The 111222-nt window shown below is 37.8% G+C and overlaps 2 protein-coding genes across 5 annotated transcripts; both read left to right on the top strand.

The window, feature by feature from the left end:
- Positions 1–5946: 5946 nt before the first annotated feature.
- lipf (lipase, gastric) lies at positions 5947–52958 on the top strand. 3 transcript variants are annotated; one of them, XM_028795433.2, is made up of 10 exons: positions 5947–5971; positions 14402–14522; positions 34743–34860; positions 38794–38992; positions 39347–39456; positions 41944–42080; positions 43134–43280; positions 47669–47740; positions 49923–49991; positions 50388–52958. In XM_028795433.2, the coding sequence occupies exons 2-10, from the start codon at positions 14409–14411 to the stop codon at positions 50619–50621; spliced, it is 1200 nt and encodes a 399-aa protein (XP_028651266.1). In that variant the 5' UTR covers positions 5947–5971; positions 14402–14408; the 3' UTR covers positions 50622–52958. The 3 variants fall into 3 exon arrangements, with proteins under 3 accessions (XP_028651266.1, XP_028651265.1, XP_028651264.1); XM_028795432.2 differs by lacking the exon at positions 5947–5971 and adding an exon at positions 6129–6343; XM_028795431.1 differs by lacking the exon at positions 5947–5971 and adding an exon at positions 6475–6558.
- Positions 52959–72788: 19830 nt separating this feature from the next.
- On the top strand, positions 72789–104720 carry LOC114646987 (lysosomal acid lipase/cholesteryl ester hydrolase-like). 2 transcript variants are annotated; one of them, XM_051923145.1, is made up of 10 exons: positions 72789–73015; positions 77230–77346; positions 85638–85764; positions 89879–90077; positions 94593–94702; positions 96469–96605; positions 96824–96970; positions 100057–100128; positions 103192–103260; positions 103719–104720. In XM_051923145.1, exons 2-10 carry the CDS (start codon positions 77233–77235, stop codon positions 103950–103952), a joined length of 1209 nt encoding a protein of 402 aa, XP_051779105.1. In that variant the 5' UTR covers positions 72789–73015; positions 77230–77232; the 3' UTR covers positions 103953–104720. The 2 variants fall into 2 exon arrangements, with proteins under 2 accessions (XP_051779105.1, XP_028651268.2); XM_028795435.2 differs by lacking the exon at positions 72789–73015 and adding an exon at positions 76144–76613.
- Positions 104721–111222: the final 6502 nt, after the last annotated feature.

A 111222-nucleotide genomic window follows, 5' to 3' on the forward strand; every position in this document is an offset into this window, starting at 1 on the left:
AGACATCAAGTGTTTATGATAAGATTATCAAAAATGGCTTATTCTCTTGTGAAATCAAAATATAAAGTAATAGATTGGGCTCACATTGGCGTAAATGGTTACAAAACAGGATGTCATCTCTATACCGGTTAATATTACTCAAAAAATGCTTTTGTAACCATCTGTAACAAGTCACTGATTTTTTTACTGGAAGACAACTAGTGAAGTGGATTGTTTACAAAAAAAGTCACAAGCTCATGATTTTCCAGACTAACACCAGTACAAAATGGTATGTTTCATTCATTCAATAGTTAATTCAAACCACATTTGAGGTTGTAGAGCCCTGAACAGAGTGCCAGTATTGTATGATATTTTCTAAATAAGCATATGGTCTATACAGAACTGGCTGATAGCTTGTGCAATACTATATGCTTTTGCACTTTTTCAATGAATTGCATTATTATTGTGTCAGGTACACGTTGGACTTCATGTATTTTATGTGGGATGTTGGGTGTAAACACTGAATTAGGAAACACTTCCAGTCAATATCTATCAAACATAACACCCTTCTGACAACAATTCAGAAATCAAATCAAACAATTAATGGCACACTGGTACTGCTTGCCATGGTGTACATTATGGGAGGTCTTCTTAGAAGTGTCACACCTAAGCAAATGAAGCCAGAAAGATTTAAATATTTGTTTCAGACCTTGCACTTTGTGCATACAGTATATGAATATATGGGGTGCGGTGCATTAAGAATAAAGAGATCAGATCCTCCTAAGCAGCAGGATTCATTTCTAGCTGTTATAGTGAGTAGTCCAGTATCCCTCTAAAATTGACAAAAAAAACACCTTCTTACCATCCAAACATCAATTCAATTTAGGGGGTGTGGAAAGCTAACAAACATGGATGGCAACTCCTTCAGCTGGTACGTAGGAACTCACCTCTGTGGATGCTCTTTCTCTGGAGGATAACCCAAGAGATACAGTTTGTAGTTTATCTTAGACCTTCTGAAACTGCTGTGCAGTTGCTCCATCTTGGCAGCTCCAATCATAACGCCAGCCTTTATTCAATTGCTGTCTTTGAAATGGCAGCCAGGCTTTAGACTAATATTAAAGAACTGGGGTGGTCCAACCTTAGATTATACAGATCTGTAATTGACTGCTAGTCATTCCTCACTTTTAATATAAAATAATATATATAATATGGTGAGTATTCTGTACCTGACACCAGGAGTCTCTAACAATCATTGTGAACACCCCTGTATGTTTTCCATTTCTTGTTTGTTTTCAATAATAATAATAAAAATAATGATAAATTACATATATATAGCTTGTGGACATACAGGTAGGTGTAATTATTGGGGTACCAAAGTGGCCACAGCCCATTAAATGACAGATCCTGCTAGATAAAATACCCAAAACGATGGAACAAAAGCTTTTTCAGTACCTCTCACATACACATCTTTGCTTCAGTGCAGGGCACAATGGGCACTGGGCATGGACCCCAGAATCACAGGGGCCCATGATGTTTCTGATGCCTACATATGTTTCTGTTTTGCTGTCATTACTTTGCCCGAGGCCCTATGATGCTGATAAGATGGTGCTGAGAGCTCCGTCTCTTCCTCTATTCCGGATCAAAAGATGCCTTCCTACTTTCAGCCCCCTATTAACATCAGCCCAGGCCTTGGCGTGTGTGGTTTAGATCACATGGTGGGGGTGGGATTAGGCATCTTTTCCTGGCAATGGTTCAGTACTGTGGAAGGAACATCAAAGTCAAAGTGAACTTTATTGTCATCTCAGCCATATACAAGTATACAGATAGACTAAATTGCGAAGTTCAGGGTCCACAGTGTAACAACATGACGTGCAAATAATAAATTAAAAATAGAATTAAAATTTAAATTTAAAATTAAAACACAAACAAGACAATACATTGTGCAATGACAAGACAAAGAAGTAGCAGCAATATTGATGTGTAAGATATGTAATATAATAAATAAATAATAAATAATAGATATAGATAATACAGAAATTATCAGCGTATGCTAATAGTTGTTTAAGACGTTGTAAAAGGCGCTATATAGCGCCCGACCCGGCACAGACTCAGGCAGAGGCACGTACTTAAATAAAACACACTTTATTATTTCTTCAGCCGTGGGGCACGTCTTCCCCGTGTCCCACAGGCCCAACACAGTCCCAAATACACTCACAATTACTCTCTCTCTCTCTCTATCCACCTCACCACCACCACCACTCCTCCTCCTCCTCCGGCTCCGGCTCCGGCTCAGGCTCAGTAGTCGTCGTCGTCGTCGTCGTCGTCGTCGTCGTCGTCGTCGTCGTCGTCGTCGTCGTCGTCGTCGTCGTCGTCGTCGTCGTCGTCGTCGTCCTCCCGACTCTGGCTCTCTCAAGTGGTGGTGGCTGGCCTTTTTTATACCCCACCCGGAAGCGTTCCAGGTGCTTGATTACCTGGTCCCAATTGACCTTCTGGGTGGGGCTGACGAGTCGACCAGCTGGGCTGGAAAGTCCATGCAGCTCCCCCTGGCGGCCATCCAAGCCCCCAACCAGGCTGTAGAGGACTCCATCTCCCATGGAGCCTTGCGCCAGGCTGGGGAATCATCATCCACCAGGGAGGCTGCCACCAAGCGTCCCGGGGGAGGTATTGAGCTGCCCATGGTGGCTCCCCCGGAACAGATGCAGCAGGGGCGTCCCTGCCAGGCATGGGACCCGGCTGTCCTTCACAACGTGTAAACAATGACAGGTCAGAATGTTTCATAGCAGAAGGATATCAAGAGTGTCAAAATACTTAAAGGTCAGTATGAGATTTTCAGTTCTTTTCTACCTGCACACTCGTCTTTGAAGGACAGTGTACATGTACATGTATAAAAGTTCTGTTTTTAGAGGTGGTTGAGGCCGTGTGGAAGGTCCCAGGGGGCAGCCTGGTGTAAGGAGTCTAACAGCTTGGGAGTAAAAACTCTCCTGCAGCCTGGCAGATCTGGCTTTGATGCTGCAGTATCTTCTCTTGGATGGCAGAAGTGTGAAAAGTCCATGTGAGGGGTGTAAGGGGTCCTGAACAATGCTGCAGGCCTTGCGGACACTGCGTTTGTAAAATACGTCCTGTAGTGAAATGAGAGGCACCCCGATAATGTTCTCTGCTGTCTTCACTATCCTTTGCAGGCGCTTGCGGTCGGATATGTTGCAGTTGCCATACCAGACAGTGATGCAGCTGGTCAGAACACTCTCAATGGTGCCTCTGTAGAACATGGTGAGGATGGAAGGGGGAAGACTTGCTTGCTTCAGTCGCCTCAGGAAGTGCAGTCTCTGCTGGGCTTTCTTGATTAGTGATGAGGTGTTATGTGTCCATGTAAGTTCCTCAGTTATGTGCACACCGAGGAACTTGGTACTCCTAAGAGTCTCCACACCTAAACCATTGATGCTGAGTGGGATGTGGGCAGGACGTGATTTTCTGAAGTCCACAATTATCTCTTTTGTCTTGTTGACATTGAGAGATAGATTGTTGTCTTCACACCATGCAGACAGCCGTTCCACCTCATCTCTGTATGCTGTTTCATCATCCCTGCTTATCAGTCCCAGCACCATCGTATCATCCGCAAACTTGATGATGTGGTTGGTGTTGTGAATGGCTGTGCAGTCGTTAGTCAGCAGGGTGAACAGCAGTGGACTAAGCACACAGCCCTGCAGTACTCCAGTGCTCAGTATGATGATTCTGGAAGTGTTGCAGCCCATCTGAACTGACTGGGGCCTCTCTGTCAAGAAGTCCAGGATCCAATTGCAGAAGGTGGTGTTCACGCCCAACCTGCTCAGTTTTACAACCAGCTTTGGAGGGATGATTGTGTTGAAGGCAGAGCTAGAGTCTATGAATAGCATCCTGACATATGTGTTTTTTTATCCAGATATGTCAGGGAGAGGTAAAGGGCAGAGCATATGGCATCCTCAGTTGACCTGTTTGAGTGGTATGCAAACTGAAGATGGTCAAGGGAGGCAGGGAGATTAGTCTTTATGCGTGACATGACCAACCTTTCGAAGCACTTCATTATGATTGGCATGAGTGCAACTGGTCGGTAGTCATTTAGGCATGTCACTGATGACTTCTTTGGCACTGGTATAATGGTGGTCGACTTGAAGCATGCTGGGACTGACGACTGGCTCAGAGATGTGTTGAAGATGTCTGTGAGGACACCAGCCAGTTGATCGGCACATTCTTTGAGCACACAACCAGGTATGTTGTCAGGTCCTGCAGCCTTGCGTGGATTGACTCTGGATAGAGTCCTCTTTACGTCAGTTATGGAGAGACAGAGTACCTGGTCAATGGAGGGAGGTGTTGCTTTTCTCGCAAGCTCTTTGTTCTGCGCCTCAAACCGTGCAAAGAAGTTGTTCAGCTCATCCAGAAGGGAGGCATCACCATCTCTGCTGTGTGGGTTGGGCTTGTAGTTTGTAATTGTCTGAACACCCTGCCACATACAGACAAAGAACATGAGACTATGTTAGCGACAACGCCCTTTCTTGCCTGCTGGGGGTGGAACTAGTCAGCTTACCTGTGCTTTCCAGATGGTCCCCAAACTTTGATATGTTTCTAGCTACTCAAAGTGCTTTATATAGGCAATGGGGAGCCACTTCAACCACCACCAATTTGCAGCATCCACTTGGATGACGCAATGGCAGCCATTCTTGTGCCTGTATGCTCACTAAACATTAACTATTAGGTGGTGAAGTACAGGGAAAGAGATAGTTAGCCAGTTAGAGACAGGGGATGATTAGGGGGCCAGAAATGACAAAGCAGTAATGAACAATTTAGCCAGGGCATCGGGAGCACACCCTTCTCCTTTTTAAAGACACCTGGGGATCTTTTTTGATCATGGAAGGTCAGAACCTTGGTTTTATGTCTCATCTGAAGGTCAGTGCCAATTGTTACAGCACAGTGTTCCCATCACTGCACATGGGCATTTGGAAACACACCCAGACCACCAGGTAAGCACCCCCTGCTGGCCTCACAAACACCTTTTCCAACAACAACCTAAGCTTTTCCAAGATGGTCTCCCATCCAAGTACTAGCAGGCCAAAACATGCTTAGCTTCAGGTGGATGACCTGTTCTGAATTGCAGCCACCATACCTTAGTAACCCTTGAAGAGCTTTTTCTTCTTTACTCTTGGGGTTATCCATGACAACTAAGGAACCAAATACTGCAAGTAAAAAAAGTACAATTTGGACATAACATTTCTCAAGTCGGCCAGTAAATTCCTTAAGGATGACAGGGAGAGTTTTGCTGAGGAATGGGGAAGTCTGATGTACTTTGCTCAGCCTCTTATTACAGCAATACGCAACAGGAGGACACCATATATGGGTTAAAGATGACAACAAATTCTGAATTATCCACAACATTCAACTATGAAACTCCTTTTGACTGAAACTGTAAAAGGAGCAGCCATGTGATTTAGATCATGAGACTTTATTTTGAAACATTAGTTTTTTTTTGTTTTTTTTTAATAACCCGATTTTTCTGTTCCATGATCTTGGACAGTTGGAGCGCATCCTATCAGCAAAAGGCATAAGGCAGGAACCAGGCTTAGACAGGACACCAAGCACACACAGCCACTAGCAGCTAGAAACCTGGACTATAATTTGATCTCTGGTTTTAAACTAACCTGTTAACGCTGACATTTAATCAAATACTGTATCTCATTTAATTTTTATACATAGCGATGGCCTGAAATTGAAGTTAGGGGTAAATGGATGGGGGAATACAAATATTTTTTTTCATTTATTAATAATTAATATTTGCATGGCGAAACAGACAGTGTAACACGGTGGCATGTCCAAAGATTTGAGTTAAGTTTTTGTTTGCTAAAGTGGGCGTGATAAGATAACTGGAGGCTGGATCCTGAAGGAGGTGATCAGCCCGTGATAAATACCTGGCTTCGTTTTTCGAGACCTACATAACAGCACCGGCCGCATCGGTCCAAGGATAAAGGTAGAGTATATGCTGCACAGATTTCTACTCTTGGGCAGATCGATAAAACGAGTGGCGGGACGAGCAACCGTGGCTGTTGTTCAAAATCCTTTCTAATTGGACGTTAATAACTTGCGTTAGTATAAGCGTGATGGGTATAATTTTATTTAGATTATGAAGTTGTCTTACGTTAGTATACTATTTGCTCCTTCTCTTGAAGTATTGCACTTCGGATACTGGAGAGAAGGGCTGCCGGCTGTTACGTCACTGTCACCCGCACCGGCTGATCACACGCGCGCGACTCTGGCTACTGTCACTTCCAAGGCTGCGTCCAAATTCAGACGGTCATCCCACCACAGCAGAATCAGCGTCCGTGTCGCAAGCAGCTCAAAGGTACCGCCGATCGTGTCTAGTGCAGCGGGGCGTGTGTGGACCTCGGGAGGTATACGATATATCGTCTGATACGTTTAATCGTTTTCTACTGTATCTTTGTTTTCAGTGCTGTGTCTTGTTTTCCGCGGGGCGGGCCTGTGGTTTACATCACCTTTTTAGTACTTCTACGTCAGTCGCCTGATGGGGAGACAGCGTCTCATTATTTTCAGTTTGGAGTGAGTGTGCTCGTTTCGATTATGTTTTTAATTATAACAGATCAGTTTAGTTATTTGCTTTCATCACGTAATGATCTTCATCGGTCCGACAACGTGTCGCATTTTGTCACTTTCTCAAATCTGAACTTCGCACGGAAAGTTGGACTTGAAATCGTCACGCTGTATTTCATAGAGCAGCTGCTATTCGTTTATAGCACCTAACGAACAATTAAAATAACCTTATAGAACCCTTAAGAACAACTGTTTGAAAGTCGAGGTTGGCAGTCATCTGTGAGGGGCTCTCTACACCAAAATAAAGCTGTCAGTTCTCGGCGAACTGCGTGCTCACGACCTGAAGGAACTGAAGGGCGACACTTCTCTTCCGCATGGGCTGATCGGCTTCAAATCCCGCCGGGTTCTATTTAGAAATGTTTTTTAATTTTTAAAGAGTATTCAGTACTTATTATAACGTAGGTATTTAATAGCAGAAATGTTGTCGGAATCTATTAATCTACGGGTGTTAGTCCGCGTCGTATTAGTTCGTCCATGTTTGAGGGGGGTGGGAGTTGTTGCCCACCAGGGCATTCGTATTAATTTTGCATGATTTATGGGAAATTTGAACTGCCTGAAACATAAACCCTAAGAGTTCTTGGAATAGATCCACAGAGGAACAAAAGACAATGAGAGTGAAAGTTAATTTTAGTTTCATAAATTGTTAAGAACGTTTCTAGGTTAAAAAGGAGTGGAATGGCAGTGAAACCGTTGTATTCGTAAGTAATATCTCTGAAAGAGCTTTTACCAAGTGATCTGTTTTCAGGGAGCCATTATTCTTTGAGCTGTAGGTACGAGACAGAAAACAACCCTGGATAGTATTTCAGAACACTGCAGAGTACGCTGAAGTACAGACTCAACAATTTACAGGTACACTCACCAGTCAATCCAACAGTAAATATCTGGACTGCAGGAGGAAACCAAACAACCAACAATAAATACAGAAAACATAAAAGCAGGAATCAAACTGAGGGCAAAACCTGGGAGGAGGCATGCAAGTCTGCAGTGCCACCATTCTGCTTAATTATTCATCCTTCTATTAATTTCCAGACACAACTCATTCCCTCCCAGCACAAGGAACCATCCCTCAAGGTTTTGTCATCCATCAGAGAGCACATTTACTTCCAGACCTACACTCAATTCCAGTCAGGCTAATTTGGAGTCACTATTCGAAATAACATGTCTTTGGGATGTGGCTGGAAAACCAAAGTCCTCCAGGAAAACCCACACAGACACAGGGAAAACCTGAAAACACCACACAGACAGAGGCAGCAGGCCTAATAACCAGTGTGCCAGCTTGTTTCTCTGCTCTGTTATAGACATACTAAATATTAGTTTTTGCTCATTGTTTGATTATAGTATGTACATTGTCTAACAAGTTTTTGTTAAGTTTGTTTGTTCTGACTGTGATGCGTTTTACTGTACAGCAATCTAGTTTTCTGCTTGTTTAATCCAGTCTTATTCAGGAAGCCAGTGCTACTTATTGCTCATAGTTGTGAAGCCAGTAGTTAAAACTGTGAAAGGTGCTACACCAAAAAACGACGAATCATTGAAAATGTTATAGTAAACGAATAAAGAAAATATTTATCTTTTATCCACAAGTAAAAGATTAGGGAAAATAACTTTCCGGAGTACTGGTTGATAGAAGATGTTAATTTGGCCAATTATGTGTGAGTGCAAACCGTGAAGGACTAGAGTCCAATCGAGGGATGGTCCCTGCCTTGCTCCTATTTCTCCTCTGACAGGATCTTCATTCGCAATCCTGATTTGTGTGTGAAAATGAAGGAGTCATTTTAATACGGGAAGAAAAAAGTTAACTGTGAGAAAACCCACTGTTTGTAATACACACCGGAAAATAGTTTCTCAATCCTAAATTTGGCTTTTCATAACCTGAGTTCAGTACTGTTCTAGGGTTTGTAAAAAATACAGTGATGTTTAAAGTATTTGTTAATATTTTTGTTTCCATTTAGATGTACACATTTCTAGGTGCAAGTGACAAATTGGAACATGAAAACATATTTGTCCCTGTTCTGCTTACATTGGAATTCCTTATCAGTAAACAAAGTAGTTGAGAAGAGTGATGAAAAAGTCTGAGAATGCGATGGTGCGGAGAGTGAGTAGGCAGAAATTAGCTGCCATATGGATTTGTTGGCCTTTGGCCCCATACTAGCAAAAGGACTTTTGGGAAGTAAGAAGTGAATTTGTTATTTGTGCTTGCACAACAGGCAAGACAACATTTTATAGAGAGCCTACAATGATGCTATAATTATGGAAGGAGATATATGTTTATGCTGGCTGTAACATTCACTTCTAATTTGGGGAGGGTGCGGGATTTGCATTAAAATGATAGTTCAGATGACCAAGGTTGGTATGTACACTCCCTTGCTGTGAGCACCAGTGTGACTTTACACTAATAGTTATTGGCTATGTCATTATTCTTGTGATTTCCTCCTCCCACGAAAACTATTCATTTCCAAGCATATGTATTCCTGCTCAGGGTTATAAAGTAAAAAAAAATAACAAGAAGAAGTAGCAGGGATAAGGTCTACTCTATTGTGGATAGGTGTGATTTTATGTCAGTAGTCATTGGCTGCCTGTGGTATCCTCCTCCCACTATATCCATCCATTTTTAAACAGATGTATTCCTACTCAGGATTGTTGGTGAAAAAAAATAGAAAACTCCAGTTTTTGAGGAAATGATGAGTGCATCTTTAATGGGTAGGTGTGCTCTTTTGAGATGTTGAAAAGCAAATTGGCATGTCCTTAATCTAATGTCCTGTGTCCATATTAGGATTAAAAAATGATTGGACAAAAAACCGGAGGATCCTTGTTTCTAACGTTCAGTATGTCAATGCATTACAAATGTCAAAGCTGAGAATTTCACTTGGACGGTGCCTCTCACAGTTGCATGTTCTCACTCAGAGGTGTAGGACATGAACTTGGGCTGCTGGATTCAGACTGCTGAGTATGGCCATCTTAGCCAGGTGAACTAAAGCAGAACGTTCTTCTCTCTGGTGACCACTCAGGCTTCTGACTATGAGGATGTCTTCTTTTTGCAGTGGGCTCCCTCCATTCTATTTTAGCCTCGCTATGACTAGCACCATACTCGTTCTCACACTAGCCAGTTATTGACAAAAGTAGGTTTTTATATATATTCTTTATTTATTTCCAAAAGGTAATTATATCAAATGAATAGTAATTTTATCAAAAAATCTAAACTGTTTAAATAGTTTTATGGCAGAAAACACTTTTTAAAAATATATAGTAGTCGGTAACATATCATTAACTAAGATTTCAAAGACACTTGCATCAACATGCAGCAATGAGGTCAGCCAGTCTCTGGCATGCTGGTTGGTGAATGTAGAAGTAAACTGACAGCGGGGCAACATTATTACTCTAAAGACGTTTATTGTTATCATTCAGAGGATGTTTTTTGGTGTTTATTTCTGAATTATTCAGAATGTATTACAACTCCTTTTGTGCATACCTTTATGGAAACACTTTTTGTGCTTCTCTACTAAAGAGCAAAAAACCCCAAAAAACTTGAAATTTGTTTTTAATTTGGATCTTCCTTACTGTATGGACAAAAAATCTTCACCAATACACTGTAAAAAATGGCTATTAATTTTACAGTGTAAAACTGTTAAAAATAGTGAAGGTAAACTGTAAAATGGTAATCACAGTTTCAGTAACACTGAAATGAAACGTACAGACCAATATCATATTTTTTACATTGTTAACACATAAAAGATATATTCTTTTCCTGTTAAAATATGATAATATTTGCACCAAAGAACGAGATAATGCCTTCAGAAAGGACATCATATTATATACCTTCCATTTTACTGCATTGGGCTATTTAAAGAAAAGTTGCTGTTCGTTGTTTTGTGTGTGGTTTGCACTAATACACCGTCACATGGTTACCAAGAATATTTATTCTTTAATTTTAAACAGCTACCTTCCATTAATTTAACTCAGAATGATCATAAGTATTTGCTTTATGTAGCCGTTTCTTCAGTATTACTTTTAATTAATGTGCACTAGAGGCAAAATAAGTTTGTGTGGTTGCCATATAGAGTATGATGCAGTTTTTCAGAACTTAAACATTTTCTGCATTTTTTTCTTGGCACACATTTCCAAATTTGCATTACAGTTTGCATAAGAAATCACCCCCTTTACCATATTGTTCCTGGTGAACTGCATACCTTTGTACACTGGCGAAAAAAACTTAAACAGTTAGTGGATTTATTTTTTCCCAAGTACTGAAAGTTTTCTGAGGTTATTGAAGCCGATTTATGGTGGGTGGCTTTCAATAAACTGGCAAACTTGTATGACATCATATACCGCAAAAGCAATCTTCACTTTTCCGCCAGACAATGCACCATAATATCATTAAACATTGAATTGTTTTCAATGTATAAAATTAAATGGCATAACATGTTTGCTATTGAGTGTTGTTATTTTACTAATGCAAACTATATGCTGGTCTGTGTTTCTGACAGCATCTTTTAACAGTTTAATGATTAGTGTATATATTGTAGTGCATGGATTTCAGGTTATGGTTTTGCTTCTATTGTAATGTAAACAAAAACCAGTTGTTTATATAAAGTTGTTAACTGTACACCTAAAATATTGTCACCTTATTTTTTACATTAAAATTCTGGCAAACCACAGTTTCTGCCAGTTTTTTTTACAATAAATGTAACATTTTTTTATAGTGTAAGACACACAGAAGATAGATAGATAGATAGATAGATAGATAGATAGATAGATAGATAGATAGATAGATAGATAGATAGATAGATAGATAGATAGATAGATAGATAGATAGATAGATAGATAGAAGTACCACACCAGTGGTTTTTAAAGACCATTAGCAAATTTACTTGCTATGCAAAAGCAAAGTCAACTTAGTCCAAATTACTGTTACACCAGGTCTGTATTATTTAGAAGTCAGGCTTTTCGTATTATTTAACACAGGGAGTAGGATTATAACTTTATAATAAAATGTATGGTTTACTGGGCAAGTCATTCTTTTAATGGGTCCACGTTTTGTCTGGAGGATGATGTCACCATGTGAATTATCGCATGTTCAGTGACACAGTCCAAAGGGTGAGGTATGATAGAGTCCCAGCTAATGTTTAGCCTCATGTAGGAACAAGGCTTTCAAATGGGAACTACAAAACAACCAATATTGGCTCCATTTTTGTTTATTATATGGGAACATTTTATCTCTCTGTATTCTCAAATCTTCCTAATTCAGTTCAGGGCAGATGGACCAGCACCTACCATATTAGCTTTGGGTGTAAAGCAGGAACCAGCCCCCTGGGTGGTATGACAGTCTAGGTTCATGGCACACTCACTCACACGCCCACAGCAGGCCAGTTCAGTGCCACCCATTAATGTAACGCATATGTATTTTGGGATGTGCAATGAGAACAGCAGGATCTGGAGAAGCACCCATATAGACACAGGTTGGATATGCCAACTGCACATAGCGACTGGAACATAAACTGAATGGAGGATTCTGGTACTGGGAGGCAGCTGTGCTAACCAATATACCATCTTAAATGCAACATAGTTAATTAGAAAAAATGTAAAATGAGTAATGTGACTGTCATTATTAAGATAGCAAAGAAAGAACAGAAAAGCTGACAAAATGTGCAACATATTTAATGTTGTATATAAAATGAGTTTGTCTTAAAATATCAGAAGTATTCTGCTTAGATGACCAAATAGACACTATTAATTAATCAAGATAAAATACACTTACTTTTTTCTTTTGGTTTTTAGATTCTTTGTGAAAGTTATACTTTCCAGTCTTCTGTTTTCACCCAGTTAAATCCAGGAATATGTCTTCAGTTTTGGCAATATGAGTAAATGGTGATACTATATTTTCTCAGTCTGGCCATTTTTGAACTCACTTATCCAGTTCAAGGTTACAAGGATCTGATTAGTGTTCCAGTATCATTGGGTTTAAAATGGGAGCCAACCCTGGTCATGGTGACAGTCCATCAGAGGGCACACTCACACACTTGCTCACAAGGGCCAATATAACATCGCCAACTGAGTTTACAAATGAACAGAGTTTGTTGTAGAAACACACTTTCTTGTGCCATGTTTGAAAATAAAATGATAACAGAGAAAGGGCCGTAAATGTTAAAAGTTGTAAAGAGTATACACAATGTTACTGAGTCAGGGACAATTTATTTGCCATTGGGCAAAACGTAAAGATTAAGCTTTAAGCTAAAATGTGTCATTATTTGTTGGCACTTTGCACGTGAAGGTGGTGCATCAAATTATGACCTCTTCCAATCTACGTCATCTTTTATGTATTGTTGAACCCCAAAGATAGGGGGTGACATCATCAGACATTACCTGGTGGTTTTTTCTTACAGACTGCAAGGTGTTCGAAGTTGAGATTACTTACTAGGAAGTTTTCCTCCCCTGGTCCTCTGTGTCCCCATAGTGACCCCCATCAAAGCACTTACTAATCCTACGTGCATGACAAAGTATTATTTAGAATGTAAAATGTACTTCAGGTTTACATTCACATTTCATCATTAGTACAGTGCAAGAGAACATTGTCAATGTTTACTGAGGCTTTTCTGTGCTTGACTGTGTGTTCGTTAATTTCCTTCCAAATATTATCTGTTAAACTGCTGCAAGATAACAACATGATTAACTGACCCACCTAGTATCAATATTTGTTATTTTTATTAATAAAAGTGTGAGATTTTAAAACCAAACAGGATTGAGCTGTGCCTTAATATTTACATAAGGTTTGGATTTCACACGTTCAGTTTTAGTCATCTTGCCGTATATGTGCAATTTTGACAGATACATTTCAGATATTCTGCAATTATTGGAGATGGCTCATTCAAGTAGGTAAAAAAATGAACAGTACTCTGAATTCAAAATGTTGACTGTACAGAACACATGCATAGTTAGTACATCTCAGTGATGGTCCTGGAGGGTCTGCAGGCCACAGGATTTAATTGTTGTTCAGAACAGGGTTTCTGTTATTTTTCATCAGCCCAGTTCTTTAACTGAAGGGTGTTTAATTTCCCAAAAGTGACTAAAACAATGGACTTTCCCTTCTAGGGATGGTTTTTGCCTTGTGTCTGACACAGAAAGGATGGAACTGAAGGGGTAAAAGTGGATTACCAAAATATATATACGTGGTCTCTTTTTGTGACCTCCACATCTAACTAGTTCTTTAAGCAATATAAAGTGTTTTTCATTTTATTATAAAGCTCAGAATGTTCAGGAGACCAGTAAATACTACACGTATTTTGAAGTAAGACAACACACTTTTTTCAGTTTAACACTTTATATAGTAAAATTCCTTTGTAGAAAATCCAAGAGAGCTATTGGTTAATCAGTTTGGCCCATTGGTAAAGTGGTTTGCAATGTCAGCACAGGCATCCAGGCTCTATGGTTCACATGTCATCCTGATCACTGTCTGTATGGATTTTGCTTGCTCTACTCAGATCCTTGTGGGCTTTCTTGGGCCACTCTAATTTTCTCCCAAAGATGCAAAAGTACAAGCCAGAATAATTGCTGACTCTAAATTACCCTACAGTTGGCTTGAAATGTGGAAAATAAGAGTATAGCGTGTAATGTATGAAGTACACTATGTTCTGTGATGGAGTGGCAACAGTGTATTAAAAAAAAATGTACTCAGAAAATGTTGGCCGTTTGACCAGCAAAACCTCAATGCAAAACTTTCTACTGCTCCTTTTTCTTACAATAAAAACGAGAAAGTAGATTCCGATCTGTGCTTACAAAGTTTTTTTTTTCATTTTCCTAGACCAAAGATGAAGTCACTGTGTCTTTTCACCATTGTGCTGATAATTTTGGAAGTTGTTCTGGGAGATGCATCCTTAAACCGGCAAAAAAGACAACTGGATCCTGAAGTGAACATGAACATCGTAAGTAAAAGCACTCATTTTCACTCTTAGTTGCTTAACTCTGACAGCTCAAAGCTCGGTGCAGTTATACCAGAGATAATGGATTGCAGGCCATTTCTTACTTTAGTTCTGTGCTGTTAGAGATGGAATAAAATAAAGTGCTGGATATCAGCCAGTGTGACATAGTGAATAGAGAATTGGACATCAACACATAAGGATGCCTGTTCAGCTCTTTTTGTGTGACCCTGAACAAGACATGTAATCTGCCTGTATTTCATATGTTACCTGGCCGGGGCTCTCTTGCTGTGGAAGGAAAGGGGAGACAGCTTGGACAGTGCATTATCTCCTCTGGACTGCTAGATGGGAGCCCCCCTGGGTTGTGGCAGTGCCACAAATTCCAACAGGGAATCATGGGAATTCTTTGGCTCAGTCCATTTGGGTTCTGTGCGTGCCACCAAGGGTGCGGCGGAGACTGGTAAGACCTACTTTGTTGGGCTCCAGCCTAACCTGAAAGTGCTCCCGGGTTTTATATAAAAGAAGCTGCCTGCCTCATCTCAGGGAGCCAGAAATGGGAGGAAGGAGATGAAACTTGGTGGAAGGAGGCAGAGAGAGAGAGAGGAAGAAGAAGACAAAGTTTTGCTGTGTGCAGTTTATTGTATTTGTGGTTATGGCGTGGGAAACGCTTGGAAAGGAAGGGTTTCCCACAATAAAAACCTATTGCGTATTGAAACTTATGTCCAGGCCTGTTTGTGTCAGGTGTTTGAGGAGCTGGCACACCCCCTGGTGGCCACAGCATGCACACTACTAGTCAAAAGTTTTAGAACACCTCAATTTTTTCAGTCTTTATGGAAATGCATGCAGTTTAATGTTTTAATTTTTCATGAATTCAAGGCATAGAAAAGATAAAGAATAAGTCAAGAAATCACTTAGTGTACAAAATTTTATTCAGATTTTTGGTTTATCAAATTAGCCACCTTTTGCAGACCTAAGAGCCAAACTGTGGTAACCCTTTTGATTCAGAATGGCAGTTACTCTGTGCAACTCTGCCTCCAGCAAAAGAACCCCAGACAACCACACTTCCTCCTCCATTTTTGACAGTTGGTGTCACACACTGAAAAACCATCCTTTAACCAACTCGATGACGTATAAACATCCTGCATGATGAACCGAAGATTTCAAATTTTGATTCATCGGTCCATAAGACATTCAGCTGGTATTTCAAGGCCCAATTTTGTCCTTTAAGGAATGGCTTTCTTACTGCCACTCACCCTGTCAAACCTGCAGCACAAATATCTCCTCTTTACCGTAGAAACTGAGACTAGATTTTTTCAACCACTGTTAAACTTTGCTTGAAGCTGTTCTGCTGTGAGGTGCCTATCATACAAGCTGCAGACAATCAGAAATTTGTTTTCTGATTGGGTTGTGACTTTGGGTCTGCCAGACCACTTCCTATCAGAGCTTCTTCCACTTTAATTGCTTTTGGATTGGGTAGGACACTGTACTCACTGATACTTTTTATTTATTTATTTATTTATTTGCAATTTCAGCAAGTGGAAGGCCTATACTTCTAATGGGAATAATGTCCTGTCTCATTTCATTTGTTAATTATGGGAATAATGTCCTGTCTCATTTCATTTGTTAATTGCCCTTTCCTTGCCATTTTCATTGGAATATTGTCCAAGTAGTACCTCAGAGGATGTAGTAACACTGTCTGTGCCAACTCTGATTTAACACAGGCAGATTCAACTTGCAAAGCTTAATTTACTTTGATTGCTGCACAACAACTGTAGCTTGTAACCTATTAATTGTTCCCTGGAAAAAGCTTATTTGTAATATTCTGAAATTCCCTTTTTTCAGTTTTTGCTAACTTTTAAACTTTAAATTTAAACCTCTGGCAGTTTACTGCTTAGCTGTTCACTGTTTTAGTTCATTCATTCCATTTCCACTGATTCAAATGGATAAACTTTTGACGTTCTAAAACTTTTGAACCGGTAGTGTACATTTAAGAAAACAGTTATAATATGTCAAAATCCTTGGATAAATGTTTCCTCTGAATAAATCTATTATGTACTAAATTGGAAGAAGAATGTGATAACTTGATACTTTTTTGTGTACATTTACCAGTAGAAGTTGCATATACTTTATCTGCAGCCAAGTCTTCAAGGTGTTTTGTCCATTGTTAAAGTCGATGCAGTGTAAATGCCTATTGTTTTCCTTGACACACTGGATCATGAATAATACAATTTAATATGTAGTTTTACTTATCACCCTTAGTAAGCAGGCATCTGTGAAAAGAAAAAATAGATGAAGGTTAAAAGAAGATTAGACACATACTATTTGGCTGTTTAGTCTCCATCTGGTGTGTCATTATTTAATGTGTGCTTTGTTTTATAATTATTGATAATAAGTTTAAATAAAGCCATTAAGTAAAAAGGCAACACATGTGAGGCAGCCAAAAAAAGAGCTAGAATATGCTTTTTGTTTAATGCTGAACATTTGTAACAAGTACTGTACTGGAATGACATTGTGCTCATAAAATGCCAACCACCAAATATTGTTATCATGTCTGTCTGTCTGAATAAAACAACTCGTCTCTACCATTAGATTGATTTTGTTCAAATTCAGTACACTTAATAGTTCAAGAACATTTGTCAGGTAAAAATTCAGTTTTCATTTTTTCAATAGAGCACTTATTTCAACAGCATTGGAGAATTTTTTAAATTGTCTTTCTTAAAACATTCTGTGCAATCTCAGTCTATCTATATCTATATACGTATATAAAATGCTTCTTTCTTTTAAACATCCAGTCTAAATTCACCCTTTAAAGACATTATACAGACAATTATCACTTTCCCACTCTTTGCCACTTTGGATGCACTTCTTCCTAGCCATCTAAGCCTTTGCCCCAGCTCACCTCTTGACTCCAAACTCAGTGGGCCACTGTCAGCGTACTCCCATTAAACCCTACCCAAGGAATACTTCCAAGATATTTCCACCCTCATCAATTCAGTTAGTTTATAAGAATAGTACTTTGGTTTTGTTTGTTTTGTTTTTTTTTTCATTTTTACAGTTACAGTATTTTGATAATGTAATTTTATTACCATTTTGTGTACTTCTTTTTGAGGACGCCTTGTGTTTCTGGAGTTTATAGTTCATAGGTTTGTACAGGTAGATTTGCCATGATAAATAGGAGGTGTTTATGACAGGCAGATCATGTATATACCACATGATCCATGACACCATGGGGGTCATGTTATATGAGATGGCCACTTGCATGAAGATACATACAAACTTTGTTGTAAAATAAGGGAACAATTTAGTAAGAAAATGCTGTAGTTCTATTGGTTATGTCTTTGGTGTTGTTAGCAACTTTGTATTCAGCGATCTTTCTTAAAACCTGATTAACAAGTTATTTGTCTATACTGTTTCAGCTTCACCTAATTCTGTGTACCTTTTTTTAAACACCTGTTTTATGTGGTAGTCCCCGGTATTTCTGTCTTCTTGTGCTCCTGCTTGTACTTTAAGGTGAAGCACCATCTTTAAGCTCTAGATAGCCTGTACTTCAATACAGAAAGCAGTGTCCCATATGTGTAACCTTTTATAGCCATTTATTATGCAGTTCTGGCCTTGTGCTATTGTCCACGACCCTATACTCAGCAGTGCTACCAGAATAATTACTTCTTAAAAAAACACTCAATTGTTTAAACAAATTCAACATACTATGTGGCTGCGATTTAGAGGGGCTGTGCCACTTCTGTGCCTCTGGCAGCCTGTTAAATATTACATGGATGTAAATGTGTTCCTATGAAGTATAATTCTCTTTTACAACTCCAGAGCACTGTTCAAGTTTATAAATATTAATATTGTTTAAAAAACAGAAAAATTACAGTCAATAAAACAAAATATAGTACACATTGTATTCTTTCAACTTTACATATAACTGTAAGCATTATTTTAACTCAACTAAATTCAGAGCAATGTATAAGCTTATATATAATAAAATAATTAAACATAAGTTAACAGTCAGCAAAACAAAAAATACAATACAGTATCAGTATGTTCTTACATATTTGCATAAATCTTTAGGCATTATTATGTCCTTCTTGGGTTCTTAAAGCTCCTAATAATTTATGGTAATGTGAAATACATTCAGCCAAAGCCATCTAAATGACCTGCAAATGTGTAGATACAAGAAGATGTGTAGATTTATATATCAGTCTCAACACATGAAAAAAGGTTTGGGGCAGCCACCCGTATATTGTCCCTGGCTGCATTTGGGTAATAGAAAGATAAGCAGTGTTGCTTGGTTGAGTTCCCAGATTGAACTGTCTGGATAGTGAAATGATGGCAGCTTTAAAAGCCAGAACCAGAAGTGACGTCATCTGTGACGGGAACTGGAAGTGACATTGTTCATGGCGCCGGAACCGAAAGTGAAGTCGTTTGTGCCGCTGGAACCGGGAGTGATGTCGATGATGGTGCGTCTGGTAGGTTTCCCCGTATCTGGCATGCAGAGATAACAGAAGTAGGATTAGTGCACCCTGCCACCCCCTGGCCACTTGCTCCACTCAGTTTCCTCCTCCTTGCACATGTGTGAAAATATATATTTTTACAGTTCAGTATACTGAGAAAGTGAGCGCACCTGCCTGGTCTCTGTTCACATATCTAATGCTGCGTGTCAAGGGAGATGCATGTTTATTTTATGTTAAAACATTTTGGGATGTGTTGCATGTTGATTGGACATGCAAGTAAGAATTTCACTGCACCCTGTATACATGACAATGCCTTCATTACTACTGCAAAAGTTACTACTTAAACTACCAGAACAACAAGAACTCCAACTACTGCAGGTCGACCATCACTAATATGGTATCACTGAGGCCTGGGGGGTACCAGATTTTTAAGTTTGCCGGATCACTGGTGGTTATATTCACACATATGAGTGGTGACCCAAATATTCCCGGGATGGGTCAGTAGCACATGCTTTGGGTTTAGTTATCAACTGTGCCATTAAGTATTGCTTGCCTATAGTCCTGTTATTCAGTCTACCAACTGGCTTTATGCTGAGATGATTGAGATGCACAGTTCTGACATTTATTTGACAATGACTTCAGTGAGCCAGCGATGATTATGTTTTTCGACAAGCCAAAAAAAGCACGTCAGGACATGTTGAACATCAAGGCAGCGATGATTGCATTTTTTAACACTAACAAACTCCAGTAGCACCAGAGTACAGCACCCTCATCTGCTTTCTACATTCCCTGCACATCACGAAGCAGGAACAGGATGATTGCCAGCTTTTTTTTTCAGCTGTTGACAAGAATTCTAAAGTAGCATAACTTATGCATGGGCATAAGCCAGTCTTACTTAAGCACATACCCACTTAGTACATATTGCTAATTGTTCTTTCCATTTTATGTAGTCTTGTTAATGTTTGCATTTTTTCCTAGATACTATTTTACAGTGTGACAAGTGCCTGTTTCTTCCAGCTCCTCTGACATTCATATGCTGTAGTTCTTTATGGATCAAATTTTCTAGGAAGCAATGAAGACTGTGCCTCTGAAGGTCTAATGTCTGGAATTGTGTGCTGCCCCCTAGTAAATCCTGTCTTTTAATGCTGGCATGTAGAACTGTCTTGTATTGCCAATCTCCTGAGGAAGTTTCTTATGACATTTCCTCATCGAGTATTGCTCTGTCATCCTCTTCTAATCATTGCACACCTAATTATTAATATTTTGCTAAAAAATCTAAATTAAAATTTAACTCATTAGTCTCCCCTGGAAAATTAAATTATTTAAAGTATCACAATAAGAAAATAATCTGACAACACTGCTACTAAATCTAGTCATATAAATTATGATTTACTTGGCATTTCCATCTCTGTTACTGTGCTCACCATTAGATGAAGCTGGTCTTGGTAGGCCTGCTGTCACATCGTACATCCAAGTTAGCATGATTGTTAAATCATTCAGGACATGCTAATTTTGACCACAAAGAAAAGCAGAAGCTTAAGTGAAAAACCTTGCAATGAAATTCACAAGCCACAAAGTACTGAACATTTTTAGTATGTCACTGTCAAATTTAACTGAGCTAACATTTTAGGCAAATCTTTTGATTGCATTTGATTTTTTTGGGTGTATAGCATAAAATACTGCCCAGCTGCCTCTTTGACATTGAGATAAACTGAGTAAGCACGAGTGTGATCTCTTTTTCATAATTTCCTCTCACAGCACACATCTTTTCTATTTTTACATTTTTTCCTTTTTAATATTTACTCTCATTGCTTGAAATATATACTGTAATATATGCTGTAGATTAGGACAACGCCATCATGAACGCCCTGGAGTGGTTTTCACAGTTTAAACAGACTTGTAACAATGCTTTTGTTCTGGATAAAACAATACTAATACCAGCATGTGAAAAAGTAAGTACACCTCATGGAAAATGATGACTTTTTTTTTAACATATTTGAACAGGAACATATTAGATATTCATGCAAACTGTGCCTACAAATAAAGCTGATATACTGGAAGAACTAAGACATAAAACGTACATGGTGTATTTGTTCTCATAATCTAAATTAACAAAAAGGCAGATATGTCACATGGAAAAAGTAACTGCAGCCCTCCATTTATCGCCACTACTAATCCATACAAGTAGAAACAGGTGTTTCAAATTGATGTGTGTGGTGTTATCATACCAATATCAAAAGAGCTTTCTGAAGCCCTCAGAAAGGAGGTTATGGATGTCTATGAGTCTGGCAAGGGATTTAAATGACTGCCAAATTATACTCAAACATTCCACTATAAATGAAATAATCTATAAGTAGGGTAGATTTCCAATGACTGCTAACTTGTCCAGGACTGACTAGTCCAACAAATGCAGCCCAAGAGCCGAGCATTTGATACTAAAGTCCCCAGAATTTTATTACATGATCTGCAGGTAACGCTTGCTAAAATTGGTTACAAAGTGCACACATCTACAATCAGAAAGGGACTGCACAAATTTGATCTACATGCAAGGTGTTCCAGGAAAAAGCCTTCGTTAGAGCAAGACTACAGTTTGTCATTGAACATTTAGGCAAAGACCAGGCCTTCTAGAACAATGGGTTTTGGACAGATGAATCAAATCCAGAGTTGTTTGGCCACAGTACAGTAGACATGTTTGGCATAAACTAAAGATATTGCTTCAGGAGAAGAGGCCCATACCAACTATGAAGTATGGTGTGTGGAAATGTTATGGTTTGGAGTTGCTTTGCTGCTTCTGGGCCTGAGCAGCTTGCAGCCATTGATTCAACTGTAGATTCAGCATCATATTAAAGTCTACTTCAGGAGAATGTGAGGCATTCTGCTCGGAAGTTAAAGTTGATCCAGAAAAGATCTTTCAGCATGATAATTATCCAAATCACACTTGCAAATCCACCAAGGAATGGATTAAAAAGAAGAAAATGAGGGTTATGGACTGGCCGAGTCAAAGTCTTGATTTAAATCCCTTTGAAATGTAATGCAGGAATTGAAATGGACAGTACATTCAAGAAAATCCACAAACATCTTGCAGCTGAAGGACTTTTGCATTGAGAAGTGGTCAAAACTTAACAGAGTCAATGTCAGAGACTGGTGGGTAGTCATGCAATACTCCCACAAGAAGCTATTTCTGTTATAGTGATCAATACCAGCTTCTGAGTACAAGGGTGTACTCACATTCTGCCCAGGAGACCACTACATCTCTTTATATCTTTGTTAAATAAATGAATAAAAAGGAAAAGTTTCCTTGTGTTTTTATTCAAGTTCAGTATATAACCTTTATATGTAGGCACTGTTTGCATGAAGATATACTGTTAGCCGGTTCACCGACAAATGCGCGATAGACAAATACGCGCAGACAAAACCGCGACTGACAAATGCGCGCCGACAAACCCGCGAACTGATTTTCGACAAATGCACACTGACAAAATCGCGCTATCAAAATCTCTGTATCAACAAGCTGTGGAAAGCCTATTGACTGTGCTGACCCTCTAATATGTAGCCAGGTATCATGAAATATATATCAAAATGTTTTATTTGTCATATCTCATAATATTGACATCTAAATTAAGTTTTACAAACCATATTTAAGTAGAACTTTTTATGCTTTTCCGACAAACCCGCGCACTGATTTTCGACAAATGCGCACTGACAAAATCGCGCCATCAAAATCTCTGTATCAACAAGCTGTGGAAAGCCTATTGACTGTGCTGACCCACTAATATGTAGCCAGGTATCATGAAATATATAGCAAAATGTTTTATTTCTCATATCTCATAATATTGACATCTAAATTAAGTTTTACAAACCATATTTAAGTAGAACTTTTTATGCTTTTATACTACTAATTATTGCGCATTTGTCGGCGCGATTTTGACGTCGCGATTTTGTCGGCGCGCATTTGTCTATCACGCATTTGTCGGGTCACTCAACAGTTGCCATGGGGTGTACTTACTTTTTAATACTTACTGTATATAAATAAGAAATACTGATTTTTAAAAAAACCTGAAAACTAGACAAAAAGGATAAAAGTAAAATAAGTATGTATTATTATCTGACCTCATTATTTGTTATAGCCACATAAAACCAAAACTCCTCGTAACGTAATTGGTTGGATATTTCTGCACAATTTTCAGTCATGTTTGCAGTTTCAGTGTTTAACAAGTAAAAGGAGTTACTTAAAATAGGCAGGATATTAAGCAGGAAAGAGAGCTTATTTTGTTTTTTGCCTTTGGGGGCTTATTTTGTTTTTTGCCTTTGGATTGGTTATAATGCAGAATCACTTTTATCAGTTTATTACATTTTGTAATAAAATGGCATGTTTTCCAAGCCTAGTAATTGGCCTGTGCCCATTGCGGCATCTCTAAAGATCAAACTGAATTTGGGAAATGGTTAGATGGTTTGTTGTGGAAGCAATGTCAGAAGATGGACAATGAAGAAAAGTATATTTAGTTAACCTGAATGAGTACCTAGAAGAATTTGGAGAGAATGTTGGGGGAAAAATGATAAAACAGAGCATTTTTGGAAGATCTGCAGAGAGAAGGTAGTGGCAGACACTTGAACGCTCAATATCACTCATAGCCGAGTTCCCATTTAATGTGTGGCTTTCTTGTGAGACTTAAATTTTTATTTTGTAATGAACTAGAGAGTTCCTAGGGACAGTAGTCCCACAGTTGACTCAAGATGCCCAACATGTGGGAGAAAATCATCAAAGCCAGTCTAGTCACAAAAGGGAAAATGTAAAATCTTTATCAATAAAATGATTTGTTTTTCAGAAGCTCTGTTAAACAAAAATAAGCTCTGAAGAGCACAAAGGGAAAAGGAGGTGCTTGAAGCAACACACAAGTTCTAGTACACAAGGGAAAAGTCAGAAAACAGTATAAATTCAAAATCCAGTATAATAAATCAAAGTAGAAGACACTAGAACTCCTCAACAGCAGGAGCGCATTCAATGAACCGCAAGGGACTGTGGGTTTTCCTCAGCCTTTATAGGGCTGAGGGCAGCTCCTTGACAGTGATGGGCAGGTGGCCCTTCCCACAAAACACATCACATAGACAAAGATATTTAGACATAAACTAAATGATGTCAACATAAAAATGAATAAAACACACATGAAAAGAGACATTTGAAACCCAGCAAGGGGGGAACCCTGGCTGAAACATAACATCTGTGAAGTCAGAGGGATACTCTAATTTAAAGGTGAATATCTATTGATTATGATTCCTACTGCAAGCTCACAAAACCTGGAATAATAACAATAATGTGAAAAAGTTTACATTGGTGTGGTTAGAAGGTCAACATCTGACTGCAACACTCAAAAAGTCACAGGGTTAGAAACAAAATCAGAAAAGAGAAGTAAAGGTGAAAAATACAGAAACAGTAACAAGAAACTTAGCTGAACTCAAAATAAGAGGCACAAAGGGCTCAAGAGTACCAATGAACCAGGGCTGAAAAAGGCAGAAATCCTTCCTAAAAAGACACATTACCTGTGTCATGTGACTGCCCTAGAGGAATTTTTGTTGCATTGTGGGTGTTGCTTAAAGTGAGAGTTGTTTAGATAAAATTCATAAAAACTAGAGAGGAGATGATCAGAAAGATGACGATTTAATGCAGTAATGCATACTGAAGAATAGCAAAAAAGAGGTAGGAAGATCCAAAATTATCTAATCATAAGATGGTAAAGAAACAATGAAAAATTTCAGACTGCACTGTGTGTTCCTGAATGTGGCCAAGAATTTGGATTTAGCAGGTTCATCTTTGGGATGGAGAGTTTTATGGAATAAAGGGATAATTTGAAGTCTCATTTGTTTCACTTGCGAATCTCATTTCTGTTATCCAGTGTGACAGATTAAGGTCTCCGTGACCCCTTGAACCCTCAGACTAGACGTCAGACACCAGATAAAAGTCCAAATAATAGTTTATTATTAATAATAATAATAATAATAATAATAAATGTGCACAAAGCACCCTCCACTCCACAATACTCAAATAATAATAATAATAATTCCAATAAACAATAACCAATCCTCCACTCCAGACGCGTTGCCACCCTTCCACCCAGCTCAGCTCAACGTCTGGGATTTCCCATCGTCCTTTTATATTCCCTGACCCGGAAGTGTTTCCCATCTTACAGTCCATGTGATTTCTTATCACTTCCGGGTCAGATAAAAAGTCCTTCTTTTCAACCCGGAAACACGTCGTTCCCTCTGGTCATATGATTATGACATGCTTCCGGGTTATAGGGCACATATAAGTCCTTCAGCCTCCCTGCAGCGACTCCTGGCGGCCCCGACGTTATCCAGCAGGGCTGTGTATTAAAACTCCATAGTCCATGAGGCCCTGCTGGAATTCGGGGCATCTCCACGTTGCAAGGAGAGCTCCATCTACCGGCCTGGGGGTATTGGCCGGGATGAATGGCCGGCCATCCCTCACACCAGTCATATGAAAAATATGTGTCTGATATTGTTAGTGGCTGTCAGTGAAGCAATATAGATTTATGCAATTTGGTAGTATTACCATATTTAATTTAAAACACTACAATTAACTGGTCTAGAGCACTACAGTTCTCTGAAGAACTGTCTGAAAACCTAGAAATAAATATTTCATTAAAATTTGAATATGTGAGTGTCATCTAAATAGCAGTTTGCTCTTTCATTTTACAATTGAAAGTCATTGTATTGTTTTGTGAAATCGTTTTTTTATTTTTGTATCATCATTAAAGTATAATTCTGTCAGAAAGATTGTTGACGCTTGCATTTTGAAAATACATATTTTGTCATATCTTGTATCCTTTTTCATTTTTACTCAGGGTTTCAAATGTAATGCAGTTCCACTGCCTTTTAGAGCTTTCTTTTTATATGTATTCTGAACCCTTTACTAATAAGTGGTATCTTCTTGTTGTTATGTGGATTTTTTGCTTACTAATGAAGGTAACCACCATATGTAGATCCCCCAGGGGATTTCCAGCACTGCATCTGGCATCTCAAAGCTCACCTGCATGCTTGTATACCAGTGGTGTGCTAGCTCATCACTCGTGAGATTTTTCTGTTGTTAAAGTTTTTACAGATGTGTTTAGGGTTTAAAGGGAGCACATGGTTTGGATTTCATGGGCAGTTTGACCTAAAATATTAGTTTTTATTGTACTTAAAAATGTTTATATTAGGGCAGTTTATATTTATTATATTCCAAAAAGATGTCTGCCATATATTTTTATTGTGATCAACAAAGACACGCAGGCTTTGTATTCATAAGTAAAAAACCTCTACATAATGTATTGTATGTTAAGTAGAAATGTTTATGCTGGTTATAAGAACTCAAGCCATATGCAGACAGTTTCCCCGCATTGTATGCTGAAAAATTGAGTCCTGCACTTTACATGGCTTGCTTTGGTATGGTTTATTACTGCATCATTACTGTATTTAACTAATAACTTCATTTTCAAGGATGTTTTACTGAGTTATTGGAATTACAGCTAACAAATAAATGCCCATTTTTAGAAAATAATCTAATGACAGTGGAAATACACAAATGCAACATTTTTAAAATTAAAGTATTTCTTATATAATAAATGTGTTACTAGGGCAGGGAAGCTCCAGGAAACTTGCAGCATCTAATCTCAGTCCAGCCACTGTCTGAGGGGTGCTGATTTGTTTTCCTACTGCCTGTGTCAGTTTTTCTATGAGCACTTTGGGTTTCCTCCCACACTGAACAGATGAATATGTTAGGTTTACTAATTTCTCTAATCTGCCCTCATATGAGTATGTGTGTGTTTGTGAATCTGCCCTGTGATATCCTCTCTGCCCTTCCAGAATTAATTCCTACCTTTGGCCTAATGCTATTACAAAGCACTTCATCATCCTAAAACCCTGATCTTGGTGGATGGATGGATAGATAAACATATGAATGGATGAATGGATGTTTATTAACCATCCACTGATTAATTGGCATCCCATGTTGGGTTGGTCCTTACTTATAGTGCTGCTAAGATAGGCACCGGCTCTTTCTGATCCAGAACTTGGATGAAAAAAGTCATCAAATGGAAGGAGGGACATTTATTAACATATATTAATGCTTCATGATGTGTTTTTATCTACATAGTCACTTCAACTTTCCAGCTTTAAGTCAAATGTTCATAGACATCCATTCATTCCTTAGCCTAACAAAACTTCAATAGAAGTTACTTAGTAAAGCATTCAACTTCTATCTAGATGACCCCAAAGTACAGCCTCCAGAGTACTGTCCAAATGGGAGAAGAATATTGAAATGAAATTAATTATTTATGCATGTTGATCCTGAATGTAATACGCCTCACATTTTTTCTTTTAAGTCTTGTTTTTCTTCAGCATTTATTCATAACAGAAAATAAAAAATTATTCCATTCTGATTTTGGAAAATGAATGGGTTTATGTTTTATATTCCAAGTGCGTTCTATTAAGGTGAAATAAAAAAAATGATAGTTTTTTTATGCAAGATAAATTTCCGCTATCTACTATTTTCCTTTGTAGCACAAAAAGAAAAAATGATAAAAAAAGAAATCAGCTTCTCCCCAGAGGTTTGTCTTTCTAGTTCCTATATTTTAGAGTGTGAGTCTTCTTAAACTGTTCAACCCATTCTGAATTCAGTACTGTTTATTAAAACTAATATGTCATCCAGAGTAGTTGTTGGTTTGGCCACATGTATTCACTCGTTTTCATTTTCATAAAAAATTAATTTAGGGCTGTCACCCATGGAGTACAGGTTAGTTTGGGGCACAGCAAGATTGTCAAAATCCATGGACCTTAGAGGGTGGGCAGGAGCATAGTGGTGGAGGAGGTTACTAATGTAGTGCATTGCAAGGCCATTTAAAGCTTTATAGGTATTTAATAGAATTTATACTCTATCCTGTAAGGCACAGGGAGTCACTGAAGGCAGAGCAGAATTGGTGTTATGTGCTCGTTGTTGCGGGTTTATGTAACGACTCTTGCAGCAGAGTTCTGAATCAACTGAAGCTGTGATAACAGATTAGAATGGACACCTGTCAATAGGGAGCTACAGTAGTCAGTACAGGATGTTATTAAAGTATGGACAAGTTTCTCAGCATTGGAAAAGGAGAGGAAAGAGCGAATACTTGATATGTTGCGGAGATGGAAGTAAGAAAGTTTTTTAATGTGATGAATATGGGCAGAATAAGAAAAAGAGAAATCAAAAATGACAGATTCCTAGCAGAAGAAGATGGACTGATGAAGAGTGATTAAGAAGGAGCTCAAGTTCTGAAGCTGAACTATAGTGGTAGTCAGCATGATTTCAGTTACAGTTGTGACGGCCGGCTGGGGCCCTTTCCCAGCTGGAAGGCCTTCGTAAAGGACCAGGGGAGCAGATGTGCATATGAAACTGACTCTCTGGAGTAATAGACGGCAGCCCCCTAGGGTTACAGCAGCACCACAGACACCAACAGGGCTCCATGGGAGTTGGAGTTTGGCACAGCCTTGTTGGCCTCTGTGGGGGGCACCAGGGAGTGCTGCAGAGCCCTACTTTGTGCTTCCACCACATCTAGGAGTACTCCAGATAATGCTGATTGGCCTCATGTAGTGCTCCCAAGTGCAGCATAAAAGGGACAGCCTCACTTCATTTGAGAAGCCAGAGTCCAAAAGAAGACGGATAAAGCTTGCTGGTGGAGGGGTTGAAGCAGAAGACAGATAGACAAACAGACAGATAGAGAGAGAGAGAGAGAGAGAGAGAGAGAAGAAGTGAAACTGCTGTAAAGTGCTGCTTACTGGCGCATTTGTAATGAGGTGTGCACTGGGGAATGAAATAAAGGGTTTCACAATGGAAAATGAAACGTGTGTGTTGGTGGACTTGTGCCTGGTGTCTGTCTGTCAGGTTTGGGGAGCTGGTGGCCCCCTGGTGGCCACACATTTTAATTTTAAAGAGTTGTTTTCCATCCAGGTTTTAATTTCACTGAGGCAAGTGGTGAGCTGAGAAAACTTTACTTTCCCTTTCAGTGATTTTTTTTTTATGCAAGTTAAAGCTGCCATAACCCGAGACCCTCCTGTATTAGATATAGCAGCTAAATCTACATTTGCATCTTTAAGCTAGGTGTCTTGTAACTGCTGTATTTTAGTTGTGGGTTTCTCCCACAGCTCTGTGCTGATGCAGAGTGTCTCTCAGCTATGTGTTAACACTTACCCTTGACATATATTATCTGTTTCCTATTGCTTTCTTCAATCTTCACATTTAATTGATTGATTTCATTCTCCTTATTAATTACTGATTTTAAAGAAAACCCATATGTGCAGCTGGTTGCCAGAGCCTAACTTATGAAGCATAGTAGTAAAACTTTCATCAGCCCTTATGGTGGCAGTCTACTGTGTCATCTAAACACTCTACTCTTTCAGACATTTTCCTTGTGATTTCCTGACTTCAGTTTTTTACTTCATGTTATTATTGTTAGTAGCTGCAGCATACATTATGTTTTTCACTTTTTTCCTGCATCAGAGTATATCTTTGTCTGTCCTCTTTTATTTTTGTTTGTAGTTGTTTTTGCTGGCACTGTGCCCTTGAGAAGCATACCTTTTAAAAACAAGCCTATCCTTAAACAGTATGACAAGTGGCTGTCATCTCTCCATTGTTGTGACTTATATTAGAATGGATACAGAAGAGCAGGTAAAAGAGCCATCACACAGTTATAATTATGAGCTCATGGCCGCTTGAAAACTTTAGACATACTGTATTTGTCTCTATTCTGTATGTAATAAAATAAATAAACTGATGAGTTTAATAGGCAGATAAAGATAAATGGAGATGAAAAAGAAATGGGAAGAGAATCTACTTCCTCAGTGCTTTAAGAGCTTATTCTAAAATATAATTGATTAGATCCTGCCATGTTTTGAAAATGTTCTACACAGATCCTCTAACTGAGAACTAGATTTTTTCCAATTTCAAATAGTATAAAACATCAGTTACCCACTAACTTAAAAGAGGAGAGTTAGGATTCTTCCAGTTTAGCAAAATAAGTTTACATGCCAATAGTGTAGTAAAGGCAATCACAGTTTGTTTGTTCTTCTCCACTTTAAGCCCATCTGGAAGAACACCAAACACAGCTGTTAGTGGATTAGGAGGGATTGGGACACCAAGGCTGTCTGAAAGGCACTTAAAATGATGTTAATTTGGTGCAGGCCCAAAACATGTGACCCAGTGAGGCTGGAACTTGATTGCAGCGTTCGCAGGTTGGATCTTGCCCTGGAAACATTTTGGACAGCTTTAAGCGAGACAGATGTGCTCAATATATAATTTTGAGTTGAATAATTGTATGCTTTGCACATATGGAGCTCGAGTGAATTCTCTGCATTGCTACCTTCCACTCCTTTTCTGATATGTTGAGTGAGAGATTCTTTTCCCATTGTCCTCTTGGATCTTTGAAAGGGAGGGACTGTAAAATAATTTTATATATTGCAGAAATGCTGTCTGAGTCCTTGAAACTGAGCAATATTTTTTCCAGCATAGAGGAAGGTGCAAGATGAGGAAAGTCTGGCAGGTTCTGTTTAACAAAGTTTCTAATTTGAAGATAGTGAAAGAAATGTGTTGCTGGAAAGCAGCTGCGGCATACATTATGTTTTTCACTTTTTTCCTGCATCAGAGTATATCTTTGTCTGTCCTCTTTTATTTTTGTTTGTAGTTGTTTTTGCTGGCACTATGCCCTTGAGAAGCCTACCTTTTAAAAACAAGCCTATCCTTAAACAGCATGACAAGTGGCTGTCACCTCTCCACTGTTGTGACTTATATTAGAATGGATACAGAAGAGCAGGTGAAGAGCCATCACACAGATATAATTACGAGCTCATGGCAGCTTGAAAACTTTAGACATATCTGTCTCTATTCTGTATGTAACAAAATTCTTTGGTAATTTGGAACACTCTGTAAAACATTGCTTGTCAGTGAAGATGGAGATACATAAAAGAGTAATAATAGCGAATTAATATATAAGTTGATGGGTTGTTGAGATTTGAAGGCCTAGTTTGCTGTAAAACAAACAGTAGATACTGTAGTTCAGCAGGGCTAAGATTGAGAAAGTACTAACAAATAAAAAAACAATTTTAACACACAAGCAAAAAGCACAACTAGTAAAGACACTATATAAATTACTTTGTTTTCTCCACCAAAGTCTATAATCTTGCAGTTATTACCATTAACATAATGGGCGGCATTTTGGTGTAGTGGTATGCCCAGTTGCCACATCATATTCACACACACAGTCACTGTCAGTGTGGAGGTTATTCATTCTCCCTGTGTCCACATGGGTGTTCCTCCCTCATTACAAAGATGTGTGTTATTTTAAAATATTGATTGTAAACTGACACCCTGTGAATATGGGTGTGGGTGTGTGTGTGTGAGTGAGTTTGTTGGCCCTGTGATGATATGGCTCCCTATCCAAGGCTGGTTGCTGCCTTGCTGTTGTTGGGATAAATTCCAGTTCTTTCCAGTTTCTAACATTTGATTGAACTGCACAGATTTGAGAATGTTTTGTTATGATGTTGTTCTTATTCTGCATTTGGCAGACACCTCTACCCAAGGTGACTGGTGAAATCAATGATATTTTTGAGTATTTGGAAAGTACTAAGTTAAAAGCAATGAAGGAAAAATTTTACAACAGAACACACGAAGTGTAGATTGCTGCAGTGCAATTGATCACTTTTGTTTTCTAGTGCCTCTAACAATGTCCTCCAACCAAAAGAAATATTAAAAAATGTCAGGATATACGTTTAAATTTACATTTCAACTGTAGAGTAGTGTTGTTTTTTTTTTTTGCATGATTTTTTAAATACTTTGAGATTTTAAATTCAGCAGTGCCTGTACCAGTTATGTTCACACAAGTAAGCCCGCGATTCGCTAGAGAATCGGAAATCCAAGAATGGCAATCAGTTTCTGCGTGATGAAATATCATGGAGGGTATATGCGGTGGTGTGGGCGGTCGCGTCCGGGCGGCTGTACAACCTGGCGTGCACGCTTTACCTCAGGTTTAGTTCACAGGTCGTAGGCATGGTAAAGTTTCCATTTAATTCAATAACACGTATCCATACGGGCTCGTTTACAGGTCGTAGCCATACGGGCTCGTGTTTGTATTACTAATCATTGAGCTCCCTCCATTTGGATATGTGCCTCCTTTGCCTGTGCTGTGGGCGCGCTCGTTCATTGTCTGGGCGGCTGTACAACCTGACGTGCACGCTTTACCTCAGGTTTAATTCACAGGTTGTAGGCATGGTAAAGTTTCCATTTAATTGAATAATCCTATTTGAACTAAAGCGGTTTCTTTGTGTGGGCGCCTTCGTTCATTAAGTCTAGTTTACAGGTGGCGTTGTGTCTCGTCTTTGTTGTTCTGTGGCTGTGTCATTAGGTAGAAGTCGTTTACTGTTAGGAAGCATACTCCAACCTATACACACTGAGTGGTGGCACAGTGGATTATTCTTTTTGGATCTGTGCCTCTCTTGCATGTAGTGTTTCAGAAACGCGTTGTAGGCGCCTTTGAGCTCTGTGTTGTTGGAGCCGTGACTCCTTTGCGTCCGCTGTTTCAGAGGCGCGTTGTAAGCGCCTTCGTTCATTTTGTTTATCCATATGGGCTCGTTTTTGTATTTCCGCTACTTGAGGTGTTTCGTTTTGGAGCCGTGACTTCTTCGCTTGTGGTGTTTGTGAAGCGCGGGGTAGGTGCCTCCGTTTATTGTTTGTATCCCAAACATGCCACACAGACTGCTGGCACATACATACTACTGACTCTGGGAGGCCGCTGCGTTTGACTGTGGGTTGTGGTGTTTGGGCGGTGTTTGGGCGCCACCTACTGACTCTGGGAAGCCGCTGCGTTTGACTCTGGGGCGCCGTGGCGCACTGCGCATGCGTATCGGTGCATCCGTGCATAAATTAAAACTGTGGTTTAGTAATATAGATCTTTTGATGAAGTTTCAGTTGATTTATTTTCTACACTAGGGGGGGCCAAGCCCCCTGGTGCCTTTCGCTGCCCATCCCCCAGTTGCGGCCAGAATATTAGTAAAATCTGTAAATGTACAAAAGAAAAATTATTATTTATCGGAGTCAAAATCACGAAATTCTATAAATATGTAAAAGAAAAATTAATTATTATTTAATGGAGTAAAAATCATGAAATGAGAATAAACTATTTACTCTCTTACTAACTGGAGCATTCCTATTAAAATATGTCCACTATGCTCGATGAGTATTTATAAGAGACTAAATGAACGATCCATTCATTTTAACTGACATTCTTATAGATAAAAAACTTTTTTTTTAAAAATTACTCATTTAAATAACAGGAAAAATCACATGAAAACTAAAGTGGTATGCAGTGGGTCATGGTAACTCGACCTTCAGCTAATTAAATCACCTAAATATAAACATTGGTTTTATGAATAGATCATTTTTTTTAATAGTTTGTTCCTGTGAAAGAAAGTTTACTCGATCAAAAATAAAAACCCAGACTTTCTTGATATTAAAAACCATGATTTTCTTGATATTGTAGTTTATATTTTTAAAATGAAATAAGAATCTGAAAATCTAACGACATCACATTAAAGTTCGATAAACTCTGAAAAGATTGATACCAAATATATATATATATATATGTACGTTTTAAAATAAGACCAATTTAAAGCGTGACAAAAACATGACATAAAAAATCACATAAAATCGTTGCACAAAATTGTTGCACTTTTAGGCTTAGGATTTTATATATATAGAGTAGATATACTGTATAAATAAGATTTCATTGTTTCTTTGTTTTACTATAACAATGCATTTTAATCTATGATTAGGTAGGTTTGAGAATGATAGGATGACATATGATATTTTAACGTAGGTTTTTTTTTGCCAATAAGATGTATCGATGTGGGAAAATCTGACAGCTTTTTTCAGTAAAGCTTCATCTTTGCTCTTCCTAAATATGCTCTGATTGTTTGAGAAGCTCAAATATCCATCTTTTCAGCCTTTGAATACTCTGAAGATGTAATTTACAGTGGTGGAAGAGTGGCACAGCAGAGGCCTCATATTGCATGGACCCCAGGAGGTCTTGACAAAAAGTAGTTGTGCCACTAGGATAGGCTGTACCTAAATTAGGCAGATTTAGTAAAAGGTTGGTTATATTTCCAGGTCCTTAATTGGCAGCTTCTTTAAACACACACTAAATATCAGTTTAAAAGTTTAAAAGAAAAATCAATTTCTGAAGTTATAAATCACCCAGAAATCTACTGTGCAATGGCTCTGTTCTTTTGTCCGTCTTAACCTTTTGTTTTCACTGTTAGAGATGGCTGTGGTTTCCAGTGTTCACTGAATTGAACCCAAAATTAAACTTTAGGAATGCCAGTAACTTGTACCCAATGAAAGTTGGTTTACTTGCATTATTGAGCAGAATAACAGGCTCCAGCTATGAATATTACAGAGGCTTCTCTAATAACCAGTTAGTGTTTAAACCTGATCAATTAAGAATGAGTTATGGAGTAATGGCTGATGAAAATGGGGCTTTCCAGTCAGATGTGAATAATAATTTATAAGTTGGTTATTTCAAGAAGTAATAGTTATTTCTATTAGTAATGTCTTGGCTATATTTTAAAATCAATTTAATAGTACCTTGATTAAAAGAAAGTATCAGCTACTATCAGAACTGTAAAAATATATTTATATTATATGCATACACACTTTATTTCTCTGTGTATTTATGGATATATTCATTTATTTAAACAGAGTGAGATAATTTCGTATTGGGGATACCCATCTGAAGAGTATGAAGTGATCACAGAAGATGGCTATATCCTAAGTGTTAACAGAATTCCAAGAGGCGTTAAAAATTTGTATCTGGAAGGTAAAAGACTTGATTTTATTTTAAAAGCATTTTGTTTTAAAGGAACATTAGGTGTTTAAATTCTGTACATGAGATTATCAATAAAATCAAGACACCTTGAGATGGTGCTTATTCTATCAAGGTGGTCTGCAAAGCAAAACAAATTGTATGTGTTGTGTGTGTGAGGTCTGTGCAGCAGAATTTATAGTGGAACACATCTTTGGCTTTAATAACATGAATTTATTCTGCCTAATGTTGGTGAGTCAGCAGCACATTTATTCATTTATTAATATTCAGTTTCTAACCTGCTTATCCAGTTCAGGCATGTGGGTCTATTTTATGTTTCACCTTTCATCGTGCTTTATAAATAAAACAAAACTACAATATGAAGCAGTGCATGTAGCCTTAGCTATGCCTTGTTTTGGACCTTTCAGTAAAGTAAAGACCTGGTAAGAGGTTGCTGAATGTTATAATGTTACATTTTATTCAAATAAGCTAGAATTTTTTTTTTTGTTGGATACATTGTTAAAATTGAAGTAGGTCGTATTGGCACAAGTGCAAATTGTTTCTTTTCGGGTCAGACTATGTTTTTGCAGGTTGAGTACTCAAATCCTAATATGGCTTTAATTTCTTGTAGCATTTTCAAATTGTTATAATGAAAAAGTTTGAAATTCTAGTCCTAAAAAGGAGAGGTGTGAAGCTAGTGTCAAATGTGATGCTAGTGCTGACCAGCAGATTTGGAATAATAGCGCTAATGTGAGCTGGAGGATGAATATAGGCAGTGAGTAATAATATGCTCTATGAATAAGCGTATTTATTTTTAATACAGGATGCATATTTCATAACAAACTGCTTACGTACTATTAAATTGTCATTGGCTTAAATTGTAAAAATAAAAGGAATTTCTCTCAGGCTGCCCTTACAACTATGGCGGGACACTTTTTCCAAAAAAAATTTTTTTTTCACATTTAAATTTTATAAATACTGTATTTTAGTAAGTGCAAAAAGTGGGGACCTCTATTTTGTTTTTTTTTTCTTATTATTTCTAGTTGTTACCTCTAGAGGGCACTTAGTGAACCAACAATCTACTGTAGATTTCATATTAGGTTTTTAGTCCTAGGGTGTTGTACCGTGTTAGCCATTATGAATGTAGTGAGAATTCAAGCAAAATGACATCTTGCCTGAAGAAGGGGGCCGAGTTGCCTCAAAAGCTTGCATATTGTAATCTTTTTACTTAGCCAATAAAAGGTGTCATTTTGCTTGACGTCTCACTATATTAGGTTTTTAAAAGGCTACATTTTTATATATAGTACATATAATATACAGTGCCTTAAAATGTATTTACCCCCTTCCTGATATCCTCTGTTTTGTATAATTGTCACAATGTTCCAGATGTTTAGATAAACTATAACATCAGTTAACCACAGTAAACATAACACCATTTCCAAACTGATACTTAATATATTTATTAGTAGTAATAAAGTTGTACAATACTCCTTCAAGCAGCTGACCAAAGTGAATTGATAATTACAAATTAGATTTAGTTGACTGAATACAGCCAGCTGAATCTAAACCTCCCCATACAATGCCTCCCCTTGAGAGTGAAATAGTCACCACTAGGTTCTGAGAACAGCACTATCAAAGGAAAGTTATCAAAGGAAATTCCAGGAAAGATGTGGGAAAAAGCTATTGGTAGTTACCAGTCAGGGAAGGTCTACAAAGCCATTTCTAAGACACTGGAACTCCACTGCACCACAGCAAAAGCCATTATATCCAAATGAAGAATATGAAAGACCAGCCTGTCATTTGATCCTCAGACATCTTCTTTTCATTTTCTCTGCATCTCAAGAAGACTTTACTGGTGGAATGAAAAAATCTACACTCATCAGACCAGTGGACAGTTTTCCACGAGGTTAATGTAATTTGCCCCTGTTTCTTGGCCCAAACAAGTCTCTTCTACTGTGTTGCCTCTTTCAGTTGTGGTTTCTTTACAGTAATTATACTATATATACCTGATTTATAGACTTGATTCATATAAATCTGACTCCTCTGAGCAGCTGATGCTGAGATGTGTCTGCTGCTTGAACTTAATGAAACATTTACAATAATTGGGCTTTATTTTGACATGCAGTTAAATTGGGAATTTCAGAGGCTGATGACTCTTAGACAGTATCTTCTGCTGCTGAGGTAATAATGTTCAGCACTATCAAGCAAGTTTTCAGCAACTAAAGAGATAACTACATTGGAGAGTTCAAATTATCAAAAATATTTACCCTGATGAACTGTTTTGGATCACATGATATTATAGGTGGTAGAACAAATGTTTTACTGAAACATGGCATTAGTATTTTAAAGACAAATGAGTCAGTGTGATTTGCAATTTTCAGATTTTTATAATCCTTTGGGGCATCAATTCAGTTTTACATTGACATCAGTTCAGTGTATTCTTATTAAGCACACACTTCCACTTATGAGGCTAGCATGCTATGCAGTTATTCGAATTATAGTGTAGTTAAAAAAAAATGTAATATAATCACAAAACAGTGTTTAAAAATAAATAGACACATCATGCAATAAGTAGAAGTATATATGTATAAAGGGTACCTTTTCCCAGTTGCCCCAAGTCAGCCAGTTTCTGATGTGGACCACTCTGCAGCTAGACAACAATTTCTTTTGAAAGGAAAATATGTTAATTATTTGTGATGAAACATCTAAGTCTTTGTTGACTGTGGATACTGGTTTGAGAAAAAAAGAAAGAATCAGTAATGGCCAAATTTAATAATAACTGCAATCAATTATCAAACAGTATGAGAAGTCATTAGGTATGGCCTCAGGTATGTTATGTTAAAATAATGAGTCATCAGCTTTGATTTAAATGCTGACATGGATGAATATTCTACAATATTTCTGTTTAGGATATTCCAGAGTTAATGTGTTCAACATCTTAAGGTTCTACTACCTACACGCGTTTCATTAATTTTTGAAACTATAAACAAGTCAATATTTTCAGTTCCCAATATAAGAATATAAGCATTAATTGATATTAAGATGTCTAAGGTGAGTGGGGGCTAAATAATATGTGACTGTAAAAATCTCCTTTAAACTTAATTGGATGCCAGTGAGGTGATTAAAGAACTAGAGTTGCTTGGTCATACTTTATAGTTGGTTATGATTGCTGTGGCAATGTTTTAAATTAACTGCAGAGTGGTGAGTGAAAGATTTAAACTGCCTAACCATAAAGAATTACAATGGTCAGTTCTGCTTAACACAAATGAACAATCTGTTTTTAAAAATTCTGCAATGTAAAACCTCGTTATTCTGCACTATATGTAAGACGAAGATAGCAGGTTTTAGTAAGTGCAAAAATCATATAACTGAAGATCAAATCAAATTCAAAAATATAAAATCTCAAATTAATTCAGCCAACCAAAAATTCATATCTTTTGAATATTGAGAGTTTTCATATTGCCTTACTATTTGGGGTTGCCTCCAAACAAAGTTCTGTTTTACTGTATTTAAAGACAAGTAATATACTGTATATGCATAGTACATTAATAAAGCAGTACGTAACTGGAGTTTAATTTGCTTTAAATGATAAATATAGCTGAGGGCCTTCAGTATATGAATGAAAGGTAACATTTTGTTTCCTAAATTATATCTCTTAACATCATTAGTTCTCAAATCTAAAGTTTCTGATTGACATATTCAATTATAAGCAGTGATGATTTCTAAATTAACTTTTAGCAGTCCACTTTTGTCTTTGGAGCTCAAATTGTGTGTTACAGTTAGCAGACTTACAGTGGCTTTAATTTGAATTACTACTGTAAAATAGTTTTTGCTCTAGTCTCCCAACCTAGTGTGTAAAACATGAACACTTGTGACATACAGATTTGCTAGGAGTTACTGAGAATTTGCTACTCCTTTTGATGGTCTTGTTTAATTTTCTGTTTTCAGGACCAAGACCTGTTGCATTTCTCCAGCATGGACTCTTGGCAGCTGGAAGCAACTGGGTCACAAACCTACCCAACAGTAGCTTGGCATTCATCTTGGCTGATGCCGGTTATGATGTGTGGCTTGGCAACAGCCGTGGCAACACATGGTCTAGGAAGAATGTCAGACTGAGCCCAGAAGAGGACGCTTTCTGGGCTTTCAGGTAAATGTTCCAATATTACGCTTTCTCAAGACAAACTGGAATGTTACTGTGGTAGCTTCTTAGCTGGAGAAAATCAAGGGAGGTAATGTTATAAAACTAGAGGTTATATCAGCAGTTGTTGTATAATTTCAAAAAGAGGTGTTGATGCATACATCCTTGCTTTAACAAATTAGAAAATGCTAGATTAATATTCTGCAATAAGTGAGACAGACGCTAAGTCTGCAGTTTATTTCAGTTCCCAGTACGATCAAATATTTACTTGCATTCATACTTTTTATATATGTTTTTCAGAAAATAATTAGATTGCCTCCCAATAAAGTGTTCTTTTCTTGTATGCCTTTATCCCAAATTTAGCTTTGATGAAATGGCTACGAAGGATCTTCCTGCAGTAATAAATTTTATAACCAAAGCTACAGGGCAGCCACAGGTCTACTATGTTGGCCACTCTCAGGGTACTACAATAGGTAAGTAATATTGTTAGGAATTTTTACATTTCAGATATTAAATAACTGATTACATCAGATAAAACAAAACTCTGGTTGTAAATAATAGTTTCTTATTTAGTGTATAAGAAAGAAAAGATATCAACTTAAAACTTAATTGGACATACTGTGCAATTTAATTGCATTAAAATTATAAAAGTATTGTTTACCCTGAGTTTTATATTCATTCTACCTGAACTATTTTTACAATGTCATTGAAAGCAATAAACTCTTTGTGTACATTAATAGCAGCTAGTTATACTCTGTAAATATTCCATTAATTATTCCAGTGGTTTTTAATTCCTGTCTGTGAGGACCCCATGGCTGCTGGTTTTTATTCCAACTACAATTTTATTCCAGTTTCACAATAAATGTGTCACTCTTATTTTTAATTGATCTAACTGTTTAGTTACCTGACCTACTAATATTTTCAAGAAATTCAAAATTTTTTGTATTACTTGAAATGGCTTTAAATACCTACATTTCGTTTGCTATTTTCTTTTTAGTTTACACTTTTCTATACAGGTTGCTCCCTTAATAGCATGTAAATGCTGAGAATTATTGATGCATTGTGCAGACTCCGGTGCAAATAACATTTAATGCAAAAGGGAAGCAATTACTTCAGCGCCATTTCACTTTTCTGCTTATTAAGAAGCATTTCTTATAAATGAGCAGACCATCGAATGTAGCACTTAAGTAACTGCTTTCCTTTTACATTCAGTGTTAACAGCTTTTAGATACAATTAAAGGAAAAGTGTGAATTTTAAAGAATACATGTCATGTTGACTACAAATGTCATTTTTTCATGTAATTTTCTGATCTGCTTAATCCAGACCAGGGTAATAGGGCTGGAGCTTATCCCAGCTAGCTAGCATATGGCGCAGAACAGGAACAGACCCTGGATGGGGCGCCAGTCCATCACAAGGCAAACACGCACACAGACCAGACACACACTAAGACCAATTTAGCATCACAAATTCACCTAACCTGCATGTCTTTGGACGGTGGGAGAACCGAAACACCCAGAGGAAATCCATGCAGACACATGGAGAACATGCAAACTCCATGCAGAGAAGACCCAAGAAGCACACCCTGATCTTCTTACTACGAGGCAGCAGTGATATCACTTTGCCACCTGACTTTAAAAATAAAAAATACAATTAAACAAAGCTAAACTCTCTTATTCATAGTGATTTTTAAGAAGTGATAAAGTGCAGCACATAAAAAGTGATACAGTTATGAGCTAGTCTATATATATACGGGGCGGAATGGTGGCTCTGAGGCTAGGGATTTGCACTGGCAATCAGAGGTTTGCTGGTTCAAATCCCGTAAATGCCAAAAGTGACTCTACTTCGTTGGTCCCTTGAGCAAGGCCCTTAACCTGCAATTGCTCCGTCCTGGGTATAATGTTAATCTGCATCTAGCCCTGCAAGTAGTTCCTCCAAGCTGCAGGGAAAAACCTGGGGGTTGGTGGCAAAACTGGCACTTGATTCACCATAAAAAACCTCACATTGGTTCCATTCCATCTGAATTAGTGTGGTGCTGAGGTGTCACCCGTTGCATGGCTGCATTCGGGTCCTAATCTGGGATCCTGAGTTGGTTTGTCATGTGGTGGGTGCGGTAATGCACTGTATCAGTGTGTGCTCCTAACCTACTGTATATACGTATAATGCAAAGTTGATTGCCTTTCTCACTCGTTAACAAAAACACCATTTCCTGAAATTTAGCATAACGGTACATCTAAGCCAGTAGGTATCCACTAAGAAAGGACTTTTTGACATATCAATATTTAGGGGTAACAACTCCCATTAGAAAAACTAAATACCCCAAAATCTCAAAAATGCCTTGACGGAGTTGATTGAAAATTTGTAATGTTATAGAAAAAAGAAAATTAGCTGACAAGTTTTTTTATTTCTTGATCATTTTTTGTCAATATTTGATTAATATTATGTTAACTTTCATGCTGTGTGCTGAGAGCATGCTTTATGTATATGAAGAATGCAGTAGAAGAGATTGATGGGTCACTTGAATAACACCACTAACCAGCAGGGTGCACAGACAACTGAAGATGGGGTGGTATCCTGGATAGGAGAAAAGGGATGTGATCATGTTGTGAAATGTGAAGTGAAAGTTCAGCGAACCTCAAAGAAGATGCAAAGCTCAATGTTTAGCTAGCTCTGTTTTTTTGCTGGTGATTACCACAAAAGCCCCAAAAAAACCTGTAGATGTAAAGTCATGCTCTTGTCGAATTGAAGTGTCGTGGAAGCCTTGTTATATTCAACAAGAACTTGTCTTCTAAGGACCTGACACTGTTCTTTTTACTGCATATGAAAGCTACTGGTAAATAAATAACCGAGAGAATGAAACATGCAATTGTCTTTCTGTATTTTCATATGATGCAAATGTTAATGTTTTTGCATCAAAAATTAAGTGTGAAATTGATTTTTCCTCCTCCTTTTTTCCTTCCAGCCTTTATTGCCTTCTCCACAATGCCAGAGTTAGCAAGTAAAATCAAAATGTTCTTTGCTCTGGCACCTGTTGCCACAGTTGGATTTGCTACCAGCCCACTGAGCAAAATGTCTTTTCTGCCAGAGTGGCTTACCTGGGTAAGACATTTAAGTTTATGCCATAATGTTTTTTCATATTTTTCCTTTTCCCTGGAATGAATTACTCCTAAGGAAATTTTAATTGTATGCCAAAAGTACAAATTATTATTAAATGCTGGTTATTTAGAAAATCAAAATACTTTTGAATTTCCACCCATATTACATGCTTTAAAGGGCAATGCAAGATGTCTGATTCAGCTTTTTTCTTCATTCTCTAAAGTGTTTTCTTTAGGTTATTTATGCCAGTGTATCACAGAATTGATTTGCTGTCCTGAGCTTCCCCATTTGTTGATTCCTCGGGTAGGACAGCAGCTCACCCCTTGCTCTCTCTCACTCTCTTGTCTTTTTTTGCTGCTGACTTTTAACATTCACTGATATAATGTGCACTTTTAATGAATATGAGACTTTTTGGTATTTTGGTCAGTTGTCAATCAAAAACTTGCGTAACACAACTTCTGTAATAAAAACCAAACTCATCACAAGTAACAATGCATGGATACAAACCTACGCAGATTTGGGGAGAAAGTGCAAACTCCACAGAGACACAGATAGGATGCAGAATTCAAACTCAAAATATCTACATTCTGCAGAAATGAATCATGTTTCAGAAACCCAGTTCTGAAGTATATTGCAGTTAGTTCTTGTTCCTCTTTTCAAATGAGCTCCTCTATACTTATGCTGCACCGTATCCTTTATTACTTTGTCAAATATGTATGCAGTCTTCTGTTAGTTCATTCTCTTAACCTGCTTAGTCTAATGTAGACTCATACAGTGCTGTAACCTATTCAGCAGCATTCAGTGTAAGGCAGGAATCAGCTCTTGCACACGACTACACTCACAACAGTGAAGCTAGTTAAACTTTCAGCTATGAAAGAAAATGTAGTATCTGTAAAAATCCTTGCAGGATAGGGAGAAAGTGCAAACCTTGCATTTCCTATGGCTCACCCAAACTCCCAAGAACCTTAACAACCATTCTATATGGTAAGAGTATTTAATGAATAGCCATGCACTGTATTTTCATATATATACATATATATATATTTTATTTTGCAGGAACTATTTGGTAAGAAGGTGTTTTTCCCCCAAAGTCCAATAATAAAATGGTTTGCAACTAAATTGTGTAGCCAAACCCCTGTGGATGATCTATGTGGCAACATTTTCTTTGTGTTATGTGGGTTTGATGAAAAGAACCTTAATATGGTAAGTTTTTACCTATAGTCTAATTAGCTTTTATATAAAAAACATGTACTGTAGCAATGTGCTTATTAAGTTTTTAAACCTGTTGTCACACCCTTTCACCTATTTTAATGAAAATGTTACTTTTCTTTTTCTCATATATATTGCTTTTGATAAATGTGACTGTTTGAATAGATCATTTTTACTTATATAAATATTTTTCTGATAAAAAGTAAAGTCCTGCGGTGGGTTGGCACCCTGCCCAGGATTGGTTCCTGCCTTGTGCCCTGTGTTGGCTGGGATTGGCTCCAGCAGACCCCCGTGACCCTGTGTTTGGATTCAGCGGGTTGGAAAATGGATGGATGGATGGAAGTAAAGTCAATTGAATTGACTTTCTAATTTCACAACTTCTCTTGTCCAGCTCAATTCAATTTTTTTTTCCTGCCACTGAACTGTTCTATAGTTTGTTTCATGTGTTATAACAAGTCATTTCTATTCACTGATGGAGTTACCGGGAACACCCCCACATTACCAGAGGCTATCCCAGTAATAAACAATACAATTTATTTTTGTATAGCCCAAAATCACACAAAGAAGTGCCGCAATGGGCTTTAACAGGCCCTGCCTCTTGACAGCCCCCCAGCCAACTCTCTAAGAAGACAAGGAAAAACTCCCAAAAAAAAAAAACCCTAGTAGGGAGAAAATGGAAGAAAACTTGGGAAAGGCAGTTCAAAGAGGAGTGGGTATCAAAAAGATGGGGGTCAATACAATACAATACAATACACAGAACAAAACACAAGTAATCCTCAATACAGTATAATAGTAAAATAAAAATAAAATTAAAATATTAAAATATTATTATAAAAATAAAAAGTAAATCATGGCTATATAGCATTTCAAACCCTTGCTACTTGTTGATATCACTAATGCTCTTTGGCATCAACTAGCATAACGCCTCTCCTCTTAACTATTCTTCTCCTCCTCATTCTTAAGAAGGAAGGACAATGCAGCCATTATATTTTGGAGGTCCACCCCCACTCCCCCATCCAACAATGCACCCCATGACAGGTACAAAGTCTGTAGACACTAATCTATCTAGACAAAATTTCGTTATCATCTTGAAGGCGTCCCAGTATAAAACAGGTTATTTAAATTTTGCCCATTGCATATCAGTTTTCAGAGATCAGCCTTGTGTTTGACATGTGCATAAGTGAAACAATAAATTGATTTCAGGAACTCATATAGAAGTCTGGTTTAAGACTTCTTCATAAAATCCATAGGGAAATGTGCCACTGACTCTGTTTTTTCTTTTCTTTTTTTCTTTGTCACAATTCTGTTAGTCAGTGTAATGGAGCAATATAACACAATCCACTGAATTGCACCATGTTTGCCTGCTGCAATGTCAACAAATCATGACCTAATAATTCCTTCCAGTTGCCCTAGAGCAGGGGTCCTCAAACCTGGTCCTGGAGGGCCGCAGTGGCTGCAGGTTTCTGCTCCAACCCAATTGCTTAATAAGAAGCACTTATTGCTCAAGTAACACTTCTGCTTCATTTTAGTTGTCTGGCTCATTAAGATTTTGAACCCTTATTGCTAATTTTAGTCTTAAACAGCATTTCTCCATTTAGCTTGTTACCATTTACACCTGTGTGTATTTATCATGCATTATTGGGTTTAATTAAATACTTGGAAGGAAAGTGAAAAGAAAAAAGTGAAGGACTGAGAATTACTTATCCATTTTAGCCTTTATATCATTTGGATGATATTCTTAGAAAGGGGAAGAAAATCTAGGATATGAGAATGACCTGACATAGCAGAGTTAAAGCACTAACAAGCCATGAAATTAAATTATTGGCAAGAATTGCTTTCTAATTAAGCAACCGGGTTAGAACGAAAACCTGGAGCCACTGCAGCCCTCCAGGACTGTGATTGAGGACCCCTGCCCTAGAGTCTTGACCTGGGATCTGACCCTGCGCTCTGACCCCAAGGGGTATGCGAAAACTAACAAATTCCTAATACAAGAAATTGTATAAGGCAAAATAAAGAACAGAATAAGTCTGCTTAAGAAAAGTTAACCTCAAGGCATCCATGGTGGCAGGAGACCATCACCGATGGTCACAACCACAGGATAAATAAAGGGCTTAAGCACACAGTAAACTCCAGGGTTTCTTCTCTTCCAGGGGTGTGAAGTACAGCTACTACAAATTTTGGACAAGATACACACAGGTTTTCCACTTTGCTCTAATCTTTGCTATAATATCCCATCTATAACTTCTTTATAATGGCTTAAGGTCCCCCTGTTTGGGCTTTGGCCTTCTCTACTGGAGGGGATTTTTGTTACTTAAACTAATGCTTAGTTGCTTAAATTATATTGGTATTGTGATTGCAATGTCTTGTCATAATAGTCTTTTTCATTTAGGGAACTACAGCACCTATTTCTGCTGAGCTACAATCTTTTCTTGAAATGATGAATTGTATAATTTGCAAATGTCTCTGTGGGTGTAGATTTATTGACCTCATCTAAAGATATGGTGCATTACTCATTAAGAAATGGCATTTATCCACATGGTGTACATATAGCATGACTATGAGTAAGTGTAATTGGATGTGCAAAATGTGAATGATAAATCAGAAATTGACTAACTGTAAAATAAAAGTTCTGCTTTACTGTGGTAGATTTGAATATAAAGATCCTAAATGCAAGTAATTTAATGCTTTTCACAGCGCAAATGGCTTCCATTTGTGGGTTCAGTGTATTTATAATTATTACATTCCAGAAAAATATTTCCTTTGAATAAGTAATAATTAGATAACACAGAGTCACAGAAAGTTATGCTTCTACCTCACAGACCAGCATCTTAGGTGCAAATCCTGTGTTCAGATTGTTCTTGCATGTTCTTCATTTGTTTGTGTGGGTGGTCATCCCACATCTCCAAAAGATGTGGTATCCTGTGAAGCTATATTGAACTAAGTGGGTCTATAGATATTACATTATGAGTGTGAGGGTGGGTATGTGTGTGTGACTGAGTCTAGCAATAGACTGGGCTGATTCCTGCCTTGTGCATAGTAGTGATTTGTTCGGCCCTGGCCCCCTGCAATGTGAGATGAATTCATTTCATTTTAATAGTTGGTGCACTGCTAAAGATGGTGCTGAGGTCTATGTTGATTACTTGGATTCAGCATAGCTAGTTAAATAAATAAAAGGTAAAAGATGTAGCATAGCAACAATTATTAAACAATTTAGTGCTTTTGCATTATACGTTTTTTGCTAATTGTGTTATAGATGGCACTATTTTCTCCCATTCTGCTCACTTATTAAGGTATCCCGTATTACCAATTGTGTGTGACATAGTGAAATCTGATGCCTCCTATTTATTAGTGTTTAAATATACAAAAAATAAAGAATGCATTTATTAATGTATTAATGTTACTTTCAACAAGTAAGCTCATGACTACCTAGTGATAGATACCCGGTGAGACAGAGTCTCTTGGCTAATGGAAATGTTCATACACAGGAAGATATAAAAGCAGATGGATATAGTCAAATGATTTGGGGTCAGCTACTAATGACTGGTTTGCTGTTTTCTTCTGAATTACAAGGAAACCTTTGATTTTTACATTAGACCAGAGACAAATACTGGGTCTTTGTGTAGTTTATACTTAGTGTTAATGCTCCTGTGAGATACTACACATGTTTGACATTGCATAGAAAAGATTACATAGTTACTGACTATACCATTAATGCATGCTAAGACAGTGACACATGAAGGAGATCATATAAGTCTTCTGTACTTTTGGAAAACTCAGAGCACCGCTTCGGGCCACAGCATACACATACAGGTCTATATGAAGCAAGGTCATCTGGATATGGCCAAATATTGCCCTAATGCCGCTGTTGAATTGGAAAAACTGTAATATTTTATCAGAATCATTCAACGTTAATTAGACATCCTTTTTTGCATGCAACATCTTGTGACGGATGGCGGCCGGTGCCATTGCCCAACCAGGATCCCTCCGTAATGGAAGGACAGGGGGAGATGACTTATGAAGGGGGCAATCTCCCCCAATCTGCTATTTGGCAGTCCCCCTGGGGTGTAGCAACCCCTCAGAGTCCCACAGGGCTAAATGGGACTTATTATTGGTCGGCTCAGCCCTGTTGGGTTCAAGGGATGCCTCCAGGGGGAGCCGCAGGATCTGCAGAGCCCTACAATGGACTTCCACCATTCCTGGTAGTGATTCCAGGTAATGGTGAAACGTGTGCTTTGCAACACTTGTGCCTGTGTCTGGTGTGTCTGATGTGTTCAGGGCAGCTGGAGCGCCCTGGTTTCCACAGTGCTTAAGTGATGAATAGATTGTTTTGTTTCTAAAATATGATTTTTGTTTTTAATATAATTTCTTATTTTTCTTTCTAGTCTCGCACTCCAGTATACACAACTCACTGCCCTGCTGGTACATCTGTGCAAAACATGATTCACTGGCGTCAGGTAGGTTTACAAGTTTTGTGTAAGGTCAATATGCTGGTGCAGTGGAGATATGGTCAATGCTTCTGTGGATTTGACATGATGGTGTGGGTTTCCTGATGACTCTCAACAGGCTCATTATGAATGGATGTTTCTATGTGCACTTGACAGTTCCAGTGTAACTGGACATTGTCCATTGTTTTCCAAGGTTTGGATATAACCGAAAAGCCACTTTCCAATGTTTGGAAATAAAAAGGTTAAAGAAAATGACTCTCCGCTTAGTGATTAGATAGAGAAATTTATTAGGAAGGTTTAGAACTTGTTGCTGTGTTTGTTTTGACTTCAGCTTTGCATAATATTTAGAGTTTTCACAATTGTTTTTCTTTTTGACTTTCTAGTGTTTTTACCTAAGCATGTACCCTCATGTAAATTATGCCTGCTCCTTAAAAGGCTTTCATCTCCTGGTAGTGTTTTCCTGACCTTACCTTGAGACACTCCCTTTCTAACAAAATCATCACAGCAGGCAACAGACAACTTGCTTATGTATTTAAGTGTTATGGACGGTGCCTGTCCCTGCAGGACTGAGTTCAAGACAGGAACCAGCCCTGCATGGAATGCTGGTCCCTCCCAGACTGTCCTTTCACACAAACAACCACATGTATACTGGGCCAATTTAAAATTAAGCTAACATTCACCTGTTTGGATAACTGGAGAAAAAACACGCAGACACAATAACAATGGGCTATTTTCTCATAGGCAAAAAAGTCTTGTATTTAATATTAATATCGTATCATATCACATTATACTCTAATCTGCTTGAAGCAATTCAGGGTCATAGAGAATTCAAATATTTAACACATACTGGTTTAAATAAAGTAATTTACATATTAGTTTAATGGAATTCAATGATCTATTCAAATTTAAAGGCAGGAATAAGTCAAGAAATTGTAAATTTGAGTTTATGCAGTCATAACAGTGTGTTGACAACTAAGGAGCAACATGGGAATGTCGAAATATCTCTCTATTATAAAAAAAAAATCTTGGAAGGAGACGAGATGTGATTTTCTCATAGAGACACTTTCATGTCCTGCGAGACAAGTCTTTGTGCCAAGAGATTTAACCATGCCTGGGGCTGGAAATAAAAGACAAAGAGTAGATGACAAAGTAGAAGGTTGTAAAGAATTCAAAAACGTTGCGCGGTACACATGCAGAGCAGGTTAGAGATAATGGAAATACGAAAACTCGAAAGTCTCAAACAAGGATGGTAAAGATCGCATTAGCGCAAACAAATGGAAATTATTACTCAGTGAAATAACGGAACAGTGAAAAGAGATTGAATATATTGTTCGGATTTAAATTTTAAGTCGGAGACTTATAGATCGTATAATTTATGTTGCCATCAGGGAAAAAAAATAGTGTTTCTTCCCAATGAAAAGGCATATCCGCAAGAATTCAAAGATTTGTTGCTTGGTGAAAGTGAAATCCCACGAGAGAAATCATTTCACATTTGTGTGAATGCTATTGTCAGACACATTTCTTGTAGATAGAAAGAAAAAATATTCATTCACGGGCAGTTATACGTTGCGTTGTCACAATGCAATTCCAAACATGGAATCAAAATTCAATGTGATATTGATGAAAAGGTAAAAGCGAAAAGAGAGCGAATATATGGACGTAGGTGATATGACAGAAGTGCTCCACGTGAGATGCAGAGCAAAGGGGAGGTAAAAAAAAAACTGTTTTTGTTTCCCATTGTATCACCATTTAAGAGGGGGATTCAGAGGAACGACCGCGTCTCCTTGGGGTGCGTTCAGCCCCCCTCTTCACAACGCTAGCGGCAGGGATGTAAAGTGGCTGGCACATAGCGCAGGCCTGGGGGGGTTTGGGAGTGGGGGGTCTTGGTGAGCAAAGCGAGCAGGGGGCAAAGCCCCCTAGTTACTGAGAAAAGAAGTGCACAAAAACTATAAGACAAGAGGAAACATCTTAGATAGAAACAAGAAGAACTAATCCAATATTTTTTGAAACCATACTGTCTTAAAACATTCACCGTGAGTTTACAAAGATGAATCTCTTTCTTTCTTTGTCTTTCTTTCATTTATTGAGTTTTTTTGCGTTTTCATTTAAGCCTTCCTGGCAATGTTCTGAAGCAAAAAATGAAACATAAGAATACTAACTTAAAAAGACACTCAACTGTTTGGTCTTTCAGGCTGTGAAAACTGGAAAGCTCCAAGCATATGACTATGGCTGGACAGGAAATTTGGCTCACTATAATCAGGTATGAGAAAATTCAATCTAACCTTGGCCTTATTTAACCTGGCTTGTGCTGTGTCTAAGACTGCTGTATATTTCTATTTAATTTTATGATGTGGGGCTGGCACAATGGCATAGTGATCATTGCAGTTGCTTCACAGCTCTGGAGTTCTTCGTTTGAACACTGTGTGTGTGTGTGTGTGTGTTTTTTCATATTCTCTGTGAATGAGATTAAGAAGGTCTGAGATTTATGTATGTGAGTTACCTACTGTTTATAAATGCAAATGGTGTTCTTGGCTTCCAAGAAAGAAGTGTGCTACATAAAAATAAATTGCATTTTTATCTATGCATTTCAAACAGTTTAAAAATGAATGTATTGACCTTTTTTCATCTTTCTTTTTTCAAATTCCTCTTCTCACAGTCAAGGCCTCCCGTGTATTATGTTAGCAACATGAAGGTTCCTACAGTCGTTTGGTCTGGTGGACAGGACACCTTAGCAGATCCCAAAGATGTCAGTTTGCTTCTCACGCAAATTCCCAACCTGGTGTATCAGAAACAGATTCCACATTGGGAGCACCTGGATTTTATCTGGGGTTTGGATGCTGCAGAACTCATGTATAATAATATTGTAAAGTTCATGAATAAGTATGTTTAAATAAGTCAGAAAACAGCCACTGGAAAAAAAAATCATGCTTTTCATCCCTATGCATTTTTTATTTTAGTTCTTTAAAATGCATTCACATTGCAAAATATAATGTTGCAAAATACAGATTCAGACAATCCCATGGGTAAAGGGGAATTGGAGGGTCATCACCCCCAATAAACATACCACACAGGTTTAATATTCGTCAATGCTGATGATCCCTTCACTACTTATTTACAATTTGTGATACTGATAGTTTGTTACTAGTGTGCTCCAAATTAGAATAAGCATTTATTTCTTCACAGCGGCACAGTGCTGCTGTGGTTTGTGCTACTGCCTCCCAGCTCCAGGATCTTGGCTTGGAATCCCAGGCTAGCTATATGTCTCTGTGAAGTTTACGTGTCCTCCCTGTGTGTCCTCAAGGTTTTTCTTAAGATTCTCTTGTGCCCCTAGTTTAACTGGCGATTCTAAATTGTTCCTACATGCACTGCATTGGTGTGGCTCCTTGACCAGGGTTGGTTCCTCAATGTGTTCTGGCTTCTATGACTAGGTTTAATGATTGATGGATATATTCCCATAGACTTACTATTAAATAAAAACTACACTCGGCTCGCCTTACCCATGGGATTGCCATCTGTGGTTTTGACCCACCACAGTTTGAAATTATTAGGAAAAAACCCAGAATATTCTTGAAAAAGAACATTTGAAATTCCTGCATGCAGTGCTGCTAGCTAAATACGCACAAGAAACAACACTTGCAGGCTGATGCTGCTGAGGCATGACGTAACCAAGCCCAGTCAACTCTCAGCCCCTGTGCTTGCTTTGTGTGCGCAATTATCTTTATGATTTTAAATAAATCCTGAGCATTTTTGGCTTTTGCACAACTGCAGAGACTCCTGGAACCATATACCCATGGATAAGGCAGGCTGACATGTATAAAGCCATTCTAGGACCAAAGCGTATAACCAAAGGTGATTTTTTTCTGAGTACAGTACACTCAGTTAAGTCTGTGATCATAACAAAATGGCTTCACAGTAATCTGATTTTGGTAAACGTGGAACCCATTGATTCCTTCTTTATGAGCCAGAAAAATATAAGATGGTGGTATGAAGTTTGCAATATTATAAATTTAAAAAGCACTAAGGAGTGAACTGCTGTGACCAGTGAAGACTAAACGGATACTGTATACCATAGAAAGATCCCATTCGTTCAGGAAATGAAATTAGAGCCGTTCAGTAAAAGGTTTGGCTGTAAAAATGTCTCTAATTAGGATTGCATTTACCTCTTTAGAAGAACATGCAGAAGGCTGCTGGGAGTTTTTAACTGTTTCCAAACTGAAGTCCTATTTTATACATATTCATTGTGCTGCCGACAAGTGTAAAGATTTCCTTTCTGGAAAGCAGAACAGATAAAGAAGCTTTTCTGGTTTCTAATAATATAACAACAAAGATTTTCTCCCATATGATTAATATAGTTAAGGAATATAGAAATGATATCATCTGTAATCTGCTAAGCTCATGTTACTAAAGAGTTAAATGTATTGAGCACCGGCTGGTTGTTACCATCAGAGCTGTGCGCCTTAAACTGATTAGACAGTGCATAATTTAATAGCACTATTCGGATTAGTCAGTCATTTTTGATAGTATTCACTTGGTGGTTTTTTGAAGCTATCAACAGCACATAACTTCAATTATCAGTATTATTCTTTATTAAATCTAAATGTGAAGTGTTTTGAATGTCACTTCTTTGACTTCACTGTCAGTTTGAAGTTTGAGTGTTAAACAACCTCCAGTCCATGCTGGCATCAATCTTTGTTTTATACTAATCTATTTGTTTTTCCAGTTTAATTGTCATAAATAGATACTTAGAAGAAATTGGTGCTACATGTACATGAATCACCTTTTGAGGTAGCACATTATATCACTTATTATTGAATGGAAAACTAAAGATCCAAATATAAAATGAAAGTTTTGAAGTAAACAACTGTTTTTTTTAATCTCAGGAATTTCTATTCACGCCTCTCGCTGGCTGCGCTCTCATTGAGATGGCTACAGCACCTTATAAGCAATATGAACGTATTCAGTGTCTGAGGTGCACTGTTGTTTCTGAATGATATTACAGTATGACATGAATTTATCTTTTTTACTGTACAATCGTTCTTTTAATACTGGTTTCAATAGCACATATATTTTTCTTTGAGAAGCTTGCAATGGGTTTACACAACCAAATATTTTTGGAATGGATGCACTTAAAATTTGTATTGGTTTTGTGTTAACTATGCTGTCCTTCATCTGGGACCAGACTGATGTAAAACTGCTATTAAAAAATAATAAATTACCTTTCAAGGAATTGCTGTGTTGTATTTTAACAATTGCCTGCTACACTTGAATGATAAAATCTAAATGGGTAGCATTGTTTTATGTTTGCATTCTTTCAGTGTTGGTTTATTTTAAACACAGATGCACGAATGTACTTGAGGCCAGATTACTAAAACATGTTTTTTCCCTGCTTCTGATGAACATATCGTTAAAAATGTATAAATGTTCATTATGGAAATCAGTTGTCCTACTATGAGAGGCCCATACACTGCCTGTAGTGTTTTTATTGCAAGTGTATATTCAATGACCTTTAATGAGCTTCATTATTTATTTATTGTGCCCATTTGGTGAGCTATTACTGCATTCCCCTCGAGAAAATAGCTGTCTGTTGTATTCAAGGGTCTTCTCTGTCCATGATCATTTGTTTCAGCTTTTCATAGCTACATTTCAGGAGTTTCAATGATTCCCTCCATTCATCTTGCTTTCTGTCTCCTGTTTCTTTACCTTTCTAACAAGGAATATTACAGTGGCCATGACACTGTGCCACCTCCAGAAATGTTGTAAACCTGTGGATATAAACCTCCCTGAGTTACAAATCGAAGAGCTTGAAGTTGGGACGCAACCAGGATTCTTCATATGCATCTCTAGATAAAACATTGCCCCAGTGCTAGAAATATTTATATTATAAAGATGCAATGCTTCTATCCATATATTAATGAGGCAAAGGACAAGGGCTGTGTAATGGGGTAGGTAATGATAATGATAATGGCAGGGTCTGGATGCTTTGATTTTTTTGAGCGGTGACAACTAAAGGTAATGTAAAAACAATTTAGGAATTGTACCTATGATCAGTGATTGTTATTAATTTAACCGTTATCTGTTACAAGTTCCCTGGCTCCACACTACAATGAAGGGGGAGGCCTTCAAAAATAGCCCATAAAACAGATCTTCTACCCAGGCAAGCCTTACTCCCCTATAGGTCTCACAGGGCCCTAAAATGGAAGTCAGACATTTAAATTCAAAAAGGAATAGCACAGAGTCTCTAAAAGCTTAAATTATTTCTTTCCTGGGGGAGAACCATAAATACTCCATCTGGGGGGAAAGACAAGACCCCAAGAAGTCATAAAATTTAGTTAAGATTTGTTAAGATTTTATTAACAAAAAATAATAAAATGCTGAAAAGGCAAAAAAGAGGGAAAAAAGATAAAAAGCAGTCCTCATGAAACAAGTTTCAATACATGAACCAGAAAACAAAATCCATAAAAAAGAGCCAGAAAATGTCAAAAAAAGTAAAGGTAAAAGGTGTGACAGATGTCCAGGGACCTTGCCCCACAGGGATGCCGGACGTATGGAAATACCGGAAGGAAGGCAGTGTTTTCCCTGGGCCACAAGGGGGCAGCGCCCCTGGGTTCTACGGGGAGCACTGAGATGGGGGATCCAATCCTATGCTCCACCGTGGCCACCGCCAGGGGGTGCCTGGATAGCTTCTGGACTTGAATATGCAGCACTTCCGCCACACTTGGGAGTGCTGCCGGAAGGAGGACTGAATTCCCTTGCAGCACTTCTGACACACCCGGAAGTGCTGCCGGATGTTAATCAGGGGCCACCTGCAATACATCCAGGGACTGAATAAAAGGGGCTGCCTCACTCCAATCAGGGAGCCGGAGTTTGGTGGGAGAAGGACGGAGCTTGCCAGTGAGGAGTTGGAGGCGGCCGAAGAAGCAGAGAGGAGTCCTAAGAGACTATGTCTAGGTGATTGTGCATTGTATATTGTCTTGGGGGTGCGGGTTGTAATAAACGTGTGTTGTTGAAGACTTTCTGTGTCGGCCTATCTGTGTCCGGGTCCAACATGTCCACAAAGGAAACAATAATCAAAAACAGAACGTACAAAACTGCCATGCACATTCAATGAACAGTAAGGGACCGCATTTCCCATAAGCCTTTATAGCACTGTGAGTTGTCTCTCAACAGAGATGGACAGGTGGCCCCGCCTCTTGGGGAACCACCCACAAAGCACAAGTAAAATTAGAAAACTCTCCTAGAAAATGCATAATAACTAAATAGAAAAGAATGAACACGTATAATTGGACAAACAATGAATAAAAAGCACAAAAATAATGGAAAACAATAATGAAAAGAACACATTGAAGGCAAAACAATGCATTTTAAACAGTTGCCTGGGGAGAAACCCTGGGTTGACTGTAACAGAATCTTCTGTCTTCCTTACCGTCAATCTTTGTTCAATGATTAAACATGCACATGAAACAAGGTCCTCTTGGAATTAAAAACGGACAACCACAAAGATGGGTCACCTAATGCTTCTGGTAAGGCCTCCTACTAGAAGGGCATGCCCACTGGGTTTAAGAGTTCATCAAGGGAGCTCATCAAAGCTGTCCTTACACCTTTCAATGATATCCCCTTATGAGACAAGTCTGAATGGATGCTTTTCAGTGATGGAAGCAACAGAAGCCTCTATAGCCATCTGTTTGGTGGCAACCTTCAGCAGTATGTGAAGCTGCCATTTTAGCAGGAATGTATCAAGATCTGACTGAGTGGAAACGACCAGATAAAAAAAGGCAACTGTCGCAATGGATAAACAGAAGGCTTTTGTGGGGGTGTAGTTTGTTGATGCCATAGAAAAAGAGTTTATGACAGCCTCAAAGAATTTCTGGCAGGAAAAATACACAGGTTCATTAAATTGTGGGACTGCTGAATTATGATGTTGTTGGCAATTTAAAAAAGGATGTCTCCATTGAAGTATATATGTTTGAGAGTCTGCTTATATTTCTTTTGCTATTTACTTTTTAGTGGATCCTTTTTGCTCTCCTTATTGTGTTCAAATGCTGCTGATTAGCAGTGAGCCATGCCGACACAGAACATTAGAACAATCCAGACAGAGAACATGTCATTTAGCCCAACAAAGCTCACCAGCCCTTTCTACTTACTGTAATTCTTCTAAAATAACATCAAATCGAGTTTTGAAAGTCCCTAAAGTCTTACTGTCTACCACACTACTTGGTAGCTTATTCCAAGTGTCTAGGGTTCTCGGTGTAAAGAAAAACTTCCTAATGTTTGTGTGAAATTTACCCTTCACAAGTTCCAACTGTGTCCCCGTGTTCTTGATGAACTCATTTTAAAATGACAGTCTTGATCCACTGTATTAATTCCCTTCATAATTTTAAACACTTCAGTCATGTCTCCTCTTACTCTTCTTTTGCTTAAACTGAAAAGGCTCAACTCTTTTAGTCTTCATCCCCTGTACCCCTGTAATAAGCCATGTCACTCTTCCTTGGACTTTTTCTAGAATGTTCTTTTTGTAGCCTGGAGACCAAAACTGCACACAGTACTGAAGATGAGGCCTCATCAGTGCATTATAAAGCTTGAGCATAACCTCCTTGGACTTGTACTCCACACATTGTGCTATATAACCTAACATTCTGTTTGCCTTCTTAACTCTTCTGAACAATGTCTGGAAGTTGATAGCGTGGAGTCCGCTATGACTCCTAAATCCTTCTTATAAGGCATACTCTCGATTTTCAGACCTCCCATTGTGTATTCAAACCTGGCATTTTTATTTCCTACGTGCTACTCTTTATATTTACTTACATTAATTTTCATCTGCCACAAATCTGCCAATTCCTGTACGCTGTTCAAGTCCCTTTGCAATGAATGATTCAGCAGTTTCAAGATTACTTGCCAATCCACTTATCTTGGTATCATCTGCAACCTTAACCAGTTTGTTACTTATATTTCTATCCAAATCATTGATATACATTAAAAATGGCGGTAGCCCAAGCACTGTGAAACATCACTCTTAACATCAGTCAATTCTGTTAGGGTTTCTTGCACCATAACCCTTTCACAGTTGAAAACAACATTAAATGCTAAAGGGTGCGATTGTTTCACATCCATTTTACTTGTCTGCTCCTTAAGAGACGTTTCTTAGAGAAGAACATACAAGTGGCCATGGCTCCGGAGGAATTATCCCCCTATAGAATTAAACATTGTTAGCATTTAGATATAATTAAAGGAGTAAACTCTATAGAAACAGGGGAATTAAAATGAAAGTGGTTAAAGAAATATAAGCATTTAAAATTTCAGATTTTTTTCCAGTAACCGAATGAAAAGGCCAGCTAACTAAACAGTGAGATCACTTAAAAGTAAGAATGATGCACTGAATGTGAAATTGGTTGGGATAAAAGCCTGCAGCCACAGGGGTCCTCCAGGACTTAGGAATCGCTCTTTCAGGGTATCAGATGAACATCACACAACAACTGCAGCTCCAATATTTGTGTAGGCTTTAACAGAAATTGAGAGCTACTCTTGGAATAAAAGAGAAACTGTGGAATATATTCATTTGAAAATGGTAAAGGCTGTTTGGGGTTTCAATGGACCATTTGAAACAGTGAGAAATTTTCTTTGTAAAGCTATAATTGAGCTTGTGAATCTCTATATGAGTAGCTAGCAAAACATCACAATATTCAAAAATATTTGAATGAATTACAATAGGGCAAATAAAAAAAAACAACAATATTTTGGATTTGAAGGTTTCTGTCAGATTTTGTAATTCAAATATTTTAAACATGTAACCTGAAAGTAAAAGTCTTAAATACTGGGGATTGTGGAAGAGAGGTGAAAAAGAGAGTGCAGGCAGGGTGGAATGGTTGGAGAAGAGTGTCAGGAGTGATTTGTGACAGACAGGTATCAGCAAGAGTGAAAGGGAAGGTCTACAGGACGGTAGTGAGACCAGCTATGTTATATGGGTTGGAGACGGTGGCACTGACCAGAAAGAAGACAGAGCTGGAGGTAGCACAGTTAAAGATGCTAAGATTTGTATTGGGTGTGACGAGGATGGACAGGATTAGAAATGAGTACATTAGAGGGTCAGCTCAGGTTGGACGGTTGGGAGACAAAGTCAGAGAGGCGAGATTGCGTTGGTTTGTACATGTGCAGATGAGAGATGCTGGGTATACTGGGAGAAGGATGCTAAGGATAGAGCTGCCAGGCAAGAGAAAAAGAGGAAGGCCTAAGCGAAGGTTTATGGATGTGGTGAGAGAGGACATGCAGGTGATGGGTGTAACAGAACAAGATGTAGAGGACAGAAAGATATGGAAGAAGATGATCTGCTGTGGCAACCCCTAACGGGAGCAGCCGAAAGAAGAGGAAGAAGAAGAACCTGAAAGTAAAAATTTTATAATTATGTGTTTAAATTGTGAGTGTAAAATGTAATCATGTATCAATATAAACTTCATGGGTATACATATTATGTACCTGTTATTTTTAATTGAAAATGTTTTCAATAATGTAAAATCAATCCAATTCAAGGCAGTTCTGGACAAAAAACAGGAAACGGTCCTAGACAAGGCACCAGTCCATATAAACATTCAAATATCTTGAGGACATTAACTAAATAAGATTAAATGCACATGTAAGATCTAGTAAAATTATTAAATTATATTGTAATAATGATAAAAAGATGGCCTAAAAATTTAAACAACTACTGTTTACTGTAACACTTGACAATGAACATCTTCTTGCAGATAATCTCAATATTTTAGTGCATATTCCCTGTTAGATAACAGTTTAATGTATAAAAATTTGCCAAAGCTCATGTTGTAGATGATATAAGTTGTAAACTTTTATGTGTAACCCTGTTAGTGCTTTATAGTGCCTATAAAAAGTACTTTCTTGTTTGGAAGTTTCCACAATTTATTGTTATACAACATTGAATGAATGATAGTGGGTTTAATGTGGCTTGTTTGACACTGATCAACAGAAAAATATTCTTTAATGTCAAAAAAGATCTCTGCAAAGTGGTCTAAATTAATTATAGATATAAGACTCACAATAATTAAATACATAAATATCCACCCGTTTAATATTGCACACCTGAATCATCCCTGGTGCTGCTGTTTGGTTTTAGAAGTTATATAATCAGTTCAATGAAGACCACCCATCTGTAGTCAAGAAGTTTCAGATGTTTATAGTATAAATGCACCTGCATCTGGAAGGGCTGACTTCTGGTGAGTCCATATGGTGGCCCAACCTACACAATGAAGACAAAAGAACACTCCAGGCAACTCCTGTGAAAAGACAATTGAATGGCACAAGTCAGGCAATGGACACAAGAAAATAGCAATGTCACAAAATATCCCTTGGAGCCCTGGAGTTAAATCAATTAGCAAGAAATGAAAAGAATATGGCATAGCTCTAAATCTGTAGGCTGACTGTGCAAGAAGAAGATTTGTGGAGCCACCAAGAAACCTATCAGAACTCTAAAGGAGTTGCAAGCTACAGTGATGGAGATTGGAGAGACTTGCTCGGTGCTTCACTAGTTGCAGGTTTATGGAAGAGTGGCAGAGAGACAGCCTGTGTCACAAAGCTCACAACATCTCTGAAGACACATGGCAGACTCTGTACACAATAAACAATCAATATTTAACAAATATTTTGGCATGAATACATTTACACAAATCAAAATTCCAACATTTTTAATTTTAGCTCAACAGAGCTAACTAGGGAATACTAGTAATAAAATTAAAACACACATAAAAGAGCACTCAGTTGTGAAGTTATCTTTCCCTTTCTTGTCTGCAGGCTTCTCCTCTCCTGTGAACAAAACTTGCACAAGTTTTGAGGCATTCTGTCAATATCATAGGTAATAACTGATGAAACCTTTAAATTAAAAGTCAACCGCTCCAAAATGGCAGCTCTGCCGATGTGCCTGGCTGAAGTGAATGTGGCTTCTATGTGTGGACATCTATGGGCCAGCTCCAGTGCCACCATCTTTATGTGAAAGTCAATAAACAAGCCCTGAATGGAAGAGCAGTCCACTCACTTTGAGAAAATTTGGAGTTGGCAGTTTAAAAAATACTTTAAAAAGTGTATATATTTGCAATTTTCACAACTTCAGGAACCTGGTGTTTGATTGCCAGCTAAGTTTGAGCATGGGTGGACTTTGAATATTCTAGCTATTGCTCTTCAGGCTTTTTCTTGTTTCTCCCCACATCCCAAAGAAATACCTGTTAGGTTGTTTGGAGCCTTTTACTGGTCTAAGTGTGAGCTGCTGTCTGAAGGGCAGGGTCGATGTGCTTGATAACTTGATAACTCCCATTCCCATCACTCTTTTGCACTCTTGTTTATTATCTCTCCTTGTCACATGTCCATACCACTTCAACCTACTTTCCTGTACTTTCTTAGATATGAGTCTCTCCCACTTTTGTTATACCTCTGATTCGTCTCATTTCTTATTCTGCCTTATGTGGTCCTTTTTTGTAACCACATACATCTGTCTCAACATTCTCATTTTTGCCACATACAACTTCTTCTCCTGCACTCCCTTTACTGCCCGTGTCTCAGCTCCAAACATCATTGCTGGTCTTACCACTGCTTTAAAAACCTTACCTTTAAACTTCATTTTAATTCTTTGATCACACAATACTCCTGATACCTTCTTCCAATTGCTCCTTTCAATATATAGTTTTCCATCTCGGGCTACTACTGATCCTAGATATTTAAATTTATCCAGTGTTTTCAATAGCTCACTGCAGCTCACTGCAGGCTGACTTCTGAATCTTCACCATTATTAAACCTCATATATTCTGTCTTCTTCCAATTTATCTTTCACCCTCTAACTTCCAAAACCCTTCTCCATTCTTCTAACTTTCTCTCCATTTCCTCTTTTCTGGTGCTACACAACACAATGTCATCAGCAAAAGGCATGCACCAGGGGGACTGGTCTTTTATTCTGTCACTCAATACATCCATAACCAGATCAAAGATGTCAGGACTTAAAGAAGATCCCTGGTGCAGACTCACTTTAACTGGAATATTGTCTGTTACCCCAACGCTGCCATTAAAGCAAGTCATTACTCCTTTATACATATCCTGGACAATCCTCATATACTTCTCTGGTATGTCTCTCTCTCTCTCTCTATCATGCAACCCCAGACCTCTTGATGTGCCACTGTATTATAGGCCTTCTCCAAATCAATAATCACAATATGCAAATCTTGCTGCTTTTCTTGATGCTTCTCTTTGAGCTGTATCAGATGCTCCTCTCCCAGGCATAAAATCAAACTCCTCCTCTATGGTGGTCTCTTCCCTGAGCCTCCACTCTATAACCCTTTTCCAAATTTTCAATGTGTGTGACATCAACTTTATCCCACTATAGCTTACACAATCCTGAATATTTTCATCCACTATACTGCATGCCAGAAAATGTGTTAATGTGGGAGCTCTCCCTGTTTCCATTAACTAACAAGAATATTACAGCTAATAAATAGTATACAGGGGGACAGGGGCATCCAGAAAAAACCCTATAGTGACCCCAAGGATTACTTTTTTGACATATGTGCTGCCATGCAATATTTTTAATGACATGAAAGCTTGACCAAAAAGGAACTGTAACAGTGTTCCTCAAACCTACAGGAAATATTTTAATTATTAAGCAGTCATGCAAGTGATAGAACGGTGTGAAAAATAGTGTGGGTGTATTTTATTTTCCATTAGGTGCAGCTCTTTACTTAGCAGCTGGAAATCTTTTCCTTCTCTTTAAATATTTTACATTTTGATCATTAACCCTTATTTTGCCCAGTGATAACCATTTTAGTTTTCTTAAACATTTCTGCCCAATTAGGCTTTTGACATTATAACTTTGAGGTATTACAAGTTCATTGATACAAGCAAAATAAATGTGCACATGACAAATGGATAAAAAGCTATTTGGCCACCTGCAGTTATGCAGTGTGTTGGAGACTGAAAAAAAAAACTGTCTGACTTTAAATATAATTAATGGAAAACACTAAGGGACACCTTAAGTTTAGGAAAACTAAACAATCACATTCAGTTTTCTGACAATTGTAAACCACTCACACAATATAGGGGTTGGGACCTTTGGTAGATTAAACTGATGAAAGCATATGTGATCTGTCCATTTACTTATTCAGGGCAGGGTTTCAGGGCACCTGGAGCCCATCCCAGCAATCACTGATCATTGTAAGGCAGGATCACTTACTGGACAGGAAGTCAGTCCATTGTTGAGTGATGACAGTTTAGTAACATTAGTCCACCTTGCCTAATGCCTTTGGACTGGGGGAGGAAGCCAAAGCATCTGAAGGAAACCCACATGGGCATGGGGAGAGCATGCAAACTGCAAGCAAAGGAGAACTCAGGATGTGAACCCCAGTCTCCTTGTTGTGAGGCATCAGTGCTACTACTGTGCCACCATACTGCCCATATGTTAACCATATATGCTGTTTATTTACAATCCCTAGGTGAAAATATTCTTTGAAGGAAATCAACATTACCTAAAACAGAAGAAAAACTACCAGTGCAAAATATGTCATACAAGAACACAATATAATATAATATAATATAATATAATATAATATAATATAATATAATATAATATAATATAATATAATAATATACAAATTATATTTACATTTCCTTTCCTAGCAGATGCTTTTATCCCAAGCGACTTACAAAAGAGGTCAACGTATTGGAATAAACATCAGTGTAGGGGACTGTTTGGGAACAAGTATTACAGGACAAGATTACAAAATCAGTTATCACTAGGACCAGAAGAATAAAATATTTCCTGTATGTTTGAGGAACATTGTTACATTCCTTTGTTAGATCAGCTTATAGTGTCATGCATCAGTCTCGACATGATCCATCCCTGTGGTAATTGTGTTTAATGTGTGTAATTTGAAGTGCACAGAGAACAGTAAAAATCTTACTTGCATGTTCAACCAACATGCATCACCACTCTCCAGCACTATGTGAAACAACAGTGCATTAAAGTACTGCACATAACATTGTTTTAATGAACAGAAACACAAATGAGCCCTCTTGTTTGCCTGTTCCTTCAATTTGAAGGATTTGAGAATGTCTCATCTCCAGAGGCCTGGGTTTGGTTTGTTGTCTGAATTGTGTGAGCATGTTTGACTCACATCTTTGTGTTTTTTTTGGTTACTCCAGTTTTCTTCCCATATGTAAGTTAAGTTACTTGGCCCGGTGTGGGTCTGTGAGGGTGGACTCTCTGGTGAGATTTTGCCCCATCCAGGGTTGATTACTGTCCATACACTGAATGTTGTCTCCTACCCCTCAAAACTGTGCATTGGATCAAATAGATTTGAAAATTACATATGGACAAATATTAGCCCAGAATCTGCTTTTGGTGTGCAGTAAATGACCTCTAAAACCATGTCCATTTTGAGCATTAAATAGAAACTATACATTTACCAATGGATTTATAGTGCAAGCTAAGATGGACATTATAAAGTATAATTTGTAATCTGAGTGAATGTGCGGAAAAAGTTTTGTTTAATTATACTTTGTGCTTTCCCAATTCAGCCCTCCAGTTCAGTTTCCAGCGTGATGTCAGCGATTGTGTGATTTTAAAATGCAGAAGTGTTTTCAAGATACAGCTTACATTACTTCTGAGTAACTTTTGAAAAGCAAAATACTTCTTATAAGAATTAGCTGCATGTGTTTGTGTATCAGAAATAGCAGTTACTGAAGACCCAAATTCATCTGTTTGCAGGGTTAATGTGATCATGCAGGCTCTTAAAATCATTATGCCCCCATGATAAGCATATTAAGCATGAATAAGCAGTTAGAAAGAGGAACAGAGAAAGGGGACATTTTTGATCATTAGCTTCAAAACTTAAGCAGTATTATCAGGGGTACTGACTGGAGTGTCCAAAGCACACATTTTCAACTTAACTTACTAATGTGATGGTCAGTGCTGAGTGCAGAAGGCAGCACCCTTAGCTCAGCTGTGTAACTTAAAAATGTGTTCTGGAAAACTCAATTGTGGTCTCATCAGACCATAGAATCTTCTTCTGCATACTGCCATACTTATGAGCTTGTGTGGTATTGTATTTACATTTTTGACCAAAGCTTGAAACCAACAATCATATTGGTCATTGTTAAGTCAATCAATAATAGCTATGCATTTATACAAAACAGATTAACGCCTAGTTGATGAGATTTTCATCATTGCTTGGCAAATACAAGGCAAGTTGGATATTAACTGTATTCTAATATCGCTGTCAATGCAAGTGTAATCAGTCTCTTGTGTTTGTGGTCCTCCAAGGGTATTTGAAGATGGCCTGCAATTTCACATTTCCTGCCTTCCCTCTTCTAGGTGAGCTAAACAGAGAAGGTTCCCCTTTTTCTAGTTGCCTGTATCCACTGAATTGACTTAAACCCTTGACCAGCATTTCTCCTTTCATGCACTGTGCACTTTCAGAAAGAAAATTGGGAGTGGTCTCACCTAGACTCAGATATGGAGAAGGATATATGAGGAGTAAACTGCAAGACAATGATTATTTTTTTATATTATGTACATTAGCGAAACATCAACAACAAATCAAATCAAATTAATAATATATTGAACAATTATTATAAAAGTAAAGCTGAATAAATTGGACTCTGCAGCAGCATGAATAAAAGGTAAAGTACCACTTCTGGTTAGCAGAAATAGCCCAAAAGGTGATAGAAATTTTTGTTTTGTACCTAATAATTGTATGCAAAATTTGGTTGACCTAAGTAAAACCATACTTAAGTTATCGTGTTTACATACACACACACGCACAGACAGACCAATACTTTTCCTATACGTCATATATGAGAATGTCATGGAAGTCTAAAACGTCGAGATTCATCAAAATCCTGACATTGAATTTTTTGACAATTACAATACTTTCTGTATACTTTGTATATGAGAAAAGTAAAAATGGGACTGTACCCTGCATGACAACCTGTACCCCAGTATGGATACAATATCTGTACCTGCAAAAAAAAACTATGCAATTTATAAGGGTACAAATATCCTAGCCATACCAGTGGTACACTACTAAAACCACTGAACGACAACTCATGCATTTATTACTGAAAATGTATAGTTGCCACAATGATCTAACACTTTTTTTGAATTAGTAATTCTTTTGTGACATTGTGATATTTTAATGCTTAGGTATGAATGAATGAATAATTAAATAAATAAATAAATTGCCTGTTGCAGGGGCGAAATCTGGGAAAATACAAATGTGGTTATTTTCAAATATAATCTCTTTCAATCTAAGAAGATACATCAAGTTTTCTTTGGCCTGTAGTTTGTCAAAACTGAAAATTAGGCTTTTTGGTTTGGAGGAATTTGAACCATGTATACAGTAGGCTGCTGAGATTTCGATTTCTGATTTAAAGTCTTCTTCAGTTATTTTAGAGAATAGTTCAGCTATGAAGTTCACTGGGTTTTGACTTTCTTGTTTTTCAAGAAGACCTTCAATTCTGATGTTTTTCCTTCTATAGTTACTTCCAACTCAGCCTGTTTGTCAGCGAGCACTTTGCATTTTGATTTTGGTGCCATTGCTTTTTCATCCGTGGCGGAAGCAGATTGTTCAACTATTATTTTAGTACGAGTCGTAAATGTTTGCATAGCATCTTCAAGCTGAGCAGCAAGAACTCTTTGATTTTACTCTCTAACTTAACTCATATATTCCTGTATTTTTTCTTCAATTTTTTGTAGCTTTTTTGTAAAGGTTGAAGTAAACTTAGTACTTAAATTTATCTCTGGGTCTTTTATATCCTGAAGCTGTTTGTCATTTTTCTCATTTAGACCCCTCATTTCTTTCTTTATATCTCTTATATCCCTATGATTAATTGAATTAACACTGAAGACAAATATCTGAAACACAGGAATTTAAAATCCTAACAACAAGTCTATACCTAAAGAATTCAAAACATTCAGGGTCACAAGGCCAATAAACTCACTCAACAAAAGGGAAGAACAAAAGAGAGCCAAGGAACATGATTACAGTATATGAAGTAATGCGAAGAAACTGTAGCAAAATGTTTTCTAAATAGTAACAGCACATGTGGATGTGAACTCTCTCAGAAGACAGACACATAAACAAGGAACACAAAGGTTAAGAGATTCAGGGTAAAATAAAAATACAAACAAAATGAAAACAAAACATAAGCAAGGGAGCAAAGTAAAATACTGAACAAAGGAATCACAAAAAATGCGCAACTCCAGAGAACAGAGGAGAGAGATGGATTAGGAGATAGACAACAGGAAGTGTATTGTAATGTTTGTCAAAGTCAAATTGCTGAAGCTAAGTAAAAAACAGATTGTGATATTAGTGAACTGGACTTCTATGTGAAGAACAAGCAAAAAAAGGCTGCAAAAGTATCCGCAATCATGGATGATTTTACAAATACTGTTGCTGGGCCATGTCTTCTGGGACATGTCCTCTAGCAACCAATCATTGCACAGTAGTAATGGGACAAGAAAATGTCTGTATCTATGATAAAACAAAATGGCAATCCAGGATTTCAAAACATTACACTAAAACAAAACAAATTTAACATAAATTACTCATACAAAATTAAGGTACAATTGAACACCAAACTAAAAAAAAATAGATCAGATTAAAGGAAAATAGATATTTAGCAGAAAATAAATAAAAGACACAAAAACCAACCTAACAGAAAGAAGCAGCGAGGCACTGACATAGCAATGATTGTGCAGATTGTGCAAAGCACAACACCCACGAGCTTGTGGGGCCCACTCGGGGCCATATAGCTTTTAAAAAAATTTTCAATAACTTAACTAAAACAGCGGTTTCACAGTCTCGATGCAGTGGCTTCAATGTTCTATGTCTTGTTACCATCAACTCTAACCTTGATGGCTGACGACGAATAATATGCTGCTGCCGATCTTTTTGTTATGAATGCTATAGCAATGACATTTCACTGCCATTTTGCACTCAATTGTTGTCATTTCATGCATGTTTTCAATCCATCCTGTCAACCAAGTCGACTGCTAACCATACCAGTGGCTGTTGCTGCGTTGTGAACGATCGTTCTTCAAGTTAAAACACATCAAAAATTACAATCTGAAGCACCATGTCTCCAGACAGACTTAGTGACTTGGCTATACTCTCAATCGAAAACGAGCACGCCAGACAATTTGACGTGTCAAACATTGTTGAGACTTTTATGCAACGGAAGGCACACAAGCGAGTATTTTAAGGTACTAGTGATATTAGAAGTAATATGATTTTTGACTTGTCAGTCAGTTCCATTTTGGTAAGCTTTAATAGTTTGACATATTTGTAATCTGTTTTATTATGTACCTTAGTATGGCTTACTGTGCGTTAGTGTCACTACTGTGAGAATTTGTGAGCGTGACCACTTTATGATGTCCATTTTCTCAGAACTTGTGTAAAACAGGTAAATTTTGTAGTAGTATCATGTCAGCCGGTGTTGTCGTTGTAAATTTGTTACAAATTGAAATTGCTTCATTTTATAGCACAGAACAGTTTCTACTTTGTAGCTTACATTATATTTTAATCATCTTCTTTCACAAAGTTGTCTTGGAAAAATAATCGGTTCCACATTTTACATAGATGTATGTACTAGTACTACTACCCACACCTCCCAGATTCCATTCCCACAATCTATTTTATTTTTTCTAATTTACAGTGGCTGTAATAAAGCAATTTAAAAAGTTATTATAAATTCCATTTAGAGAACTGGTTTGTTTGTCACCAGTGTGTGATCTGATAGTGACACGGGCATGGACTCCACTGCCCAGCTGGCCCCTAGGATCTACTTGCAAATATATTACTAGGAGTTATGCTAGACAGGAGGGGCCAACCTCAGAGCACTGCACAGGTGTTTTCAGCAAGCTAGTTACGCCACTAGAGTGAGGTACTGTGCCAATCTAATGCCAAATGGGGCAGCTGATTATTGTTCAAGCCTGACAATTCTTTGGAATGGCACATAGCCAAACTTGGGGAAGCCCTTTAAAGTTGTTTACAATCTTATACAATTTTCTAAATTAATAAATTTACACCTGGGAAGTTAACCTGAGGGCAGCACGGTAGCGCTGCTGCCTCGCAGTTAGGAGACCCAGGTTCGCTTCCCGGGTCCTCCCTGCATGGAGTTTGCATGTTCTCCCCGTGTCTGCGTGGGATTCCTCCGGGCACTCCGGTTTCCTCCCACAGTCCAAAGACATGCTGGTTAGGTGGATTGGCGATTCTAAATTGGCCCTAGTGTGTGCTTGTTGTGTTTGTGTGTGTCCTGCAGTGGGTTGGCACCCTGCCTGGGATTGGTTCCTGCCTTGTGCCCCAGGTTGGCTGTGATTGGCTCCAGCAGACCCCCGTGACCCTGTGTTTGGATTCAGCGGGTTGGAAAATGGATGGATGGATGAAGTTAACCTGAAGCATCTGAGAAATGTGGAGCTGACAGAATCTGAGATAAGGTTCCTGTTTCTTTCTCTTATCCTTCTCCAAGCTGCAACTGCAGTAACCTGTCAACTCACACTTCGTATCCAAGCTCTCCTATGGAAACATTTGTGCTAAATCTTAAACCCAATACCTTATTTACACCAGACTCTAAAGTGCCAAACAATGAAGCTTTAAAAACTGCTTTATTGCCATAAGATGTCTCCTCAGATTACACTATACCAAGACAAATAATGAGCACTAACAATTGTCAGATTAAATGTTTACCACCCTGTAATTAGTTTTAACTTTTATTCTTTGCAAGTCTTTGTAAATGTATAAGAAATTTCATGCCTTCTTTCAAGGACAAAGACTTCTTCTCTCTTCCTCGTTTCTGCGAATCTCATTCTTTTTATATTTTTTCCCTAAAACCAAAGTCAAGCAAACATGTATTCAATGTTATCTTGTTAGGAAATGACCTGCATGTTTTATTGACACACAACTCTCTTACTTATGTAAGTCACCTTATGCCTGACCTTTTCAGGAAACGCCTGCATGATATTGCTAGAATTACTTGTTTGACACAAACAAAACGGTAAAGGTGCTGCTACTACAGCAGCACAATTCCACATATTGGCTGAGACCATACATGTTACAGGATGACATACACAAATGTACTGAAATTATATTACTGGTATTTCCCTTGTTGTAAAAAATGCATAGAAATATGTTCACAGCTAGAATCACTCTGTATTGTGTACTTATTCACTGCTGTAATTTTGTGGAAAGTTACAATTTAGATTTTTACATCTGTCTTTAAAATATAGGTAACTGCAGTAAAATGAAAAAAAAAAACTCACAGCAAAATGTATCTACATTATGAAAATTGTGCATCTGTGTGTGTGTGTTTTAGTGCAACCCACCTGCTATCAGTTTTCACATTGAGTCCCAGCATCAACACATTTTGGCGCCTGGTCTGTCATTCTGATCCATCCTAGCACAATCATCTGCCAAAATACATCAGTACAGATGTAAATATTATGTAAACTGTGAGCCTTGCACCCACCCACTTTCTGGGAAAATAAATTGGCTATGAGCTACAGTACCTAAACTGAAACAACAACACATACAGTATAATTTAAAATCAAATGGCTTTCGGGTGAGAAAGGACATTGAAATGCAGGGCAAACTGCACACACAGCATAATATGAACTCTTATCTGAAGCTGCAAACTAACCACTGTGTAGTCCAGTTATTGCCAAACAGCAGGAGACTAGCAAACTACTGAAAAAAACATGTCTCTACATACTTTTTCTCTTTCACACTAGGACTATGTTCTTTGAAACATACCCAGTACTCTTTTCCAGGAAGGGGTGGTCCACTGTTGGCTTTTCTCACATGAAGTGGAATGAGCACATGTATGCCTTATTTCAGGGACTACAGCCAAAGGCTCGACTTTCCTCATGTAACGGTTATAAATAGAGATTAAAAGGTGCTCTGCAACCATAATCTGATTGGCATAATTTCATGTGGTGGAAGCACTGCTACTTTAAGTATAAGATCTGCTTTCTTTTTTTTAAATTGTTGTGACAGTCTTGAACAGAGCACATAGTACTGTTCCTTCCACAGCTCATCACTGGCTTACACTGTCTAGCCTATATTAATTAAAACTCAAATTCTAAGTGTGAACATGAAATTTAGAAAACATCACCTCTCGTTTTTCTGATGAGAATAAAGTGACATACTTCTGTGACATACTATATTTCTATACATCTTTGTTAAATGTGCTTGAGATCGTTTAATGAATGCACACTAATCGTGAAACGGTCAGTTAATTCAAGGTGACTCTGATTACAACGTTATCTAAAAAGAGGGAAAGAGTCCTGACAAAGAGTCCTGCTATCGAACACTTGCCAGAAGGTTCAGGAAATTAAACCTTCTGCCTATTTAAGGAATATACAGCCAACAGAATGAGGGTTAGAATCTGAACCTCTCTCCTTTAACTCTATCTGAGCTAAAACACTGGAAAACCTGTCAGTCACTTATCAAGTTTTATTTTTGAAAAGTTGATGAAGGGGTTTATTTAGTGAGGGAGAGTTATGTTTCTTAAGTGACAGTTTTGTTTTCCTATTTTTAAAATATGGAATCTTAAAGAAAGAGTGGTTTGTGTCATTGCCTCATGCATCCTATGTCGTGGATTCAAATTCCATGGCTCAATATGATTAATGGGGAGTTTGCACTTTCTCCCACGTCTGTGAGAGATTTTCTCTACCACCCTGTCCAGGGCTGGTTCTTGCCTTGCACCCAATTCTCCCAGGATAGGCACAGCCCATAAACCTGAATTGGACTCAAAAGGTGGTTTGAGAATATTATATTATATAAGCATTAAAATACAGTAGTATTGTTCTAAAATCGTGGTGTGAGAATGCCAATGTGATGTTTACACATTGTTCCGCTGTTTGCGCAAGGATGACACGCAAATTCATGAAACATTCCTCATTTTTAATCCATTAATAGCTGTGTTTGGTGCACTCCCAGATGGGCTTAAAATGGAGAAGGACAAACAAACTGTAATTGCCTTTACTTCACTATTAGCATGAAAACGTATCTTGCTCATACTGGAATAATTCTAACCCACCTCTGTTAATTCAGTGGGTAACTGACGTTATATACCAAAAATCAAATTCTCTCTTAGAGGATCTGTTCAAAACTTTTTTAAAACCTAGCTGGACCTAATCAATAATATTTTCTATTAAGCACTTGTATTGAGGAGAAAGACTCCTTTCCTTCTATACTACTCTCAAAGGTTTTACTCTGGCTGTTGGCCTTTCTCTCTTTCTTATGGGTGGGGGTTGAATTGAATTTAGCTCTGTTAAGTTTGACTCGATTGTATGGAATGTTACATGTTTTAAATAAATTCAATAAAAGTAAAAAAAAATACAATGGGCTGATGTGAACCCTCTCTTTCTTTGTATTTATTGCTGTTGGGTTAATCAACTGATCCCTATGGCTTTGTTCAGCAGAAAAAGAGTTTTTGAATGGAAAATGATGGAAGGACATTTTTTTTTCTCTTTCTCTATTTAACTTGAAGGTAATTTATCAAGTGACCGCCTGTCATGGACTAACTCAATCTAATGTTGGGCTCAGAGCTCAAGGCAGAATCATTTGTGTAATCAATAAAATAATAACATTTTCTGACAGCCTCATTCAACAGTGATAATTACATGAAAAAATAAGGATAAATTACTTCTAAAAGTTTCTGAATCTTCTCAACATCATTTAGCTGTTACACATGAAAATGAAACATAGTACTAGATGACAGACTGAAGGGAGAGTTTGAATAAAGAAAGATGAGTGAATAATGCCTGACTCACTTGGTACTGAGGCCGTAGGAGGGGTGATGCATGACTTAATGGTGGGCAGTTGTGATTCCAGATGACTGAATACGGCCTAAAATGGACATATTACTAGTGTCCTGTATACACTTCAAAATGCATAATAAAACATAAATAACTTTAGCTGTAAATTTAACTATTGATTATCTCAGCATAACTTTTCTCTGACAGGAAAAGGATTTTAAGGAACTCTAAAGAAATCTCTAAACGTGTAAATTGTGTTAAATTCCTATACTGGTATAATAAGTAATGCAAGGTGTATGGAATGTATAAATACCTAAAACCAGTATTTATATACAAATTCTATAAATTTAAATGTCAATCATGGGTGTACATTTGGTAATGTTAGTGTATACCAAGAGTAAATTTAAAATATAGTAGCTTGATATTTAAAGTGAAATTACTTAAATTTTGAATAGCTGTAAAGAAACATCAAAGATGGACATGTTGCTAATGTACAGAAGGCCTTAGGTTTGAAAATGGACTCATCTCTGTGAGTTCATCAGGCTACCAAAGAAATAATGGGAGTTGAAGGGAGATACTGGAAAACATAAACCACATGCTGAAAGCTAAATCATAACAATATCTTGAGTTGTTATGCCGATGCTTATTTTTTAATTTTGTTTCATTTTATGCTGTTCTTTTGACCTGAACAGTACTGTATATTCAGTGCTGTGTATTGGGATTGCTCTTATGACTGTTATCTTACACCTGTATGATTAGTACAACCTCTTATTGGCGTTGGGTATGTTGTACAGCAGTGCTAACCAGTGGTTGTGTAGGAGGAAGTTCCATTTGCTTCAGCCTCTGCAATATGCACTTTCTTGTATATTTCTTGCACTTCAAAAATGCTGAGGGATACACTTGTATTGTGCGTACACACATGTCCATCCTTGAAAATCCAGTGTAACAGAGGAAAATATCTACCATACAGGTTGATAGTATTTTTTAATTCAACAATATGAATACTAATGTTTAAACTAGTGTCTAACTATCTAATTTTAAAGTGCAAGAAATGTTTAAACAAGCAGGAGTCGAACTATGTAATTTTGAAGTACAAGGAAGCTAGATAAGTCAGTTTTTGCTGCACCCAGAGTTTCATTAATAAGAAGAGTGCCACCTGGGATACTTAAAAACTTCATTACAACTATATCCTTTACTTTTTGTTTGATTGAAACTACATTTGTGCATTCTTTGCTGACAAAGCTGAAATAGAGGGGGTTGTTGTATTTGAGCTGTTTCACTGATGTGTCAGGGGATAATGAGCCATAATTAGAGGAGGCTGAAGGTTTCTGGTGTTTCTCTGCCACATTCCATCCTGAGAAGACCACCTCTCCTGGTGGTCCTATTCAGAAAGGATATGCTACCAAGCCCCATGCAGATGATGAACTAGTAAGAAGAGGGCACACCAAAGATGAGCTGAAACCAAACATCTACAGTAGCACAATCAGGTTGTATGGTTTGTAAAGCTGAATTTTATTTGCTTTTTGTTTTTGGCACTAGTTATAATGTTTGAAGGTTAAACTTAACTATTCATAATACATGAAAAAGTAGTAACATTTTCTCCTGCCTATTCTGGTGCTCTGTCTAATTGCAATGGGTAACAGATGAAAAAGTAAGGTGGAAGTATTAAACTACAGCAGCAGTTAATCCTGACAGTGTGGAAAGAGGATGGGATTTGCAGCATTTTTAAGGTCTACATAATAAAGAGTATACATGGGAATACGGTCACCCTAGGACCCCACCACAAAAAGACACACAATATCCCTGTGAATGAACTGTGAGAAACAGAGCAGTCTATGAAGAACTGGTACCCTATCCAAGTTAACATGAGCCAATTGCTGTTGGGATAGTTTCCAAATTTCCTGGCATGAAATAACTGGGTTTTAAAATAGATGGATGGATAATTAATTTTATTAAAATTAAAACAAATATTATTTTTTCATTTCAGTGTACATTTTCCCTCTAGAAATGCATGTCGTTTATAAAGCAATGACTTAAATACACATCAGAAATAATGCCAGGGATCCAGCAAGTATGGAGTTTATCATCAACACCCATCATAAACAGGAAATGCAAGTCCACATGAGATTATCTTTCTGAACTGACGCTAAGACTCTTGACCAGTAAATGATAGGGAGGGACAGATCTTCATTTCGAAAAGGCATGGTGCTTCCTGTTCAGGATGTCTGCTAAATTTTCTGAAATTATCTATTTAACAATATTTTAGAAAAAAATGAATGTGTTTTGTACATTTTGAGTATACAACAATTGGATTATGCGACATGAGTCGTGAAACTTTTAAAAAAAATTTTCAAAAGATGTTTTTCACATTGTTTGACGTTGTACATCATTGGTCATCTTGTATTAAATCATACACTTTTTATTACCATTCTGCAACAAACATGAGATAAAAAATTTTTCTCTGCCATTACGACAAACTACAAGTAAGTAACATATAAAAAAATATGTTTGGGCGGAGTATTCCTTCAAAACTTTACTCTTGTACAGGTATTTATTGAGTATATTAAGGGTTATATCATTCAGTGTTCCCTTGTTTAACTCTCTGAAGAAATGATAATGAAATATTATTACAAAATTGATTGTTCTAAATCAAAACTAGTAGTTTACAAAATGCTGTTAATTCTTAAAAGCCAAAGTCCTAAAATGTGTCACTTTTGATTGCTGAGAATGGGAAAATACCTATAAATAAGAGATAAAGTCAAATTGTCAGTGTTTGAGATGAGGACCATTATTCTTCCATCTGTCCATTAATCCATTTTTCAGTCCACTTAATCTTTTAATCGAGTTCAGGATTGTGCCAATGTCAACAGCCCCTAATGTGGGCCCTTGTATGGAAAGTGGATTTGGGGTGGAGGTGGACTTGCTTTATAAAGCCTAATCATAGAAACATTCAGCTAGTCATAAAGACAGAGTATCATGCTGTCTACTATAAGGGATAGTATAGCACAAAGTACAGTTTAACATCAGACTATGACCATAACAGGAGCCCAATGATAATTATTTTTGTTCTGCAATGTACACTGTATATGTAACTCTGGAAAGCAGGATTTTCTAAACAGTTATGGTTCCTTACATACATAACAATATCCTCATATTGTGAAATCAGATTAGGAATCATTAGGTCAGGTTATGTCAGGTTGGGGAGTAAGCTTTAGTACAATATCTTGCCACATCCACCATACGACAAAACAACTAAGGATCCTGGTTGGTAAACTCCCAGGCAGACACACGGTCCAGTCTGACCCCCTAGAAATGACCATCTATCTGCTACAGCCAGGTGTTATTTGGGTGTCCCCTTGGCCTGGTCCTGCTGCTCAGGTCCTCAACAATGATGGTCCTGTGAATCTGGGAATCATGCCACATGGCCGTAGAGCCATAACTGATGCTCCCTCACAATGCAAGTAATGTGCCTCAGTGGGGACTCCATGAGCAACCGCTCATTCAACACAAAGTCAAACCAGCAGAAACCAAGGATTCTCTGAAGAGACACAGTACCAAAGGGGTCCAGTCTTTGTCTCAGGTCACTGGATAACGTCCATGCTTTGCAACCCCATATCAAAACAGGAAGCACCAGGACTCTAAAGATATGGACCTTCGTCCTTTTGCAAAGATATCGGGAGCGCCACACACACCTTTCCAGTGACATCATGACCCCCCCATACTCCGTCTACTGACTGAAAAGAGACGCAATTGACATGAATGTCGCTGCCAAGGTAAGTAAACCTCTTGACAAGTTTGACACTCTCTCCTCAGACAGAGACATTGCCGATGGCTTTTCCAAAAGCTCAGTAAAGGCCTGGATCTTGGTTTTTATCCAGGGCACTTGCAAGCCCAGACACTCCTCGCTCAGTCTCTCGAGAACCCTGATCCATGAAGATCACAGCATAGTCGGCAATGTCAAGATCAGTGAATCTGTCTTCACCAAAAGATGTTCCAGATCACTGGACCCACGACCCTGCCCACCACCAAATCCATGCAAGCATTGAACAGAATAGGAGCAAGAACACACCCCTGACGAACCCCAGAATCAACTGGGAAAAACGCTGAGGTTCTGTCTCCACTCTGCAAAGTACTCACTGTACCAGTGTATAGGCCGGCCATGATATCCAGCAACTTTGGGGAGATTCCACAAGGTCTCAGGTTGTCCCACAGGGCAGTTCAATCAGCTGAGTTGAATGCTTTACGAAAATCAACAAAGGCTGCAAAGAAACTCTGCTGATATTCATGTTTGCGAACATGAGAGACCTCAGTGCCAGGATGCGGTCAATGGTAGACTTCTTAGGTGTAAAACCAGACTGCTCCAATTGCTGGTAGGTGAGCAAGTGACCATGGATCCTAATGAGGATGACCCTAGCAAGGACCTTACCTGGCACAAGTCCTATTTTCTAGTCAGCTAGAATGTCTCCCAAATGGAGACAAAGATTGCTTGCAATGCAAGGAAAACAACCTTATTACCAGCCTGAAGAAGTTAATCCCAGATACCACAGATCCCTGCAGCCTTCCCTACCCTCAGTTGCTTCGCCACCTGTGCAATCTCAGTGAGATTGTGTGGTTCACAGCTAATTGGTGGATCAGCCTCAAGAAGCATGGACCCAGAGATGTCCAAAATCCTATAGAGGATCAGTTTTAAACAGTTACTCAAAGTAGCCAGCCCAGCGGGTCACAATTGCAGCAAATGGAACCATCCTTGATGCCAAAAGACCCCAGTGCCATTTTGGTAGGCTTTCTCAATCTTTAATATTCATGTGTGAACTCTGTATTACTTTCAGAAACATAAATGTGGAAGGAACTGTACTAAATTTAGAAGTGAAATTCACAATCATGTGTCTGCAGACCATAAGATTTTATATATTAATAGTTAGCTTTTGCAGATTACATCCGGAACAAGTACTTAGTGTATTGTTTATTAAAGGGGAGGCATATAAATAGAAGGGCAGATCGTAATGCACTGTGTCATAACCAGTTATATATAACCTTGCTCTTCTTTTAGAACACTATCAGGGCCTAATTGATCCAACAAAAGAGGTATTGTATTTACTAATTATCCTGAGTCTGATAAAACTAGAGCGATGAAGGCATACAATACATTAGAAACACTAGGAAAAGTAATGCAGTATACTGAATTGTAGAATATGTAAACAAGTGATACTTCGAACTAGAAGCCTATTGGACTTCATTCAATGTGGCAAATTTTTAAAATCTTCATTAATCTAAATGTACAAGATACATTTCTAAATGTCATAATACAAATTTTTATTATACTTTAATGAAATGTTCATAGACAGATTTATGATGTGTAATTTATGTAAAATCTTTGTTATTTTCTTATTTGTTGCCGGTTTTGGTTTTAGTCTCATCAAAATGCATATATACATAATTGCAAAATTATAAAGCTATTACAGACCTAATCAAGGTAGCAATCTGTATATCTGGTTTATTTAAAAGAACTTTAGTATTTCTGTATGGTTAGTGTTGGGATTCCACTTTCTAATGTACAAAGAGACAACTATTTTAGGATATTGCCTCATTAGTTTTTTGTCATACAAAACTCACTTTCAATGACACATAAATAGTAAGTGAAATGTTTTCCACTTTGAACTTCCATTTTTACTCTGTATTTAAAAATGTTATTCTTTTATAGACTATGACACTGCTCTGCCTCCCTGTTCTGGTGCTTATCATCTTGGGAATAGTACAATGCACATTATCTTTAAGACTACCAAAAAGGTTTATGGATCCTGAAGTGAACATGAACATTGTAAGTAGAACCACAAGCTTCCCCTCTTCTTCTGCTTTGCTTATTGGCTCATTTTACAGCTTTACCTGATCCCATCCTTCCTTTCTAAATATAGGTAATAAATTGTAGGAAAAAAATGAATACTTATTCATAGATCTTTGAATTTCACTGATGTCTTAAATACCTCCAGGCCTTCATTTCTTGAAAAGTCTAAGAGAAATGTTCTAACATCTATACTTTTATTTATATTCCTTCATGGTTTTCCCAGGTATCTAACCTTTTTTTGTGGTATAACATACTGTAGCTACACATTGTGTTTGAATTTTCTGTTCTGAAAGGCCTAGCTTTTCTATAATGCATTGAGACTGATTAGAACAATACTAACATCCATCCATCCATTGTCTCCCGCTTATCCGAGGTCGGGTCGCGGGGGCAGCAGCTTGAGCAGAGATGCCCAGACTTCCCTCTCCCCGGCCACTTCTTCTAGCTCTTCCGGGAGAATCCCAAGGCGTTCCCAGGCCAGTCGAGAGACATAGTCCCTCCAGCGTGTCCTGGGTCTTCCCCGGGGCCTCCTCCCGGTTGGACGTGCCCGGAACACCTCACCAGGGAGGTGTCCAGGAGGCATCCTGATCAGATGCCCGAGCCACCTCATCTGACTCCTCTCGATGCGGAGGAGCAGCGGCTCTACTCTGAGCCCCTCCCGGATGACTGAGCTTCTCACCCTATCTTTAAGGGAAAGCCCAGACACCCTGCGGAGGAAACTCATTGTATTCGCGATCTCGTTCTTTCGGTCACTACCCATAGCTCATGACCATAGGTGAGGGTAGGAACATAGATCGACTGGTAAATTGAGAGCTTCGCCTTGCGGCTCAGCTCCTTTTTCACCACGACAGACCGATGCAATGCCCGCATTACTGCGGATGCCGCACCGATCCGCCTGTCGATCTCACGCTCCATTCTTCCCTCACTCGTGAACAAGACCCCGAGATACTTGAACTCCTCCACTTGGGGCAGGATCTCGCTACCAACCCTGAGAGGGCACTCCACCCTTTTCCGGCTGAGGACCATGGTCTCGGATTTGGAGGTGCTGATTCTCATCCCAGCCGCTTCACACTCGGCTGCGAACCGATCCAGAGAGAGCTGAAGATCACGGCCTGATGAAGCAAACAGGACAACATCATCTGCAAAAAGCAGTGACCCAATCCTGAGCCCACCAAACCGGACCCCCTCAACACCCTGGCTGCGCCTAGAAATTCTGTCCATAAAAGTTATGAACAGAATCGGTGACAAAGGGCAGCCCTGGCGGAGTCCAACTCTCACTGGAAACGGGTTCGACTTACTGCCGGCAATGCGGACCAAGCTCTGGCACCGATCGTACAGGGACTGAACAGCCCTTATCAGGGGGGCCGGTACCCCATACTCTCGGAGTACCCCCCACAGGATTCCCCGAGGGACACGGTCGAATGCCTTTTCTAAGTCCACAAAACACATGTAGACTGGTTAGGCAAACTCCCATGCACCCTCCAGGACCCTGCTAAGGGTATAGAGCTGGTCCACTGTTCCGCGACCAGGACGAAAACCACACTGTTCCTCCTGAATCCGAGGCTCGACTATCCGACGGACCCTCCTCTCCAGGACCCCTGAATAGACTTTTCCAGGGAGGCTGAGGAGTGTGATCCCTCTGTAGTTGGAACACACCCTCCGATCCCCCTTCTTAAAGAGGGGGACCACCACCCCGGTCTGCCAATCCAGAGGCACTGTCCCTGATGTCCATGCGATGTTGCAGAGGCGTGTCAGCCAAGACAGTCCTACAACATCCAGAGCCTTGAGGAACTCCGGGCGTATCTCATCCACCCCCAGGGCCCTGCCACTAAGGAGTTTTTTGACCACCTCGGTGACCTCAGTCCCAGAGATGGGGGAGCCCACCTCTGAGTCCCCAGGCTCTGCTTCCTCATTGGAAGGCATGTTAATGGGATTGAGGAGGTCTTCGAAGTATTCCCCCCACCGACCCACAACGTCCCGAGTCGAGGTCAGCAGCGCACCATCCCCACCATATACAGTGTTGACACTGCACTGCTTCCCCTTCCTGAGACGCCGGATGGTGGACCAGAATCTCCTCGAAGCCATCCGAAAGTCATTCTCCATGGCCTCCCCAAACTCCTCCCACGCCCGAGTTTTTGCCTCAGCAACCACCAAAGCCGCATTCCGCTTGGCCTGCCGGTACCTATCAGCTGCCTCCGGGGTCCCACAGGACAAAAGGGTCCTGTAGGACTCCTTCTTCAGCTTGACGGAATCCTTCACCACCGGTGTCCACCAGCGGGTTCGGGGATTGCCGCCACGACAGGCACCGACCACCTTACGGCCACAGCTCCGGTCAGCTGCCTCAACAATAGAGGCACGGAACATGGCCCATTCGGACTCAATGTCCCCCACCTCCCTCGGGATGTGGTCGAAGTTCTGCCGGAGGTGGGAGTTGAAGCTACTTCTGACAGGGGGCTCTGCCAGACGTTCCCAGCAGACCCTCACAACACGTTTGGGCCTACCACGCCTGACCGGCATCCTCCCCCACCATCGAAGCCAACTCACCACCAGGTGGTGATCAGTTGACAGCTCCGCCCCTCTCTTCACCCGAGTGTCCAAGACATGTGGCTGCAAGTCCGACGACACGACCACAAAGTCGATCATCGAACTGAGGCCTAGGGTGTCCTGGTGCCAAGTGCACATATGAACACCCCTATGCTTGAACATGGTGTTCATTATGGACAATCCGTGACGAGCACAGAAGTCCAATAACAAAACACCGCTCGGGTTCAGATCGGGGGGGCCATTCCTCCCAATCACGCCCTTCCAACTCACACTGCACCCGACCTCCTTGGCCCCTCCCATAGGTGGTGAGCCCATGGGAAGGGGGACCCACGTTGCCTCTTCGGGCTGTGCCCGGCCGAGCCCCATGGGTGCAGGCCCGGCCACCAGGCGCTTGCCATCGAGCCCCACCTCCAGGCCTGGCTCCAGAGTGGGGCCCCGGTGACCCGCGTCCGGGCAAGGGAAAACGCCGTCCAAAATTTTTTTCTTCATAGGAGGTTTGTTTAACCGCTCTTTGTCTCATCCCTCACCTAGGACCAGTTTGCCTTGGGTGGCCCTACCAGGGGCATAAAGCCCCGGACAACAGAGCTCCTAGGATCATTGGGACACGCAAACCCCTCCACCACGATAAGGTGATGGTTAAAGGAGGGGCAATACTAACATATTCCATAGTTTTCTGCCAGATAGTGTTTGGTTTGTTAGGATGATTGTTGTGATGGAGAGTTGATCATTGATAATTGTAGTGACCTCTTATACCATAAATTGGAATAAGTGAATTTAAAATGCACATTTTTCCCTTCACGCTATATCAGAAATCAACATTAAAATGTCTTAGGTCTTCAGTACTTATTTAAGCCTTACAGGAACAATATTAACATATTCTATACTTCTCCACACTATTGAATTTTACTTTGGCAGATTAAATTTGGTGCATCTGACAAATGTTATACCATGTTCATTTAATTAGGAACTGGTCTAGTATCAGTGACTGTGGGTATGTGTGTATGTCCTGTGATGAACTGGAACTTCCACCCGGTGTTTGGTCCTCTCTTGCACCCTGTACTACCAGGATGAATGCTGCCTCTCTATGACAAGTTAGAAAATGGGTGGATGGGTGTAGTTGTTGAGATCTCATGAAATGTATGGATTTTACAATTACCATTTTCAAAGAAACATGTAAAAATGCCTCAATCAGTTTAGCATGTAATTTCTTCACTTTATTATGTTTACAGTACTGACACTTTTCATTATTTGTGTTAAAGACAGCCAATATACAGTTAATGACAGTACTATAAAGTAAATATGGAAGTACAACTTCATGTATTGTTACAATTTTGAAAGCTGCAAATCTGCTCACAATATTTAACATGCATCATTTTGTAGAGTTTGAGCTGTTTGTCTCTGCCAGATTTTGATGCAATACCTTTGTAAGAATATTCTCTTTATATAATAAACTGTGATATTTATTAAATATAAGATTCATTTTTTAATGACAGATGTAATGAAGGTCAGTTGCTATCCCACAGCCAAGTTATTCTTTGGATGGAGTCTGCATATTCCCCCTGTGTCTATATTTTTACTTTTACTTGAGTTTCCTCCCATATCCCAAAGACATACAAGTTTAGGGTGAAAGATGACTCCAATGTAGCCTGGTCTGTGCAGTGTGCACATCTTTCAGAATGGGCTCCTGCTTTGCACTCAATGCTTCTGGCTCCCCTTAAAAATGGATGACTGGATGAATGATGTAATGTATTTCAATTTTCAATTAGTTTTTCATCATGTAATCCAAAATGAGAAATGCTCCTATTGTCTAAAATCATTATTCAGGATGAAATCATTACAGATTATATCACTGTCAATGATGACTCCAGAATGGCTGTGGATAAAGAAGGATATAGTTTGTTACAGCCACAGAGAAATAATTAAGATTCTTGAAAATTTATTGAGGAAAGAGTGCCAATTTCACTTTGTTTGTAGATTTAGAAAGATTTTGCACAACCACAAGTGAGCATTTATAGTTGGGTGTCATCATCAAATATACAGAACTTAAAGAGGTTATAGTATACCAGTAACAGCGCACTGCACGATAACGTGCAGTGAATACTTGACTTGAGCATTCCTAGTTTTCCTACTCTTTCTCTGTACATTTAGCATTCATTTGTTCAGAGGTTGATGCGCTTGCTGCTTCCTGAGCAGCTCTTCCTTTCTCCACCCTTCTTCTCTTCTTTCGTCAGCATCTTTTCGCATTAAAACTGATGAAGTCAGTGTTTGTGTTGCAATTACTTAGTATGTATTCTTTAAATGTTTTCAATCTGCCTCAAGAATGATTTAAGATATGAAGAGGTAGAGGAAGTGACGGCGAAGGTGGTAGGGATGAGAACAGCGCCCGCCCTGCTGATCGCAACAGTTAAGAGTTAATTTTACAATAAAATATAATTAAAATAAAAAGAGGAATAAACTTGGTGGTGAATCATCACCCCAAAGCGGAAAGTCACATAGTATATGTGTACCAAATTTCAGGTCAATTGGTGAAACGGTTTGCGAGCTACAGGTGATTTAAAATCCTGGACAGACAAACGAACAGCCACGGTAGTGTATTATAGATAAAGGATTGGTTTTCACAAACATAAAATGTGGATGTTATACAGTGATAAGCCAAGCTCAGTACCTTAATGGCCAGCATCATTTAGACAGAATATTAGGCACAGGGCCATTTCTTTATAGTAACTGGAGACAGCAGGGACTGGATCAGTCTTTAATGAAAGATCAACAAATTTTAAACAGAAATAAGCAACAATGGGTGCATAATAATAGTAGAAAAAACAAGAAGGCAATTTAGAGAGCAGACAAAAAGACAACGACAGTAAGGTTTGTGCAGAGAAAGAGAGATGGTAAAGATCTGATAGAAATGAGGAAGTTAAAAGTGGGGATCTTACCTGGAAAGATATTGACAGCTGAGGTGTGAAGAGATCTTAAAACTTGTTGGGATTTCACTGACTTGAGAAATATACCAATATTTAAACTGTCTTAGCTATCTAATTTGTTGGGTTTCAAGTCTTACAGTTATTCCGACCTTGATACATTACAAAATTCAAAAAAGGGCTTCAATAAGAAAACCAAATCTTAAGACTTGAATGAGATCTATTCATAAAACCAGCCTGGCCCCAAACTCAAGAAGTAGACTTAACAGTTTGCAGAGACCAAAATGGACTAAGGCTGAGAAATTCTCACAATAAAGAAGAGGAAAACTGTAAAACCTCTGGCACACTGTAACAAAACAGAGTTTCCTTAAAATACTTAAATAATTTATTCCTAAAGCAAAATAACAACAAAAGGAGCCAAAAATGTTTGCCAGAATAACTATTCTGCAACAAAGGATGGCGTGGTGAGGGCAGTTTATTTTAAGAAAAGAACCAAGAGCTGAAACATAGTCTAGGATACGTGTCAAAATCTCTTAACACAGAAGCTAGAAATGTACCCTCAAAGCCAGAATTTTAAAACTAATTCACTGTCAAAATCAAAACCAAGAGGTCAACATACTAGAACACTAAATACATACAATTTTGTGTTTGAATCCTCAATCTCAGATAACCAGGAAGGGCATGAGACTGACCTTTATACCATTACATTGGTGATTTCATGAGCAGTGAACTCCAGTACATTATAACATAGCAATACTTTGGCAAAATACAATAACAAAATTTTAAATCCCAAAATTCAAAACAAAATACAGCTGAAGAAACATGATTGTATGCCAATGCTTCAGCATTGGCACTGAGGGTTCCCCAAACATATAAATGGGTTGGGGCAGCCCAGCAGCTACTGTGCCGGGAGACCCTGCCGCCCTCCACAGGCTCAATACACAAAGGACACGAAATATAACAAATAATTTCAACAAAATTGAATTATCTATTAAAAATATATAATAAATATTTAAAGTACTTTATTAAAGAAAAATATAATACAAAACGTAGAAGAACATTTTACAGTCTAAATTACAAAATAATACATGAAGAAAAATATAATAAAGAAATAAAAAGAAAGGACACTAGAGCCAGGGTCCCTGGCTATACCATAACAAAAGGGCATTATTTTTATTCTAACCCTAACCATAAATATTATAGCCAAGAATTTGTGCAAAAGCTCTGAGTCTGTACTCGGGGATAAATTAAAACTGAATAAAGCTTGGATGGGGTGCCAATCCATCACTGAAAAAAATTACTCAACCCTGGCCAATGCAGAGTCACATACACTATGCTACTGTTCTGCCCTTTTCTTTACTCTCATACAGCTAATTGTACATCTTCATGACTTTTGTAAGTGAATTTAAAGAGAATACAAAATAGAAAAAGTTATTAACAAAGCAGCATTCAATATACCCTGTAGCGGAAATAGACCAAAACTGCTGGCTTGTTAAAGGCAAAGCTGTTCTTTTCTTAAAATGCACAAGTTCTTACTTACACACTCCCTGAAATATCAGTTTGAAATTAGAAAATCATAAATCAGGTTTAACAGGCTGTAGCCACACCACAGCGGATAGTTGGATTGACAGATGGTCGCCAGATGAATCTCATGCTAACAGCAGGAAAACATGCAACCTTCACATAGGCACTGACATACCATAGAACTCAACAGTAGTTCTTGGAGCTGTGTGGCAGCTTTTCTGTTGAGTGCTGAGTGATAAGTCTCCCAAATTGAATTTCTGATCAGCCTAAAATGTAGTTAACATATTATAATTTGTAAGGTTTCTGTAATAAATCTAGAAAAATTGATGACTCTGGTCCATTGCATAACATGTGTTCATTATATTTACACCTGACATATTCCATCTCACAATTATTAGACATGATGCAGGTAGTGTTTTGGATGCACATAGAAGCCATGCTCTGTATTAAAATCTTAAGTGATAAGTCAAGTGTATAAACCAATACGATTTGTTTTTAAGCAAGAGTTCTTCCAAATTGCACCAATAGTAAAGGAACAAGGGGTGGTCTTCATGAGCAACCAAAGTAATGATGTTTTTGCTGAGGTCCTATTGATTGTGCTGTGCATGCCAATGATTTAAAATGTTATATAGACCTAGAATATACTGTATTAATACTTTTCTGAAGGCTTGCTTTCTCACACTAAATGAATCCTTAACAAGCTCCAAAAGGTCTTTTGTTACAAAGCTAAAATATTGCCAATTTAGACATTTATTTTTGTTGCCAAGAATTAAGACTGCGCCATATGTTAGTCTTCGTTTATTTCTTCATAGCAAATTAAACATGTTCAAATAGTAAAGGAAAAGTATGTATAATGACCACTCTAATTCTCTAAATGGAACAAGTTACTCATTTCCTTCTTTTCTGCAGAGAATCATCTAATAGCTAACCACTCACACCCTTCTCTTGTGATGCCCACTCAATTACGACACTAAATGTCACTTTCTCCTTCTCCATTTGGGCACTGCTCTGAAGGTAGCCGTCAAAGCCACCATTACAAAAGTATGATGCTGTCCATGCCCAGAGAAAGTAGGTGTAGGATTCTTGACCCTGTTGCTAGATAGGTTGTCTGCATTTGTCTGCCTGCTGCATTCACTGCATACCTTGGTCTGATGTAAGGGTGTATTCAGGAAGAAGGTCTGAGAACACAAACAGTCTGTCAGACGGAATATTACCCCATGGAACTGAGACTGAGATTCATTTTATGATGTTTACAATCTGTATTTTTCTTTCTATATTTCACAGAGTGAGATCATTTCGTATTGGGGCTACCCAGCAGAGGAGCATGAAGTGACCACAGAAGATGGCTATATTCTTAGCATTAATCGAATCCCAACTGGCAAAAACATATGCAATCTGAAAGGAAGTAAAGGTAATTGTATCATATTATATGAAAAAATGGCAGCTCAGTGGCACAGTGGTTGGTATTGCTGCCTCCTCCCAGTTCAAGTGTTCTGAGATTGAATCTAATGCCTGTTCATTGTGTATATGAAGATCATACATTCCCATTGTGCCTGTATGTTTTTTTGTCTGATTCAGGAGCTTCACAAGGCATTTATAACAAACATAATTTTACTTACACAAGTATTAAAGATGAGATGCTCTTTTTAAAGGAAAGTGGATTTAGGTAGGGGAGCTTGTAAAAGTGTTTGATTTGCATGAATGTTATAATGAAGTCATGGTATTGTCCCCATGGAAAGAAGTAACTAATGACTGCCCCATAACCAAAATCTTCAGTTGGTCATCCTATTAGACTGTCAGGGCTAAGAGGGGCAAGACTAGTGTGGGTAATGAGTCTTAGTGGTGCAAATAGTGGACATAATAGGTACCTTTTTAAAAATGTCTTTATTTGTTAAATTTGAAAAGTGTTTTGCAAAAATATCCTGCATTGTAAATGCTCGTTCTGTGTACACTGATGTGAATTTCCCATTGGGATTAATAAAGTATCTATCTATCTATCTATCTATCTATCTATCTATCTATCTATCTATCTATCTATCTATCTATCTATCTATCTATCTATCTATCTATCTATCTATCTATCTATCTATCTATCTATCTATCAAGGGGGTGGGCTGGGTGTTACAATAAATAAGGCACCATAAATAATTATATATTTTGTTTGTAAAGGATTATAGTTTGCTGGGCTTTTAAGAGGAACTTCATTCTTTAAGACTTACCTAATAATACCTAATTTCCCATATCACCTTAGAAAATTAAGAAAAAAATGTCAGAATGTGATTTTAATCATTTATTTTAAATCCAATTTCAAATTAATACCATCTTTTATAGTGAACGTCTGTAAGTGCTTAATTTGATTTCTCATATTTTATGAATAATATTCTATGTAAATGCCAATAGGAACTCTGCTCTGTTGGGCCCTTCAGCGAGTCCCTTAACCTGCAATTGCTGAGTGCTTTGAGTAGTGAGAAAAGCGCTATATAAATGCAAAGAATTATTATTATTTATTCTGATTATAATTTAAATAACCTTTAAACTTCAATCAGAAAATACTGAAACACTTCACTGTTTTAATTCATATTCTATTTGTTACTACCCCAATATGACACTTTGTAAAATAAGTAATCCAAATATATTAAATTTAAAAGATAAATGGAAAAGGAAAGAGACATGTCATGTCTCAGGGCGTACAAGATTGACAATACATTCATAAACATAATAGGATGTTTAGCTTTGTTAAAGTATAAAGAGAACAATGGCACCACATTTCTAATGTGCTGAATGTTACATCCACCCACAACATTATAGCCATTATTTCACTAATAAAGAAAAATCTTACTGAATGCCATGACACTGTTTATCAGAATTCTTATATAATCATTGTAAGCTGATGGGTGGTGAAGTGGTTAACCCAGATTGGGGTACAAATGACAAGCTGGTTGCTGCCAGAGCACAAGTTTACATAACCCCCATTTCTAACATAGGGTTAGCTCTAGGTGCTCCGATTTTCTATCCACATCTCAAAGGTGTGTAGGATAAACCATCTGTTAAACGTGAATTGTTAGTTTATGGTTGTGTTCCCTAGAATGGACTGGCATCCCATACAGGGTTGGTTGTTATTTTTTGCCTAATGCTGTCAGGACAGACTTTGTTCTTCACATCCACCAAATTTCTCAACAAGTATTTTCCAGTAGAAGGCTGTGTGGAGACAGTGCTTCATCCAACAAGAACCAACCTTAGACTGTGTATCAGTACATAGCTGATTTGAAAATCAATTTCTAGATTTTTGAGAAAAATCCTAGTGTTTTGAATGTATTTGTCCATCTCTCCATCTATTTTCTGGTTTGCTTATCAAGTTTATGGTCACATAGTTCCAGTGTCTATTATAGCAGCATTTGGCACAAGATAGAAATCAACACATTACAGGATCCAGTCTCACAAACACGCGCACACACACAGACACAAACACACAGTCACTTACAATGGGCCAAATTTGTAGTTACCAGCTAATTTAACACACACGTTTCTAAACTAGGAAATTGAGTACTGGAAAAGTCCACACAAAGAGCGGGAGCACAGGCAAAATCCACACAGACAAAGGCATGGCCTGGATTCGAACTCTGGGCTCTGCAGCTAGGATGCTCCATGGCTAATAACTCTGTCAACTTAAAAAGGAAAAAATTGCAAAAGCAGCTCTAAATTCTTTCAGTTGGGAAATTTTCACAGAAAACATTGCCTAAATGAGGATATGAAACTGAGTAGTATAAAGGCTGATGAGAGGTCACATGTTAAGGTCGTATATGTTGTACTGGTGGGACGAAATAGTCAGTTAAGGTGACCTGAGAGGCCACCACAGTAAGCTTTGGCCCAGTGTTTGAGTCAGTCAGAACTTTCCACTATAATAGGATGTAGTAAGAACACCAGGCATGGAACAGTGAAAGCCTTATATTTAAACAGCAGGTCAGACAGCATAAAAATGTTTCTGGGGTGCCTCCCTTTTCAAATAATTACCTGTGTGAGTAACTGACAGATGTGAACACCACGAGACAGAATTTACACAAATCCTTAAGTGACCCCCTGACTTTGATCAAGGGCTTTTACATACTCAAGGCTGAGTGTATACAGTTTATGCATAAAAGTATCCACTATCCTCCAAACTAATTCATTCTACTTCAGGGTTTTAGGTGCCTCTCCTACCTACATTAATTGTAAGGTAGGAACTGACACAACACAAAAAGAACTCTATTCTATCACCATATACAGTATTTGTTGTTTATTTGGCAGACACCTTTACCAAAAAGCCACTTACAAGACTATAATTCATTTGTATGTACATTTTCTGTCCTACTTATTCAGGGCAGGGTCACAGGCCCTGGCTGCTTTGGAGACATGGTAAGCATCACTCAGTTCTCTTTATCACATATTAAGGCTAAGTGACTTGTTCAGGCTTACCTGGTTAGTCAGAGGTGGATGTCAAACTGTTAAACCTCTGGTTTAAAATCTGACGTTTTAAACACCCTGACAGCCTATTTATAACTTCTCTTTGTAGAATTAGCAAAGCAAAAACTTGGACAGGCAGAATGCTTTTAATGATTGGTATAAAATAATTCGCCTACAAGAGCTGTTCTTGTTAATTAAACCAATTGCGATCACCTTTTCTTTATGTTGACTGCATTTGTATTATGTGAAGCATGTATGAGTCAGGTGATATATTTTGATACTACAGTAAAAAAAAAAGACATTTATAAAGCGTCATTTAGATTTTATTCATTAGATTTTTTTAAATAATGGTGAGTTATGCCCCCCTGCTGGTAGAAAAGGAGAGGTTCATAATGTGCAGCTTTGCCCTGTTAAATTAAGAATTAGTTTAAATAATTTCAATTTTTACAAATCTGTATCCCTAAATATGTCACAGTAGTATGTTAATAGGCTAACATTAAGAAAAAAATAACATTTTGCATTGTAAAGTGTAAGCTTTGGGCAGCTTTTTCAAAATACAGAAATTATGATATAAAATACACTATGTTTGTATATGAAGTCTGTGATTACTGTATTAAATTATAAGTGGTGTAAATATTGCAGCTTTAGGAGACTGATTTTGAATCCTGGCCCAGTCATTGTGTGTAGTTTGGACAATTATTCCATATCTATGTGTTTTACCTCTGTGCATTCTGCTTTTCACAAGACGTGTGTATTGGATAAATTGGCCCTGTTAGTGGTTTGTTCCTGCCCTGTGCCCCCAAGACAATTAAATGGATTAAATGAACCAAAGGATACGTAAAATGCTTTTAAAATTATAATCAACAATGTCTGAATGCCTTTATATTTCATTTTGAAATAATTTCAATAAACAGCACTGTGTACAATGCCTTAACATAATTATCAGCACTTAAGACGCATATGCTTTAATGGACACATTGGCTTCTTACATATTACTGTGTTGCCTCAATATGCCCTGGAGAGGATTTCAGTCACAATATACCTTCACTTTGACTTGAGGTTCTTATGTGATTTCATGTCTGCAGGACCGAGGCCAGTAGTATTTCTACAGCACGGACTGTTGGCTGCTGGCAGCAACTGGGTAACAAACCTGCCAAGCAACAGTCTGGGATTCATCTTGGCTGACGCCGGTTATGATGTGTGGATTGGTAACAGTCGGGGTAATACATGGTCTAGAAAGCACGTCACACTCAGCCCACAGGAGAACAAGTTCTGGGCTTTCAGGTAAAAAGACCAATATTGCAATTCTTAAGAAAGAAATATGCTATTTGTTCTCCATTCAAATTGATGTGTTTGTATTTTGGTGAAATAACACCTACTATATAAATGCCTTGCTCTTTTAGACTGTTAGTAATTACCTTCATCTAAAATGGAATTTGAAAACAGTAGTACATAATCATTATTACCTTTTACGTTATGCTATATACTTTGAATGTATCAGGTGTTACACCACTGAAGGGTGGTTTGCACTGTTGGGTTACATGCCCAAGACTCTGGATTCAGATCTCAGCTGAGTCACTGGATGTTGTGCATTCTCTGAATGTTTGTGTGGGGATTTGTTAATTCAGCTTCACACTATAGTATATTTATTCTTCTAGCATACTTATCATATTAATGCTGATTCAAACTACTGTAAACCTACTCCCATACATTCAGCTAATTTTATTTTATATTATATCAAATTACTGTATGTGTAGGCTCTTTCAAACATTAATCATTTCCCTATAATTCTGACCACATTTTATACACTTTGTCATTGACAAGTATTGAGTTAGCATTGTGTTTCTCTGCAAGATTTTCACCTTTTTATGATTCATGTGTCTGCCTAGAACTTTGAATTTAATCCAGTATGTCTGTGATACTAGAGTGTCTGAATGTCTATCCTCATGTTGTCACCTTGCTTTTGCTGCACTGACATTAAAACATAATGCATTGTTTTGTCCTGTATTCTTACATTCAAACTTTCTTTCATTTATGACTCATATATCTGCTGTTTTCCATATAAATCTGTTGAATCCTTCCACACGTAATACTGTATTGTGATATCCCTTAAAAAGCACAATCCCAAATACGGTATATAATAAACTGAGTAATTAACACAAAATGTACAAAAATTGACACAAAAAATTCTTCAGGTATTCAAAGGGAAAATCCTTACATACTGATTTATGTGCTGCACACATTCTCTTTCAAGCACGCAGCTACAGTTAGGTCCATAAATATTTGGACAGAGACAACTTTTTTCTAATTTTGGTTCTGTACATTACCACAATGAATTTTAAATGAAACAACTCAGATGCAGTTGAAGTGCAGACTTTCAGCTTTAATTCAGTGAGGTGAACAAAACGATTGCATAAAATTGTGAGGCAACTAAAGCATTTTTTTAACACAATCTCTTCATTTCAATATTTATGGACCTAACTATAGCTTTTTGTTGTGGAAGAAATAAAGTGTAGGTGGCCATGCTTTGCACCTACTGTACTTGTTAGTGGGTAATGTATTGGGTGCTTACTTTACTTACCTTACTGATCCCCATAATGCTTTACATTTTTTAATGAACTTTTAATGAATTTAAGTCTAGATGGAGCCTTTCCCTTTATACTTAGTAATTATATATAGATAGCAATAGGTTAGTATATTAATAAAATATTTACAAAGTTTTTCATTTTTAACATTTACTTGATATCTCTGTGCATTTATAGTCTCCATGACTTTTAAATCATCTTGCTTATTGCATATATATGGTGGAAATGTAATATGCTTAGTATTTTTTAAGAAGCAGGATAGTGGTGCTGTGGTTAATGCTTATACCTCATGGACCCAGCATCCTCAGACTAAATCCAGTGTACAGTCGCTGTCCATATGTAATGTGCACATTCCTTCCCAGTTTGTGTGGGTATTGTGCTTTGATTTTTCTCCCCACATCTCCAAAGACATGTGTGTGTTAGGATTATTGGTGATTCCAAATTGGCCAAATGTGAGAGCATGAGTGGACCCTGTGATGGACTGGCACCACGTCCGTGGCTACATTCAGTCCTGCAGGGAGAGGTTCTGTCCCCAACAAACCTGAACTCAGTTAAGCAGTTTGAGTGTTTTATGCTGTGTAAATCTTTTCAAGAAAACTAATAATTTCCACTTACCTGCTGAATTGGGGAAGGAAAGCTTCATGAAAAATGTGCAATTGGAAAACAGAGCCTGAGACTATAAGCAGTATACAGCATGCTAGATGTTCCAGAACCTTCACTTTCAGTGTTATCACATATCATTATGACCATGTATTATTTTTAATGTATGAATTATTTTTCACATAAAATTTATTTCTGTAGGTTACAATTCATTTTTAACCTGCAAGACTCACTCTTTATTCCCTTCTTTCCTTCTACAAGGAGCTATGGCTCGTTAGTTAATTAGACCCATTATTAGTTTACTAAAATTGCTTAAATTATGTTGCTGAATGTTTCATTTTCACTTGCTGTTGGCCATGTTAGCTGCTAATAATGCCTACTGGCTAAAGGTTTGGTGTGTATTTCTATCAGTCTAGGCATTTGATGACTGAGATAAAGCAATCAGCTTCATGTTTATTGTCCTAGTGACCTCTCAAGTCACTTGAAAATTGCCATTTGTCTATTTTCAGTACCAAATATTCCACATGCTCCACAATGTTCAGTAGAAAAAATACCCACTTAGGAACTGGACTTTGGTGCAAGTGTTGTAGGACAGTAAAAATACATGCTGCCTATTGCACTTATAATGGAGACATTTTAATGCTCTGTCACACCTTAAAGTAATAGTCATGCATCTTCAGTAGATCTTCTACAATTTCTGGCTGGTAGGTGTTGGGATTTTTAAAGATACATCTTACTTACCCAAATAATGTGGCATGGCTAATGGATGCTATATGTATGTTAAAATTTGGTGACAAGGTAATAACCATATGATGTTCCTATCAACAAGAAGGCTGCAACCATCAAAGAATTACACCTAAATACTCCCAAGAAAACAAAATACCACAGAAAAGATATCACAAAATAGCAATTAACAGTTGTGGCCACTAGGGTGGCACACCCGCTCCCCAAACACCCAACACATAAGAGACACAAGGCACAAGTCCAGCACACCACACATTTTATTTAGGTGTGCGAAACTCCTTCCTTTTGTTCCCACCACCTCAGCACAGTTACAATGAGCACAACAGAATATACAGCACACAATGCCTTTTCATTTTTTCTGCTCTCCTTTCCTTTTTCTCCTGCCTCCACTCCTCCTCCGGCAAGCTTTGTCTCTCTCTCCATCCCAACTCTGGCTCCCTGTGAAGTGAGGCGGCTCCTTTCATGCTGCACCTGGGAGCACTTCAGGAGGCTCATCAGCATTATCTGGAGGACAGCGGGAATCTGAGGCACTGTTGCAACCCAGGGGAGCTGGCATCTAATGCTCTGGGGGAGGCAGTGACCTATGCATATCTGCTCCCCCGGTCCTTCCAGTATATCTCCCTCTCTCCCGGCCGTCCATCACATAATAATAATATAATAATATTAAGTCAGCATGCTCAGGGCAGACCATAATTGTTACCTTGTTACAACTTTGTGGATTTGTTACCTAAAGATAACATTATTTTGTGCTTCCAGACTTCACGGAAGCTGCATTTTGTATGTGACCATTTGTTATAAAGCAGCATGGTTACAAGGCACGTGATGTGGTTGCCATGTAACTTATGACTTTATGGTGACCAAGAAATATATGTTGGCTGCTCACTTTAAACAGCATCCAACGAAATGAGGGACTAGTGCTTGAGCTAAAAAACAATTTACTAGAAAATATATCTATATTTATTTAATTTTGTGTTTGACTTTGTCCTTGGTTTATCCCTTTGTACATGGGTGAACACTGAAAGAACCTGTGAACTGACCTTAGCAAAACCCCTTGATGATCATTTTAAAAAGCCCAATAAATCGATGTCAACTGACTGCTTCCACTTGTAATTAATGAACTGTTTTCTATCCCTGCCTCGATGCTTACTGAATCATGGTTTGATGTCTGAACAAGCAAGTCAGCCAAGAGATATAAAAATGTTTATGGATTTACTTTTTATTACATTGTCCAAAAGGTACCTTTTACACCTCTATGGAAAAGCAAACCTGTACCTAATAAAAAATACACATGTAAGATGCATGCTGGGCAGTTCATTTATGATATTTCCTTCTTTAAGGACTAACTGAGCTGATTTTGGGAGGCAGAACTAGTCAATGGGGTTGCTACAGCTTCCTATGTTACATGTAACAAATCTGAAGTGTGCTGCCAAATAATCACGTGACCAAATAATTGGGCAGTGCTTCAAAAGCTATGTTCAACCAGTCACAAGCATACTGCCATCTCATTAAAACCATTGACCTATCGAATGTGCTTTGACTTTGAGTGTTCTGTCTCTTTCAGTATTTACTGTGTATTCACCCCTTATATTTACTCAGTGGGTTTTTTATTTAGAATACACTTTTAGAAGGCATTACACATAAAAATGAGAAAGTAATAGAATCCACAAAGTAGACAAAACTATAAGGAATTTCATGGGCAGTATTAACCAGAGAAGGAAGCAGGTGAAAAGTCCCTAGCACACAATGATAAAAGAAACACTTCATTTATTATATTTTAGGAGTACAGATATAAGTTAGCTGTCATACACAAAGGAAAAGGTGAATTATCTGCAATTAAAATGACTTTTATGGTTTTTTATCTTCAATTTAGTTATGATGAAATGGCTAAGAAGGATCTCCCTACAGTAATAAACTTCATCACTAATGCTACTGGGCAGCCTCAGATCTACTATGTTGGTCACTCTCAAGGTACCACAATAGGTAAGACCCATATGTTAAAATAGTCAATGGATGGGCTTCTGTAACCTCAAAAAACAATTTATACTCTTATAAAATAAAAAATAACGCATTTCATAACTAAATGGTATTTTACCATATACTCTACAAAAAGCAAATCTTTACTGAAAAATATTTTTCCTTGTGTCTATGAGGGTTTCTCACAAGCACTCCTGTTTTCCTCCCAGTCTCTAAAAATATAAGGATTATGTTTCTGAGTGAGTTTCAATGATGGACTGGAACAATGTCCAAGGTTGGTTCTTACTATGCATATTATGTGATGCTGTTTGGACAGACAACAGACAGCTCCTGAAGACATGCACTGGATCAAGTGTGTTCTGTAAACAAATGTTATGACTGGATGGTGTTCAGTAAATGTTAGTGTCTATTCTTTAATGAAAAATATCCTTAAGGGTTTCTATGCATACCTTAAAAGAAAACTAAAGGGACTGGAATGTGTAAATTTGCTCTGTGATATACTGATATCAAAAAGAGACCTCCTAATGAACAAGAAAAATGAATTATGCCAAGAATGCTTGATCATTTATGGTATTAGTGGAGCGATGGTCTCACAACAGAATCAAATGCAGACAGACACAATGCTGATGGCCTAAGAGGTCATTAAAGCCTGGATCTTCGTTTTTATCCAGGACACTCGCAAGCCCAGACACTCAGACTCCTTGCTCAGATGAATGAATGAAGCAACAGATGAATGAATGAAGCAAAGCTGAACAAATATTATAACTCTCTTAATACAATATTTTTTACCTGGTCTGTATCATATTTGCAGATAGCATGGTGACACAGTGATTAGCACTGTTTTCTCACAGCTCCAAGAGAAAGTGTGTCAGTCTGTGTGGAGTCTGCACCTCTTCTCTGTCCCTGTGGGAAATCTGCCTATGGGTACTCCAGTTTTTCTCCCACATCCCAAAGACATGCATGCTAATCTAACTGCCAACTTTAAATTGCCCTGATTTTTAGTTGATTGTGGCTGTATGCATTAGTGAACCTTTGGATGAGCTGACACCTTGTTCAGGATTTACTCAGACTCGGGCTGAGGCTTAAAAATGGATTAAGTAGATACAGTAAACAGATGAATATACAGATTACTTTATTCCACTGAGCATTTTAACCTGTTGATTCTGTGAGTTTCTCCTGAAGTGATGTTACCACCCCAGCACCCCACAGAGTAGAGAATCCTACTAGGCATCACAGAGTTGTAGAATATGTAAAGGACGCAGGCATTGTAAAATTTAAAGCAAAATAAGTTTTGATTTAACACGAGTAGCAATTAGGCTTTAAAGTTCAATTTCTCTGTTTAACTTCCCACTACTGACTCACTGTGTACATAAGGATATCTGCCAGTGCTTCTGATGTATAAAATGTATACTGTAAGTATGTATAAATACAAAAAGCTTTAGAAAGAGTGTTGAGGTGATATATAAAACAAAATGCAATTGACTGTAATGATGTATATTGTGATGCTTGTTGGTGCTTTACATACTCTGCAACAAAGTTTGATTGAGTGGGACAATGCTTTCTGTGCTAGATGCTGTATAAAATAAATTTTGACTGACTGGAAGGATGTCTATTGCATGGAACCTCATATGATAAAGTCTTATTGGCTAAAATTCAAAACTTTAATATTTCTATGATGATGCAGAAATTACTACACATTGGTAATGCATATTGTATGAGCAGGGTGATATTCACAAATTAATTAATTAATTTTTTCTTTTTATTTCCCTTAGGCTTTATTGCCTTTTCCTCCTTGCCAGAGCTAGCAAGCAAAATCAAAATGTTTTTCGCTCTGGCACCCATTGCTACAGTTGCCTTTCCTTCCAGTCCTTTGACCAAATTGTCTCTTTTGCCAGAGTGGCTTAACTGGGTAATTAATTCTTACAATATGTGCTATTGAATATGAGTATATTCTCTGTAATTTACTATTTTATGCTTTGTTTACTGAGTACACTGTGTTTCTGTTGGCCAAGTCCATAAAACAGTTATATTTTTAGTATAATCATTCTTTTAATATCATGGTCTGTATATAAAATATGTGCCTTTGCATTTGTATACTTATATTTGTTTGTGTCCTTTTCCTTTTAGAAACTGTTTGGCAGGAAGGTATTTTTTCCTCAAACTAAAATCACAAGTTGGCTGGCAAATCAGTTCTGTAGCCGCAGCCTTGCAAATGATCTTTGCGGAAACATTTTTTTTGTCTTATATGGGTTTAAAGAAAGTAATCTTAATATGGTATGTAGATGATCGCACTTTTCTTATATATTTACATGTGTATTTTTCAAATTCAAATATAATACTACACACACTCCTGGCTCTGACACCGAGACTTTAACATGGCTCAGTGCAGCACTGACTAAATGAGCTCCCTAGTGAACAATATGTCATTTAAACCCCACAGCATCACTGAAAACACCATAACATCCAGGAGCAAAAACATGACTACAAAAATCTGAACACTAAAGTAGTAAGTGTCAAAAAATTGTATGTAGCCATTGCACTTAGCCTTATAGAATACAAAATAAATTCAGTGTGGGCTGCAATTAAAAAAAAAAAAAAAGATACTGTAACTGCCACTGCTTCTCAAGTGATCTTAAGCAAGATGATGCAAGATACCTTTACTGTCACTGTACAATACAATGAAATATCATTTGGAGCAAGCCTATAGATGACTTCGATAAAAGTATATAAGAGCAGATAATAAACTAACTAAACATTAAACTAAGAGAAGCACAGTTACTATTAACAGTTTCAAATATACACGTAAACGTAAAGGTAAACATGTAAACATAAACAGTTAATGTAAGGGTCATGTTTTCTACATGGGTCATGTATAAGTGTGTAACTACGTGTGGTTGATGCAGATGTTCAGTTCAGTCAGTGCTGGTTTCTGTTATAGGAAGGGGCAGTGATTGCTGTGAATTTAATAGGCTGATTGCTTTGGGGTAAAACCTGGTCTTCAGACTGGTGGTGTGGGCACATATGGTTGTGATGTGCCTGCCAGAGGGCAGTGGAGTTAAATGCTATGGCCGGGGTTGGTTGGATCTTTACAAATGCTCTTTGCTTTTCTGCTGCAGCAGGTAGTGTAGATATCTTCCACTGATGGTAGATGAGTACCAGTAATTCTCTGAGCCATTTTGATAATATGCTGGAGGGTCTTCCTGTTCTCAAAGGTGCAGCCAGAGTACCACATTGTAATGCAATATGTGATGACAGACTCTATAGTGCACCTGTAGAAGGTAACCAGCAGCTGTTGTGGGATTTGTGCTTTCTTCAGGCTCCTCAGAAAGTGTAGCCTTTGAAAACCTTTATTGGCCATTGCTGTCGTGTTTGTTGTCCATGATAGGCTCTGGCTGATGTGGATTCCGAAGAATCTGAAACTCTGGACTGTCTCCACCCTCTCGCTGCTAATGCTGATGGGATGTTGTCCACTGTAGTTCAGTCTTCTGAAGTCCAGAATCAGTTTTTTGTTTTCTTGATATTGAGTGCAAGGTTGTTGCTCTGTCTCCAACTCTCCAGATTCTCGACCCCTTCTCTATAGGCTGCTTCATCATTATTGGAGATCAAGTCTATCACTGTGGTGTCATCTGCAAACTTTATAATATTGTTAGTATCATAGGTAGGTTTGCAGTCGTTTGTGAGGAGGGAGTAAAGGAGAGGGCTCAGTACACATCCCTACAGTACTTCAGTGTTCAGTGTTACTGTTGAAGAGAACTGCTTACCTATGCAAACAGTTTGTGGTCTGTTAGTAGGAAAATCAAAAATCCAGTTACACAGGTGTGAGTTGAGACCCAAGTTGTTTACTTTGATAGCCAGTTTGTTGGAGGGATGGTATAGGGACAACTGTAGCAGAGGCAAGTGAGGACAGTGGCCTGTTCTAAAGAGATAAGTACAGTCTAGTGAACACAATGCTTCAGGACCTATCCAGGAACCCCATCAGAGCCATTTGCTTTATTAGAGTTAATGTGGCTTAAAGCCCATCTCACCTCATGTGTATTCAGCGCCAGAGTGCATAATGGGGCCTCTTGCTGGGTTAGTTTAGTGACAGGTTTGTTGCTGTCCTTGTCAAACCGTGCAAAGAAGTGATTGAGGTCATCAGGAAGAAATGAGTTTCCAATGTTTATTGAGCATGTATTACCCTTATAGTCCAATGTAGACCTAATGACCTGCCACATGCGTCGGGAGTCAGAGCTGTTGAAATGCTCCTCTATTATTGCTCTGTAGTAGTGCTTTGCCTCCTTAATGCCTTTCCTCAGACTGGACCTAGCTATTTTGTAGGCATCTGGGTCTCCCATATGGAAAGCAATGTCACATGTCACAATAATGTTGTACTCTACAGGTAAAGTGCTTTGTGATGATATTTATTATGAAAGGAGCAATACAAAAAAAAACCCCACTGTATTCTTGCTGCTTGTTAGGGCACCCTAATTTGTTTAGAAAATAAACCTACTTCCTAAATTCATTAAATCCTTTGTCAGCTGAGGTCCATTTGGTATAGCTACTAAAGATTACACACCACTAAAAGGGCTTATCAGATCTAGGTTATTGAAAGCTGCCGGGTATACAATTAGCCATGGTTACAACAGGCTAGAGAGTTCAGGAAAGTAAAGGAGAATTACACATCTGAAGTCAGAGATCCTGTTAATACATTCACCACATAATAATTAAACTTTATTAAAAGTCATGCCTAAATATGCCAGATAGCACGAGAAAGAGTGACCAGTGCAAAGGGAACACAAGAGGAGGATATTACACTTAGGCACATACAGAGTGTAGCATTGTCTGTACTGAATTGTTTCTGTGCTTCTCAATGCTGCTAAATGGGCTTTCAAAAAATGTAATTCACAACTGACAGACAATGCAAGTTTTAATAAGCATACTGCTTATCTGTCATTGTTGGGCAGAAGGAAGGTTTTTATAAACAATTAGCAAGGAAAATGCCAAGAACATGGTGTGGATGATATAAATGTCTTCAGCATATTTATGTTACAAAAGTTAATGAGACAGGTACAGTCTTTTATTTGTATGCAAACACTCGTAGAAGCTCACTTATATGCTGCTTGATGATTTCCGATTTCGTATTGATTCTGAAGCTGTCTCTTGTGCTGCTTTTATGAACTTGATGAACAGTAATGGATTACTAAAACAGGAATGAAAATTCATTTCCCAAAGCTGTGATGCAGCATGTTCCATCATTCTGCCTATACTATTTATTATTCCATCTTATTACTACAATTTAAGTAAAATCTCCTTTTAGTAGCAGTATATATTCTCTTAAAGAACTGCTCTGTTCTTACATTTATTGTTATTTATTTTTCTAGTCTCGCACCTCTGTGTATATGTCACACAGTCCTGCTGGCACATCTGTGAAAAATATGATTCACTGGCGTCAGGTAAATTTGCAAATTTAGCACTATAAATTTTGTTTTATGTGTTACTCTATCAAATTTCACTATTTTTGTAATGGTCATTTCATGTGTTGAGAACAAAGACAGTTCAATTATATCATTGTTTTATTGTGAAAGTGTCCATGAAAGACACTTTAGCGTACAACTATTAATTTTATTGGTGAGTAAGAAGAGATGCCTAAATAATGTTCCTAAGCTTACTAACAATGCTTTACATTTATATTACTAGACTTGAAGGAACTGGATTAGTATCCATTATTCTACAGAACCCAATCACCTCTTAAGACTTGGGTTAGGACCCTACAGAACTCATATAAGTATCTCAACTCCTCACTCTGCAGAGCATCTAACCCTGGGTGTTGTCTAGCATCAGTAAACTACAAGGAAGTTTTAATAAGTTAACAACAAACGTTTTCAATGTAAACATATGTTCATTTTCAGAAAAAACAGACATATTAAATATTAGGAGTTAAAATAGAAGAAAACATACAACCTGAATAAATCAAACCAAAGTTTGTGCAGGAGCAATTCCCATCAGTAGGTTTGTTTAGCTTTTCAGCTGTTGCAGCTTTTATGTTCTTGATCTAGCTAGGGTGTTTTTTTAAAGTGCAAGACACTGCACTGTCATTTTCCTCTTAAGCTAGCTGTGATGCTGTTGAATGATGGGACGCTTATTGCAGATGGCTAGCTAGCTTAAAAATTATTTTGAAGATGTGCTTCCAAATCCTCTCCTTTATAGAGTGTTTGATGGCTGATTATCAAGAATTGGCAATAGCTGCATCAGCCAAAATCAGACAAATGTTAATTTAAAATGTTCTTGCTACTTGTCAGTGTAGCTGCTCTTAGCTAAATACAATTACATGTTGACTTAAAGGCCCCAAGCACTAATTTCAAACATTCTTACAAGTATCCACACACTGTTTAGGTTAGCTGAGCTTAAATCTTGTGCAATCTAATATTTATATTATTATATCAGTATTTACTTTTACATTTGCCTATCTCCCAATATCAACCAGCCTCTCTGCATATAACCCACTAACTTGTTCTTCCTGAAAAATGCTTATTAATTACTATGAGCTTATTGTCATGTACTTGTACTTGCTGACTTGTACTTGCTGACTAAACCTTCTGTCCAAAAAAGGCACTTGCACATAGGGACTCTGCTCTGTTGGGCCCTTAAGCAAGGCCCTTAACCTGCAATTGCTGAGCGCTTTGAGTAGTGAGAAAAGCGCTATATAAATGCAAATAATTATTATTATTATTAATCTCTTCTTTAAATACACACAATTAAAAAATAATGCTAACTCTCCCTTATGAGCTGTACTATACAGTCTTGTTTACACAATTTATCTTATTTAAATAATCCTATATCAATACATCACACAAATTAAATACAGTATTACAAATCTTGCTTAACAAACTGCAAAAGGCACAATTTTTCATCCCAGTACAATTATTTTTTAAATGTGATGCAAGAGCCCAAAGTTTACACTGCTTTTTGAACTACAGCATTTAAAAGTTTTTGCTTATTTTCCCAAACTTCTACATCCTTAAATCAAGTTCTGTAATACAAGTGGATTAGTAAAATATTTTAAAGAGCTTAAATAAATATTTGTTGTAATTGTTTTAAGAATTTGTGGTAAAGCCAAAAAATTTGTCCAAATAAAGTCTCAAATGAAAAGAATTACATATAAATGCCCTTACTGTAACGGCGGCATGGTGGTACAGTGGGTAGCGCTGCTGCCTCACAGTTAGGAGACCCGGGTTCACTCCACTTCCCAGGTTCTCTCTGCAAGGAGTTTGCATGTTCTCCACGTGTCTGCTTGGGTTTCCTCCAGGTGCTCCGGTTTCCTCCCACAGTCCAAAGACATGCAGGTTAGGTGCATTGGCGATTCTAAATTGTCCCTAGTGTGTGCTTGGTGTGTGTGTGTGTGTGTGTGTGTGTGTGTGTGTGCGCGCCCTGCGGTGGGCTGGTGCCCTGCCCGGGGTTTGTTTCCTGCCTTGCGCCCTGTGTTGGCTGGGATTGGCTCCAGCAGACCCCCGTGACCCTGTAGTTAGGATATATCGGGTTGGATAATGGATGGATGGATGCCCTTACTGTAATGTATGTGCACATCTCCTAAAATTAAGTGATATTTATATATCCAAAGTACTGGATACCTACCACTATTTACCATTTAGCAAAGCGGGGGATTATGAACTGCAGCCTAAAAGCTAGAAGTATATACTGTATTGTGGCCACTATGCAGTTCTTTACTGCCACTCTCACTTAGGAATGGAAGGATCTGACAGCTATATCTGTAGCTGTGCTCTGTGTCTTCTAGGACCCTTGGGGACTATTGTTAATTCTTTATTAGTGTGCCTTAATCGACATTTCTTTTTGGTTTTCTTGCAATGCACCAGGTATACTGTCACGGCCTATCCAATTCAGACCACCCCAACTCCTCAATGTGGGGTAGTGAGGTACTCTCTGATGTTTTTGATAGGGGTGGTCCCTATTTGGAACATCCCCTGCTCTTTAACACTCTGAGAGTACCCATGTCTCTGACAAACTTCTCCAGCCAGATATCCTCCTCACTATAATATTAGGGGGAAGGGGGAGGTCTGATGAAAGCAAAAATAGTATATAAAAACAGGTTCAGTTAGTCTGGGAAAGTGGAATAAATGAAAGAACACTTTCAATTCTGACTAGAATTTTCAGCTGTAGGCCCCCTCAGTGTAAGACTTGAACATAAAATGATTTAAAACATTATTTGCAGTATATTAGAATAATTTGTGAGTAAATGTCACTAATACCCAGTCTAAGGATGATTCTCACCTTCACCTCATTGCTACCAGAATGGGTTTTGGCTCCTGCAACATTGACCTGGATTAAGCACTTTGATCATGGATAGATAAAGTATGTCAGAGCAATGCAGTGCTCGATGCATTTCTTATTCATTTTGATCTGTAAACTCACCTTTTTCTATAAGAATAAATTGAATATTTATAAATTGTATAAAAACGTCTTCAACCCAATTTTAAAAATTGTACTAACTGATCTTTCAGGCAGTGAAGACTGGAACGTTGCAAGCATTTGACTACGGCAGGGCAGGAAACTTGGCACGCTACAAACAGGTTGGAAAAATTCTGTCTAGACCATTAGGTTTAAAAGACCAGGCTTACATTATTGAAAAAATGGGTATCTTAGGAATATTAAGAAAGCTGTTGACAGTACACAGGAATAAGTCATTAACATTGATTTCTTTCAGGAAACGGTCGGAAGGAAAACAACATATAAATTAAACATTTGAAACATATTAATTTTTGTAACTGTAATATGGGCACCAACTTCATTTGGAGAAATTTAAATAAAGAAGAGGACATTCATTTTCATAACTGTAATATGAGCTCTGGCTTCACTATGAGAAATACAAATAATGAAAAAGTAATATGTGAATATATAGGTTATACACATACTGTATATAACCACAGTAAAACAGACCTAAGACTTTACTTAAATATTAAAATTTGTTTTCAAATAATTTTGGAAAGGAAAATTTTGGATGTTTAATTTCTATTTTTTTTACTCACAGACAAGACCTCCTTTGTATCACATTAGTGGTATGAAAGTTCCTACGGCTGTCTGGTCTGGTGGCCATGATGTCTTAGCAGATCCAAAAGATGTGAGTTTGCTTCTTTCTCAAATACCCAACCTGGTGTATCAAAAAGACATTACTCATTGGAAACACTTGGATTTCATCTGGGGCTTGGATGCTTCAAAGCTATTATACCACAATATTGTGAAAATCATGAAGAAGTATGATTAAATATTTTAGAAAGCAACCATTCTCTGTATACATGAATTTGTTATCTGAAGTGTATGTTTTATTATTAAATTAAATTTAATGGCTACCTTCGCAAATACATTAGTAAGGCTATGGAAAAGGTGGTCCAAAATGAACCTATCAAATATAGTTCAACACTTTCCTGATGATGGGCAAAGAAAATCATTCAATGGTATTTAACATTTATATTATTCATACAGAGCTAAACATTGTACAGTATAACTTAATGAATAGTTACTGTAAGTTTATTATCGGAGGTAATCTAGGAAAGGGGAAAAACCTGATGTAGCAGTTGGCACTGCTGCCACACAGTTTGAAAAGCCTGGGTTTGAAAGCTGACCTGGAAGGTATCTACTGTAAGTGGGGTTTACATGTTCTCTGTGGCTGCTCCACCAGGTACTTCCATTTTCGTTTCATATCTCCAAAACATGCATGTTTAGTCGGCTGGCAACTGTATGAATGTGTGAGTGTGTCCTGTGATGGAACAGAGCTTCTTCCAGGAATGTTTCCTATCTTGGACATATTGCTGCCAGAAAAGGCAAGGAAAAATCATGGATGAATGTATGAGCAGTTGCGATGATGTTACCACAGAATGGTAGGTGTAAATCTGAATTGAGTTACATAACTAGAAGAAAATTAAACTATTCAACCTTCTGAAGAGATCACATAAAATGCCCTATCTATAAATACAGTATATTTAATTTCAGTGACATGCACTATGTGAATGAATTATCCCAATATAATTTGTGGCTAAACACCCCTCCTTGCCCTCACTGTTTAACAATATAAATTACATTTTAACTCCTGTTCACATCCCTGAAAAACAGAAAAAATATATATGGGGATTAAAGGATTAACAAAACACTAACAACAGATACAAAACTTCCATTTTGTATGAAAGCAAAATACAATCAGTTCAGTAAATATTTGAACTCCAGTACTGTAATTTTTTTTTGGCTTAAATTTTACAAAAAAGCTATATATTTTATGTTTTTTCTATTAACTTCTTTAAAAGGGCTTACATAATGCTTGGCTTTCCACTGTTTTGCAAAACACTGCCTACATTGTTGTACCACACTGACTTTCATGTCTTATTGTGCACACAGTTCATTGTGATCCTTTGTTAAGCACACTGACACATCAGAGCTGGAAACTGCTAGTGTAAACACTCCTGTACTGGAAAGCTAATAAACTAAACACAACAACATTTTGCAAATTATTTTAACAATGCTACCTTCTGAATACAAGAGTAAAACTGAGCCAGTTTAATGTACTGTATTTTTGATATTGTCTGTCTGAATTATTTTAATAAGAGTATTACCTTATGTTAAACAGTATTAAGATAACAGACTCTTTATTTAGCAATTTTCATGTTGACTTGATGCTTGACTTCTTGTAATAATCTTCACTGTGAAAATAGTAATAATCTATTAAGTATGATAAATTACAATAACAACTGTCAATATCTTTACTGTACTCTAAACATATTTGCTACAAAATAAAAATGTATATTGCTAGAATGCAGAAAAAGGAATAAACTACAGATGGTAGCTGAATCACTGACCCACAATAGTAACTGTAGACACAAAGTATGCTGAAAATGGTACTTCCATACAATGTGTGATTCTTAAGTTAATTTAGCAAGTAACACCTAGCAATATTATGGGAATAAAAGATATTAAGCAGGTCATACTGCTTATAATTATTCTTTGCTCTGGTTAGAAGACGTGAAGGTCTTAGATGCTTTAAAAGACAGGTGATTGTTTAATGCACTTGGCAGATGCTTCAGTGATGAAAGCAACTCAATTTATTAATTTATTACAGCTACTGTATCTAACATAAGGCAAGTGTACCACCAAAGTTTTTGTTCAAAGTAATTTCTTAATCTCTGATAAATGATAAATTAAATTTTGTTTAATATCAAGAATAATGTGGCCTTCACTTACAGTAACTTTGCAATTTAGAATTATCCATATATATAAAATTGTAAGGGTTGTTCTTCTGTCATCTAAATATTCATGAACCTCTGGGCCTTGCAGCTTGATCTTGGTCTCAATCAAGAGCTTATGCCATGACATGCATAGCACAACTCATGAATTGGTCATTTTATACCAAGAATAGACACACGGGAGGGGGATACAAAAGGGCACACATAAGGAAACCAAATATACAAAATAGAAAGTAAGGACCTATTTAAAGTGGGGAGTCTCAAATCTAACTCTCTTCTGGGTCAGTTTTTCTTCTAGCATCCAAAAGATGTTGCCTCTTTGACCTCGCTCTGTTTATAAAGAGAGGGTTGGAAATCTCTGACAACTGCCAGAATGCTGCTTAGTTAAAGAATACATTTGATTTATGGCAAGTATTTAATCTCAAATTAAGAAATGTTTTGGAATAAATACCTGTAACCACTGCAGTACTCTGGGGACATGTTTGCCTATCCATAGTCTAAGGTTATCTGCAATAGAATATGAATTGATGGACATTGCCAGTAGGGCAGCTGTGGTCAAAAGTTTAAGGTTCAAAGATTAATAGATAAGATACTTTAAAATGGCCAACTGCCAGTTCCAGTTTGCAGAGTATGTGGCTGCTCTCTCAAAAATAGGCCATCAAAAATTCTAAAACCATTAATTTCTTCCTATACATTTGTAAGCAAAGTACACCAATGAGCACATACACTGAACTTCCAAGAAATGGGGAAAAACAATGTGATCAAATGACAAACAGCTGAAAGCCCATGTGATACATACGATATATACTAATATAAGCTTATAAATTCATCATATCGTGGTATATGTGTATATGCTTTGACAATAATGCTGCAGTTAGAATGCTACTCACTACTTAATGACTGTGAATGATCATCTTCAAAGGTGGCAAAACCACTATTAACAGAGCAAATACTGTATGTTCACCTATGCATTTCATGAGCACATAAGAAAGATGTTAATATTTTGCAGCCATTTTAGTCATAAAATCTGAATTCAATTAAGTACTTATGCCTGATCCCAGAACAAAGTATATGGCAGAATCTTCCACTGCCATCAATAAAGAATGACTTGATTGATTTTTCCCAGGAAGATATGATGCCACAATCCATCATATAAAATTTCCAGTCATGGAAAGACTCAATTCTGTTTGTTATTTAAATAAAATCATCCTGTAAAGACACAACCAATGAGCTCACACACATTTACAAATATAAAGCAAAAATACAAATATATAAAACCAGGTGCATATAATCAATTTTAACCTGCTAAAAGTATTTAAAAAAAAACAAACAAGCAAATTTTCTACTTATTGTTCAAGGGTGGAATTTAGGAATTATAGATTTAGCATGTAGTAGAAAAATGTATCGAACCTAAAAAATTAAGCTATTAGAACAGATAATATGCCAACTCACTTAAAAGCCATTCTGATCACATGTTGCAGTCCAATATGTTTCAGAATGTTAAAGGTGTTCATGTTAATCTATACACTAAGAAGCCTCTTTATTATGTACACCTGCAAATAGAGAATTAACCCAATGTTTGTTCTCAGTAAAGAATGAACTAGTCAGCGCATGTCGACAATGTGGGAGATAATCTTAGCCATTTCATCTTTAGCTGCTGCAATCCAGCTGGTGACAGAACTGTACTTTAAAAAGATTGTTTCATTCCACAGATGTTAAGATGGATTGAGATCATGTTGAGAGGATGTTCCTTGACTCTCCAACCTAGCAGTATAGGGAAATATTCCTGCTGAAAACACCATTTTCTGGAAGGTACATTGCTGTCATTCACCTATTTCATAAACTATGTTCAGACAGCCTGTAGAAATCAGATATTGCTCTGCTCAAGACATCCAATAAGTGCCACCTAACACCAGCCTACATTTTTAGCACCATCTGTGATGGTATGGGTTTGCTCCATTCTCCCTGTTTCATTAGGGAGCCTCTTGAACCCACAACCATCGATAGTCATAACTGAGATGAGATGGGCAAATAAGAATGCACACATCCAGCCAAGGGGTAGGTACAAAAAGTGTTCAACTGCTTTTATTAAAATAAAGTCATATAAACTTCAAAGTGCAAATAGTGCAGTGTTCCATCCATTAGTCACTAAATAAACAATTCATAAAATTTGTGAAACGTGGGAGGTTAAAATATTCAATAAATAAATACATGTTCCATTAAAATGGGGTTAAAGTCTAAGACAGGAAACAGTTCTTTAAAACTCACAAGCCCTGGTGCAACCTTCTAAAGTCCTCAGCTTACCCTATTTGGACCTTCCAGCGCGAGGAGACATTAACCAGAAGGCGCAGACAACCCTTTGATCCTGCCCCGTTTCCATACCATTAATGGGTTCAAAAAAGCAAAAAAGTGGCAAAAACAGCAAAATCTGTCCACAATTCCAAATCTTTATCATTAAATGTGCCAATGTCCAACAAACTGAGACTCAGAACAAAGTCCTAACTACAGTCAAAAAATCAAAAATGAAAATGAAAGCCAAAAGATAGAAACGGGAACTAATGTCACAGCACTTGGACTGTGTTAAATCTCAACTTATATAAGGCTGGTGTGGTCTCATAGCTATAGCGAAAGGAGTGTTCATTCCTCCTAGGCTCAAGACACAAATGCCAAGAAATATAACAACCATTAACTGAATGGAAATACAAAATAAAAGCATGAACATAAATATAAAGAAAACAATAAAATACAAAAAAGAGAAAGGGAAAAACATTTTAGAAACATAATCCACAAATAAATTTTGTGGAATTATAAAACAAATAAATAAAAAAGAGACATGAGCTAGGCATAAAATCTTGGATGTACCATGACATCCAGTCATCACGAAGAAGCATGATAACACTGAAAACATGACAATACAGAATTATATATTTTTTATATATAACAAGATAAACAAAAATGGAAATAGAATCTGCATATGTTACAACTCCCTAAAGGAAATCATAAAATCCTTTGGTGTGAAGAGGCAGTTCACAAAAGAAATCTTTATAAATATGGATATTTATTTAAAAAATAGAGCAGTATAACATTAAGACTTAAAAAAGGCAATATAAGACAATCCCAGGCAAACAAGCCCCAAAACACAATCCCACAATCCTAATCGAAATCTAACAAACAAGAAGAAAACAATCAAAAACCAGTAAATTCAAATGAAAGTTTTCCATCTGACATCCCAGACCCATAAATGTTAGGGTAATTTACAAAACATAACACTTCTAATAACACTCAGGGTTATGTGAATGTCAGACTATTTAAATGTCTGTGCATCTGGGTTGATTCCTAATTTGACTCCAACTGGGCTTGTAAAGGAATAAGTATGGATGTTTGTCTTAATTTTTACCTTTTTTTGTTTTGATGCCTGTTCATCTAACTATCCAGGCAGAGATATTCGGATGAATAAAATAAGAGGAAAAAAAATTAAATGACACATGTGAAACCCAAACTTTCACAACAATTGATGGAGCATAATGCTACAGGACTGGACTTAGCCTGGGGAGTCATTTTAATACACCCTTCCCCACGTGTCACAAAATTGCTGTATGATCAACATTACCAGGTAAAAAGGCAAATGGGTAAGGCTACGATAAAGGTAGACATAATTGCAGCATCCCAGGCATCTACCTGATATAATTTTTACTCTTAGAATGTGAGCTTCTGATTAATTAAACACACAGAAAAACACATTCAGCAACAAAGACATTGTCAACAACAGCACAAGGAACCATGATGTCATCTGGAGCATAAGAAGACACGTTACCTTTAAATGACTTCTCCCGATACATCAGCTCTGAAAGCCAACTTGAATTAGCAGCTTTGAAAACTGGCAGCTCTGGAACATCTCTGGAGAACGCAAAACTGAAGAACCTTTTTGGCAAAAAATACTGAAATTACATGTGCATACTAAACTAAAGCTCAACTACTCTAACAAAACGAGCAGTTCTTTTGAAACTTGTCAGAATAAAATTGATATGAATTATTAAGCGAAAAAAAAAATCCCTGGAGATTCTTTCAGTTTTTTGAAATCATGGAAGACTACTTGGGCTTTCTGTTATAATGTTGGGTACAGGACCATGTAGAATTCATTTTTGTAATTTTTTTACTATTGGTTTCATTTTATGGTTATTAATATTTCTGTCATCAATCAAAGAACTCTATTTTGTGTTTGTTGGAGAGTTGCTGCCATTTTGTGGCAGTCTATATGGTTGAAGCCATATTGCTTACAGGTTGTTATGCCCATTGCCTTTCATGTGACATATTGATTCATCCTTCCACAGTTAAAGAAGATAGCAGCATGTTAATCCTGATCTGCAAGTTTCTACAATTTACTAATTGAAAATAAATATATTTTCAATTGTCCAGAATTTTATTTATTTTTAATGAAATTGATTTGTATATTAAATTTTGATATTTTGCTTCTATTTATTTTTTGACTATTTATATATTGACCCTTGCTTGTTATTTAACAGCTAGTTTCCCTTCTACTGGTCCAGGTGCTCATGTTTAAGTTTTGCAATCTGCCTTTTCCCTGGTGTAGGCAGAACACTTTCAGAATTTAAAATTACTGTCCACTCATTCTTCTGATCTGTGTGTAAAGCTCTCCAGTAGCATTCTCTCAATATTAATGCTACCAAGTGCACGCTAAATGATTAGTCTTTTCTTTTCAAACCTTTAAAAATATTTTTGTGGTGATTAAAATTTGGCCAAGTAGAACAAACAAAAAAGAGGAAACATGAAGGCAGATGGCAAGGAATAAAGGCATGCAGCTTGTGAATTTGATCATTTTCGTTGAAATATTTACTGCTGCTTTAGTACGTCCACATTTCAAAGAAATCTATGTTCTAAATGCTAAACAATCACTTGCAATAACACTTATAGTAGATCTTCAATGATAATAAATTGGTGCTAAGTCTAAAGGATATTAACAGGCATTGAATGTGCACAGCACCCGTACATCTAGAGGGAACTACCAGAAGATATATTATTAATTCATGTGAGTCAAGAAATTTAAAATAACAGCTTTTAAATCATGCTATGAAGCATGGGGTCAATTGTTAATGAAGGGTTAATATGAACTTTTTCATATTCAGGACAGTGGCAAAAAAAAAAAATCAACAATGGATTGTGCTGGTAGTCATGATAATGACTGGTCTACTCCATATTTCCAGGCCCTAAATCTTATTTTACATAATAACCCTTAAACAGTACATGTTTCTTAGAGTTGTTTTGGCTCTTTTGGCAGGATCATGG

Source organism: Erpetoichthys calabaricus, chromosome 2 (assembly GCF_900747795.2).
Source record: "Erpetoichthys calabaricus chromosome 2, fErpCal1.3, whole genome shotgun sequence".
NCBI lineage: Eukaryota > Metazoa > Chordata > Cladistia > Polypteriformes > Polypteridae > Erpetoichthys > Erpetoichthys calabaricus.

Bases quoted from the DNA above. Each gene is read 5' to 3' on its own strand.
- lipf (XM_028795431.1), top strand. From the start codon at position 6,524: ATGGGGAGACAGCGTCTCATTATTTTCAGTTTGGA. The intron at 47,741-49,922 runs GTAGGTTTACAA...TTGGTCTTTCAG, and splicing joins ACATGATTCACTGGCGTCAG to GCTGTGAAAACTGGAAAGCT. The intron at 49,992-50,387 runs GTATGAGAAAAT...CTCTTCTCACAG, and splicing joins ATTTGGCTCACTATAATCAG to TCAAGGCCTCCCGTGTATTA.
- LOC114646987 (XM_051923145.1), top strand. From the start codon at position 77,233: ATGACACTGCTCTGCCTCCCTGTTCTGGTGCTTATCATCTTGGGAATA. The intron at 94,703-96,468 runs GTAAGACCCATA...TATTTCCCTTAG, and splicing joins CTCTCAAGGTACCACAATAG to GCTTTATTGCCTTTTCCTCC. The intron at 100,129-103,191 runs GTAAATTTGCAA...CTGATCTTTCAG, and splicing joins ATATGATTCACTGGCGTCAG to GCAGTGAAGACTGGAACGTT.